The sequence below is a fragment of the Amphibalanus amphitrite genome, unplaced genomic scaffold, assembly GCF_019059575.1.
Source record: "Amphibalanus amphitrite isolate SeventyFive unplaced genomic scaffold, NRLGWU_Aamphi_draft 000789F_arrow, whole genome shotgun sequence".
Lineage (NCBI taxonomy): Eukaryota > Metazoa > Arthropoda > Thecostraca > Balanomorpha > Balanidae > Amphibalanus > Amphibalanus amphitrite.
Genome location: NW_024882283.1, coordinates 22,738 through 145,337, shown reverse-complemented (window position 1 = coordinate 145,337; position 122,600 = coordinate 22,738). Strand labels below are relative to the sequence as shown.

General features: G+C 48.5%; 10 protein-coding genes and 1 long non-coding RNA gene across 32 annotated transcripts in view; 5 read left to right on the top strand and 6 right to left on the bottom strand.

Moving 5' to 3' along the window:
* Window positions 1-1,828: 1,828 nt before the first annotated feature.
* On the top strand, window positions 1,829-14,231 carry LOC122366174 (probable 39S ribosomal protein L45, mitochondrial). 5 transcript variants are annotated; one of them, XM_043338110.1, is made up of 7 exons: window positions 1,829-2,009; window positions 11,333-11,425; window positions 11,588-11,707; window positions 12,145-12,354; window positions 12,737-12,923; window positions 13,251-13,414; window positions 13,783-14,231. In XM_043338110.1, exons 2-7 carry the CDS (start codon window positions 11,378-11,380, stop codon window positions 14,062-14,064), a joined length of 1,011 nt encoding a protein of 336 aa, XP_043194045.1. In that variant the 5' UTR covers window positions 1,829-2,009; window positions 11,333-11,377; the 3' UTR covers window positions 14,065-14,231. The 5 variants fall into 5 exon arrangements, with proteins under 5 accessions (XP_043194045.1, XP_043194046.1, XP_043194048.1 ...); XM_043338111.1 differs by having other exon boundaries at window positions 1,830-2,029; XM_043338113.1 differs by lacking the exon at window positions 1,829-2,009 and adding an exon at window positions 10,747-10,822.
* Window positions 14,232-14,458: 227 nt separating this feature from the next.
* Window positions 14,459-16,727, bottom strand: LOC122366175 (transforming growth factor beta regulator 1-like). Its single transcript, XM_043338115.1, has 4 exons — window positions 16,495-16,727; window positions 16,056-16,228; window positions 15,701-15,773; window positions 14,459-15,381 (listed from the first exon to the last, which is right to left on the bottom strand). The coding sequence occupies exons 1-4, from the start codon at window positions 16,582-16,584 to the stop codon at window positions 15,142-15,144; spliced, it is 576 nt and encodes a 191-aa protein (XP_043194050.1). The 5' UTR covers window positions 16,585-16,727; the 3' UTR covers window positions 14,459-15,141.
* A 133-nt stretch (window positions 16,728-16,860) lies between these two features.
* LOC122366173 (m7GpppN-mRNA hydrolase-like) lies at window positions 16,861-23,389 on the top strand. Of its 5 annotated transcripts, XM_043338105.1 has the most exons (5): window positions 16,895-16,933; window positions 17,541-17,687; window positions 20,128-20,250; window positions 20,616-21,326; window positions 21,723-23,389. In XM_043338105.1, the coding sequence occupies exons 3-5, from the start codon at window positions 20,134-20,136 to the stop codon at window positions 21,972-21,974; spliced, it is 1,080 nt and encodes a 359-aa protein (XP_043194040.1). In that variant the 5' UTR covers window positions 16,895-16,933; window positions 17,541-17,687; window positions 20,128-20,133; the 3' UTR covers window positions 21,975-23,389. The 5 variants fall into 5 exon arrangements, with proteins under 5 accessions (XP_043194039.1, XP_043194040.1, XP_043194041.1 ...); XM_043338104.1 differs by lacking the exon at window positions 17,541-17,687 and having other exon boundaries at window positions 16,861-16,937; XM_043338106.1 differs by lacking the exon at window positions 17,541-17,687.
* A 566-nt stretch (window positions 23,390-23,955) lies between these two features.
* On the bottom strand, window positions 23,956-28,154 carry LOC122366180 (beta-1,4-glucuronyltransferase 1-like). Its single transcript, XM_043338123.1, has 4 exons — window positions 26,427-28,154; window positions 26,117-26,305; window positions 25,594-25,719; window positions 23,956-25,375 (listed from the first exon to the last, which is right to left on the bottom strand). Exons 1-4 carry the CDS (start codon window positions 27,261-27,263, stop codon window positions 25,130-25,132), a joined length of 1,398 nt encoding a protein of 465 aa, XP_043194058.1. The 5' UTR covers window positions 27,264-28,154; the 3' UTR covers window positions 23,956-25,129.
* Window positions 28,155-28,765: 611 nt separating this feature from the next.
* Window positions 28,766-30,436, top strand: LOC122366168. Its single transcript, XM_043338081.1, has one exon. It carries the CDS (start codon window positions 28,766-28,768, stop codon window positions 30,434-30,436), a length of 1,671 nt encoding a protein of 556 aa, XP_043194016.1.
* A 2,299-nt stretch (window positions 30,437-32,735) lies between these two features.
* On the bottom strand, window positions 32,736-36,872 carry LOC122366179 (lymphokine-activated killer T-cell-originated protein kinase-like). 3 transcript variants are annotated; one of them, XM_043338121.1, is made up of 5 exons: window positions 36,828-36,872; window positions 35,968-36,135; window positions 35,135-35,448; window positions 34,560-34,831; window positions 32,736-34,183 (listed from the first exon to the last, which is right to left on the bottom strand). In XM_043338121.1, the coding sequence occupies exons 2-5, from the start codon at window positions 36,092-36,094 to the stop codon at window positions 33,880-33,882; spliced, it is 1,017 nt and encodes a 338-aa protein (XP_043194056.1). In that variant the 5' UTR covers window positions 36,095-36,135; window positions 36,828-36,872; the 3' UTR covers window positions 32,736-33,879. The 3 variants fall into 3 exon arrangements, with proteins under 3 accessions (XP_043194056.1, XP_043194055.1, XP_043194057.1); XM_043338120.1 differs by having other exon boundaries at window positions 36,832-36,868; XM_043338122.1 differs by having other exon boundaries at window positions 36,798-36,856.
* A 6,145-nt stretch (window positions 36,873-43,017) lies between these two features.
* LOC122366165 (protein Wnt-6-like) lies at window positions 43,018-62,848 on the bottom strand. The gene is made up of 5 exons (XM_043338079.1): window positions 62,099-62,848; window positions 49,863-50,083; window positions 49,075-49,176; window positions 46,620-46,789; window positions 43,018-43,988 (listed from the first exon to the last, which is right to left on the bottom strand). The coding sequence occupies exons 1-5, from the start codon at window positions 62,188-62,190 to the stop codon at window positions 43,542-43,544; spliced, it is 1,032 nt and encodes a 343-aa protein (XP_043194014.1). The 5' UTR covers window positions 62,191-62,848; the 3' UTR covers window positions 43,018-43,541.
* A 27,716-nt stretch (window positions 62,849-90,564) lies between these two features.
* On the top strand, window positions 90,565-91,520 carry LOC122366167. Its single transcript, XR_006253851.1, has 3 exons — window positions 90,565-90,645; window positions 90,951-91,072; window positions 91,323-91,520. It is a non-coding gene; the product is annotated as an uncharacterized LOC122366167 (long non-coding RNA).
* Window positions 91,521-92,491: 971 nt separating this feature from the next.
* Window positions 92,492-93,121, top strand: LOC122366182. Its single transcript, XM_043338126.1, has one exon. It carries the CDS (start codon window positions 92,492-92,494, stop codon window positions 93,119-93,121), a length of 630 nt encoding a protein of 209 aa, XP_043194061.1.
* Window positions 93,122-96,465: 3,344 nt separating this feature from the next.
* LOC122366185 (ras and EF-hand domain-containing protein homolog) lies at window positions 96,466-113,547 on the bottom strand. Of its 6 annotated transcripts, none has more exons than XM_043338141.1 (14): window positions 113,322-113,547; window positions 111,890-112,812; window positions 109,193-109,345; window positions 108,028-108,214; window positions 107,186-107,281; window positions 106,832-106,929; window positions 106,461-106,529; window positions 105,820-106,052; window positions 105,370-105,518; window positions 104,579-104,876; window positions 104,226-104,297; window positions 103,980-104,104; window positions 97,331-97,527; window positions 96,466-97,091 (listed from the first exon to the last, which is right to left on the bottom strand). In XM_043338141.1, the coding sequence occupies exons 2-14, from the start codon at window positions 112,336-112,338 to the stop codon at window positions 96,971-96,973; spliced, it is 2,247 nt and encodes a 748-aa protein (XP_043194076.1). In that variant the 5' UTR covers window positions 112,339-112,812; window positions 113,322-113,547; the 3' UTR covers window positions 96,466-96,970. The 6 variants fall into 6 exon arrangements, with proteins under 6 accessions (XP_043194076.1, XP_043194071.1, XP_043194074.1 ...); XM_043338136.1 differs by having other exon boundaries at window positions 109,193-109,348; window positions 113,304-113,532; XM_043338139.1 differs by having other exon boundaries at window positions 113,304-113,532.
* Window positions 113,548-121,041: 7,494 nt separating this feature from the next.
* Window positions 121,042-122,600, bottom strand: part of LOC122366183 (SCY1-like protein 2) — a 21,932-nt gene continuing 20,373 nt past the window's right edge. For 4 of the 7 annotated variants that reach the window (XM_043338128.1, XM_043338130.1, XM_043338132.1 and 1 more), the window contains exon 7: window positions 121,042-122,545. In XM_043338128.1, coding sequence (XP_043194063.1) covers window positions 122,514-122,545 — 32 coding nt within the window. In that variant the 3' untranslated portion in view covers window positions 121,042-122,513. The remainder of the gene's footprint in view (window positions 122,546-122,600) is intronic. The other 3 variants (XM_043338127.1, XM_043338129.1, XM_043338131.1) reach the window with 1 other exon arrangement.

Here is a 122,600-nt window from a genome sequence, read left to right as displayed (position 1 = left end):
CAAGGTCAACGAATAGTTCATTCGACGCGTCTCGACGAGAGGAACACGATGCTGGCAAAAGTAATGTCATGGCGCTTATGAGTCAAAAGTTATTGACGAAAAAACGTTTTTCGTAAAAACGGCTATTTTTGGAGTTTTTGCCCTCTGGAGGCTAAACCGTTGACCTGAGGTCAAATCTGAGAACATTACTCAGAAAGGTCTGTAAAAGGGCTATCGAATGCGCTTTTCCGCGGCGCTGTAGCTCTATCGGTTCCCGAGATAGCCGTTGGCAGTTTCCAAAATGTTGAAATAGTCAACATTTTACCTTTGGTGACCTCTGGTGACCTGACCTTTGACCTGACCCAAAAAATGACCGAAGTGTTTTCGTCCTTATTTTTGACGCTCTTTCGATTGCCGCTTACCGCGTGTCGCTACGTGGCCCAGGAGCCGAGTTAGACGGGGGGGGGGGGCGTGAAAACGCCCCCCCCCCAGCACTCGGCGGAAAGTTCAGGCCACCAGCACGGCGCGGGTTAAGGTCTAAGGTCAGTCGGGGACCTCTAAGTTCGGATCAAGCGCTGCATGTTAGGGTTAAAACTTAATAATAAAAAAAAATGGGAGCAAACAAGCATCCCGATTTTGGCAGCATCGTCATGCTTTGTCACGGCACTCATCCACTCCCTCGGCCGAAATATTAGTTCCTTTTTGTATGAGTTCTGGCATAATCCCGCACATTATGCTGCATGTTGTTTGCCATGAAAAAAAGCATGTTCAGCTACGTTCTACGCAGTACGCACTAACCTAACCACCATCATCCCATCATCCACCACTAGCCACCATCCCGTTCTGTGATCCGTTCCACCACACAGAATCAGCCGAGATACTAGTCAGTCGGGCTAGCGCTATCCTCCCCTCCCTTCCTGACTGCACAGCGCTAAAACCCAGAGCCGAGACTTCCCGAGCGCGACCTCTGACCTCACGCGGTCCGAAGGGTCGGCCGATGCCTAAGGGCGCGCCGCGCGCCGGCCACCCGGATAGCCTCTGCCGAGCCTCCCTTCCATACACCGTTTACTACGCGCTCGATTCATTCATGATTCTGTGTTTCCGCGTCCTCTCGCTAGGTGGCACCATGGATGTCATAGGCGATCCCAGGAAGATTGCGGCCAGAATACCCCAAACGGCAGAAAATGAGGTTTTTGGTGGATATCTCGGAAAGTATTTGGCATACAACGATGAAATTTCACAGTCTCGTGGTAAATGTGCATACACATAATCCGGGTTGATACTTATGCATTTAAACATTATATAGGACCAGATATGTCCGAAAAAGCAAAACCAACAAGACTTTTACTGGAGAGCCGTACACTGCGGCGATGGAGAACTGTCGGCCGGTCGCCGGCTTCACCCGCAGCCACAGCGACTCCAGTCGACAGGCCGCGCAGTCTGACGCAGGCTGGGGGATGACAGACGCCGTGTAGCTGTCCCTGACTAGAATGGCCACCCCACCGTAGCCCGCGCCACCCGGCCGGTCGGCTCGGTGCAGCGTGTAGCCGGGGAAGTTTACCAGCCGGGACGCAGTGGCGGGCCGCAGCCAGGTCTCGGTGATAACACAGATGTCGTAGTCAAGTCGGTTAAGATGTTCATGCTGAAGAGTCAAGATCTTGGGAAGCAGGGACTGGATGTTGATTAGTCCCGCTAGAAGATTCTGTCGGCGGCCGCCGGGACCGGATCGCCGCCACGCCCGGCCGCCTCTGCACCCCCGGCGCCGGGCGCTGGCACCGCGCCTGCCACGCCGGGTCACGTGATCGCCCGGGGCCCGTTCAGCGGCGGGGCCGCTACGGCCGGGTGGAGACCCAGTCGGGGAAAGAGTATGGGCGCAGGGCAGAGGCGCCGGCGCCGCCAGGAACGGCGACCGGGCGGCGCGTCGGCACGTCCGACGGTCGTCGTCGTCGGTGTGGAACGGCAGTGGTGGTGGTGCTCTTCGCGCACTAGCTGGAAGCGGCGCAGGTCGAGCAGCGGACACCAGCAGGAAGGTCAGCACCAGCAGGACCAGGTGACGGGCGGTGTCACGGTGCATCACGATGCCGTCGATGGACCAAGTTTAGAGACTTGGTTCAGCACGGGCATCACACACTCTCGCACAACATTCACTCGCACCCAGACGCACTCAGTCTCACACTCGGAAGAGGCACACGGCGGTGTGGGGCGGAGGGAGCGGAGCTCCCGGCGCTGCGGCCGACCGCGGGCGCTGCGCACAGGGAACTGTGGAACAGGGAACACAGGAAAATAATGAATAATACTCGTCTAACATAAATAATACTCGTCTTATACTCACCTTACGTCATATACTCGTCATCAGATAACTTTGTTTATATGTAACGTTTAGCAAAAGGATCTAGTTAACTTTGAATGGCCAGTAATTTCATTGCTTTCACATTTTGAATATCAAAAATTGTGTATGCAAAATTTTGATAGATACTTGGTCATTTCGCCACTCGTGAATTCCGACAATGCAACTCAGCCCACATGGGCTATCTTTAGCAAAAAGTCGTAAGAGATAGGTATGTAGTTCTAAAAGCGAAAGACTCCGATAAGGTGCTTCAGATAAACCAAAACTTGAAGGGCCAGATTCCATGCCTAAAAATCAGCTTTACCTTCAGAATCCACCGATTTTGATTTTGCTGCAGTATATTAGTGTCAAAGCTGCCGGATCTTTCTCTTAAAATTAAAACTTGTCACCTAATTATGCATAGCGTAGCGTGACCGAATATCCCACACTGCTATATAAGAGCTTAATCTACAGAAATGCAATCCTACCTATGCTGCACAAAAGACCCATTGGGAATCATGCATGCTGCACTGGCCTCTTTTGGAGATGGGCGGAGGTTTATGCCACGTAGAGCTCTGTGCCGCCATTATTTTACCCGTGAAAATTGATGGGTGGTCATGATATGGCTGTGCATTTCAGAGCGGGCTTTAACGTACTATCATGCGCGTTTAGCACCAATTGATTTATATAGGTATGAGCTAGAGAGAACTTCACAAAAAACGCGTGCTTATGATTTACTTTACAAGTAAATAAATCGCCTCCACACGACTCTGATTCTAAGTAAATTAATTTAATAGTTCAGCAAAGCAAGGGACTATAACAGAAGTTTCTTTTATTGTGCTACGCGGCAACTGAGCAGATTACCGGGGTTCTGCATCTGGCGTTCATTCTTTCTTTCTTTGACACAAAATTTAATGCGAGTATAGAACAGTCGACGTACGAGTGCCCACAATGAAAGCAGTGGGGACATTTTTGAACTGACTGCAGCGTCATTTGTCATAAAACGCTTCAACGAGAGTACAGTCCGATGTCGTGTCCGATGGTGCATTCTTGTATCTCTCACCGATCCCCGGCAGTCGCATCCTGCACGTCTCATGCCAGGCTTATGTCGGGCCACCCGAGGTCCTTACTCGGCCCAATCCCCCACTGCACACGCGACGCCAGCTCCGGCATCGCTCGTGCACTTGGTCCGGAATTCCCTGGGTCGGGAGAGAGACTGACTGACCTGCTCGGATGATCGTATTGCGGTCAGCCTGTCAGCTGCGGCAGCACCACAGCGTACTGGAGCGTGGGAGTCGTGTGAGTGACAGACCATTGACGATAGCTGAGGAGCTCCAGCGCAGTCTATATAGGTTTTTGTGTTTATTATAATTCATAAGCTTTTCGGTTATATTTGGATTGGATTTGGAATCCAACCATTTTGACTCATTAGTCTGGTTCTGTTTTTTTTTTTTGGTAAAAATAGCTCAGCACATCACCTCAGTTTCTGTTTACGAGTGATGGCGCTAACTTCTTCCAATGAAGACGTTTCTTTTAGTTTGATCTTGGATGAGATAGTATTATTTTACCCATGACCTGACTGTTCGAATATTGTCATTACGAGTTTTCATGTGTTCGCGTATGTTCGTATCTTCTCGTTTGCTTGACGGCACAGTAAATGGTATCGTGTCCCTCTCTTTTGGTCCTTTGTTGAGGCTGGTAAGTCCACGCAATGCCACACGCATGGTTCAAGTCGCCATCCGACAGTCCTCAGGGGCTCCGTGTCCTGCAGAGACGGGAGGCTCAGTCCCTCACACTAAGCGCTGCAGCTCGTCTGGACACGAAGCGTTACAACACCCGTGCCGTTCAAACGGTGTGATATACTACTTGTCCCGGTGTGCGACCCACACTCGAGATGAGCCTCAAGGCCAGGCCGGATCAGCCGGCCTGTCGCCCCGTCCCAGACTGGTTTCACGGGCCTCTGCGGACGGGGCGCCGGGATCACGCGAGCAGGAGGACCGGCCACCCCGCCTGAGGACTCTGGACGGGAGGTGCCGCCACGGGGGTCCGCGACGTGCACCGGTGCAGCTGGGTTTATGAGCTGCAGTTGCGAGCAGCAAATATGTGCCATGGTGACAAGAAAGTTGTGGCTGAACAAGCACGGTCTCTTGAAATCGAAAGCGCGATGTGAACATCATATACCCAAAATGGCCTGATGTGACCTTATAGTGAAGTCACCTATGACGACCTGCGAGGTCCACAATTCAAAAGATCAAGACCGACATTACTGTACTAAAGCTACGAATACGATTCAATTATGTGATTGAGATAGTCATCAGTGGCCTGACCTGACCTAAAAATGTCCTCGATATCATAAGATCTGGCTTGGATTACGTTCAGGTACGCCAATTTTAGTTCCTTATCGGTAACATGCTCCACAAAAAAAAAAAAACGCCAGAAGTGGCAATCAGGCACCAAAACTCCTCGTCCGGAAGGGCCAGCCCAGGCGAATCAATTCTGTTTCCATCTCGTGGTGATACTGTCTTGTGCTACATTGCAGTTTCCATACATTAGTGATACTGTCCTGTGCTACATTGCAGTCTCCATGCATTGGTGATACTGTTCTGTGCTACATTGCAGTCTCCATACACTGGTGATACTGCCCTGTGCTATATTGCAATCTCCATTGGCGATACTGTCCTGTGCTATATTGCAATCTCCATTGGCGATACTGTCTTGTGCTATATCGTGGACTCCACCAATTGGTGATATTGTCCTGCATTATATTGGAGTCCATACGCTATGGTATGATGGGTATGTTGTGTATTATTGTAGTTTTCATACATTGGTGCTGCTGTCCTGTGATATATTGCAGTCTCCGCACCACATATTGATGATGCTGTTCTGTGCCCATCTCATCTCATCTCATCTGTATTTCACATACATACAACATATATAGACATGACAAACGGCCTGGGATTGGCGCACAGCCCAAGTGTCTGGGCTATGTCTATTGTCTAGGCACCTCTCCCGGTCAGCCGAACCAAGCCACCGCCGACAACAGCGCCGCCCCGCACGACCCGACCCGACCGAAAAGCGCAGTTCCAGCGGCCTGTGCTATACTGCAGTCTCCACGCTTTGGTGATCCTTTTGTGTGTACTTTTGCAGTCTCCACCCGTGGCGCTGAACAGTTGTCTTGTACGAGTATTTTGCTGAGGCCTGAGGTCTTCAAGCTATGGTGTCTTTGATAAGTGAGCATGTTGAAGTTTTCGTGCTGGTGTTATAATGTACGTATGTATAATGGGCTGTTATAATTTTGGCAGTATCGCGTTCGTCTCGCTCAGGCGCGTCAAATGATAAACTTTTTGTTTGGGTGAGGTCAAATTGATGTGTTGACCTCGGGTCACGGTCAGGTCAGCGCCCCCAGGTCACGAAGCTGGTCGAAAGAGGTCATGTTGCATATCATTGTATTCGGCAGGTCTTCTTGAGTCCATTGGTGGCCTTCCCGACTCGGTAGCTCAATTTGATCGGGAATTATTGACGAAAAAGTAATATGACCCTAATGACGTCATACATGACGTCACACAAGGTCAACATTGCAAAAGTGACGCACCAAACCTTGCAAGGAGTGCCTGAAGTCACGAATCTGTGTGCTTAACCCTCGCCGGCCGAGGGGAGGGCGGGTGCCCCTCCCCCCCCCCCCGTAGGATTTTTCGCGATACCTCCGTACAGCTGGCGATGGAGAAGTCACACTTGGCAAAGGTGATCTTTGATTCAAGCTAGATCTTTTGACACCAAGCGCATTTTTGGGTCAGGTCAGGTCACTGGCCTATGACGTCATAAGTGAACCTCTGCACGGTCCTCAGATGTCGCAACTTTGCAACGCCCTCAGTGCCAGAGGAGGTTTCACATGGAGATGAAAATTACAGGACGTAGTATTCCATTAGAGGTCCTTCAACTTGTAGACCTCATATTTTTTTTCAAAGGTCACGTGAGGTCACGTCAGTTACGTGACCTCACCATTATAAGTCAATGGGAGAAAATGATAACTGATATTTTGGCACCGAGAACGATCTCAAACTGTTTCAACGACACAGAACCGTGATTTCATGCACTTCTTGCAAGTTTTGATGCATCACTTTTGCATTGGTGGGCTTGCGTGACGTCATCTATGACGTCACTGGGGTCATAAGAGTCTTTCGTTAATAACTCCTGATCAAATTGAGCTGGCGAGTCGGAAAAGCCACCAATGGACTCGAAAAGACCTGTCAAATCGAATGATATGCAACATGACCTCCTCCGAACAAGTTCATGACCTGGGGGGCTCTGACCTAACCGTGACCCGAGGTCAGCACCTCAAGTTGACTTCACCCAAACAACAAGTATACCATTCGACGCGCCTGAGCAAGGCAAACACGATGCTGTCAAGATCGCGACTCTACGGTCATTTTTTTGCGAAGTTATTTGCCATAAGCCGAACCCGTACATTGGGCCACTTGCCCTGACCTCAGAGGTCACCAGTTGATTTGAGACCTTAAAATTGGGTATCAATCGCTGCGTATCGTAACGGCGCACACGCTCGCTTTTTTCGCGACGATTTAGCTCCATCAGGGGCGATACGGCGAGGGGGGTCGTAGTACCAGCCCCCCCTCGGCCGACGCGTATTTAGAAAACCAATAGATCCGGCGAAGGTTAATAATGGGCTGGTTTTAATGTATAAATGTGCAAATATCACAGTCCGGTGTCTACCGCAGACAGGTTTCCTCGTGCGTGCTATTGCAGCATTCCGGTTCATTGGTGCTTCTGTCGTGTGTGTGTGGAAGCTGTTTTTATACTGAGTGATGCAGTCTCAGAGAGCAGTTCCGGTATGTCGTGGTGCTCAGCTCAATCGCACCCACCTGGTTTTTACATAGTGGTGTTTTCAACTCACTCCACCATGTGGACGTGCACAAGTCGCACCTGTGCAACGTGCACCTTGCGGGAGCGCGACGGTGAATTGCCTCAGGCAATGCTAGTGTCCCAATCTGGTCGGATAAGACGTCAGAGGTCTGCTTTATGTGGGTGAGGGTCAAATCCCCATCAAACGAATGGCATGACTATCGCCCGCCTTAGGCAAAGAGTGGTCGTCAGGAACAAAATCCTATAATTATTGGCATTGGTCCTCCTGCCGCGTGATGGGGTAAAGTTGGTGCATCATGACCCCACCCTGATTTTTACCATTCGGCGGGGCAACAGTTGACCAGAAATAATTCAAAGTGAAGGTCAGCTGAAATATTCAACGGTATTATTGATCTGGTTTTAACAGAAAGGGTGACCAAAATTGTCACTGAGGTCGCAATTTTGGCACGATGGTGCACATCAAAATGATACACTTTTTGTTTGGGAAAGATAAACATAGAAGGTGCTAACCTGATAACCTCATATCACGATCGGTCAAGGCCACACCGGACGTAAATTTGGCCAAAGGAGGCCACTTGCATTATCAGGTATTTGATTTGGAAGGCCTTGCTCAGTCAGAGCTCAAAACGTTTCTATGTATCGACTCAATTCAATCGGGAATCAGTGGCGAACAACTCCGATGACTGCAAGCGATGTTAGCATGACGTGACTTTTTATTATTATTGATAATCCTGTCTAATTTACTGTCTATTGATAGGGGAAGTTGGGGCAATGCCGGAGTTGGGGCAAAGCCGAAATTCGAGATATTTCGAAAACCGTAAGACATGGATGCCACCTGTCAGTGATGCTCTGAAGCTTAAGTGACTACAATTATCGCATGTTTGTTACGAGTCGTCATTCGGAATACTTCGGCTGTGAGGGCGCCAAGAGCGTTTTCAAGGTACGCGTTCCTTGTAGGGGAGAGTGGGGCACATTCGTGCAAAAAATGGATAAACCCATATATCTGTTCTTTGGTTAGTGCAATGGCAAAATTGTTGATTGTAGTATGGAAAGGAACTATTGCAGATAGTTTTCCTCTTTAAAAGTTATCCTATAAAATTATTGCTTCCATTAGAAAAAATGACTTTTATTAACTCTGAACATTTGCACGAAACTGCCCCACCTATGGGGCACATTCGTTCAAGAGATGGGGCACTTCCGTTCACCCGGCAAAATTCGAGAAATTACCGGGCATTACCAGAAATTTACCAAAGGAAATTGGCAGGGGGCCATTTCACTTGATTCCTTTCGACAAGAATGCATTGCACAACAAATGTAGAAAGAATGGGCTGGCCAACAAGAATGTGCCAACTGCCGGCCTCCGTGACCTCGCCAAGTTCGCGTGAATTGCTCGTCACGACGTCGCAAGCAGTCGAGACTGAGTCAGGCGAGCGTCATTAGAGAAACCTACTACAGATAAAGTCATAAATCGCAAAAACTAAGAAAAATATGCACGAATGTGCCCCCAGGCAGTGCGTACACGAACCTGCCCCACAACGTTATTAGTAATATATTTCAAAATTTCTTTTTGAAAAAATGACACTTTTTCAACAAACAAGTTTGCAGCAGTTCCGTGAATAGAGTGGGCTTCTTCACCCCCAATTTTGAAAAGCTGAACCACATTTCCGAGTCAGGATCACGAAAATGGATGATATGAGATAAGCTTGGAAAGCTCACGAATATTACAAATTTGCGTTTTTATCAAGCATGACAGCAGGTACAGTGTTGTCTTCTACGGTGAACGAAGGGCGGCAATGATAGACATATTTCCATAATTTACCTTGAGCTCGTGCAGTCACTCGTGTTCCCATAAACTGCTGAAAACGAATGTGCCCCATGCACGAATGTGCCCCACTCTCCCCTACTACATGCGCCTTTGAAGCTGCATTTCTTACTCATTATGCTACCGTTTGTCTGGCCAATTCGGTCAAGTAATCTTCAGCATGTCTTTGCATAAGTGTGCTGCCTATTTGAACTTTATACTGCACGTTGAAAAGTTATGGGCCTGCAAATGAAAGTATGGCTGGCTGGGGTAATGCCGAAAACGTGCAATTACGCACGTTAAAGCACGCTACGTGGACTTTACTGCTGTAGAATAGCAACGCGAATTTTTAGTCACACAAATTACACTTTCAACCGACACAACGGCCTGTTACCTATAAGGAATTATTTACCTGGCATTTTCTTACTATATCACACAATTATAACTTCCAGTGTGCACCAAGCGTCCTCAAGCTCTTAAAACGCGTGTCAGCTTTGATAAATTCTGGATAAAGTTTGAGATAAAGTGGCAAAACATCAATGTCGGCATTCCCCGTAGATCATTTCTCCCATTTTCGGCTTTCACCGCAGTCCGGGGCAACGCCGAAAAAATCACTTCCTTGATATTTTTAGTTTGTGCGCTTAACGGTATGCGAATTCATCAAATGCGCCTGGTATGTTTGACAGGCAAAAGACTGGCCTCTCGAATGACGCCAACAAGAATAGCTTATGTTGTCTACCTTGCGTGCTACGGGCGTCAGAAAAAAAAAGTATTCGGCGTTCCCCCAACTTCCCCTAATCCTCAACATGACGTGACTTGTCACGTGCCTAAGGTCGACAATGCCCAAAAGCTCCGCATCAAACCTTTCAAGGCGCCCTATATGAGCTAACGATTTCATATGCTAACTTGAGACAATCTTTGATAGTTTCTGGCGGCCATTTTCAGCACCGACAGTTTTACCCCGTGAGTTGGGCATTGACTTGTAGGTATAGGACGTAAGAAATGGTGGGGCCATGTGATCCTTCTGAAAAAAAAACGAAATAAGCAAGTTGTCAGGGCTTTGATGCTTAGGTAACTACTGAAGCCACCTCGTAATTTCATCTCCCCATGCGAAGGATTTCCCATATGGCGCCGGGCGTGTTGCGAAGCAGCAACATTTTAGGATGGTGCAGGCTGAGGTCTAGAATGGCAACATACCGACATGTCAGTGACCTGGTCTGAGCCGAAAATTATTCAACGGGTTCGATTTGAATGAAATGGCAGACACGTTTTAGCTCTTTTGGAGTTTTTATTAGCAATCGAGAGAAGAAGAAAAATATGTTAAAGGCAGGGCAGCGAAGGCGACGGATTTTCGGTGACTCCTACTCCGACTACGACTCCGGGCAGATTTCAACTGTCCATTCTGACCGACTCCGATAAATACTCCCACTCCGGGATACCTACTCCCTTGCCTACTCCCAAGATACTCCCACTCTGGCTCCATGTGCAGCCCTGCCTGGCGCCTGCATGTCTGCGGAGTCAGAAGATTCTCGGTGACTCCGACTCCGACTCCGATTCTGGCTTTCAAAATCGACTCCAACTCCGACTCTGATCAGAACTGGCGACTTCGAAGTTCTGACCACCTCAAACTTCACCTCCGACTCCGCACCTCTGGCCTAAGGTCATGGTGGCATTCCTTTGTGGCCGAACAGAGTTATTTACCCAAAACTGCTCATATGGCAGCAACAATTTTCCCTTCACTGTGGTAGCCCAAAAGTAAGACAATTCAGGCGCTCTTGATACATAGCTGACGCTCTCCGGAAAAATGGATAAACGTGCTGTGCACCATAAATAAACTGGTAAATAATCTTCACTTATTTATGTTATTATGATTTATAAGCATCGTGCGAAAGAAAAAATGAACCTAGAAAATATAGGGAGGACAAAATTGAAATACCAAATGGGAACAGTGAGAGTGAATTCGGATAGTGATAGCGCTTTCCCTGGGCGGTAATCACCACGCCATGTTGATGTGTGGATCGCCCATGATCGTAAATACAATACAATACAATACAATACCTCGTGGGCTGTGGCGATCATTTAATTTGGATTGCATACGGCAGTTCTCTATATAATGTGCATACGGTTTAGGGGTAAATGTCAAATTTGTGGTAATGTTTGTAGGGATATGTTTTACATTTGGAGTTTGTTATCGTGATGAATTCTTTTTCTTTTGTAAACACGAAGATGCAACAGCATTATCAGTTTTGCAATTATTGATACATTTTGATTTACTGAAGCAGTTAAGCATGTAACTGTTCTTTATTGTATTGGTATGGAAATGCTAACCTTGTGCTAACACCTTGCAGCAAAGAGTTCATTAACTTCATTTTAAACTCATATGATCATAAAAGATGACTACAGTTCTGAAGTCTGCAATAGTTATTGGGACAGTGGCAAAGGTAAGACTACTCTGATTTCTCCCTGAATTATTTACATGTGATGACATTCTTCTTACTCCAAGACAATTGTAATGTAACCACATCACTGCACCTAAGTTTTGAGTGATGTTACTTTCTCAGCTTCAGATGTGCAGCTTCTTTATCTGTTTGACTCTGTTCCAGGCATGTCGACTGACAGTTCCTCAACAAACAAGACAAATATTGGCTGCACAACTCCCTGCCTCTGAACAGATGAGGTTCAAACACTGGAACCCTAAATTCAGAGTACTCAGAGGGAAAAAGGTATGATGGGAACATTCTTCTAGGCTATCCATTTCAGTTTTAATTACTGTACTGAAATTTATTGGAGTACTTAAGATTTCATGAGACTTTAAAAAATATCACGGCAGATTATCGTTTGTTCTTTAATATGCGAGATTATTATGATGGATTCGTAGTATTTTTTTTATTCATTGGTTCACACTTAACAATTCACAAGTAGGGTGATATATTGCAGTAGGATCATATCCTTGATATCAAATGCATTTTTATTGTGCATACAAAGCCTTGAAATATTCACCAGCGGCAGCTATGAGCTAGGTAACCCTTCCAGTTGCCTTCATCATAGTCTCCACAGTAGCACCTTCCAGCCACTATGCGCTCCACTCAGCACCTTCCAACCACTATGCGCTCCACAGTAGCACCTTCCAACCACTATGCGCTCCACTCTCTCTCCACAGATCATAAAGGTGGAGCTGCCCAACTTCAACGAGGACGAGGAGGCCAAGCAGCTGAGCCCGGACGAGATCCGTAAGAAGCTGAAGGAGAAGGGCATGCTGCCGCCGCGGCCGTGGCAGGAGCGCACCATGAGCATCGGCTGCACGGGTGGCGTGTTCGAGGAGTACGTGCCGCCCGAGGGCGACGGCAAGGTCTCCATCGTCTCCACCACGGTAAGTGGAGGGAGAGAGAGAGGAAACGAAATCGATCGGTGGATAATTGCTTCTGGATAAGAAGCCCCTCGCAGTCGGCGCGCCCCTAACCCCCAACAAACAAACGAAAATAAAGTTTCAGGGATGCTTGAGATGGATATTGGCCTGTGGTTAGACGTAATGAGAGATGACAACGTGCATTACAGCGTAAGAGATCTACCATCTTTTTTCCCACTCAAACTATCTTATTCACGCTTTTCGGTGGGCATATTGTATGCCATGTCAGCCCAATGTTCGCTCATGCGTCTGAACCCGTTCCCATCCGACCGCAGGGCTTCCCTACAGTCTCCTGACGTCCGTGACCCAGGCTCTGACCGCTGACCGACCCTGTCGCCGCCGCCAGGGTGCCAAGCAGCGGCTGACGGCGCTGGAGAAGAAGGGCAAGTCGATGCTGTCCGTGCGCAAGATCCGCAGCTACGACGAAGAGTTTGACGTCGGCGAGTTCGCCGAACAGGCGGTGGAGATCTACAAGGCGGCGCACGAGGCGCTCACGGCGCGGGACAAGGCCACGCTGCACGCCAACGTGACCGGTGCGTGACCCGGAGGATGGGAAACGAATGGTGCTGGTCCCAGAGGGGCTCAGGAGGGAGTGTGTGGTGGTGACACGCTCGTTTATATTTAGTAGTCTGTGTGATTGCCTGGGAATTAGGGTTCGTAAGGCTCAGTGTTCACCGGACTGATGTATTTGACGGTGGTAAGAGATACTGTATGTGGCAGCACTGATCGTGGCGGAATTAACCTCGGTAAGGAAGGCTGTGTGCTGCATCAAATAGTAAATCTTCGGTAGACGCCCGAACCGCCCGCGCTCCACAGTCCACTAAGTCTGACACCCTAATGCACGGGATTATCCTCCACAGAGCTGGCCTACCCGAAAATGATGCAGAACGTGCGCCACAAGACGGTCCGATGGCAGCTACTCAAGTCGCTGGAGCCGCCGCGAGTGGTTCACGTGCGCCACACGGACATCCTGAACAAAGAGAACGTGTTCGCTCAGGTGACGGTGCGGCTGCACACACAACAGGTGAGGACGGGGAGATTTGGCGGGATAAGGTCGGGGCTGGATAGTCGTGAATAGTTCGATGGTGTCCTGTCAAGCGCTACGGCATCATGCCTGACCAGTCTCAATGTGGATTAGGCAGCTAGCGATGGTAGATATATCTCGCTGCTGTTTGACTGGAATATTGAGTGTGTCTGGAGATAGGTATGACCCGTCTGAGATTAGTCAGGATAATTCAATCGCTCGGACTGTTTATTGTCACTTGCAGACGTCGATCTCTCCTTTGTTTATCCAGTCCTTTAACCCCTCTCGTTTCTCATTAACTCCCAACTCCCGCGCCCGGCCTCCCCGACATCCTCATCTTCACGCCCCTTCCCCCGACTCCCCGGCAGTTGCTGGCCATCTACGACCGGTTCGGCCGTCTCATGTACGGCTCGGAGGTGGTGGCCAAGGACGTACTCGAGTACGTCGTCTTCGAGAAACACCTGGCGGACGAGTACGGACGCTGGCGCATCCACAGCAAGGTGGTACCGGACTGGATGCCAGCCAGGGACCCCGTCACGCGGACATGGCGCAAAGAGCCGGTCCCGCCGCCGGAGGAGGGGGCGACGGAGCCGGAGAAGGGCGACCAGGGAGCGGAGACCGGAGAGAAGGCGGCCGCAGCGGCCAGCTAGGGCAGAGGGATGCACTGAGAGGGTGGAAGTGGAATGGGTGGACGACGTGACAGTCCGACGGAGCGTATGAGTCAGCGAGAATGGAATGCTGATTGACGGATGTCTCATTATAGTGTTGTTTTGTGATGCTCATGTGTGCTGAAGAGGAATACAGTCAGAATTGTCAAATAGGTACTTATTATATGTGTCGATTCTCAAATCTTAAGTTCTGTTCTACAGATCACGGACACAACTACGAAGTGTAACGAGCCTGCTACATGCTATGCAAACGACGTGTCCACCATTCGTTCATTACAGTCCTCGAGATGCTTCTGCAAACTCCTCAGAGACAGATAACCCGACTGATCACAACGGCACGACTGTGCATTATCGCAAAGCCTTTGAGAAGACCGTAGATAACTGGGTGGATGCACGATCCATAACTGGTAGCGCACGATCCATGTTTATTGACCGGAGTCTACCGTAATGTCCGGGGAACATGACCGAGCAGTTGATCAGTTATCAATCTCGTTTCCAAAATTGACTATATATATCGATGAACATGAGTGACAGCGTTATGAGAGATGGTCAGGCAAATAACTACGTGAAACAATGACAACCGCGATATTTACGTCATGAACGTACACAACCGCGACTATGTGTCACAGTTCTGACTCTGAGAAACCACATAAGCCAGCGTGGGCTATACAAGTGCCGCGTCCACCGGACCCACGTGAGCCCCCTGAGGCAGCACCACCCACCGATTTAACGGAAGCCGAGCTGTGTCAGTGCCTGCCCATCAGGCCCCGTCAAAATACGTCCCTTACAAATCAACCCGCACGAAACGGTCAATGTGCGCACAAACGAATACAAATGAACGTACAAAGAGATCTAACGACGCTAACAGTTCGTTCGTTAACTTTGCGTTAACACTCCACTATCCCGATCCCATTCCTACGTCATCGACGGGCGACGTAACAGTCGCAGTCCTCTGTACAGCTTAAACCCTCCCACCACTTCACACTCTAACCCACTCCCCACACCGTTAGCCCCTTCCCCGCTTTCCCATCCCACCTTCCACCCCTCCCACTCCGCCGCTCACTCTGGAAAGTCGATGACGAGTCCCTCCTCCTCGACATTGCTGGCGGTGCCGGCCGACTCGCGGCCCTCCTCGGCATCCTCCGTGCTGAAGAGCTGGCGGGGCACGGTGAGCGGCGCCCGCTCGGGCACCAGGTCCCGCCGGCGGACGGCCGTGCGCGTCTCCAGGTGACGCTCCACCTCCTCGGGAGTCATGTGGCCCGAGTCGCTGAACGCGCGAGACACCTGCGCTCGAGACGCCTGCCCGATAACGGAGACGGGCGAAAGGTGGTTAGAGAAGACTATATGATCACTGAAGGTACGGGGGATATATAGAACGGTGGCCTCGGTGGGTGAGGATGTATGCCTCAGAGTTCGGTTCGGTGTGGTGGTTTGTTGTGTTGAAGACAGAGAAGTAGGGGGCCGCAGATGGATGCCGCAGACAGGAAAATTAAACCGTTGAAACTGGGGCAGCATTGCGGACTGCCTGCGAATGACTGCGTACCTATCGCGATCGTCGTACGCAGGCGATCTAATCAATCACTGAAATATTTTCCATAATGATTTATTAATTGCTTACCTGGCTTTTATTCTTGATGATCTGCTTTTTTCGTTTCACCGGGGAACGTTCTGCGCCAGTATCGATCTTTCTCCTGAAACCGGAAAGATCAAGGTCTCAAGGATAATTAAGAGCAAAACACCCACAAAAACGTCCAAGGTTTTCTTTTCTCTGGCGTAACCAGACCTACTTAGAGAAAAATCTACTTATTAGTTTATTACCATGTCACCAACAACTCCATTTGTCCTTTTATCAGCAGAGAGAGGACCCTCCCCACGCCGAGGAACCCAGCACCCACCGTCCCGCTCTCCAGTTCAGACCACTCTGAGCAGCCCCTCCCTCCCATGCTGCCCCTACCCGCCGTGTCATGCCGTACCGGGCGTGCTTGGTGTCCAGCTCGGTGTCCGAGTCCTCAGTGCTCTCCGAGTCAGACGAGTTGACTGCTGTCTCGTACAACAACAGCCGGTCCAGCAGGAAACTCTTGTCGCGGTTCAGCTTTAGCAGCTTCCGCTGGCAGCGCTGCAACTCGTCACGATAGGACTCGTTTTCCTGCGGAAAGTGCAAGATACATTCATTAGACTAGATAAAAGCAACAACAAGCGTAACTCATGTAAGGGTGATATGGAAGCATTATACTTTATGTGAGGTGACAATTTGGCTGATATCAATCATTATTCACCCATCCAACAAAAAAGGTATCTAAAAAATGTGAGTGAATTATGTTCATCATGGAATAACCTTCAGTGAACATGGATATGAGACTTAAGTGAACAAACTGCAAGGCAACATATTTTTAAAATCTAAGCTTAACTTACAAACACCAATGTTTTAAGCTTGCGTTTTAGTTTTGAATATTTCACACGGTAATGTTCTGATTCATCTTTGATATTTATTGACGAGTTCATTTTAACAAGAATCGAATAATCTAACTCATAGGTACCAAAATGCTAAAAGCTATTTCACTAAACTATCATCAACGTCCCCACAACAGTCTTCAAAAACCACAACAAACTCAAGGCCCTATCTGGGCCCTATAACAAACTCATGCAACTCACGAGTGTGTTCAGCAGACGTAACCAGCTGCTTACGGTCGCATACCATGGACGTCCTTGATTGACGGACATTGGTCAATGCAGAATAGAGAAATATGATTGGCCGCTAGACTTTTATATCATCTGATAATCAAACGCACTGTCGGACTCATGAACACGTTGTTTGTTGTTGTGCGAATGCGCCAAGTGGACGGTGTTGCATGTCGGTAAATATTATGGGCTTTTTAACTTGTTTAAAGTGTTTTAGCTGCATGCAAACATTTTTTTGATATCTATATCTCATTAAGTTTGGAAAAATGTGCATGTCTTTGGAGGAATGTAACAGAAAGGTGTATATTTGCGTGTTTTGCAAATCGTTGGTTCAGCCGCAGTATCCAGGATAGCCGCGACTAATTTATTGTTTTGCCTGTTTTTCTACCGCAACGATTGGGTTGTAGATAACGTTATGCAAAAAACGTTTTAAAATAATGTAAATAAGATTGTGATATGTTCATTCATTTATAAAAAATCTCAACTTGAATGATGATTAATGTATAACATCCCTTTTCAACCACTTTACATATATAAGTCCACATCCATCTAAGTAGTATTTTCTGATTTATTTCCTTTTTCAAATAGTTGGTTAGTGATTAAGATAAATAACCAAAGATGCAAACATATAAGAGCAAGCTAAAACTTGGCTAAGACCTTATTTAAGCAAATTTTAATCAAAGTGAGAATGTAGCAAGGCAAGAGTGTGTATCAGTTTTTCTTTTGTCTTGGTAAGGGCAAGCCGTTAGGTGCTTAGATTTCTGGCACTTCTTTGACAGATTATAAAAGAAAGATCCTAATGAAAGTACATGAACATTGCATTGGAGACTTAGGAAGAATATTCATATTGTACTTCATTTGAACTTGTGACTCCGAAAATTTTGGTAAAAACTCATATTGAAACAAGTAAAGGAGGCTTCAAATCGGTTAAGTCTTGGTGCCTACTGATCTTATATGAAATGCTGCTTGTCTTGACCTCATGTACCTGTTTTTGATGCCCATGCCCCAATCAAGCGTGTGTCTATCCGTAACCCGACCGCTCCTCCCGTCTCCGCCGCCACCCGTAACCTCATGTCTCAACGTCGCGCTGCGCTTCGCCATCTAGGCCGCAACTCGAGCGAATACAGAGACCTAAACCGCTCAGTCCGGGCGGCAGTGCGTCGAGACAGGCGAATAGAGATACGGAGGGAAATTGGGGAGCGGGGCCCCAACAAAGTTTGGCAGTGCATCAGGTCAGTGGTAGCCGCGAAGAAGGACGGCCCAGACGTCCAGCCCGATCTATCTGCCGATGATTTAAATTCATTTTTTGTATCTGTCGGTCCTCGTGTCGCTGACGAGATCCGAGCCCAAAACACTCCCACCGATTTGGATGTGCGTCTCACCCGTGTCGGCGCATGCAGTTTTCAACTTCGTGAGATAACACTGGGGGAGCTCGAGCGGATTATTTTCAGCATGCGTAACTCGAGTGCCTGCGGCTCCGATAACGTGTGTGTCCGCATGCTGAAATTCGGATTCCCCGCTATTGGTGGTGTCATCCTGCATATTATCAATACCTGCTTAATCCAATCTGACATCCCCGATTCATGGAAACATTCCATAGTTCACCCTCTGTTCAAGTCTGGTAACCCTTCAGACCCCGCAAACTTCCGACCCATTTCCCTAGTTCCTGTAATCATGAAAGTAGTTGAACGCATTGTCCATCAGCAGCTCTACGCCTACCTCTCCCATAATCACCTTCTGGCATCCTCCCAGCACGGCTTCCGCCCCCGGCACTCCACGGAAACCGCGTTGCTGTCTGTCACTGAACACATCCTGGCCGCCACTGATAGGGGGGATTTGTCAATGCTATGCCTTCTCGATCTCAGTAAATGTTTCGACGTGATTGACCACGATCTTCTGATGCAAAAACTGATGTTACACGGCATTGAAATTTCCTGGTTCGCCGCCTATCTACATGGACACACTCAGAGCGTGTCTTTGAAAGATGTATCCGGACGTAGAGTGCTGTCTAGGCCTCTTTCTAATGCCATGGGTGTCTTCCAGGGCTCTGCGTTAGGGCCGCTTCTTTTCACCATTTTCTCTAACAACTTATCGCTATACGCGGGCGACGCAAAAGTGTTTCAGTATACCGATGACACTCAAGTATTGGTTAGCGGTCCAGCTCGGGACCTCGAAGTTCTCATCTCGCGCATGGAGGACTCGCTCGCGTCTCTCAACGACTGGTTTTGCGCTAACGCCCTCAAAGTGAACGCAAGTAAAACACAGCTTATTGTATTTGGCACTCGTCAAAATCTTCGTAAATTACCAGACTTTAGAGTACCATTCCGCAACGCAGCGTTGCAACCGTGCGCACAAGTCGGGAACCTTGGCGTCACTTTTGACAGCACTATGTCATGGGACGCACACGTCTCTGAACTCTGCCGCCGGTGTACGGGACTGTTGATTGGTCTTTCACATGCGCGCCACTGTCTCCCAGATGGCATCATTCGAACGCTCGTGACGGCACTCGTTGTATCGCGTATCCAGTACTGCCTTTCAGTTTATGGTAATGGGTCCCAAAAAAATTTCGATCGACTCCAAAAAATTCTTAACTTCGCCGCTAGAGTTATTTTCGGCCGCCGTAAATTTGACCATGTCTCCGACCTGCGAACAAAACTCGGGTGGTTGTCCCCGCGCGGTATGTCCGATTTCCACACCCTTGTCATCGCACACAAGGTCATACAGCGCCGTGAACCTGAGCAACTAGCAGCCCTGTTCGTCGCTAATAGCGCTATCCGCGAGAGACCATCCAGACAAGATCACTTCTTCCATCTTCCCCGTCCACGGCTGGAAACGGGCAAGCGGCGGTTTGGCTATCGAGCTGCAGCTCTGCTGAACAGCCTGCCACCTCACCTGTCGCAGCTGCCTCCCGCCCGCTTCGCCCGCGCTGTTAAAGCCGCAATCGTGGACGATGAATCAGCACATCGTCGCTGACCAATAGGATAGGGGTGGGTAAAAGCGATGAGGCTGTCCTGAGAGTGTTTTGTCCTAGTTTTGACGTGAGTGAATGTGCAACTGTTTTGAATGATTAGATTAGCAACCGCGGATACGGATTCTGAGCAGTAATCGCCACGCACTTTGTATGTGGATCGCTCTTAAATGTAAATACAATACAATACAATACCAAACCAACTAGACACAGTCATTACTCAAATGGGTATCTAATGACCTTTTAAGGTAAATACTCAATGAATTAGTGGACCTTTTGACAATTGACCATGTCATGATTTGTCTTTCATTGTTTTACATTTGCAACAATTAACATCAACATGGGCTGAGTTCTGGCTTCATGATACTAATCTGTTGCCTGACCCATTTCTGTTTCAGGCCAAGATGTCAAACGGCAGGGAGCACACTGTTCCGACAGACATTCTGGATGACCTGTGCAGCAGGTTCATTATCAATGTGCCAGAGGAGGAGAAGTCCCAGACAAACAGGATCATGTTCCAGGTGCGTCAGGAATGGCACAGATATATTCAATGACGGGGTTCAGGATCATTGTTTCAGAATGTTCTGTCCCCAGATCCCCAAGTCTGGTCACCCTTGTAGTTGATGATCAGTAGATAACAAAAATGACAAATGTTTCCTGTCACTAATGGATAGATAGGTATGTAACTTTCTTGGTAAAAGTGCAAAAATATAAAGGTGAGCTCTTACAAAAGAAAACACGTTTTTTATTTGACAATAGTCATTCAACTCTGGTGGCAAAAGACTGCTTTCAAGTTACATCCCACATTTGTCCTTGTTGCAAATGGCAAAACAAATTAAGCACCAATATATTGCTCATTCGCGACTATGTCCCTGTTTGGCCTCAGGTGGAGCTGGCCCACTGGTTCTACATCGATTTCTACTGCACTGACGAGAGCAACGAGCTGCAGCCGTGCGGCATCAAGCAGTTCGCGCTGCACCTGTTCCACCACCTGCCGCTGCTCAGGCCGCACCTGGCCGACTTCGAGGCCGTGCTGGCGCGCTGGCGCGAGTACAAGCTGGCCGTGCCCACGTGCGGCGCCATCCTGCTGGACGAGACGTGCCAGCACGTGCTGCTCGTGCAGGGCTTCTACTCGCGCGCCTCGTGGGGCTTCCCCAAGGGCAAGTGTAACGAGTCCGAGCTTGGCGAGCTGCACCGGTGCGCCGTGCGGGAGGTGCAGGAGGAGATCGGCTACGACATCTCGGAGGCGCTCAGCCGCGAAGACTACCTGGAGCAGGTGGTGAACGAGCAGCGCGTGCGGCTCTACCTGATCCCGGGCGTGTCGCGAGCCACCAAGTTTCAGCCGCGCACCCGGAACGAGATCAAGTCGATCGAGTGGTTCGCGGTGGCGGACCTACCAACCGGTCAGAGGGACGCGCCGTCCAAGGCCAAGCTCGGGCTCAGTCCAAACAGCTTCTTTATGGTGATACCGTTTGTGCGGGCGCTGAAGCGGTGGATCCAGCAGCGGCCGGCGGCGGGGCCGACGGGTGGCCGCCGCCGGGGACGGGAGAGGCCGCCGGATGAGGCGCGCGGCAGGCAGCAGCAGGCGGGCTCCCAGGTGGGTGTGCACTGACGGGCGGGCTGACGAATGGGCATTACAATTGCCATAGCTCGGGATGTCGGGAGGAAAAGGATCGGTGATGGTGGTTGGTTTTACGCTCGCCGCAGCATGCTGGAAGTGGGAAGGAGAATCATGTCAACAGTCGAGCACACTCAGGGCTGCTGGTGTACTTTACCATTGTCATCGCATCGGTAGGACAGTACCTAGCAGTTACTTTTTAATGATATTACTGCTGCTGATCTTTTTATTTTTATTCGCTGTTGTGCTATCTGAAACTTTTATCGATACCCTGTAGTGTTTTATAAATACCTATCCTGAACAGAAATCGAACTATAGCTGCACCAGACCCCGGTCACTGATATCTGTTCCTCACACCGCTGTCCCCTGCCGCAGGTCCTTCAGGACGAGCCGACCGAGCTGGCGTCCCGCGGCGGCTCTCGAGGCCGCAGTGGCGGCGCCAAGGCGGCCGCCACGCCCCAGAGGCCCGCGCAGCCGGCCTCGCGGGGCTCGCGCAGTCGCACAAAGTCGCAGAGCAACTCCAGTCTGGCTGAGGACCGGTCAGCGATCGGCGACGAGTTCTCGGCGCCCAGCTGGGAGAACTTCAGTTTTGACAGAAAGAAAATTCTGGACGCGCTGGCAGGGTGACCTGCGAGGCGCTGTAAAAAGTGAGGGGAGGACGACGTGCTATGATGTGGGTGGAAGCTCCCCCAGCCAGTGTTAGTTGACGGACTCGGGGCCGATGTGTTATGCCTGAAGTGACCAAAGGTTTGTCATTGAAGGTCCGGCCAAGGCGTGAACTCGAACTGGCCAAGATGTGTGTTGCGCCCCATAAGTGCGAGCCGCGCCGAGCGCACACCGGTGGTGCGGCGAGATGGAGTTTGGAGGTGCTTCTGACCTACACCCGTACTAGGTCGTCCAGCAGGCTGTGAGCGGATGGTTTGGCATGGTTTGCCGTCCGTGCAGCAGCGACCCCGCCTTGGCGCACGCCGATATTGTGCGGCCCAGTGCTGTCTCAGCTAACACGATACAGCGCGACCATCGTCCATTGGATGTAGTCGGCAAGGCGTTCTTCCGAGGACGGACAAGGCGAGTCGGCTCTCCTCCGGGACCGGAAAGCTCCAGTGGTAGAGCTAAGCCGCTGACACAGTGGCTTATCTCACCGGTGTTATGGCTGCTGTCTGGTGCCTACAACGTGCCGCGTTCGGACTGTGCGAGCGAGTGGAAGCCTTCCATTCAGTGAGATTCAGATCGGTTCAGTGATCTCAAGTGTTGCGACGGCTAGTCTGCTCGGCGCCACGACCAGACGTTTTACACATGTGCCACAGCTGTTCCCCAAATGGAGGGACAGGAGCAAGGACTGATACAAAACGATCAATGATTGGTGTCATGTGTGGTAGCTTCCAAAGCCGTGTTAAGACGCGGGTATTGAAAACTTGGCCGGACAGGGAAAGTGTGCCCGTCTGCCAGCTGCAATATTACTCTTGCCTCGGTGGCCAGAACAATGACTCTCAAATTGGTTATGTGACCCGGTCAGAGTGTTTTTGTTAAAGCTGTCCAACTACTCTTCGTACTTCATGCCTGCCCCAGTACACTGATTCGTTTGAAGTTCAGTCGACTACACAGGCTGATTCAAACACCAAGTAGGTATTGCACCACGTTTGCTTCTGTGCCAATCTATTGTTTGTCATGCGTCGTCGCTGTTTAGCGTCACCTGACACGTGTTCTCGCCGTCATAGACGTAATATCGGATGAACATGTGAAAGAAACTGTTGAGACTTGCTCCCCTCTGCTCCTCGTTTGCCAAGACACCTGGCATAGCACAGTTTCACGTCGGCTTCTTACTCTACCGAGATAAATTTAACCCAGGCGCCAATGTGTATTGTGTATCAAATGTCTTCGTTTCTGATGTTATTCCAGCTGTCCGGCTGTCGTCGTTTCAGATCTTTCTTTCGCGGTATGTGAACAAGCCGCATTTTCGAAGTTATGTGTCTCGCGCGTCACACTCGTTTGGATCTACATGTTTTTCACGCATCATTACAATATATTACGCTGCTTCATAACACGTGTGACTGGTTGACGGTTTTGTCTCGGGTTGGTGAAACGATCGGCCAGGTCTATTGCCTATGCGGCACCTCCAAAGTTCTGTTCTGTGTATCTTGCTTGGTAACTACAGCCGCCCAGTGCAAGTGAAGAGTCTGGGGTGTCTATGATTATTAGCAGGGCTGCTCCAAACCTGATACGGTGCGACTCCTGTGCTCACTGTATCCACGCGATGCGGGGTCTCTGTTACCATGGCGACTGGCCGGTCATGCCAACAGTCGGGCAAGAGCGACATCTATCTGACATGACTACGACCGTCGACTGCGGCCGCGTCATTTACTACCTCGCCTGGCGTGTATGAGTGTATGTCTTAACGCCACCTACATTCCCACATGTCAGCACCGGCGACTGACCACTACTGCAGCTCCAGGCTTAATAATGGATGCAGCGACCGCGGCCGCCCCCGATGGCGACGAGAACTTCCCACGGGGGTCAATAGGTTGCCACGCCACCGCCGCGTGGTGGGTGCGTATAGGAAGGCACTCCTACTCCAGGAAGGCACCCGTCTCAGATGTGAGAGAAGGAGTTCCATGGTGCTGGGATATATTGTCTGCCAGAAAACCGGCGACCGTAGCAAAAGGTGACAATCCATAAACATCAAATCGAACAGACAAGCATTCGTTGTAAGGCTGTACATTGCACATGATTGCACATTTGGCTATATTTGCGAACACACGGTGGAGTATCACTCGACACAGCATTTTATAAATACTGTTCAACAACCAACGCCCTAAAGTGGGCCAATGAGAATGAAAATATCACACGATGAAATAGCCAGATAATCGATCACCACACTTGCATGATGCCCTGCGACGTGTACGAAGAACAAATGGTATAACTGCCAACCATGGATAGATTCTACATCTAATGGATTAATTCAGACGGGATTCAGCCAACCACGCCTGATATAATTGGTTAAAAAGATAATGTTTTGGAAAGCGCACGTAACGGCGGTGCATGCAAAAACAAAGAATGGTGTTGTGTCACGAGAGCTCGCATGATAGGCATATCCAAGGCGGCATATCTCATTCGAAAATATGCATCGAAACAACGACACCTAGAACACATCGTGTAACCTAACAGCTGGCATGCTACAGAGTAACCACGCACTGTTTTAACTAGTTTGTACGCTTTGGCGGCGAGTAACATCACTCCTGAAAGTATCTAATAATCACTCTAGAAAGTCGTAAATGCAAAAATCATCACACACTCATCGGACAGACATATGTTAAGTTCGGAATTTCGGGACCCGCTGAACATTAACATGATAATCGCATCGCTTCTTTTCATTGTTTCCCTGCATTTCTGTTAGAATGTGTAACAAGGAAAGAAAACAGTCGGAGTCGCTGACTGATTGTACGACAACCGAATTCATCTTGTTTTCAAAATGTATCAACAGCTTTGAAGACTTAAGTTCGCAATTATCTTAGGATGCGTTGAGCCAAGAATAACTTTTGATGTTTGGAAGCTGAGCGCTCAAGTTCAAGTCAGTTCCGGATTCCAATACACTAATTCATTCGACTTAAAATGAGATACTTTAATGATATCATCTGAAGGTCATCAATATCACTCTCTTATTCCCGAACTCAAGCCGCTAACAATTGATATAAAATCCGTTGGACTAAGGCACTAAAATACCATAATCAAGTACGACATGCATGACTAGAGTCGGTACTTCCTCCCCTTGCTGCCCACAGAGATCACGCCTTTTTCACTTTCCTCGTATTGACCACACACTTCTTGGTGTCGCCGCCATACTTGAGCTTCAGACCGTGGATAATGCTATCGTAGACTCGCTGGTTCTGAGAGACAAAGCGCGCGCGCCAGGCGTCTGACGTGTCGGTGAAACCCGGCCGACGGCGGATCCCGCCCGGCTGCGGCACGTGCGTGAGGAACACCTGGTCCAGGATGACCAGCCGGTAGCCGCGCAGACACAGCTCCGTCATCTGACCGGTCACAGGTCGGGGCATGGGTCAGAGCACGGCATGGGTCATGCCTGAATTCAAACACAGGAAGATTGATCGCGCGGGGAGACACGGGCCAGGCGATACGGTGTCATTGTAAGCCATTTTAACGATAAACCACAGGTAATACGAAGTAAAGCTAATGAACATGTCTCCAGCCTCCTTCCAAAACAGACCGACATCCGCGAGGGGACTCTGACCTGTGTCATTTTGTCCTGTTTGCCCTCCCAGCTGAGCCGTTCGTCATAGAGCGGCTCCGCCTGGGTACCGATGTAGATGGGCTCCCAGCGGTGGTAGGGCACCTCCCGTTTGACGATGCTGAGCGGCTGCCAACAGTGGAGCAGGCAGTCAGCAGAGCAGGAGGGACAGCGGCGAGACACACGTGGCGAAATACGGAATGGTCGCCCGGACCCATACAGACGATCGTCGGTATTTTGTGCAGCCGTCGGGAGGAAAACCGAATAGCGAATAAACCATTCAAGTTATGTTTCCTAATCGACTGGTCATGACGTAAATTGATCAGTGATAGATGCCTTACTATTTATATTTTATTATTGCCATTATTTTCACGCACAACTGATGGCAATGCCACATATTTAGTCGCAAACCAAGCTCACGACACATAACGCCTCCAAGCCGAATGGATCATGAGACCTCTCCAGAACTGTTACAGTCTGTTCCACTCTAGCATGCAGTCTATCCAGTCACTCCCATGACTCTAACCTGTAATCTTCCTGGTGTGAACGGCCGGCTGAAGTACTGGTTCACACCGGGGAACTTCTGGCAGTGCGGACAGACGTAGCGGTGGAACCAGACCGCCTCCTTGGCCTGCGCCATACGGATCAGGTCCGCCTTGCTGGTGGGGAGCCGGTTCTGCACCTCGAACACGGGCAGCACGTACACCCGGCGATACTGTGAATTAGGTAACATGGCAGAGTGGCAGTCACGGGAACATAGCAACACCAGCAGGAATATTTATAGCACACAGCTCAGAACTCGGAAGCCCAGTCAGTTCAGTGATAAGGACACTGACCTGCTTGTTGGTGGCGTTTGCTAGTGGTGACCGCACTCGGCCCCCAAGCAGCGTCTGGTCCCGGCTCTGCCTCGCCAGCATGTCCATGAACATGGTGACCGCACTCGGCGAGGGCACCAGCTCCGCGTCCGACACGAGCACGAAGCGGGTGCGCGCGGCGCGGCGGGCCGCGTTCCGCGCGACGTTCACCGGGTAGGGCAGGCCGAGCTGGCGGCGCCGGGACGGCTCGGCTTGGGGAGGCGGCCGCTCGCAGTCGGCCCCCTGCGCCGCCACGGCCGGCAGGCGGGCCAGCGCCGGCGGCCGGCGCCGCTCCAACACCAGGTGCACGCTGACGTGGCGCCGGAAGGCGGCGTCGCAGCGGCGCAGGTGCGCCAGCCGGCCGGCCAACGCGCCCGCCTCGCCCGGCAGCACGAAGACGGCCAGCGAGACGGGCGCCGACCAGGCGGCAGCCAGCAGCGGCGCGTGCTGCGCCGCGCCATCCGCCGTGGCGTGCGTACACAGCGTGACGCTCTGGTTGGCCGCCGGCTGCAGGGCCGCCAGCAGCCAGTCGTAGAGGACGCAGTACGGCCCGGCCTCGCCCAGCTGCGGGGAGGGCACCGGGGTCCAGCGGACGCCGTCGACAGAGGTGGCGTTCAGGTCAGAGCAGTGCAGCTCTGCCCCCTCCTTGGTAGATGGCTCGGTCAGAGCAGCAGGACGCACTGTGATAGGTGTCCTGATCACATGATGCTGAGGTACGCCCAGCTGCAGTGGAGACCACATCACTTGTACAAAGGAGACTAGCAGGAGGGCAGCGGTCAGCCGGATACAGCACAGCCGTCGGCCATGAACTCGGAGCATTGCTGCCACGGCACTTCAGAATAGCCTGCACAAGGGAGAAGGATAATTGTCAGAGGAAAATATGCAAGCTGTTTCCAGTTCAAAATTGTTGGTACCAGCAATGACACCAATGACAAAAGCCATAGAAAAAAAAAACAAATGAGCATGGTTGGCTGGTCATAGTGGCAAACTGGCAAGGCTTATAGTAGGTATAGCATGCCATATACCTACTGTAGGTTCAATAGTAAGAAATGTTCCTCAACTTCCATAAAACATGCATCAATTCTATTGATGAGTTCTCACATAATGCCAATATCTAGGTACTCAAATAAAATATATCAATATAAAATTAAGCAAATGCAGGCTGCAGCAGTCCAAACTGTGATGCAGCTCAGTCCTCAGGTCAAGGTAGGTATCACACAAGATCCTACGGAAAATGGAAGAGGCTGTTGAGATCCCGCCTGGTCAGGCTCTCGGGGATCACGGCCGCTGCGCCGTGGAGGACCGAGACAAGGCCGAGGCGTTCAACAGGACCTATGCCAACGTGAGCCGTCAAGTACGAGCCAAACGCCAGGATACCAAGACCAAGGCGGAACTGAGGACACTCAACGGAAGAGAGTGCCAGTGTGGAGGCGCCCGCTCCGGGGTTTGTTCTCCGTTTACACCCCAGGAACTGGAAGCGCAGCTCCCAAACATGAAGTGCCGGAAGGCTCCGGGCCCGGATGATATCTGCGCGGAACACCTGCGCCACCTGGGCCCTGTTGCCAAGTCCGCGCTCCTCCGCCTGATCAATCAGACCTGGGCCTCGGGTCTCACGCCGTCGGCCTGGCGGCGGGCGTCCATCGTCCCGATTCCCAAGGCAGGGAAGGACCCGAAACTGACCTCCAGCCACCGACCGATCGCCCTCACCAGCCACCTGGCCAAACTCGCCGAGCGACTGGTCGCTGCACGACTCACACACGTCACACATAGTCGAGCGTGACGACCTAATCCCATGCGAGCAGGTCGGCTTCCGCCGGGGCAGATCGGCCGAGGAAAACCTGGCTAGACTCGTGCAGCGCGTGCAAGATGGTTGGAACAGGCCGAAACCAAAGGGAAAGCCGGTCGACGGGAAGACCGCCGAAAAGTTCGCCCTGCTTGCGTTTGATTTCTCCAGAGCCTATGACGTCATAGACCACAGGATGCTCCGACTGAAACTGTTCCGGCTCGGAGTGCCCAAGTGCCTGACGAACTGGGTCTGGGCGTTTCTCCGAGACCGTAGAGCGGCTGTGGTGGTCAGCGGCACAAGAAGCAGAGAGCGCCCCTACCGAGCCGGCCTCCCCCAGGGCAGTGTGCTGGCCCCCACACTATACACGCTGTGGGCCGCGGACCTGATCACCGCCCTGAGGTCTGTTCCCGGTACCGAAATCTTCATGTACGCTGACGATACAGCGACCCTCAGCAGCGGAGCCACAATAGAGCAGGCGGGGAGACGAGCCCAGCAAGCAGCGGACGCCATCTCCGCGTGGGCTGACCGATGGAAGATGCGTGTCGCTGGGGAGAAGACCCAGGCGCTTGTTCTGTCCCAGTGGGCCCGCGACGCATCGAGGCTCTCCATCCGGGTCGCCGGAGCGGAGGTCACCGGTGGTGCCACACTGCGTCTCCTGGGCGTCTCTTTCGACCGGCTGCTACACTTTGGAGCCCACTGCAACGAACTACGTAAGAAGGTGCGCCCCCGTACGGCCCACCTTCGTCGCATGACCGGTAGGAGCTGGGGCCTGACCGAGCGGCAGCTGAGAACCGTCGCTAACGGCTACGTACGGGGTGCACTGGAGTATGCGGCGGGTGCGTGGCTGCCTGCTGCGTCGGAGAGCCACCTCACCCTGATTGACCGGGAGCTGAGAGCTGCCGCCAGGGTGGTGACGGGCTGCCTAGCGTCGACCCCGTCACACGCCCTGATGGCGGAGGCGGGCCTCCCCACTGCAGCACACATGTGCCGCGACATTAGAGCGGCGCGGCAGCTAGCTCTGGCGGCCTCGCTGCCTGCAGGGGACCCGCTCAGAACCCTGGCTGACTCGTCGCCACCAAGACGTCTTGCAGCGACCCTCGGCTGGCGAGACAGAGGCCGTGAGGTGTTCGCCCGCCTGTCGCCGGGGGGCGAGCCTCTCACCATCAAGGAGCGGCTCCATGTCTCCGCCCCGCCATGGCAGGACGGCGGAGAGGTGTCCTTCCACCTGGAGGTAGGCCCCGACGGCTCCAGGGACCGCCCGCCGGAGCTGAGAAGAAGGGCGGCGGAGGAGCGATTGGAGTCGTTCCCGGCGGACGCCACCTGGATCTGGTCGGATGGCTCAGCCGAGGAAGGAGTGCACCGCGGTGGAGGAGGAGCGCTGATCGTGGCCCCCGACGGTGCCACAAGAGAGGTCCGTGTCGCCGCTGGCCGCCTCTGCTCAAGTACGCGAGCAGAGCTGTTTGCGCTGAGGGCCGCGCTGGAAGATCTGACTTCGACACCAGACCGGGATACGACGCGCCCGATTATCATCTGTCTCGACTCAAAAGCGGCACTGGCTCTCCTCAAGAGCGGTCCAGCGGCCCAGCGGACGCCGGTAGCAGCCGACATCTGGAAGGCGCTACAAGGCATCAGTGCGACCGGCCAGCCCATCCAGCTGCAGTGGGTGCCGGCGCACTGTGGGCTGCCGCTGAACGAAAGAGCGGACGGCCTCGCCAAGGAGGCCAGTGCCCTGCCACAAGAGGACACACCCATAGATGTCACCACAGTGACCAGAGCGGCTGCCCGCTCAGCTTCTACGAGGTGGAGGGAGGCCTGGCCGGACGGGTGGCACAAGGAGATCTGGGGCTCCCGCCTGCCGGGCCCGGTGGAGGGCGAAGACCGCTGCTCTGCGATTGACGTCCACCAGCTCCGAGCCGGCCACTGGTCCTGCTCGGAGCAGTACCTTCACCGCATCGGCCGCCGACCGACGCCCGAATGCGAGCAGTGTGGCTCCGTGAGGTGCCCGGCCGCGCTGTGCCGTGTGTGCCGAGAGGAGGCCGACACCCCGCGGCACGTCCTGCTGCGTTGCCCGGCGCTGGCGGGACGCCGCCTGGCACGAGTGGGCACGATCCACCCTACGGTGACCGAGCTACAGGACGACGGCGTGGTGGCGGCCTTGGCCGCCGGCTTTCGAGCCCAACTGAGCCGTCTGGCTACGCCCCCCTAGTGGGGGGGGGGGGCGGAGGGAGCAGCAGCAACAACAACAACAACTGGTAGGTATCATAAGTAGCAATACAATATGCATAGCTAGGTCATAGGTGATCACTGATCAGTGATGAATATGCAATCCAAATATTGACACAACCATGACTCATGACTGTTCCACTCTTCAGAATCAGCAAGCATTCATGCCATGGGAAATATAATGCAAAATTAGCCAACATAATCCCAGAATCAAGCATCCAAATTCCAAACTGTCAAAATCACACAGTACAGTAACACAGTTAACTCAAACTTGAACTTCACACTTTTCACCTGCAAGTTGCAAGGGTTGCAAGGACTAGAGATTGATCAGTACCTTTGCCTTACAGTTTGGACAGTCTCTTCACACTTCGCACACAGCCCAAGGCTGTAGAACTAACCAATATACCCTGAGAACTAACGCCTTATACAACCCACCATGGCCTTGCAATCCATGATCCATGGTGCTAATAAATAATGCAATCAACATGCACGCCCACCAGTCACCACTCAAACTAGGCCAGTGTATATAAAGGCCTTGCACACAAGTGTATATAAATACTTGCAGTTGCGGGTGGTTGCGGGCCTCAAGGCTGTAGCGGGCCTTGTGTATGACGCCAAGCTGAAACAGCAGTGAAACATATGAGTGAAACAGTCCCACATGTCAACGTAGGGTAAGTGGCTCCTATCACGCACACGTCCTAAACACGCACACCAATGACTCTTTTTAATATAGCTGCCCAAGCAGAAGTGTAGAAAGCATAAATCGACCGAAAACGATTTCTGGCAACATTTGTGCCGCGGCGGGCAGTTGTTTCAGCGCTCTCGCATCAAAAGGTAAGTAATGATAGCATGTTTTGTAAAGGAAGTGCTGATTTTTAACGCTGAAAAAGTTCCTGATATAATAATGCGTGTATCGGTGTGCATTAATTTTTCACGGAACCATAAATATACCGGATAGATTATCAGGCATCAATTTGTGGCCAATAAGTCAGTGTTTTCTTTGATCATACGTGTATTACCTGGAATGCGTCGAGGAAGACAGGAAAGGGCTGAATGTGAAGCGTGCGTGTTTAGGGCAGCTGGTTCTCCAATGACGCTCAGGTGCCATGCTGCATAAATGCACATACATCAGATGGATTTTTTAACGTTTCTTTTTAGAGGGAACGGTTTAAATCGCATTACTGTGATACGTTAACATTTGACAGAGTTCTGGAAGATTGATGATCCCCTGCGTTTTGACAAAAAGCCAAGGGATTTAAAACCAGGCCCGGGGGCTCGGACGGTGACTCCAGGGCGGTGTTTCACGGCCGCTAGCAGCGCGCTGCCTGCACACGTGTCAAATTGGGTTTCCACGGAGACCAACAAACTCGTATATCCAACACAGCTGCAAACTGTGACATCAGCTCGCGAAATGCGCTGGCAGTGTGCTGCTATCGGCCGTGAAACACCGCCCTGGCCCGGGGCTCGACCACCGAGATCGGGCCCTGGGACTCGGCTGGAGAGCCCAGGGTCTCGGGTGGTGAGATCGGGCCTGGAGCCTCAGGTGTGAGACCGGGGCCGGGGTCTCGGACTGTCGGGCGGTATCACCGGGCCCGGGGTCTCAGGCAGTGGGGCTAGGCCCAGGGTCTCGAGCGGTAGGACCGGACCCAGGGTCTCGGCCGGAGAGACCGAGTCTGGGGCACTTTCAAATAAAGCGATTTGTCCATACTTATTTCGATGATTTTGATCCCCATCCTGTCATCTCTTCCTGTGCGCATTTGAAGCATGTGCATGTGCGTAATAACAGCACTGATGCTCTATAAGCGCACACCGGGAGTTGGTCGACGTTTGGCCTTATATATCATAAATGATAGAAAACCGCTGAAAAGCAAATGCCGGGCTAAACAAAGAAATGTTTAGGACAACTACTGGTACCAACCTTGTCAACATTACAGGCGTCAGTAGGCCACACGAGTAGTTTTCCTGTTAGGTGTGCGTGATAGGGGCCACTTACCCTAAGCGAACAACAGCGTCACCGACGGCAAAGATCAGAAGCATCAGTTTGTTGTAGGTGGCGCTACTGTATGGTATGGGACGAATGGGAAGAAGTGCACCCACGAGGGCTGTGCAGTGTGCACGGGTTCAAGTTCTCACCGTGGGTCAAGGCTGCGACCAAGTAAAAGGTGTGAGGAAGCATTCAGTCAGTTAGCATCTGTAGCGTATCGCCTAGCAATTACCAGACGTCCTGGCGTCAGACAAACACATTTTCACGTAATACAATGCCCTAGAAAATCCGAACAACCTTAAAAGTAGTATGCTCTGTATTTAATGACGAGACGAGTCGACAGCAGGCCATATAAATGGCTAATATCCTGGACGACTTCCACCAGCGCGCGTTTTGGGTCACCCAACAACCCAAGGCCATATAAGTCCAACAACCCACGGCGATTCACATTCGAAGGGGTCATAATGACGAATCGGGAAATGGAAACAGAATCTGTAGACTGTAATGAACCTCAGTGTACAATCGGAACTGTCACGAAGTAGCGTTTGCATTTGCCGTGATTGTTAGATGGTGTGAGCAGTTCACTTGTCACTCTTTGGAAGACGCAAGTTATTAACATTACACATAATACACGGAATTATTTACTCAGCGAATATGAAACAAACACCAGAGCAAAGCTAGCGGTGCGACCCTTCGTTAAATCATGTCACACATTTGTGAGCTGTCGATAGCGAAGAAGACACGGCGAAAGTAAGCGAAACGAATGGCTATATACAATGCTGATGGAATAACTTCTAGAGCGCCTCATGTCTCACCGCTCAGAATGCCCCACAGACGCTCAGGTGACACGCCAGCATCCTTTGTGTATCCTGATATCCCCTCATTTCCGTACCGGACTGGCGCCTCTGGACAGTTGGTCCTCTCCGCAGTTAGCGCAGGATGGCGTACTCAGTCACGGTGACTACCCCATCCGCTTGGCGCTCTGCTAGGATCACCAGTGAGCGGAGGCTACACACCGCTGCAGACCGACCAGAGACCGAGCGGCGCTGCCTCCCGTCCCGCGTACCAGCTCCGATAACTAACTACTTACTCCAGCGGACCCTACTGCTAACCCAACTACCGCCTTATAGACCCAGCCCTTATCGTAAATCGCATCCCTCCAATCGTTAGGACTTGATACTCTCCCCCCCCCCCCCGGCGGGCCCAATCATATCTGGTCCTAACGAATTCGCGCCCTCTGCTCCAAGATTGTCTTTGCCCCCTTCCCAGCGAACTTCAACCCTTCCTCCAAGCTTCAAGTCCTACTCCAATGATTCAATAATTATTCCCAATGGCGGCCCTCAATCCCACCCCACAAAGATCTTTACCTCAATCCTCCTTTGGTCCGTTTCTCCCCTCCCATCTCTCCTATCCCACTAAACCCTCCCTCGCTCGCTCGTTCCTCAGGCGGCCTTTCCGTCCGTCTCCGGGCGCGGGCAGAGCGGCCGGAACAGATGGCAGCACTGCTCGGCGGCCGGCCGGTCCCCCGCGCGCACTGCCGAGCACACGGTGTATATCTCCACGAACGGACGGTACTCGGCCATCAGCGCGGCGCCCAGCTGAGGCACCGGCGGCGGCACGCCCATCTGAGACTCGAAGTAGCCGTCCGAGCCGGTAGAGTCGTCCATCTCGCTGTCAGAGCTGAGCTCGCTGTTGTCCAGGTCGGGCAGGTCGGAGGCGTGCGGCATCTCCAGCGCGAACATCTCCCTGTCGGTCGGAGCGGAGCGGAGAGGGAGTCAGGGCGCTGCGGCCGAGGGAAGGTCTGTTTACACAGGGGGACCATGAGAGTAGTCCACATAAGGGTAATTTAGAGCAGCATTGTACTGAAATGGCAAAAATAACATATTTGCACCTTTGACGTTTAGCTTTTAGTTTGGAGGTATCCATCCACCGACAGTCACTGCTCATTTATGTACTGTTGTACAATATGTTACACTCCAATAACTAGGAGTATAGGCTAAATACGGCACACTCATCCATTCTCCACCTTACGGTAATTACCTCTCCGCATAACTCTCGGGCCTCGCATCTCATTCTCCACCCACTGCACCACCCCTCCTCCTCTCTCCCTCTCTCCACTCACCACAGCGTCAGCGCGTACGAGTAGATATCCGTCTTGTGTGTGACGTCTCCGTCAAACACCACCTCCGGTGCCGACCACGGTTCCGTGCCCACATACGTCTGGTCGCCAGTCACCGCCAGCTGATTGTTCAGCGGCAGCGACACGCCAAAGTCGCACAGCTTGGCCCGCTGGAACGCGCCGAACACCAGCACGTTGGCCGACTTGAGGTCGCCGTGCAGCAGGTGCTGGTCCGTGTGCAGGTAGTGCAGAGCAGATGCGATGTCGAGGCCCACCTGGAGGGATAGGGAATGAGTTAGACGGCGCGACTCTGATCGGCTAGTCGTAGGTACGAATTGTTGGTCACATACTGATAGCAGGGCAAAGCATAAGGTTTATAATCACACTTTTTCTGGGCATTGATAGGAGCATCTATAGTACGAGCTCGTCCAATTGTAAAACGTCCATTTCACTGTCAATCATCCTCTGGCCAAGTACCCACCCATGTCACTAATCTCGTCCCCCAGACGGTTTCCCCACGACACCCGTGACCCGGGCCCCCGGGCCGGTGTCTGTCACCGCGCGGCAGGCGCACTCACCGTGGCGATGGCGCTCAGCGGGAACGGTCCCGGGTCCGGCTCGGACTCGGCGCGCGTCTCGATCAGGTCCATTAGCGAGGCCGAGGCTGCCTCCATCAGCAGCGCCACGGAGCCGGGCGCCGAGCCGGCCGCCACGCCGCGGTAGCCGACCACACACGGGTGGCGCAGGCGGCGCAGCAGCTCGGCCTCGCGCGCCAGCCGCGCCGCCTGCTCGGGCGCCACGTGCACGCGCCGACTGAGCCGCTTCACGGCCCACGGCGAGCGCTGTGTGATGCGCCGCGGCGTACCGCGCTCCAGCAGCGACACATTGATCCCTGGAGTGTGTGGCAAAGGGTAGATCAGAACTAATATTATAAATCCATAAACAAAAAGATTCATGTTGGTGGCGATGAGTACGACCTGAGCAGTCATTGGGGTTTGACAAGAAGCTTTTTTTGTTATTAAGACGCATATTCATTCATATTTGGCTTCCTCGCCTAAATAAAATGGCAGAATGAGTTGAAAAAAGCAACAACTGTTCATTCTTTACCTGTCCAAGACCCTAATGTTCTTACCATAAAAAATTAAGATTTTGGAGAGAAAGTTTTGCTACATGTCCTATATAGATAAATATTGGAGAAATCACTTTCACTACAGACCTTTGTATTTCTAGAGTGCCTAGGTGTAGAAAGGCCTATGCTCTCAAACACGAGTGATACATGAATAATACGATGATATTCTAGGTCCCCTTATAATGAAAATAGAACTTAGGAGACATCAATATTGTTTGATAGCTTCTAAACATCACAACTTCTTCAGCCTTTTAACATTTTTGTGTGAAATTCCTCACATACCTGTACCATAACCTATAACCTTCATCATTGGTGACTCTGGAATCAGGATTTCATTCCATTGCTTTGAGGCTCTTCTTCTTGCGGGCTTTGATGGTGTCTTAAAAATGTCACTCTGATTGTCAGCCATAGTGAATACTGAATTATGAAATAGAGATGTTGACAGATGACCTGAAATCATAAACAATGATAAATACCTACACTATAATTCAAAATATTTAATACATTTAGTATAAATTCAGAGCAGAGACTTAGAGCAAATGAAGGGTGAGCAACTGTTCAAGTAATTGCAAATGGAACATCGTAATTTCTTAGTTAATTTCTTTCCAAGGACTGTCTACATCAACATGGAAGCAGGGAACACTAAAACTTGTGAGCAAAGCAAGCATACCTATCCACATTCCACTGGCACTGTCTAGTGTTATTCCCTTCAATATTTCACATCTTTCTGGACAAGTAATAAAAATAAACAAGCCTTCAATAAACTGATTTCAAAATTTCAAGGCATAGGTCAAAGTACACTCCGTGACTCGGTCAATGAAAAGATACCTTAATCTTTAACATCCTGATCTGGGTGTGGTATTTCTGAGGTGCAAATGCAGCACAAAAATTGTACTATGCTGCTTTTGTTTTAATGGTTGATATGCTGAATTCATTTTTCAATGGTGCAAGACAATCAAATAAAATCTTAGGTCAGAGTTTGACTTTGGCACCCCTCACCGTCTATACCAGAGCTTGAGCTCGGTGGTACGCGGGTGTAAGTTTGGTTAGGTTTAAAATACCTACTTCCAAGCCTTTAGCAACAAAACAGCAAATAATAAATGCGTAAATACCCGTAAACACTTCCATTCAATATGAATTACAAACAAATGCAAACTCCTGCACGCCAGGACTGTCGCAGCGCGCTGTGACTGCCGCATTATTTTCAATTTGCCCGCGCAAACTTTGGCGCTACCAAATCTAAGAACCTTCACAAAACACTCATCGCTAAAGTACTATATTGTTCACCTCCTTCACCTGTGGGGCTGGGGGAGTAGTAGGGTAACTGTGGGGAAAACGCACCCCTGGGTTAAACGCCTCCCCCTAAGAAAATCGTATTTCTTATCGACGGATAGGTGTTTTATCCTGTCTTTCAGAACAGTCAGCTGCTTGTTTACGTAGGTCTCTATTTCCGGTTCTGCGTCTTGAGGAGCAGCGTAGGTAGGTGCTGATGTTGGTTTTGGGTGTTGTTTTTGTTGTTTTTACAGAAGATTCCTAATATTTTGATGCCCTCCTTCTATCACAAAACTTGCTATTGTGCACATCACTCAAAACTGCGTTTTATTGTCATTCTGTTGAATTTATTCTGCTGCGGCGTTAGTGGCGCGTTTTTTGTCAATATTTTGTTGACCGGAAATGGAGTGGATGGGGAAAGACGCCTACTCGATGCATGGGGCAAGACGCCCCCAGTTTTCTGAAAGGGGGGCGTTTTGCCCGATGGTGAGAGTGCAGGGTAGCACCCTGTACGTCGGGCCGAAAAGGCCTCTCCCTGTCCTTTTTTGCCGATATACCCTAAACGACTGCAGATATCGTCACCAAACTTTCAGGACTCCTCCGGGCATCCATTTTACACATTATAACAAAATTTTATTCCAAAAGCTATGATAGGTTGACCACAAATGACGTCAGAATGACGTCAAGTTCTGTCATGTTCATCATGTTCTGTTGATGGATATGGTGGGGGGCGCTTTGCACATGGGTGTGGGCGTATTACCCAGGGTGTGGGGCAAAACGCCCTTTTGTAAGGGTATGCAAAAACCTTTTTGGGGGGTTAAATAACACACGCAGGTGTATTTTCTTGGTCTCAAAGCGTAGTAAAAAGAATGAGCTACATGATGGTGCCCAAAGGTTTGAGTAATCTGTATTGGGTTGAGTGTCAGAAGGTTTCGCGCTTAAGGGGGGCGTTTTTGACCTATTCACCCTAAAGGTTAATCTTGGGCTGGGGCTCCGGCTCTGGGAAAGGGGCCGGGGCTGTGGGCTGTAGCACCTGGCAGTTGGCACCCTTGCTCGTGCACGCGGAGTCGGAGTCGGAGTCAGAACCGGAGTCGGTGGCAGTCGGTAGTTTAGCCCGGATGTCGGAATCCGGGAGTTGGAGTTGCTAAAATCTTACCAAATCCGACTCCGGAGTCGCGTGGTTCAAAGTCACCCATGGCATGGCTGATGGCTGCTTGACGATATTTCGCTCGTTGACAGTGACGTACCTAAAGGGGGGCCACGGGGGCCATGGCCCCCTCCTGAGCGCCGAAGGCGCTCAGGGGGCCCCTCAGGCCCCGGTATATTTTTTTAAACACTGGATGAAACGTCTTTTACTAGGAAGAAAAAAAAATGATATCAAAGTTTCATTTATGTGCCCCTGGTTACCCGAGGGGCCCCTGATGACCCCATGGGCCCCTGCAGTCATCCGAGGGCCCCCAGTTTCCTGGGCCCCTGGTCGCCTAGGGGGCCCCTGGTAGCCGGGGCCTGGTCGCATGTGGCCCCTGATTGCCTGGGGTCCCTAGTCGCCTAGGGGGCCCTGGTAGCCGGGGGGCCTGGTCGCATGGGCCCCTGATCGCCTGGGGCCCCTAGTCGCCAAGGGGCCCCCTGGTAGCGGGGCCTGGTCGCATGGGGGCCCCTGGTTGCCTGGGACCCCTGAGGGCCCCTGGTCGCCTGGGCGGCCTGGGGCCCCCGGGTGACCTAAGGGCCCCTTCGGAAGCAGGTGGCCCCCTCCTGGGCGAAATCCTGGGTACCTACCTGCCTGCTCGTTGACCTTTCAAAATCAGAGTTTGTTGAAGCTAGGGACATACCTACCCCTGTTTTGGACGAGCATTTTATTGAACGAAGATGAAGACGGCTGTTGCGTCAAAAGCTGTTTTATTTCTGCATGCCAGGTATTTAATTAAAAAGTTTCCGTACCTACTTTTTTGCAATGCAGGATATTGGAATCCGCAAAGGGTCGCTTCAGTTAACCCGCGCCCCACTGGGGTCTGTGTATAACACACCCCACTGGGGGGGGGGGGGGTATTCATAGCCCCCCTCCTAACTCCGAAACTACTGGGCCGATCGTCAAAATTCAAACGGTATCTGATAGCCCCGGAAAAACTGTCGAACGAAACCTAATTTCATTGACCTCGAAGTCACCGATGACGTCACAGGTCAGGCCAAAGTAAAAATTATCGATATTTGGCTTCTTCACTTTTTGGGCTCTGGGCTCTGGCTGCCGTCTTACAAGTCATATCAGGCTGATTTTTGGTTTACACACTCGTGAACAGATGCTTCAGATACCCTGAGGGTACCAAACTTGTACTTCGATTTTCAGGTCAGGGTCGGGTCATCATAGGTCACGGAAATATTATGTCATAAGTCGGTCATGTGACACATGTTTTATGGTCCATTTAGGCCATAGATTTCGAATTCGATGTCGCCTGTGGCTGTGTCATTTGAGGCCATTTTCATCTAAATAAATCTGATGTCAGGTCACTTTCAGGTCAAAAAGGTCAAATTTCAAAGCTGAAATTTGTCAACGAAATCATGTCGGTCGGATGCAGTTAGAGCTTAGGAACATGATGGTGCTATTTATATTGGTGTACGATGTCAAATTTGTACAGAAAAATTGATTTGAAAAACTTAACCCTCGCGGGCCCGGGGGGGGGGGCGTTTTTCGCCCCCCTGGCGAATATTTGCGATAGCTCCCGAACGCTTAGGGATAGGAAGGCGAAACTTTCAGTACCTTTTCTCCCATCAATTTGACATCTTCTGAAGTAAAAAATTTGGACCTAGCCCCCTTGATGACGTCACAAGGTCCATTTTTCTAGACCCCTGCACGGCAAACTTCGGCGTCACAGACGCAAATTTCAAATAGCTGCTAAAAATAGAGTTTTAGAGATAAAGACAAATTACGAGCACGGTTGTGTAGCGTTTGACCTAGAGAAAAATAGAAAAATAGTTTTGGTGACCTGAGGTCAGAGGTCAGGTCAACGACCCCGAAATGTGGTTTTAGTTTTTCGCAAATAACTTCGACAAAAATGGTTCTAGAGCTACGACATTGGTACCATCGCATTCGCCTTGTCAAGCCGCGTCGAATGATATATATTTTGTTCGGAAAAGGTCAAATTTTATGTTGACCTCATGTGACCTCGAATGACCTCTGGTTGACCTTGACACATGAAAGGTCGTTTATGATGGATTTGTACCCGCTGATCACGAATCTGGCATCTATTTTCCTCTAAGCCTTCATTTAGAGCTTCCGGATTGCAAAATTGTCTTATTTATTATTACTAACTTGAATCAGTGAAATAGCCTCTAGCAGGGATACTCTTCTGTGACCTTGACCTTTGAGCAGCCTTGTATCGTAAGATGAACCACAAAAGGGAACTGATAAGCCTCAAAACATTTCAAAACATCTTGAAAGTTAGCACGCAAGATATGCGAAAAAGTGCCAAGTTTGAGGTCAATTTTGAGCGTGACCTTGACCTTGACCTTTCACTTTGAGAACATTTTCAGAATCCTCAGATTCTCTTCTTTCGTTTGACAGCCAATTTTGCGGGTTTGATGCAGCCTGCCGTCCTCTAGAAGGCTTACTTTGAGATCACTACACATGTGGCGGTTTTTGCCTTTGACCTTGACCTCTGACCTTGAAAATTGACCTGAGGTCAAAAATTTTAGGTGCATTAGAATCGTCTCGTAAGGACCTTTCGTTTGGTATCGCTTTTGTTTCCGTAGCTCCCTTATTTACGGAGTTAGACAGGGGGGGGGGGGCGAAAAACGCCCCCCCCGGGCTGCGGTGGTTGGGATTACCCCCCGGGCCCGGCCGGGTTAAAATTGAGAAATTTTTGCTATAATGCGTATAACTTAGCCATTTTTGAAGATAGGTATCTGGCTTAAACTTGCTAGAGTAAGTCATAAGCATGTGTTCTATCATAAATATTCCGTTTTTTCTAAGAGTCAAAAAGTTTTTGAAAAAAATATACCTAAAAATACAAATTTTGAATCTTAATATATATAATTTTCAAAACTTTCAAAATTTTAAAAATTCGAGATAGCACTTTGATAGCGCAGTGCATTCTGAGTCCTCTCATGCAAAGAAATTGGATCTAGCTCAAAAACGAGCTCTTGGGAGCGATTCCCGTGGTTCAATGTTTTATTGTTTTGCGTCGAAATCGGCCGAACATGACGTCAGTCTGACGTCATGTCCGGCCGACCTATGATAGATACGAAGTTCCAATTTTGACACAAGGCGTCAAATTGATGCAGCCGAAGGTACTGAGAGTTTGGCGGCGATACGTCAAGCGGTTTAGAAGTTATTGCAGAAAAACGGGAGGGGGCTATGAATAGCCCCCCCCCCCCCAGTAGTGCGCAGGTTAACCCGCGCCCCAGTGGCGGTCAAAGCCAACTTCGCCCTAGTGGGGGGGGGGGGGGGGCATATGTTACCACCCACCTCTAACTAAAAAACTAAGAGGGCTAGAAAGACGCGGTAAAAAGCAGTCGATAGCTCTTGATGCTTACGTTTGAAAGTATTTCAGTCATTTTTCACCTTAGAGCAATATTGGGGTCACCAGAGGTCATCAAAGGTCAAAATTTGCCAATTGTCATTATATTTTTCAGAAAACATGCCGCTATCTCAGGAACTATGGTAGCTAGAAAAGCGCATAGAAGAGCAATCAATAGCTTTTGAACTCTTCTTTTGAAAAGGTCATTATCAATATTGACCCAAGGTCAACCGTTTAGCCTCCAGAGGGCAAAAACTCCAAAAATAGCTGTTTTTACGAAAAGTGTTTTTCGACAATAACTTTCGACTACAAAAAGCCACGACATTTCTATTGCCAGAATCGTGTTCCCTCGCCGAGACGCGTCGAATGAACTATAATTTGACCTTGAAAGGTCAACTTGAAAATTTGACCTCAGGTCAAGGTCATGACCTGACCGGAAAAGGTCATGTTGCATATCAGTCGATGCGTCTCAACAAGACAAACACAATGAGACCATCCCCAGCGTTCTATCTCTTTCCAATCGCGAGTTATTGGCAAAAAACTGTTTGTAGCCTCAAATGACCTCGGATGACCTTTCTAAAGGCTATCAGCAAAAATGACACCTTGGTCATCACGAGTGGACTAAATCATTGTGATTCTGAAATATTTAGACTGTTCCTATGCGTACACACGGATCTAGAGGCATTTTCATTTTTCTCCATTGACTTGTAATAGAAAGGTCACGCCACTGACCTGACTGACCTTAGGTCACGGATATAAAAAAATCCGAGATATACAAATGGTAGGCGCCCATAACAGCATGCAATCCACCAAGTTTAAAACCTTTCTGACAAACACTGCAGGCTGGACATGATTGCAAACTGTTTTTTAGGCTTGGTCAGTTAACTTGACCTGGTGACCTGACCTGACATGACCTGGGGTCAAAAATTTCACACATTGTCCAAAGTTGATGTACCAAAAGCTACCCCAAGCGGCGCGGCGCTACGCGCCGTGGTTTTTTATTCAGACGCAAAAAAACGCGACAGTGTGGTAACGTATGCCCCCCCCCCCTCCCCACTGGGGCGAAGGTTAAGGTAAAAAGATCTCCGACATGAAATTTGATTTCATTATGTGGACTTGATGAGCAGTGTCCGATGTCGGAACTGGAGCCGGATTCGGAGTCGGAGTCGATTTTTGATGCCGGAGTCGGAGTCGGAGTCGATTTTTGATGCCGGAGTCGGAGTCGGAGTCACCTTAATGTCCATCGACTCTGCAGCCCTAGTCGTGCATATACTTAGTGCATATACTGGACCTTGGTTTGACCTGGACATTGAAGTGCAGTAGCGCCTGGCGGCTGGCGCCTCCAACGGCTCCAACACTTAGTGATCTTCGATCATCTATGTCAAAATTCAAAACTAGCAAATCGGCGTCGGGATAGTGGTCTCGTCGCAGCACATTGGAAGCGAGGACGTATATAGTGCAGCTAGGTCTGGTTCAATGTGGGACGTTCAGCCCTCTTTTACATCATGGAGAGTTCACTTATGCCTCCACACGGCAGTGAAGTTATAACTAAATTGCAGAGGATCATTTATTGCTGAACAGTTACTCAACATTCAACAGCAATGACATCTTTGGATGACATATATTTTCAATATTCGCTATCGTCGTGTCGCTCAAATTGCATTCGAATGCACATCGACACAGCTGGTAAAGCGGCACAGGAAGGTACACTGATTATTTTCTGAATGGTGCCTTTAGCATAAACAAGACTGGGGAGTGTCTCAGGCACCTAATGCTCTAGGCATCCGCAAATGAGACATAAAGGCATCTTATGCACTTGCCAGCCTTGAGTCGTAGGTATTTCAAGGTTAATTAAAATCACAAATGGACCTGCACTTAACATCACACTTCATTCAAAACAATATAAACACCTAGCATCTCTCGCCCTGACACTCATGGCTCACTTCATAAGCGCGTAAATAACCACAGCATCAAGAAGGCACATCACCCCTTTTCAATCAACAGCGATGCTAGCAACACCTATTTAGACACGAACACCGACGTTTCCCGCCCCTCTGGCGGCGAAGAGCGACACTACCGGCAGAAATGCTGAGTCTCCACATGCGGACATTTGTCGCAAGTGACCTCGCAGCACCAGTGGAAGCGACACCGGCAGTTGACGGTGGTGTTGAGCTGCACGGTGGTGAAGCCACGCTCGCAGCACATGGTCAGACACCCGTCCCCCTCCAGCTGACACCGGCGCCCCTGCGAGCCCAGACTGCCCAGTCGCCGGTTCGGCTCGCAGAACGACGGGCTCTTCTCGGCGTAGACGAGTGTGCGCCGGAGCCGGAGTCCCTCCTCGGCCGGCGCCAGACTCTTGCCGTCGTTTCCGGGCATCACGCGCACGGCCTTGTCGAAGCTGATCCGGAGCCGGTCGCCGACCTCCCGGAACTGCGGCATCCGGCGCCAGCACGTGCGTACCGTGCACGAGCCGGACAGGCCGTGACACTTGCAGGCCAGACGCATGTGCCGCCGGATCGCCTGAAGGCAGACGGAGAGCCAAGGTGAGATGAGGTGAAAACAGGTCAGAGAGGCACGGCTGACCGGTAAATCTGCTAAACCGATGCCAAAAAGTTTCCTCGACTTAGTATTATAATCCTGGAGCGTGCAGGTCCATGATTTATGCTATTCAAAATATCAAGAGCGTTGCCTGGCGTCTACTCATGCTCTTACATAGACTTCCTGATCTATTTCGGACTCGTAAAAATGTATTATGCTTATTGAAAGTTGTTCTCAAATGTGCCAAATTTGATTGGTCGGTAGACCGCTGAGCTGACGACTTGAAGAGCACAAACGGGAATGGATATTTATTTTATACGCGGTGCCAGATCTATACCCCGCAAGACATTTTTTAAAGGTAGGGTAGAGTGGGGCAAAGCGCCCAGGGCGGGTCAAACGCCCACCCCTCTTTTTTATGAAGTGTTCGACTTTTCGAAGAATTCTCGATAGCCATTTTCAAGAACGAGCAGGAATCTACTTTTGCCCCCTTTTTCGGTTCTACAAGTGGGTTGTTCTGGACGTAAGATAAAGATTAGTTTATTTCAGACAATTTTTAGATATTACATGTTTTCATACTACTAAAACTTTGTCTGATAGAGATTAAAGTAGGCAATGGAATTTAGCTACGCAGAACCTGCGGATTTAAGATATGTTTTGAGCATTTACTGTTTTGTAACACAATCGTCACACGTTTAATTTTGGTGGACTTCGTTTTGAATGTGCTGTTGGGGTAATACGCCCACTTTGGTGTGGGGCAGAACGCCCATCATGGGCGTTTTACCCCTAATGGGAGTTATACAGTACGGGTATTTGCGAACATTTTTGGCTGAAAGTGAGTGTCGGGATACGTTTCTAATGCTCAGGATTCTTATGAAATATGCAATATACTGGTTAGTATCGCCTGGAACAATTTATTCGCACGCACTAATCTCCGCTCTCCAAGGCGGTGAGAGCCCGTTGACTGAATGAGGAGTGGGGTGGTAACAACAGTGTTCAAGATGTGTTTAGTGGTGTAATCTATCGATTTAAAGTCAAACGAAATGAGAATGGATAAATACTGCATTCTTTTGTCAGAGTACCGAGCGTGTAATGAAACGTTCAGGACTGGGCGTTATGTCCCACTCATATGGGCGTTATGCCCCATGGGTGGGGCAAAACGCCCGATTTGTAGTCCTCTCAATTCGGATGGCATATCTCAAAAACCATGCATGCCACTTGTTTCTTATGTGTTATTCGAAGAAAGCCAATGTAATGAGCTACCAGATCAGCTACCTAGTTATCTTTCAAATTTGTAAGATAAAGAGATACTGGGGCTGGAAAGTTAGGGTGGGCGCTTTGCCCCACCCTACCCTATTGTGTTGTACGATACTAAGGGAACGGAAGGTCACTTTTAGGTAGACACAGCATTTCTGCCGTTGGTAGTAGGTATCGTGGAGGCTCATATAGATCAGCTTATACAAGCATAGGTAGGTAATGCGTACCGGTGGCCGTATACTTAAATATCTCTGATTCTGCGCTGAGGCAATTAGCCGTAAATTTAGATACGTTTTAGTCTCATCTGGCGCCAAGCTCTACAGGACTTATGGTCTGCAGTAAAAGTAGACCGGACTTGTCTGACACGAAGGGCTGAAGGACAAAGAAGTGTGGATAAAATTCCTTTCTATCCGGCTAATTTGCTTATTAGGCAGTTTTAGGAATCACGAAAGGATCCAGATTCAAGAGTACTTTTCAAAAAGACGTTTCGCTGCTTTTTGGCGGTGTGAAAACAATGTTATTAGTACATCACCTAGGTACTGGCAGAACCATTGCAAGATAATTCAAATTTAAATGTAGTTACCATTGCTTTGTTCTCAAGTTCTTCGATGATCGTTCGAACTTCAACCGTATCAATTAGGTAGGTGAGTAAATAGTGGGGGGGGGGAGGGGGTGACAGGCGTTTCAAACGCAACTGCTTTTAGGGTTAAACGTGGGAAGAAGATGAAGGAATCCCGAATTCACCATTCAAATTGCCATCATATCTTATAAGAGAAAACTCGGCATGACAACGGCAATATACCTAGTCGCCTGCCTTGCATGAATAATGGAAGGGAATGCGTGATGAAGTACGCTTTCTTTCGGTCATTATTTTGCTGTCGAATCCCCAAACACCATCGATATTCGATAGGGTTTCCTTTTCCAAGTGATGCCCTTCCATCACCGTCGCACCAATGGTTGAGATGATGGAGTGAGGAGTCTCGCCGGGCCGCGGCTATAAACAACAGGGCGACAGCGAGACAGGGGTGAAATGGCAGCGGGGTGCTGGGCAGCTTCATATGGCTAGCTGGGATATCCACACTGTGCCGTACTGGCAATGTGGCAGGGGCATTGGTCGGAGCAGGCAGGGCTATGAACAACAGTGCGTAATGCTGCGGCCCGATACCCGACGGTCAGCAGCCGGATATCAGGTCAGTGAGGCAAGGGGACGAGAAGACAGGCGGTTGGCCCGGAACGGTGGAACAGCGAAACAGTGGAACGGCTTAGCAGCGGGGTAGTGGAGACAGCGGGACAGGGCAGGTGACAGCGAACAGCGGGACAGCGGAACAGTATAACAGCGAAACAGCAGCGCACACTCACCAGTCGTCCGACCTCGTTATTGTGCAGCATGATGAGCGTTTTGACGTCAGCCTTGCGGCGGAACAGCGCCTCCAGGAACTGGCGCGACTTCTTGTAGCCGTACACGGCGTTATCGCCGCAGCCGCTCCACGACCATCGGTGGTCGGTCTTACGCACCGACACCGGCACCTCTGCAACACACGGCGCCCGTCGGGTCACACTCTCTGCCGGGTGATGGGCCGCGTGACGGGGAGAATCCGTCAAACGGCCGGCCGTTGATGGCGGGATCACTGCCAGGGGAGATATCGGCCGGATCATCACTCGGCGCATTCCTATGACCTCCCGAGAGAGGTGAGGACCGTGAGAATCGGCAAGAGGGGTATGAAAACGTGCCCGAGAGTTGATAGTTTGACATTCGCCATTACATATAGTTGGTCGTGTCAAGGCGAAAGTGCTACCAGAGCTTTTATGGTAAGAGGTTGTTACCTAACTAGTTATTGAGCGTAGCTATAGTTTAAATGGAACGAGCTTGCAGCTATCATCAACATCCAGTTTTCATGCATGCCGATCCTAAGTAGGTAAGATCCATCACTAAAGAATAGCCAGTAACACAAAGAGCACTGACTGATACAGAGACGGACGTCTCTCGAACAGGATGGCCCGTCCGTCGCCGGGTCCGTGACGAGGCGCCTGAGCTCCGACAGCCGCCCGTATATGCAAAGATCGGTCACACGTGCACGAGACAGTGATATGATTTAGGTATGCCGGTGGTAGCTGGCAAGTTCGTTATTTGGCTGCCGGACGGTATCTGTCGAGCCGCTGGGACCACTCCAGGCAGATAGTCTGGCAGATAGAAGTTTGAGATGACTTTGCCACTGGCGGAGACAGACGTGCTGCTAACTGACAGACGGACACGGGCCGGTCGGCGCCCCTGCTCACGGCTGACCGCTCGGTGGCACGGAGATCCGCCGACACACAGCCAGCGTCGTTGAGGGTCAGGTCACACCGCGTAACGGCTCACTGGACCCGAGAGAGGGACCGACCATTTTTAGCGACAGGCTGGCGGATGACGTTTATGTGCTTGCATGAGCTACCATACAAACTGCAAACTTCATGGATTGATAATTAGTGGTGTGATGTAAATTATCAGCCACTGCCAACTGTTTTTGATGTCAGGAGCTGTTTTATTTATTTGCTGTGAGTGTGCATCAAGGAGAGCCGTCGGTTTTACATGAACGGTACGCTGAATCTTTCTGAAAGTGTTTGTGTAAACAGGAAACGTTGTAGGATATTATAAGGACTTCGAGAAAAGACCGGATTGCAGACGTGCATGAAAAGATACATAACCCTCGCCGGCCGAGGGGGGGGGGGGGGCGGGTGCCGCCCCCCCCATAGGGTTTTTTCGCGATAGCTCCGAACACGCTGGCGATAGAGAGCTGAAACTTGGCATACCTGACCTTTGATCCAAGCCGCATCTTTTGACACCAACCGCATTTTTGGGTCAGGTCAGGTCACTGACCTATGACGTCATAAGTGAACCTCAGCACGGTCTTCAGATGTCGCGACTTCGCAACGCCCTCACTGCCAGAGGAGATGTCACAGGGAAATGAAACTTGCAGGATCTAGTATCCATTATGAGTCTCACAACTTGTATATCTCGGATTTTTCCTAAAGGTCATATGAGGTCAGGTCATTTTCGTGACCTCACCATTATAAGTCAATGGGGAAAAATGAAAACTGCTATTCTGGCGCCGGGAACGATCTCCAACTATCTCAAGCACACAGAATCGTGATTTGATGCACTCCTTGCAAGGTTAGATGCGTCACTTTTGCAATGTTGACCTTGCGTGACGTCATTTATGACGTCATCAAGGTCATATTAGTTTTTCGTCAATAACTCCCGATCAAATTGAGCTAGCGAGTCGAGAAAGCCACCAATGGACTCAGGAAGACCTGCCGAATCGAATGATATGCGACATGACCTCTTTCGACCAACTTCGTGACCTGGGGGTGCTGACCTGACCTTGACCTGAGGTCAACACCCCAAGTTGACCTGACCCGAACAAAAAGTATATCATTCGACGCGCCTGAGCGAGGCGAACACGATGCTGCCAAAATCGCGGCTCTGCGGCCGTTTTTTGCGAAGTTATTCACCAAAAACTGAACCGTACCCTGGGGCACTTGACCTGACCTCAGAGGTCACCGGTTGACCTAGGACCTTAAAATCGGGTACCAATCTCTGCGTTTCGTAACGGCGCACACGCTCGTTTTTTCCGCGACGCGCTAGCTCCACCAGGGGCGAAACGGCGAGGGGGGGGTCGTACCCGCCCCCCCCCCTCGGCCGGCGCGTATGTAGAAAACCAATAGGTCCGGCGAGGGTTAAAGCTTCAAAACATTTCGATACCTAATGCATAATGCGTTAATAGTCGTTAAAACTGCAATTATCAGATCTGCTGTGTCATTTGACGTCACTAACCACAGGTGCAGTCGATGATGTGACCCCGCGAACAGCCCGCGGTGATGGCGTGCATCAGTCCTGCTGACGTGATGGCGTTCACGAAACCGGTCTCCCGCAGATCTGCCGAGAAAAAGACGAAGATAATTAGGCCCCCATCGTAGGTATATCAGACATCGTCCACTACGAGCGCTTACGAGTAACGGGGTCATCTGGAACCTTGCAATCTAAATATTTATTTTTAATTGTATCAAATATATTGAACGAGATGATCTACCTGCTTTTATGCGTCGTACGTAGGTGATTCTTTGCACTAAGCAAGCGCGACTATGCCAACTTTTTCGTACCTCATCGTTCAACGATGCGTGCTTTAAACGCGATAACTTGGTGTTCATTTCATCATCCTAACGATACATATCATGTCAATCTCTCCGTTATACTTAAAGCTTGTTGAACAAGGAAATTGCCATTTTTAGAGGTCGTCGCAAGGCCGTTGAGCCATATATGATGACGTTTATAGGGCTTAGGAACTATCAAATTTTATGCATGGAATGCTCAGCGGATACTTTCTCACGTCACACACGAGCTGGGCACATTGTCATCCCACATGGATGAACGAAAGATAGGAAATCATACAAGCAAGAGACACGCCAAATACAGAGCCGACAAATTAATCCGCACCATCATGCTGCAAAGCGAATAATAACGCCTTTCGCAAGTGACTAAGTGCACCATTTGTCATCATTCGCTGGTCGTGTCACTCGGCTATCCAGTCCGCGGCGCTGTGAAACCGACCGCACGCCACTTACCCTTCATCAGTATCCGCTTCAGGCTGCGTCTGTCGGTGGTACAGTTCCAGCGCCGGTTCTGGAACTGGAACTGGCACTCCTTGGTGGCCAGGGCGACACCCTTGTGCACCTGCTCAATGACCTCTGGCTGCCGGCGGCAGATCCGCGAGCGGCGGCCTCGGGCGTGTCGCAGCCGGCGACACACGCGGTCGGGATCCATCAGCAGGGGTGAACCAATAGCCCTGCAGAGAGGCGACGGACCATGAGAAAAAAGCAAAAGATAATGGACAAACAGATGTCTGCGATCATCATCATTAGATCGTCTACGAAATAACGTGTTCATATTGTAGGCATTTGAAACGAAAACTATGTCATGTGCCCAATGTCGCACATGACTTCTAAATTTGATTAGAGTTGCGTCATTCAGTCAGATTTCTACGAGGGAATCTATCGATATCTATTGCATTCCAACATCATCTGATCCGACCAAAGTGGCTGAGCACTCGACGTTTAGTTTCCGGCTCCGTTTGACACGGAACACCTGACGTCACAGATCCTGACGTTCGTGACGTCACCAGACGTGACTGCCGTGTCGTCATCACTGTCTGAGACGGCTGTGACGGGCTAGACGTCTTAAACAACAACTGCACAGTCATGCGCTACACGAGAAACGTGTCTGAACCGCTAGTGCAGCTATTGATAAAGATATTGGAAAGATATCGGACAACTACCGTCCGTGTTTGATAGACGGATGGAAGGGCAAAAAGACAGACAGATTGCCAGACCGACAGATCAAAATATGAATAGATTGACATACATGTAAGCATGCATTCATGCACACATACATAGGTACACACACAGTCAGCCAGACACCCAGACAGACTGACAGACAAAAGGTAATGCTGGGGATGAGACTGGAAGGTGAAAAGAAATGATGACAGAGAAAGAGAGAGAGAGAGAGAGAGAGAGAGAGAGAGAGAGAGAGAGAGAGAGAGAGAGAGAGAGAGAGAGAGAGAGAGAGAGAGAGAGAGAGAGAGAGAGAGAGAGACGCAGAGAAAAACATTGTTGGAAGAAAGGATCAAAACGTAAATGGAAGACGGACGAAAAACTGCCTCCAAAACGAACAGGCACAAGCTAAAATACGAGCATAGGAAATACTGGAATTGCAAATATTGTCTTTCCAACTCCAGACAATTGTTGATAGGCCGGAAGGCGAAGCGCTTGGGAGAATCTCGCCTTGTTCGTGACACATGCGGTTGTAAGCTGCACTGCAGAAACGCTTTTTGGTAGTATGGGAAGTGGGTATTCCCGTGCTTTGCAGCATAGTGTCATATGCCCACGTCGCATGCATTCTCACACCCTTCTCAGAGCTGTTGTGATCAAGGCCCTAAAACATACTGGGTTGTGATACTGGGCTGCGGTTAAAAAAAAAACTTTTTAGCCCTTCGAAATAAAATGTCCCGCGGATCATCGTTAGGCCACAACACACTTAACCGTTGGGCTCACATGTCACATGCCCAACAATACAACATTCTTGTGGACTACATCAATACTTCCCCAGGATGTCTTTATCCGAAAATATAATTATAGTTGACGAGCGATTGGTTAAATATAGACGAACAAATCTGCCGACTAAATTCATCCTGCATCACCGCGTGATGACCAGACTATCGGCATACCAAGATGACATGATGAAACGAAAATAAATTCCAACGTTTGTGATATTTACGTAGAAGTGTTCCGTGCATTCAGAAAAGTGACAAGAACTGTTAGACGTGGTACAAGACAGGTAGACTAGATGCCAGGAAGGTTTGTAATTCTTGAGCGCGTTTATGATTATGTTCACTTGCCAAAACAAATGAGATTTGGAGGCTAAAATATGAGTATGCCTTTCAAAACACTCATCATTACGAGAAAATATCTAGGAAAATGATACCATGGTACTTATTTGCTGCATCGAGCTCAACTTGCGAGGATTGCTTCGCTTTAGATAATAACCAAACGCTGGAACCGGTGGATTAATTATTGAGGCAAGTTAGTTCAAATGCCTTATGGTACGATTTATCACCACCTACGCATAAGGGCTGATCTAGCAGTTTAGCTGAAGGGCGAAGGCACCCATGCCATGACGCGTGCTCTCGCAAAATACCCAATGACTGTGTTCTCGCAAAATACCCGATGTCTGAAGCGCTACTCTCATTCCACGCGCCGGTCATTGGTGATTGGACTGTTTTGTCTGGCCGGGCTAGGGTTTGGCAGCCGACTAACAGAGCTGAGACCATCGGATGTCGGCGCCTCAACCGGAGCTCTAACATCGTTTGGGTCAGCCGGAGCGGGCCAGAGCCCCCCCCCCCCCCCCCCCGGCAGCTCCTGGTGGTGCCCTGGCTGTCTTCAGCACACTCCGCGCCCCACATCACATCCCCGGACAGCATTCATCCCCATCCCCGCTCGTCGGCCGCTGCTGGACCATGTCGACAGGGCTCATCGAGGCGAAATTTCTCGAGTTGCCGGGTCATGTTAGTATTGGCCTGGCAGTGGTCAGCCGGTCTCATGGGCGGCGGCGCTGTGCCAGCCGCTGCCACGGCGCCGGTCGTACACCGACACGGCCACAGGCTGAGCGATCCCGCTCGTCCGGCTGCGTTCGCCACTTAAAAACCAAGGATCGCGAGTCACGAGACTGGGTATTTTTATACCACGCGGAGCCAGACCCTGTGTGGCTCGTGCCACTCATATAAAGCATTACCAGGGGCGGGTTTCCCAGTTAAGACCGGCGAAAATCCTAAACGGCTTTGCTGAACGTGACGGCAGCCTTGGGTGCCACGGCTCTGTGGTGTGTGTCGGGAGGGCTGCGCCGGTTTGGCACCCCGCGCCAGTCTCGAGCAGACGTTCTGCTCTCATGACTCAGCGTCGGGCGATGAACACGGACGGGGAGATGATGCCTCGAATCATCGCCGTGGCCCCTTTGTCTGCAGTACCTGATAACGGTGACACGAGGTCCCGTCGCTCATCACAGCACGACATCAGAATGTTGGCAAGATTTGCGAATGTAAGCCGCCACGATGCCCTGTCACACAAACTGTCATGAATGGACAATGACACAGACAGGTGTGCAAGCGCATCGTGCAGGCTCCTCACAATGGGATTGCACATTCAAGTGCTTTTGCAATATTTCCGTTTTGATCAGAGCCACCAGTTTCTCCGCGGGATATCATCATTTTGAGAGCATGATTTTCTGTGCCTTTCGTTACCACCGTGTCTTCTCCCCCTAAGAGTGTACCTAAGCGAAAGCTCCTATATGTCAACGCTGGGCTTCACCGGCGGCGTTGGCATTATGTGCTAGCCTCATTGATTTACCAATAGCACGTGGTGCTATCACAAAAACAACACCTGCTGGGACTCATACTTACACACTATACCTCCTACTTAACCTGATTTATTGCACCTACCGATGCGAACATGACTAAATGTCTTCAATGAGGATGCAAAAGCATTTGCAGTCCATGTATCGTTCAGCCCTTCTCCAAACACATTATTCGTTGCTCTAGTCACGAGCCTCACATTCGCTCTCTGTACCCTATATCAGATCACGACCAAAGTCACGATGATGATGCCAGGACGTTCAAATATTCAGTTTGATTGATTGAGTCGTGTAACTGACGATGATGTGCAATGGGCATGTCACAATGTGGCAGTTAGGAAAATAGCAGCATGTTGATGCATGTTGCAATAATGTAGGCAACTAGTGTTTCTAGGTATGTTGATGATAAGATTGCATAGCACACCTAATATTTCAATCATCGCTGCTTTGCCTGTTCAATACGCTACCTAATTGAATATACGTTTACTGATTTTAACTGCATATCGGTAAGCATATCAGTTTATTCGTCAGTATTTAATCAATACTGACGAATGTCCAGCAAAACATTACATTGAAACGGTGTTGATATCAATAAAGTTTCATTGAAGCAATCAGTTTTACTCCTCACAGCGATGTAGATGCTCGCCAGGTAGTGAATGGAGTCCAGTTGCTATCGTACGCGGTCCCCGCCGCAGTGCCATCTCATTGATAAACTCGGCTGCAGCTGGATCTGCAGCGACCCAGCGCGCTCGTGCTCGGATAAGCTGGAAGTCGTGAGCAGCTGAGCACTGCTCGTGAGTCCCTCAGCCAGCACTTTTGTCGCGAGCGCTGTCGGAGATCGGTAACACCAAGTTTGACAGGTGAAAGGGTAGGAGGAAGAGAAAAAGGGCAGACAGCAGCACTTGTTTATCCGCTCTCCGTGGGAGCGGCGTACGAGCACGCGGCGAACGGAGGAGTGGAGATGAACAGCGAAAGATGGCAAGGTCAGAGTGACGAAAACAGCGCCGAGGGCTCGGGGCACGAGCGGGCGCATTGTTGTCGTCACATTAGCCAGGTTACATCTGCTCGGCAGCAGCACGGCGCGGACAGCTGAGTGACGGCCGGCTGTCGGCTGCTGTCAGCTGTCGGCTGCCGGCACGGCGAGTGATGACAGACACCACTCGGCCCGAGTCGGCTGCAGCTCGTCGGCGGGGTGCATCGAAAGCGACGCGGCGGCCGTCGGTCCGCACCCCGCCGACTGACGGTCCGGGGAGCTGCTGGGCGAGACAGAGAGGCGGGCGGTTCCCGCGCCGCTCTGAGTAACTCAGCGGCTGTGTTTCACGGTCGCAGCCAATGCCGTCGTGCACGATGTTTGTATGAAGGGGACGGCCCCGTAATAGCCGAGCCATGTCCGGTACCAGCTGGAATCAGTTATACGGAAACGAACTAATCTTCTCGCGGGAACACTGGTCGTGCAAACACCTGACGCCAATCGTGTGGATGTTTGACGCCCGATGACACACTTTTTGTTGTCTGTTGTGTAGTTCGCAGTTATCTGCAGAAGCATCTCTCATGGTGCATTGATTTTCAGGACGGATCGAATTCGACCAGCTTAGTGTTTCCCCAAAGACGATCAGTTTTTTTTCTTCTCTTCTTGATGCAATTTTCGATGTGCGGGGTGACAGCGGCCGCCTGGCGCCCTTCTCCAGTTCCCGCAGCGGAGAATTTCCGCCAACCACAAACCGGAGTCGGCGCGCTGCTCCGCCCGCGGAGCAGCTGCCGGCGGTGTCAGACCACGCCGGCCGGTCAGTTCGACACGTGTTCTAACCGCCGAAAGGGCGGCCAACGCCAGCGACTCGCGCGCGCGAGCTGACGACTCTGAGTTCCACCTGTCGGCAGACGGTAAACACCTGGCTGGGACTGCGCTAAACTGTTAGCGGCGCGACCGAAACGTGTCTGAAAGCGGTCTTGCAGCGGCCGGGGCGCGTGGCCGACCCCCGGGCCGCGTCCGACGCCGCCGGCGGGGCGTCTCCAAACAGCTCCGGACGCGCCCGCCGGAGGCCGGCCGTCGACGCGTCGTCAGCGACGGGCCCCGGCGGCGTACACGGCGCGCTGGCAGCCGCCGCTGGTATCGGCGAGTGGCGCCAGCGGTCGGCGCCGGCTGGTGCAGTGGTGATGGCCCGACGGCTGCCGTCACCACCTCGGGACAGCCGCGGTCACGGCCCCGGCAGGTGGGGGGCTAGGGGAGAGATATATGACCCCAGGGCTGCTGGAGCAGCATGTTTCAGCAGTGATGGTTCTAGCCTCTAGGACGTTGTTTCAGATGACTTAATTCTCTGAGAAAACGGAAGTCGGCTCGAGTATGATTTTTCGAAAATGTAGATGATGTTTTCCAGGATGATCTCTAAAATGCTGGTGAATATCAGTCCAGGAACAAGTGCCATTGCAGAAAAGGAAATGGCTGGTTTATCAGATTATGCCTACTGACATGTGATCCGTCGTGACCTATACATGAATCTAACAATGACAGTCGTCACAATAATCATGTAGTCCAACGGTGTTGAGTCAGAGCCAGAAATGCGCCAAAAGTGTTTGCTCATGTAATTGTGGTTGAAAGCTACACGGCTTTCAGATTCCAATGAAGATGTGACCGACATTCTAGCCGTGAGTGACAGAGCACGCCCTTTACCAGGCGGAGAACATTTCACAGCTGTGACTCAGCGACACGTCTAGTGCTCTAAATCGGTTGAAGAAATTGATTTCGCGAACTCGGTGTATAACACGTTATTGTGAACAGGAATTGTTCAATGCAAGCAGTGGCGCGGGAACTTCTTCCAGACTGGGGGGGCTGAACCATCATAGAGATCAACCTAGGGTACCCCCAAATCTAGCTTTCTCATCGGTTTTAGGCCACTTATTTTTCAGACCTTGGCCAAAAAGGAAGAAAATATTTGCAAAAAAAGTGAGGTATTCCGTCTCAGCTGAGTGAAGAAACTACCGTTTTGGCAACCTGGAATAAAGGTTTTAAGCTGCCAAATGAGTTGCCAAGTCAGTAAAATAGGTAGATTTTTCACTCACATGCTTTCTTCCTTTGTGACTCACAACCCCTAATTTGGGGAGGACAAAGTGCCCCAACGGTTCCTGGCCTCATGAAAAGTTGTGAGGCACCGCCCCCACGGCCCCAGAGTTGTGAGGGCAAGCTTCCCCACTGCCCTCTCCCCCGGTTCCCGCGCCTATGTATGAATCTATGAAATTGTGTTGGTAGATTTCCGATTTCGATTCCTCCAGCTGGGGGGGCTCAAATACATTACGAGCCCCCCCCCCAGCCGAAAAGTTGGAGGGGCTCAGCCCCCCCTAGCCCCCCCCCCCCCGGTTCCCGCGCCACTGAATGCAAGCAGAGCTTAGGCGATAGTCACAGAAGACACCTAATCATAACGAGAATGCGTAATGCTTGGCAATTATGTAGCCTAATTATAATGCTGCGCTTAACCTTCCAGGCGGTGGGGGGGGGGGGCATTTTTTGCCCCCCCTTTAGTTTTTTCGATATATCTCGAGAACCGCTGCGCCGATCGTCACCAAACTTTCAGTACCCTCCCGGGAGCAGCTAGCGCACATGGTGACCAAAAATTTTTTTCCAAAGGCTATGATAGGTTGGCCGCTAATGACGTCAGAGTGACGTCATTTTTGCCATTTTCGACCCAAAAAAAGGTTTCGCGGGAAGAGCTGTCAGGCCTACAGCTTTAGAGATACAGAAAAATGTTTTTGACATAAAATGTGTGGAATCAAAAGGGCTATAAAACTGCTATTTCGGTTTTTCGACTTTTTGGATTTTGACCCCCAAAAATCAAAAAATAAATTTTTTGAATATAATAGCCAAAAAATCCAAAAAGTTTTTTGAATTTCGAAAAAACCGGAATATATGTGATAGTCCCTACCGCCTTCTATCTACATACCAAATTTGAGATCGATACCTCTTTTTTTGGCCAAGTTATAGCGAAAAAAAAACTGTTCAAAATTGATGACGTCAAATTTTCAAACTCAATTTTTAGCAATTCTAGACCTCGTAGCGCAAAACAAAGACCACCATTAGACTCCCCGTGATGAGCTGCATCGAATCGATACCCATTTTATGCAAAAATATCAACTTTGAAATTTGACCTTTTTTGACCTGACCTTGACCTGACCTCCACCAGAAAGTGACCTAAACCGTACCTGATGGTCTTATAACCAACACCATTGAGTTGGAAATGAAAAACTGGCCATAAAACATGCATCACATAACCTTAGTAAAGTTGGGCTCATGTGGTGACCCTTGGTGACCTTTGGTGACCTGACCTGTGACCTGACCTGGTATGACCAGTGACCTCTAATAGCAACATATGTACTAGAAAACTGACGCCCTATCGCTGATTTTCGACAAAATGCGTTTTACTCGGTGTTCTAGCGCTTTCCCTAGAAGCCCCGTGAACGGTGAAACATTTTATCTTTGACCTGACCTGTGACGTCATCGGTGACCCCGAGGTCAATGAAATTTGGTTTCCGTCGACAAATTTGACAGGGCTATCGAACGCCGTTTGAATTTTCCGGATCCGTCCAGTAGTTTCGGAGATACGGGGGGGGGGCAAAAAAATGCCCCCCCCCCCCCCCACCGCGCGGAAGGTGGCTGGTAGGCCCACCGCCTGCCGGGTTAACATAAAACACAGGTGTCAGGTCTGGTTATATGGTTCGAGCACAAGGGTGAATGGTCCATCTCTGACCAGTCCGACCTAGTAAAATGCGTCATAACTCATTCTCTGCCTACCCATACTCCATATTCATATGCTCTCAAATATTCATGATTGCCATTTCTATCAAAACAATTTGCATACGAATGTCATGGCATCAGTTTACATGCGGATATATGAATGACTTAACACAATTAGGCGCCAATACAGAAATTATCTTCGTTCGTTAACAAGTAACTATACCACGCATGCACAAAATAAAGCCGTTCATTTATGAATGATTTGATGCATCATATATTGCTGCTATTAATTTGTTTTTGGAAGCGGGCTCATTTACGAAACATGAATATCGTTTCTTTTTAATAATCCTGCTATTATAGACCATCGTGGCCATTGTCTAGCGTTTAGACAATAAAAAACGAGCCTCAAGTATGTAGGTAGCCCAATATTTTGCTGTTGAACAAGTTACCTGCTCGAAAGTAGTGTTTCTGATCAGTGGTCGCACTCGCAGTACACGACAGAGTGGCTGATGATCACGCACCACAGACCCAACTTACACGGCCCGAGCCACCGTTCTAACCGAGACAGGCGCCAGGAGCCGAAATATGCGCAGTTTTGCATGTTTCTGCTGCTGTCAGCGTTCCCACATAGCTCGTTAGGACGCGCTTCTGAAAAATTATTTGGTGGAGATAGCTTCATAATCTGCCCGTTTCTCAGCAATCTATCATGTACTGCTGGTGTTAAGCGACACCTTTTCAAAATTATGTTGGCTATGGTGCTAGTCAGCCTTCAGTACCTACCTACCTTTTTCGCGCGTGTCAACAACGTTGGTGCGTGTTTCTTACGTTTGTGCATTTGTGGTTTCAGTCGTTTAGAGTACAAGTCGTAAAAGACGGTTATGTGTGGTGAACAGGCAGTCAATTTTGCAGATCATTTGTTTCTTTTGTCGTGCTTTTGATGATAGTTTCATTTTATCCTCAGTTGAGGGAAGTGTATTCGGTATCTTTGAAATGTCGTTTACTTGACTGCGCCTGTCCCAGGTCATTGGCGTTTTGCATGCTGTAATGATAATCAATGAACACAAACTTATATCTCATTTAAACCACATATACACGGTGCGACTACGCTTTATCTGAAAAAAGCTGTAGGTACTTAAGTGGCACTTGCTGTGTCTCCTATTTTCCAAACATTCGTCCTTCAGCAGCAGTTTCGCAAACGGCTCGACCACAAATATCCGTCCCTATTCCAGCTGCAGCGGAGAGCAATCTATAAAACCGATCCGGGCATTGGCAGAAATGCCGCGAATTTTGCCAAAGATCAGCTACTTTTATCGTGTCAAGCCGGTGGCAGCATTGAGAAAATTCCAACAGCCTGGGTCGGCCAATCTGCTCGTGGAAAGAACACAGTGGATTGCGGTTGGGAATATCACACACGGATTCCGGGCGCGGTTCAAACTTGTGGGCACTTATTGATTGACAGGGGGTGCCCATCAAGATCTGCACTCCATCTGGCAGTTCTACACATGAAGCTCTGCAGAGTGCAGATGCATCCCACAGGACCGCAGGAAGCTGGGAATCCCCGGCGGAGAGGTAAGAACAATGCTCCGCAATAGTTCCAAACGATTAAAATGGATACTTTTGTTTGCCTTATTACAATGAATAATTGTCTAACTATATGCTACATTGCATTCATAACAAGAATATAACGTTAAAACAATTCAATAAATACATGTAAATATGCATTTTGCTACTACGATGAGAGCCATTAGAACATTTTTTTTTCTTCTTTTACATTCCTGGATTTTCAGTTAAATGGGTCTTCTTTGGGAGGGTGTATACCACTCAGCCAAACCATTTTCATGCAGGCAGTTTGAACACCCAACTCACTCTGCACGCTACGCGATAAGTATCTGTCTTGGCGATGGGGCTGATTTCGTCGCTTGTTGCCATCCGCTCATTTTTTTTAATGGGTGGATGCTGTTTTCACCACCCACCCTTGACGTTATTTTTCTGATAACCGATTGCAGCTTATCTTGATTTGTACCATGATTAGCTGCACCTGCAGTCGGACCATGAGACCGATCTTCATCGAAAAAGCAACCCGGTAAACGTTGTTTCCGACTCCGATAGAAACAAACGGTTACCTAAGGGCTTGATGGTGTCTCTTCATCATTTTGGAGGCAAACAAAACTTCTGGTGTGAAATGATCTTGCAGACTAACGTGATAAAAAGATGATCATATGAGCTGAAATGAAATAGTTTTACGAATATTGATGCTTCCTTCCTTCCTGAAAAGTTCAGTTTTAGCGCACCAATCGAAAGACGATCACATTCTTCGGCCAAAAGTTTTTTTTTCTTCGGCCAAAAGTTATTGCACTTCACTAAGCGGCGCCGATTCTTCCTACAAAGTAGCCGTCATTTCGGACTAACGTGGCACCTCGGGAGATTGATACGCCAAAGTGGATCAACGAGCACGCGAAGGATTCAACCAAGGCCTTCACAGAATACTATAATGCATTGTGATCAGACGATTCAGTCTGGTCACGCACAGAAATAGCAGTATTGTGGTGTACGTCTCGTCTCCAATGGTATGCTATCGATAACTGTATGGAAGCCGCATGCTTTAGAAAACGGCATTGCGTGCCAATGATTCAACAAAAATATGTTGAATATTTGAATTCTGCACACAAATGTGGGCACTTTTGTAGGGTGTCCGGCAACATCAAAGAATTAGTTTTATTGCACAGCCGATGTTACGATCAGCAGAGCGTGCGGTAATTAACCGAAGACCTTACGACACTAAAGCGAATGAGTTTTGTATGCATCGGAGGTTTGTCATCCACGATAGTGTGTTCGGCGTATCCAAGTGAATTTTTAATTGGCCTTTAATTGACATTTTATTTGATTGTGTGTAATTGTTATCAATGTACAAAACTGTTACACATATAAAGCGAAACATTATATGTGGCAAGATTTCCGTTATCTGCGCCATTTCACACACTCGTTTACTTTGTAATTATGTCGTGCGTACTGCGCAGACATTTTATAACAGCTCAAAATGTCGAATGTCGCAAACGACATGAAATTTAATTTGTAGTGATTGCTGCTGAAAAAGCCCAGTTAACAGGAGAGTGAAAAATAAACACTCTGCCCATGTATGATTGCACTCGTGTGTTGATTGCTAAATGTGTATCCCTCTGCAGACTTTCTCAAGATTTTGATGTATTTCGTGCGGTCGCAAAACATTTGTGGCGGAAGTGAACACACGGTCTTGAGTCATCCCTCAATATACTAATTTTGAAATTAGACCCCACACAATTTGCAGACTTCCTAATAAGTTATAAGATTTACAACCGATGCGGGTGGTTGTATTTGAGCTGTCGTACCATATGTCGGTCGTTATGCTTAGTTTGGCAGATTAGTAATCGTTTCGACTTTGCCTTGGTTTTGATGAAGTAGAGTCGATGATAAAGATCACGGCGATATACATGGATTTAACTGAGCACGTCGGATCTTCGCCTAAAGAGGATGCTTCGTTTCTGATGAACCAGTTTGCCCTTGGCTTTTGTTCCATGGCAACTGTGTCACCAAACGAGGAAAAGATGTAAAACTTATTGGCCAAGAATGAAACATTTTAGAACAGTGAACGTGTAAACAAATCACCGTGTCTTGTTTTGCTGTAGTATATTCGAAACACCCAACGATAAAGTAATGCGTTGACAATGATTTGAAAATGTTAGGGAGTTAAATGATGCCAAAATTTATCGTGAGAAGTCAATAATTGTATCATCGTAAGCTTTGCCGCAACGTAAGCTGATCCGCCTTGTTTATTCTTCACATTTCGGCATTTGTGTCGAAACGTTCTTTTTTGTATTCAAAGTCATGCTATGAAAAGAACTGTGGTAGTCAACTGAACACTAGGTCATATACAGGAATGCCGAGCTTAATCACATATCAGAATATTAGGTAAGTGCGGCTATCGCGAAAAAAAAATCATCACAAGTAACAATTACTGACATTCCTGCAACAAAAAAAGCGTCTTGTTCAACCTACATCCGTCCATCTCACGTGCGATCGTCACGCAAAATCACGCGATACTGTCTGGCGGCGACTCACAGCACGCATCATCCATTTCGATAATAGATGGTGCGTCGCGTCCGTCGCGTCCGTCGCGGCCGACGATATGCGAGTACTCACCACCAGATGGCGTCAGCGGGAACCATCAGCGTCAGGCAGACGACGATGATGAACAGTCGCATCAGCTGCTCGAGCACCAGCCGACCCCTCATGCTGTCACCGCTGTCATCGCCCCGACGACCGGCGCAGGCGGCGACGCAGGCGGGCGGGACAGGCGGGATAGACAGGCGGGATGGACAGGCGGGATGGACAGGCGGGCGGGACAGGCGGGATACGGACAGGCGGGCGGGTGACACAAGTGAGTGGCGGAGGCGGTGGCTGATATGGAATAGTGTGGGATAGCGGGCGATGTGCGGTTTGTTTTGGTGGAGTCAAGTCCTCAGAATGGGATGAATTGTCGCCTTCTGCTAAGGCGAACTGTCACGGCTACACAGATACGGTGCTGTGCCCCAGCCTGATACCGGGTAGGCTCCTTCTGGAGATGTTTGGGGTGTCAAAACACCTCTTACAGCACCACTTCACTTTGACGTGTTTCTCTTTTACGCTGGCACCGCCTGTGTAAACACAAACAGCCACCGTTTGGGATAAGCAGCCGTTTCACTACTGACACCACAATCGATCTGTTCGGGTGTCTAGTCTAGTCACCGATCACCAGCGATGTCCGCACGCGTCGCTGTTCTGTCCGCGGCAGGACCTGCCGTCGCTGTGGCTGACCGCGACCGTCGACCGCCGTGCTCTGCGCCGCGTGCGGCCAGGTGCTCCGTCGGTGCTCCACTGTGGCCGCCCGGCGCGCCCGGCGGCCGCTGCTCCGGGGCGGCTGGTCTCGGGCCGCAGACCCGCCGGGCCGGCCGTGTGCCAGGTGATGGCCCATCCAGGGCGACCGCGGCACCCGGCCGTGGGAGCGTAGGCGACCGGCCCGACCGATCGGTTCGGGGTACTGACGCTTTTTATCGCGCTCAATGAGGAAGGGACACTGCCGAGCCGAGAGGGCGACTCGTGAGGCCGTGGACTGGGACCCAGTGCTCGTGAGCCACCGGTCATGATTCCGCTGTAATGAATCCGAACGGTAGGAGCCCAGACGTCCCAGGTTCGTGTTCATCAATCACGATGGGATGACGAAAAATCATGTACATTGCTAATGCTCTAGCACTTCAGATGCACATATAAAAGTGAGCTGTACCTCTCACGCTAACAGACAAGGTTTCACATGTCAACTCATCCAGCTAGCTGCTGAGATAGAGGAGGTATGTCCCTGCGGAAATGTCCCAATCAGCGCTGCAAAACAGACTTTCTTTTGGACCATGCATTGAAGTCAAGGTAAGACTAGCTACTGAGGTAAGTCAGCGCACGGACGTCCTGAATTCACTGGTGCTTTTATTTTCTCTCTATCTTTACTAGGTAAAAAGTTATAAGCGAAAAACATTTGAAATGTTTTAGCAAAATGTTTGCACTCATACCCCCCAAAATGCCCCTAGATATTGACTTAGAGTCACCAAACTTTCACAGAGGCGAGATCCCCTATGGACCCACCTACCCTGTAAATTTGGCGTTTCTAAGTGCCATTGGAGCCAATCGCCAGGGGGGTCGTACCAACCCCCCCTCGCCGTCCGTGTTATGGAAAAAGCCCTCGCCTGGGGAGGGATAATTCAGAACAAAAACTATTGTACCTACATTTTTGTGCAGCAAATCTTTTGAAAATTGACTAAGCAAAGCAGCTGATTAGGGCTTTACCGCGAATTATGACACGGAGCCCCTGACCTTGTACCGGTTTTTGTGACCTGGTGACCTGACCTGAAAAGACTGGGACTTCAAATTTTCAGGATAGGTGCGAAAAGGTTGCCCCAGAGGTTATGCTAAATTTGGCGGCGCTTCGCGCCGCCGTTTTTACGCTATTTGCGAAAAACCTTAGGGGGGTTGCATCAACCCCCTCGCCGGGCGAGGGTTAACCCTCGCATGTGTGCGGCGTTTGCCAGCTTCTAATGTGTAGGGGGGGGGTCGGTTGGACCCCCCCCTTGCCGTTTGGCCCCTGATCGAGCTAGAGCTTCGCGGAAAAAACGAGCGTGTTGCCCGTGACGAGAGGAAGCCGATGATACCCAATTTTAAGGTCCTAGGTCATTGGTTGACCTTCCAGGTCAGGTCAATGACCCAAAGTCGGGAAAATCGGGACCTGTTAGAAAGTCGTAAAGTGTGGCTGCTAAGGGGTTTTTCGGGGTGCTGATCACGAATATCGTGTTAGTTTTGATCACAGATGATGTCTTGAAGCATTTAGACCAGGTCGGGTCAGGTCAGGTCAGGTCAACCAGTAGGCGTCGTGACGGGTATTCGTAGTACGTGTCAACCGCCTCTGACAGCTTCGTAACATGTTACGAAGTCACCAAAACTACTTCGTAAATGTTCAAATGGTTGCTAAATTCGAATTCAGCTCCAAAAACTAGCCTAGAAACATGTAAAACTCGAAAAAGTGACCCGAGGTCACCCGAGGTCACCAAAGGTCAATGACCTGACCTGACCTTCAGGTGACCTTGACACACACGGGAGTAACATCAAATCACATGTTTGAACGTTTGAAACCACGAGAAGCTTGCAAACACGCGGCTAGTGCGAGCCGACATACGCGAAATCGCGATTCCGGCCAAACATGGTCTCGGAAAAGAGGTCACAGGTCAAAGGTCATTTGGGTCAGGGTCATGAAATTTTCAGGGTAGGTGTCAAATTGATCAATGCGAGGGTACTGAAAGTTTCGTCGCGATCGGCCGCTTTTTACGCGAGTTATTCGCGAAAAACCATGGGGGGGGGGTCCATCCGACCCCCCCCCCCCTACACATGCGAGGGTTAAGTTGAAGTTTGCAGTAAAATAGAAATATATTTTTGTTGTAACAATGAAAAGCATCTGTAATATAAATATAAAGCAATATAAAGAAATATAAAGCATCTGAACATATTGTAGCTTTGGCATCGAAATATCGAAGTTCAAATATTTACTTCAGCAGCATAGTTGGGTTTATTCGGAAAATACGTAAATGTTCGGTACGGTGTTAGGCATATAAGCTGCTTGCACAAGCACAGTATTTTGCTTTACCGTCGAATAATGTAACAAGGTACTGCAGTTATTGCTGTTCCTAAGCAGCATGCGTGCAATTTGTCCTGAGAAGATTCGTTTCCGGAACGAAAGCGAGTTTAGCGAGATAAGCAGATGCTAGACCGATAACAGAGAACAGCCTAGCTGCACTCAAATCTGCAGTCGTTTAACTGTGGCACGCGTGGCGTCTGCCGCGAAGAACAGAGCGTTTCCAAGACCACCGTCAGCTAAATCCACCCGCAGCTTGGTGTTTCTAGCAACGCATGTGCATTTGCAGTAACTTAAACGGAAAAATAAATGGGTTATGCCAGCTCTGTTACACGTGGAAGCGTAACCAGCGTAACAAGCATTCGTTTAGCATTTTCTCCGTTCTCGGGAATGCTTAACACGTTTCTGAGTTTGTGAGGATGTAGCCAAGTGACTTATAAATATTACTTGCCCAGTAGCAGATTGCGTACGTGTATATCAAATTGAATACCTTTGAACATATTCTAGAAGCAACTATTATGTAGTAAATCAGTGGTTGCCATGTTGCGAGTACCAGCGGAGAAACTGAGCTTTTTGACTATACCGTTACACCTACATATGCCTTGTAGAATTGAGCAGAGATCTAATAACAAAAAACTTTCAAAAGCGGACGCATTTCCCTCCCTCTCCCTCTCCTTCCCTCTTCCTCTCCTTCCCTCTCCCTCTCTCCCTCCCTACTTCTCTCTCTCTCCCTCTCTCTTTCTTTCTATCTCTCTTTTTCTTTCTCTCTATCTCTCTCTGCGGCAAGACTCTTTTGTCGTTTTCAAATAAAGTTTCGAAGAGCTTGGCGGCAAATCCAGCAGATAAGTGTTTGATTGCTCTTGACAGACTAGCAAATAAGCAGTATCTGACTAGTTTTCTGGTTTTAGTGTTCAAGCAGCTCATTGTGAATTGCCCTCTAACAGCCTCTGCTGCTCTAACTATCCCAATTTTGAGCATCAAGTAGGTAACTCTTCGTGGTCTTATGGCGCCTTGAAAGGATCGTCCAGCACCGTGTCTTCTCAATTTTCATTCCTTCACGCTTAAGATTCGCAGGCAGACTAAATGTTGCCCGTTATTTTAGCTGATGCAAAAAAAAAAAATCACATTCACTCTACATAAGTGAGATAGCGCGCCCATTTTAAGTCAATGTCGGACCGAAGGCTGCAGCCAAATTACCCTTGCCGTGAAGGTATGGCGCTCACGTGCGCTTGTTTTCGACAGCTTTGGGCCAACAATTCCCGAAAAATTGGATAATTTCTGTACAGGGAGTGGCTCAGAAAGTTCAAACATTCCTGATGAGATTACGGCCGGGCGGTTTCAGCACTGCGGCCGGCGGCTCAACAGCCCCCCCCCTCCCCCGCCGTCCGTGCGGGGAAGTGCGGTGGCTAAGCACGCCGACAAGTAGCCCTCTCTGACCATCGTCCGTGTGCATTACTGCGCTCAAACGGCGGCCGGCGCCGCGGCCGGCTCGGCCGAGCTTTGGCTGCCTTTGAGCCGACCGTTCCAGCGCGGCTAAGCCGGCCAATCGTCTCGGCGGCCGCCTGCCCGTGGCGCCAGGCGCGGCGAGCGGCCGGCCCGCTTCCGCGAAATTCACGCTAAAAGGAATCCGCGAAATTTACGTTAGCTGATAAGGTTTGACCAAGTGCGCGTTATCCGTGGCGCGGTGCTGAGCTCGCGCTCACGTGCCGTCCGTCAGTTCGCATCACCTCTGGGCGGTCAGTGGGCAGCACGCCTGTCGCCGGCGCTACAATCGCCATGCATGCCACTTAGCGAGACTGGCGCGCCGCCGAGGTGCCGACCGCGGACTGTCCGATCGGCGCAGATCAGAGTCAAACAGCATCGCGTGTCCAGCGGCCAGCCAGGGGGACCCTTTGAGCACGGAGAGCGGTCGGAGGTCTTCTGGCGCCACCGCCACCACAGCAGCCCCACTGCAGCGGAATCAGCCCCTCCGCGGCGCCGCGCCGCCATAGTCTGCTCTGATTACCGCCGGCTCACTCCGAGGCCAGAGCCGGCTGTATCCAGGGAGATCCGAGAAATAATGCGGCGCTTATATAGGAGACTCGGGAAAATATAGCTGGATTTTGTCTATATGTATTTACAATTATGCCTGATGGCATCTGGAGCGCGCTGAGTCGATCATTAGTTGCTGATCAGCTTTGGGTATCGGACTGAATAGTCATAATAAAACAATTTTTGTCCGATAGCCACGGAATAGTCAAGACCCATTGTGACGATTCCGCAATGTTTTAGAGTAAGTCACAATGCATCGCTATAGGAGCGAATGGCCATTCAACTGAAAAAGCGAAATAACAGCCCCTTACTTCATTGGCATTATATCTATTTGGGCGCTATGTGGAGCGTATAACATTGTGCAGCAATAGACGTTCACATATATTGAAACTAGGGGTAGAGACTTCCACTAGCGTCCAACTGGCGTCTAACTGAGCAGACGCCCAAGCTGACGTCTAATTTGGCGTCCAGCTAGACGCGTCTAAGACTTAAATACGTCTAACTAGACGCCAAATGGAAGCCTCCACTATATCACAAATTGAATGTTTATTCAATTGAGTGAAAATTGCCATCATATATGGGTAGATGGTAGATGACAAGCTTCCACAAAAGGTGCAACAACTGGAATCATGAAAATTACCAGAAGCACTCGTTCGGATGAATGCCAGCTTGTACATACATTTACATGGGTGCAAAAACATTCCTGGCCAAGCTTTGTGGCCTTTCTGTATATGCAGCATTGTAGGGGCAGGGGCTATGGTGGCAGTTGATCCTGTTATCGGCTCTCCGTTATTTCTAAGTCAACACTATGTTTCTCTGGACTAGTCTGCCCGCTGCGGTCCGTTATCGACTGTGAACTGACGTCAATGTGCACCTCTATCGGACAAGATCGCCCGTATAATTAGGTGTACGTAATGTAATACTGCACTTATTCGTCACCGGTCTTAGCGCCTCACCAAGTCGAGCTTATAGACTCATCCGTGTGCGCAGCGCGGCATCGTCAAACAATTTCGTGACCATGGCCTGAAGCCAAACAAATCCACTGCACACGGAACCGAAGAGAGCGAGTGCCATCTTTATCCTGGTGATACGTGATACAGCAAAACTTTAGGCGATACATGTGTCATGCTATTGATGAAGTTGTAAGCGCTCAGATGTGCTAAAAGTTGATGATGCATAAGCCTCATTCAACTTGTCCTCTCAACGAATCTTTATTGTTGATAATAGGCGCCAGGTAGATTTTGGGCATACAATTCACATCTTACAACAGCTGCTTGTAGTAGCTACTTGAATAACCCCGTCGCTTCCACGTTCCTTTACCATGCTGATGTCTCATGTCTATCACTCGAACCAAATATAATCGATATTTCGGTTTCTCGTAAAAAAATAGTCTTCCGGGACAGAAATTAGATACTCCAAAATCTTCTCGAAACAAGCTCAGCTGAATTCTTTGTGTACCGCTGCTCAGTCTCTTGAACTCTGAATGATGCTGGTTGTAGTGTTCCGTGCTATGCACTCGGCGTAGCAGCCGCGGTGTGGTGCGCCCCGCCAGACCCCACCCCACGTGACCACGTTTGCGTGACGTCATCCGCCCTGAGGCGGTGCGCCCGGTCACCGGGCGCGGCCGGCTGCGCCCGCGGCCAGTGAGCTGTGGGCGTGCCTGAGCGTCGAGTAGTGGGCGTGTGAGGGCCTGAGTCGAGCTGCAATATACAAGTTCAGCAAACATTACACTGGTGTAGGCATTTTTTCCTGACCGTCCGCGGAACCGACTTACAGTTTGACCTGATCAGCGTTGGATCGGTAGACCTGATCAGATGCACACTGCACAGTTATCTTGTAGATCTCGGTCGCGATCAATGACGTGCTCCGCTGGTTATGCTGTCGTCCCCTGGCCACCTGGTCGGATGGCTCATGTGGCGCATGCGGTGTGGATCAGGGTTGCAGGACGTCGCTGATGATGGGAAACACCTTTCAGACGAATTGGATTGCTCAGAGTCTAGCTGAATGGTGACAGGTGCGAGCTAGATCCCATCTTTTAAACCTGATATGATGTACAGTCTGTCTTAAAAGTACCGCGCAAAGTGAGGGTGGATCCATCAAGCCTGACCAAGGAAGGGCCTGCTATAATTTGAAAGTCACCGAACCAATTGACCTGAGGAATGAACGAGGATGTCAATTACTTCGGTGACTCAAATTTAGCAGCCCTTCCTCGGTCAGGCTTGATGGATCCACCCTCACTTTGCGCGGTACTTTTAAGACAGACTGTACATATGTAGACCGACTTTTCATAATTAAAATATTGGGTTTAGAGACTTATCACTTCATGTCCTCCCCATCGAGAATTGACCAGGCGTACCTATAAGTTTTGCAATTAGCCGAGCTAGTATCCATGTCATTTAGGCAGTTTTTACACTTTTGTCAATATATTTAATATCATACATGATCATACCAATCGTGCATCGAGCATCGGGCAATTGAGCACTACGATGACTGCCTGACATTATTTACAACATTATTGCGCTGAAAGCTCATAAGCCCTCTATTTTCTGCAACCTCTGTGCATCATTCTCCAGTATCACAGCCGACACAGCCGACACTTCTAAAGCCTTCGACAGTGTCGAGCACGGCCGCCTCCTGGAGAAGCTGGGCTGGTACGGCATTGAGGAGCGCTGGTTTCGTGCGTGGCTCAGTGGCAGGAGGGGCATTCCACGATAGAACGTACCACTTTTTTCCAATTTGACACCCTCATCTCTCGGAATTTGACGAGAATTGGTCTCAGGGGTAATCAGGGGCTCTGAATCCACCTGTAGCAATTCCAGGCTTATCAGATAAGTATTTTTTGAGTTATGGTGTATAACATTTTTAGGATCTTGCTTTGCAGCGCTAAGTTTGGCGGGCTGTAGCTCTAAGACGAATTATTCAAATGCCAAATGTTATATAATATTGAACTTGCAATTAAACAGAGATTAATATGTATTTTTGAAATTTCGAAAAATACGCTATTTTTGATATATGACATATCGAGTTTTCTTTCATTTGTATTTTTTGAACTTTGGGACCAAAATTTTTTGAATTTTTATTTCTTTAAAAAAATATTTGGCTCATTGGTAAGAAGTGTGCAAAAAATTAGGAAGGTGTTCTTTTTATAAATGTATTTATTTTACGTCACGATAACGGTTTCGAATAGTGTTTTTGGGAGGGGAGCTTACAAATGGCGTGGTAAAGCTGCCTAGTGACATGACGGGTTACTGAAATTTCAATTGGAGTCTGAGTCATCTGAAAAAAGTGAAAAGAGGGTTTATCCAACCCTCTTTCCTATAAGCGCGAGGGTGAAAAAGGCTGTTTGGTTCTGACATTGTTTTGGACGCCAATGACCATAGCTATCCGAGATGAAAGTTACAGGACGCATACATGGTGTCCTCCAGAGGTCTCACAACTTGTATATCTGGGAAGTTTTTAATGTAACATGAGGTCAGGTCGGTCACGTGACATCACTGTTATAAGTCAATGGGGAAATATAAAAACTGTTATTTTGGCGCCGAGAATGATCTAAAACTATCTCACGTACATGGTATCGTGATTTCATACACTCCTTGCAAAGTCCAATGCTTCACTTTTGCATTGTTAACCTTTCGTGACGTCATTTATGACGTCACTAGGGTCGTACGAGTTTTTCGTCAATAACTCCCGATCAAATGGAGCTAGAGAGTCGGGAAAGCCACCAATGGACTCGGGAAGACCTTCCGAATCGAATGATATGCCATATGATACTCTTTGCTCAGCTTCGTGACCTGAGGGGCTCTGACCTGACCTTGACCCGAGGTCAACTACTGAATTTGACCTCACCCTAGCAAAAAGTATACCATTCGATGCACCTGAGCTAGGCGAACACAATGATGCCAAAATCGTGGCTCTGCGGCCATTTTTTTGCGAAGTTATTTACTAAAAACCGAACCCGTAACTTCAGTCACTTGACCTGACCTCAGACGCTACCGGTTAACCTGAGACCTTAAAATCGGGTACCAATCGCTTCGACTTGTAACGGCACACACGCTCGTTTTTTTCCGCGAGGCTCTAGCTCCATTAGAAGCGAAACGGGGTGCTGGGGTCGTATCAACCCCTCCGAAACCCATTTTGTTTGCGGGAAAATGAGGAATTTATAGAAAGAACACCTTTCTAATTTTTTGCATGTCGATTTGCAATGACATGAAGTTTATTTTGAAAAAATAAAAATGCGAAAAATTTTGGTCCCAAAAGTCATCAGAGGCAAATGAAAAAAGATGAAGGTTTTTGCTCAACAATGAAAATTTTTCTTTGGAATTTTTAGATAGTAATATTAATTTTTGATTCATCGCAAGCTTAATGTTGTTTACTTTTTGTTGGTTGCTTAACCCGTTCTTGAGTTATAGGCCATCAAACTCACCGTTACAAACGGAGGTTAAAAAAATGTAATGCAATATAACTCAAAAAGTTTTAATCTGAGAAGTCTGATATTTTGCCAGGCGTCTTTGGGGCCTATGATTACCCCTAGGACCGATTTTCATTAAAATCTGAGAGATGAGGGTGACGGGGCTGGTACGATCTATCGTGGAATGCCCCAGGACCCAGTCTGTTCGGGGTGGCCCCAGTGTTGAGAGCGTGTCACACGGAGTGGTCCAGGGTTCGATCCTGGGCCCGGTCCTATTTTTGGTATTTACCAACGACTTGCCACAACATGTAAAGTCTGTCTTAAAAGTACCGCGCAAAGTGACAGTGGATCCATCAAGCCTGACTGAGGTAAGGCCTGCTATAATTTGAAAGTCACCGAACCAATTGACCTAGGGAATGGACGAGGATGTGAATTGCTTCGGTGACTCAAATTTAGTAGGCCCCTCCTCGGTCAAGCATGATGGATCCACCGTCACTTTGCGCGGTACTTTTAAGACAGACTGTACAGTCTGTCTTAAAAGTACCGCGCAAAGTGACGGTGGATCCATCAAGCCTGACCGAGAAAGGGCCTGTTTTAATTTAAAAGTCACCGACCATTTAACCTAGAGAATGGACAAGAATGTCAATTGCTTCGGTGACCCAAATTTAGCAAGCCCTTGCTCAGTCAGGCTCGATGGATCCACCGTCACTTTGCGCGGTACTTTTAAGACAGACTGTACCTGCTGAGAAAATCGTTATGTATGCGGACGACGCCCAGTTCCTCCACTCTGACTTACCGAACAACCTCTCTGACATGAAAATACGTTTGGAAACCAGCATGTCTGCTGCTCTAAAATGGTTTACCCAGAACAGATTAAAAATCAACCCCTCCAAAACTGAGATGATCCTGGTAAAATCGCAACGATTGAAAACCAAAACTGGCTTCCATATCCATTTTGGAAACTCTCAAATTTTCCCGGTACAGTCGGTGAGGGTGCTGGGCGTCGCCGTGGACGACGCCATGACATGGGACAAACACATATCATACATTTTGCGCCGGTGCTATAGTGTACTGATCGGTCTGTCAAGGATTCGACACCGCGTGCCGCGCGAGACCCGTAAGCTCCTGATTGAAGCGCTAGTCTTCCCGCTAATAACGTACTGCATGTCTGTATGGGGCGGTTGCACAGTCACACAGCTCAGGGGACTGCAGAAATGCATAAACTTCTGTGTCAGAATCGTAACGAACCTCAGGCGTTGCGACCGTGTGACAGCGTCCCGCAAGGAACTGGGATGGCCTGCTGTACAGGAGCTACTGCGTGAGCATGATCTGCATGTTATATTTAAACTGATGCATGACTCGCATGCCCCTGATTCGATCCGCAGCCGCATCGTCCACCGTACTGCGGTGTCGAGCCGCAGCACTAGGGCAACCAGTGACGGTCAGCTTCATGTCCCGCGCGTGCGAACTGAGCTTGCCCGGCGCTCATTCATCTGTCGCGCAACTCGTTCATGGAATGAGTTGCCTGCGCCTGTTCGAAGCTGCACCGGTCTGGCGGCGTTCCGTAAAAAGGTTAACCCTAGAACGCCTAGGGGGGGGGGTATCAACCCCCCCCCCCTGAGGTTTTTTCAAAGTGCACGCTAAACGGCTTGTCGTAGCGGGCTGAAATTTTCAATACCCTCTGGGGCAACCTTTGCGCATCTTTTGCCGAAAAAAAATTGATCGGGTCATGTCAGGTCACGGAGTTATGACGTCATAAGAGGTACAGCCTCCGGCCGACAGTTACCAAACGTGTGCGCCGAATCCCTAGGTTTTCTGCCGGTGATACCCACATTGTTTGATGAATCATGATGAAACTTCCCATGCATGTTGGGGCAAGCATTGGCTATCGTGTGGTGCAAGAAAATTGACCGGGCCAGGTCAGGTCACGGAGCTATGACGTCACAAGAGGAACAGCGTCCGGTACTATTTTTGAAAAGCGCCCGAACCACTATTTTGCTAATTCTTGTCACCTCAATGGGAATATGCAGCAATATTAGCTTCTATAGGGAGCAAATGGACCTCCCAAATCCAAAAATACAATCAGATTTCAAAAATTTAAATTTTGATTTTTCGAATTTCTGCCGCCGACTGTGACCTTGCCGACTTCCGGCGCTCCCAACGCGCCATTTTTAGAGCTAGGGAAACGAGATACATACCAAACGATAGAGAATTGATCAAGGAACACGATAGTGAAGGTTTCAAGTCGATATCTCCCACCGTTTTGCCGCAATCGCCGCGGAAAGTTGAAAAAGTTTGATTTTTTCGGAAAATTTGACCTTTGACCGGTCATAAGTAGGTCAAATGTTGACCTAGGACCAAAAAATATACCACCAATCGCGAGATCTCGTTGAGAGCAATCCGTTGGTTTTTTCCGCTAAGCTCTACGACCTTCCGTTTCGAAACGCCAGGGGGGGTCGTAACAACCCCCCCCCTGGTCGTTCGTGTTATGAGAAATGGCCTGGTCGTGCGAGGGTTAACCCGGCACCGCCTGGGCTATTTCCGTACCCACGACAGCCTGGGGGGGGGGGTCGGATCCGACCCCCCCCTGTTATCTCGAGAACCAATGGTCGTATCGAGCCCCGCGAGGCGGCGTTCGAAAGGTCTCTACGAGACCTTCCCAAAGCACTCTTAAGATTTTAAGATTGAGGTCAACTTTCGGGTCAAGGTCAGGTCAAAGGTCAAATTCAGGGGTTTTGCATGAATCGGCTTACGGACAGCGGAATCGATAGCTGCTGCTCGAAACTCACCAAAAATGACCTCAAAGGCCTAGTGAAGGTGCCATGTGCGTATAGGGGTCATACTAGGTACAGGTCAAGGTCAGGTCAGGTCACGAAAGGTCACGGTTTTCACTTTCTGCTACATGGGCGTGCGACACATGTTTTATGGCTTATTTTTCACGCCGAATCCGATGGTAATGGTTATATGTGACCCCAAGTCACTGTGCTGGTGATAAATGTGCATTGAAAGCATAAAAAATCGTTTATACTATACATAACTAAACGAGGGCTAAGAAAAAAAGGTCAATTTTTCAACTTTTTATTTTTGACATAAAAATGCACTTTTCTAGACGAGCTTTGTCCCAGGAATCTAGTGGTGCCATTTGTTTTCACATGCGATGTTCAGAAGTGCCTCTAATTCACGAAAACGCCTATGACGTCACCATGCCCTATGCATGTTGGAGCTATTTTTTACAATTTGGGGGTCAAAAATCAAGATAGAAAGTTGAAATTTGGGGCATCTAATGTTCTAATAGAGCTCTACAACATATATTCCGGTTTTTTGGAAATTCCAAAAATTTTGGATTTTATTAGCTGTTTTCCAAAAAATATAGTTTTTTTAATTTTTAGGGGTGAAAAACGCATTTTATGGAAAATCCGAGATAGCCATTTTAAAGAACTCGTTGAGCTGCGTCTTTTGATGTCCTTAATTTGCAAATTGCTTCAAACCCTGATTTTTGGCGATTTTTTGAACGTTTACCACTTTTTGACTAAAAACGCCATGTAGTTACGTCACTAAAATCGATATATCTCAAAAATTTTTGGAAATTTTTTCTTAAAAATTGCACAGGAGACGTCAAATTGATGGGGGAGAAGGTATGCGAAGTTTCAAGTAGATAGCGAAAGTGGTTCATGAGTTATTCAAGAAAAACGGAGGGGGGGGGGTCGGATCCGACCCCCCCCCCAGGCGGTCGCGGGTTAACCCGCGCACCGACGGGGGGGGGCGGATATCCGCCCCCCCCTGAGGTTTTTCGCGAATAGCGGGAAAACCGCGGCGCGTAGCGCCGCGAAATTTGGTATGACTATTCCCTTATCAATTTTACACATGGTGTGCAAGTTTGAACCTCCTACCTTTCAAGGTCAGGTCACCAGGTCACTTTGAATGACCCAACCTCAAGTCACTTTTTTGCAACTTTGTCACCGTGCCAGAGCTACAGTAGATGTCGGAGGCCTTTGAAAGTCGCAGGATGTTATTAGGTCATTAGTAGCTACAATTTGTATATCTCGGAATTTTGATATCGGTGACCTAAGGTCAGGTCAATTTCGCGACCTCCCCATTATAAGTCAATGGGGGAAAAATCAACTCCCTGTTTTTACCACTAAAACGGGTCGGAATGGCCCCATATACCATACATGACTTCATATACGATCAACCTTCAGTACCTTGAGGTCTGTTTTGCTGTTGGGCAGCTGTGAGGTCATGTGACGTCATCAAAGGTCACCAAAGGTTTTTGGCCAATAACTCCGTACAGGAACAAGATACAGACGCCTGGATGGTCTCATTGTGTTCAGCTCGTCAAGACGCATCGAATGATATACATGATGACCTCGAGGTCACGTGACCTGAGGTCAACCTTTGACCTTGACCTTTCGAGGTCAACATATATATCATTCGATGCGGATTGACGAGAGGATCACGATGATGCCCTTAGTTTGTTCCTATCTTGACTAATTCGAAAGTTATTTGAGAAAAACTCTCTCCATATTTAGCGCCGCCATTTTGACTTTTTCGACTCCTGTGACGTCATCTTTGACCTGACCTGAAAATGACCTTTGTAAAAATTGTAGATCTTGACCGTGCGTATCCGATGCCGTTTACCGCTTGTCGCTATCTTGCTTCGTTCTCGAGATCTCAGGGGGGGGGCGGTTATCCGCCCCCCCCCCCCGTCGGTACTAAGTTGGCGCAGACCCCCGTCGGTGCGCGGGTTAAGAAACGGCATGTTTAATCCGGCTGCGCTAGGTCAATGTGGTCAGTTAGTTTATCATGTGTGGTGTGTTTTAACCTCTATAGAATCTGTCCTGTATGTACAGGTATGAGTTTTGAACTACTGAATGTATGACGTGGTTTACTGAAAACCCAATTTCTTGGATGTAACCGAAATATATGAGTATGAGTATGAGTATGAGTATCCCTATAAGAGCCTGCTGGTCCACTATCAGTTCATCTAGCGGCTAAAACAGCGCCCCAATCCTCATTACGCCGCTCTCGACCCGCGGCCCGTCCGACATCTGGTTGGTTTTGATCGATGGGCTCTCACGGGGCGACACCGACTGCAATGGCCCGCTAACGCCGTGATCGATACCTGACAGATGCGTCCAGAAGCCGACACCGTCGTCTGATGCGCTTCTCCGGTCAGCGCCGGTTACTGGCGCCGCTATCTGATGGCGAGCAGCCTTTGCGAAACAAGTTAATCACTCGCTGATGCCGTCCGGTCGCAGCTGGCGAGCCGCCACGCTGCACGACTCACTGGGGACTCGACTTGACTCGAGTCGACATAACACTCGACTCGTCACGGACTTGACTCAATGCTCGATTGAGAACTCCGCTTGAGAAACGGCGTGCAAAACAAAGTGAGATTAGGGCTCGACTTCTACCGGGTTCGTTTCGAGTCGGTCGGAGTCGATTCCAGTAGATCGTACGCTTACCGCGTAGCTATTCTCGCCTCGGCTCCGCAGCCGCGCCGATGGGATTAGGTGCGCTGTCGCGCGACTCGGTCCGTCGTCAGCCGCTATCTCCAAATGGCCGCTGACGGGGGCAGTGAAGCCGCACACAGAGCGCCGATACCGTCGGAGCGCAGCCGAGCGACGCATCTGCGACGCCTGTTCGGCGCCCTCGCAGCAGCGGGAGCTGTCCAGACACGCGAGACTGGCAGACGAGATGATGGTTTCGAGATGTCACCTTTGATTTACAGAGGACTCACTCCGGCATCGTTTGGGGAGGAACGCGTGAGAGTTTTCCATTAGTGATGAACAGGACACTTGTTTAGAAAAATACGCTGATTCTCATGATGCAATATCCTACTTCTCATGCATTTGTGCATTATCACGCATTCAGTGCAGCACCTTTTTCATCATAATAGCGAGCATTTGTAGCCTTCAGAATTTGCACATTTGTTTGTGGTCGTGCGGGAGCTACGTGTAGCTGCTGGCTCGTCGTTGGTTTGCTATGAACTTCCCCGAAATCTGTCGGCGATTATTAATGATAGCGGGCGTGAGTCGATGACAGGCATCTGGCAGGCTGTGGGCCCATCTCTCGTTTCATAATGTGTGCATCAGTCTCACACTGTTAGTGTTTCAGCAGCTCCGCTCCTGTTGTCATCCATCTACGGCCACGGCGACCTCGCTGATCTGCCTGCGGTGGGTTCCTGAAAGTCCAGAAGGACGTTCGATGAGAGGGGATCCGCACCGGATTTCGGCACCGAACTTATTCCAGGCCGCACACGTGCTGTCAGCGCCCGGAAGCTAAGCCATTCTCCTCCAACCACAGATGATGCTGACCTGGTAAAAATGACCCGGGCCGGTGACGTTTGGCGTGCTGGCCCAACTTAGTTGCTGGGACATTCCAAACCACCCCCGACTTTTGTCACCGCGACCTCCAGATGGTTCAGACCTGGCCGGACCTATCACCGCGCTCCCCAACAGTGAGAGGCTGTCCCAACTTTTACCGCACGTGCATTCCTGATGGCCGGCTGGATGGGCAGTTCTTTTCTGCTGCAAACATGGACACTGGGCGAGATAATCGCGTTATTGACAGGCGCCCGGTTCTATTTGGTTTTGTTTGACACGTCTGTCGGGACCGATAGCCGGCCGTCAGCGCCAAGGCTGTGGGACGGACACCCGCCTCCTGTTCGACTGGTCCCAGTGTATTTTTACCAACGACGCCTCTTACAATGGTGCCCTGTAACGCGAGACAGGCATAGCTCACGCGCAGACCCACAGTTTAGGGGGTGAGCTCACGGCTCATCGGTTGTTGTGTCTAACTTTCGGCTGACTGGATGCATTGTGGCGAGGGTTATTTGTGGATTCGGGGATAAAACGTAGCCGGATGCTGTGATCTTCTTTATCGTTGGCTTCTGCGGAACGATGAGTGAATGCTCCTACTGAAGATGACGTATACACTTACGTACGCGTCGCGGGAAATATCCCAGCTAGATTATAACGTAGCCAAGTTTGTGTTGTGACGTAAAAGCATAAACTCAGTTATAACCATAACTGTATACGAACTTAAAAATTCCTAATGAACGTCAATGCATTGAACCGCACTATCATCGAGTTTTGTACAACATGACCGCAGCTAGTTTTTGTACACTCTTTCAAGTTCCATTTTCTCGTAATTTTCCATTCTTTTCTTGGTGTGACGTGAGACGAAACCCAACATTGACGTCAGCAATATCCCCTCTATCAGCCAGGTGTCTGATATATCGCACAAATCCTGATGTTACCCGCGTCCGTGAGATAGGCAGCCTTTCTTCACGTGGCTCCTCAAGTGCGACATCTCCGCCACCGTCACATGGAACTCCACATACGCATGCAGGCCACGTGGCTGCGCCCACACCTGCAGTCGGTGACGCTAAAACACATCGTCTGTAGCACGTCCTGTGTCATCAGCGGCGTCGCAGCGATCGCCGGCGATATTTCTGTCCGATACGGGCGGCTCGTGGTGGTCGATCGGCGGCCGACGGCCTGCCTGATGGAGTCGTGAACGGCCGCGGCGCGGGACGAGGGCGACTCGTCGCCGGGGCGACGAGTGACACCGCAGTCGGAGCCTGCTGTCATGTCCGACAGCGGTCGGTGACAGGTGGCTGACCGGGGACAGCGTCCACGAGATGACACTGAGTGCCTGTCCGCTCCGCGGCCAAAGTGCTCAATCTGAACAGCGCCTAAAAATGCTCGAGGTTTGATTTGGCGTTTTAGGCTGTTTTATTTCAGTGGCTACCTGTCAACGGGCCAGAGTTGTGAGGTTGCGATAGTTACGGACATTTTTGTAACTCTTCAAACAAATCATCGTCATGTAAAATGACACATGTCTCGATGTCTGGCACTTTTCAACGCATCGCAGTAACCCACGGGCCACATATTTGTGATAATGTAACAGTAACAGTAAAGGGAACAGTAGGCTGGATCTCAGTCACAACAAGTACGAAACTGCTGATAGGATCTTTGATTTTATAGATTCCGCGCACAATGCTTGCGGCTGACCAATCATCCTTATTATCTGAATCACGTTCATTAATCAATTTCATTTTCTTATTTTATATGCTATGCCTACGTATGTAACCCCACGCCCCGTAGGGGGGGGGGGCGAAACGGCCCCTCCCTGTCCTTTTCCGTCGATATCTCCTAAACGGCTAAAGATATCGCCACCAAACTTTCAGGACCTTTCCGGGCATCAATTTTACACATTGTGACCGAAAATTTTCCAGAGGCTATGATAGGTTGGCCACAAATGACGTCAGAATGACGTCATGTTTTGCCATTTTCGACCGAAAAAAGACCTTCGCGAGAAGAGCATTCAGGCCTACAGCTTTGAAGATACAGAAAAATGATCGAGACATAAAAGGTGTAGAATTAATGGGGCTACAAAACTGCTATCTCAGATTTTTGAAATTTTAGAGTTTTGACCCCCAAAAATGAAAAATGCGATTTTTTCGGATATATTAGCCAAAAAATCCAAAACGTTTTTGAGTTTCAAAAAAACGGTATATATGTGATAGTACCTACCGTCTTCTATCTACATATCAAATTTCAGATCGATATCTCGCTTTTTGGCTAAGTTATAGCGAAAAAACTGTTAAAAAATGATGACGTCAAATTTTCAAACTCAATTTTTGGCAATTCTAGACCACGTAGGACAAAACAAATACCACCATTGGACTCCCCGTGACGAGCTGCGTCGAATGGATACCCATTTTATGCCAAAATATCAACTTTGAAATTTGACCTAATTTGACCTGACCTTGACCTGACCTTCACCAAAACGTGACCTAAGCTGACCCCAAGGGCTGCCTGACCCACATAATCGCATTTTTCATGTAAAATGGACCATAAAACATGTATCGCACGACACTTTCATATTGTGACCCCCAGGTGACCCCCAGTGACCTGACCTCTGTGATCTGACCTGGTATCAGTGACCTCAGATAGCGAAGTATGTGTTTAACGAACAATGTACCATCGATGGTTTTCAATAACTTACCAATTTACTCGATTTCACAACACATTTCTTGAAATGCCTGTGAACGGTGAAAATCTGACCTTTGACCTGACCTGTGACGTCATCGGTTTGATCTAGGTCAATGAAATTTGGTCACAAGGTAGTTCCTCGGTGGGGCTATCGAACGCCGTTTGAATTTTGAAAATCGGCCGGTAAATTTCCGAGATCTTAGGGGGGCCGAAACGCCCCCCCCCCCTACGGGTAGTAGGGTCCGCCGGTAGCCCTACGGGGCGCGGGTTAAATATTACCACGAAAATCATCAATCAAAAATATGTGCATGGATATTAGGTATCTTGCAAACCATGTATTGATAATTTGTACGATTCCTGTAAGAAGGACACGTGTTTTATCCGCGCCATTTTATAGAAGAGACTTGTCGAAAGGCGTCGAAAAAAAACTAAAATTTGACCTCATTTCAAGGTCAAGACCTGACTAGAGAGTCATGCTGCATATCAGCCGATCCGTATATTTGAGCAGATTAGGCATTTTTGCAACTTAGGAACAGATTGATAATAGCCGTTGTCACGTTGCCATCTGGTACACATTTGGTGCACATCTGGTACAGATTAGGTGCAGATTTGGTCAAATCAGGTTCAGTGTGTCTCTTAGCAGCTATCAGGTAGGGTTGCACTAATTGCTTTTATGCCTGCTTTGTCATATTATCAGAGAGCATCATCGGTAAAAACACTGAAATAAATTCATAAAATGAAGATATTTGCTGTAAAAGAAATAAGGTGCAGATTTGGTCAAATCAGGTGCGTTCGCCGGATAGCCCGTCGTGAAAACGGCTAATAAAACTTGCGCCCCTCTTCACTTCTTAGAGGATCGCAATTCGCAACATATAAATGCATTTCCACAGTAGATCCAAAGACATAGAAAGATAATCCATAACTTTATAGAAAGATAATTTATCACTAATCGTAAGTATACCTACCTAAGTTAATACTTGGTGCCGTTACAGCACTGAATGCGTAAAAATTTGAAGCCTTTGAAGTTCCTGGGACACGCACTCAAAAACACATAGATGTACCGATGGAAGTTGAAGTTCAGCTCATTACGATTTTTGCCTTTGGTCATAAGATCCCGAATATATTTTTGCTTCGAGGAAATGCCTTACCTACTGATGAAATTTTCTTTGATATTCCGAAATGTTTTACAGATCGAAACACGATTGCAATGCTGCATGTGTGTCATCTTTCCAGCAAGCAGAGGTTACCAGTGTCGATAAGAGGCTTACACTTTTCAGGTAATAAAGTTGCGCTCACATCTAACGCAACACGACAGTTTGAGACCACATTCCATTCCAGTACATTCCGCTGTGCTGACTGGGCGGGAATCGGGCGGCTATGCGGATGACTGCTGCTAAAGAGACAAGTTCCTGCTCCGTCGACATCGCCCCAAACGTCATTGTCAGTGCAGGCAAGGTCGCCGGGCTAGAGCCCAACGCACTGGGGTGGCGCCTGCGGCCGATATGGTAGCCTTTGATGCAGTGCTGCCACCTGAGCTGGGGCTGCCACCCGCTGCCGCCCCCTGCAGACTAGCAGCTACCTCGTAGCTCATTTATATACATGCAGGTAAGCAGGTAAGCGAACAACTGCAGGTGTTCACCAGCGCATATAGGCATCCAACACCTACACAATACATCACTACACTACATTGCTGTGTGATGTACTCGTAGTCGTATCATGTCATTGGATGCATCGTAAAATAGCAAATTCTAATGACCTCTTATATTGCATATTTTCGAAAGCGCAGCAGGTATATGCTGTCATTTGCGTGTAGGCAAGCGGCATTAAATACCGGCCTTTAAATACCTGTCCTACCTACCTACATTTATATCGTCTCGAACAATTGCGGCCGGAGACTTTTGAAGTGCAATCGCTAACGAATTATGTTTGCTTCATAAGAAGCTTCGCGGTTTTATTCGCTGACTTAGATAATGCAACAAATTACCATACTACTCCAAAACAATGCCTTCAAGGCCTCAGTTTAATCAGGGATAACATAAAACTGACCTCGGCAAATGATAGACAGTTGGGATTCTCACACTAAACGGCAACTGCTAGAATTGGTATCATGCGGTATGGCCTTGAGGGGCATCCGATAACATCGCGCTTAATTATTGGTGAGTGGCAGTTTAGGGTTGGAATACCTTGATTCTTGAGCAAAAGCCCATCGGATGGTGTACATTTGTTCGAAACATTTCAAGATTGACCATGAAATAAAGTGACCTAAGGTGACATTAGATGACATTTACCCACTGAGTCACATAAGATATAATTATTTATTTGAGCTATTCATCCAGTATTCCATATTCATTTATTTGAGTTATTTGAGCTTCTCATCTCGAATCTTACATTTATTCTGCTTAAAGGTAGACTGCCACCTTTTTTTTTCACAAAACGGTTTTCACTAGAGCTGAGCCACCTATGTCCCAGACTGAAGTCGGTTTTCCGAAATTCGAACCCGTTTGCGAGAAATCGGAGACGAAAGTTCAGTTTGATGCCATTTTTTTAGTCCAAGAAAACCGACATCTCTACTGTTTATCGATAACTTTGAAACATGAATTTTCTTATCTTTTGGTAAATATATGTCAAAACTTTGATTGTTTCGAGATCAGAGAAGAATTTTGGAGTGTCAAAATAAAAGTTAAACTTATATATTCAGTAGTTTATTTTTTTCCAAAAAAGTGTGGGAAATGGGGTTTAACATGGGCCAGACCCATTCCAAATGAGCCATGATTTTTTAAATGTTTTACGAACTTAAATGCAAAATAAATTAAACATGGCCAATTTCTTATGAAATCATATATTAGTAAATCATAAAATACCTTACTTTTTCAAATAAAATGTAATAATCTTATGACCTTGAAGTCTAGTGATGTGTAAACATTGCCGCTAGACATTAACCGATTGATAATTGTATGATAATCGACAATTTTTTCGCGATTCACGTGATGATACTTTGTCAGGTGAATTCTAAAATCTTGTTTTGTCCAGGGAATAAATCATAGGCCGATCTGAGAAAACTTTTTGAAGGTGGCAGTCTTCCTTTAAACAATTATCATGTGGCTCAGAAAATAATAATGTCGAGATAAACTCTTGCCTGACCAGGTCCTTTTATCAAAACGAGACAAATATTTAAACTATCCCGCAATTAATTCCGGGAAAAGTTATCCTGATGAAATCTCATCCAGATCACAAAAAGACGACAATAAACACAATAAACAATTGACATGACCGGACATAGGATCCATAATTTGGTGGATATGTCCCTGAGGAGAAAATCCTTTGATGTTTTCCATGCTCATAGAAATTAGAATAAACTCAAATGAAATCTGATGGCCAATAGTTGCAAACCAAAATGATAATTAAAATCTAAATCTTTTTGTTATCTTTTTGGTTTGAACTATTGGCCATCAGATTTTATAAATATGTCTAACAATTTCGAACAAACTCAAATGAAAATGGACCCTATCCATCTACGCACTCTATCTGGTGTTCGGTTTTGCTCTGTCATCCTACCTACATCTAATGTTTTAACTGCTGTGAGCACTACTGCGATGAGGTATGCACCAGCATACAACATGAACTGTAAAAATCTTTAGCCGATAAGGGATGGTAATTAAAATCTAAATCTTTTTGTTATCTTTTTGGTTTGCAACTATTGGCCATCAGATTTTATAAATATGTCTAACAATTTCGAACAAACTCAAATGAAAATGGACCCTGGGGCATTCCACGATAGATCGTACCACTTTTTTCCAATTTGACACCCTCATCTCTCGGAATTTGACGAGAATTGGTCTCAGGGGTAATCAGGGGCTCTGAATCCACCTGCAACAATTTCAGGCTTATCAGATAAGTATTATTTGAGTTATGGTGTATAACATTTTTTGGATCTTGCTTTGGAGCGCTAAGTTTGGCGGGCTGTAACTCTAAGACGGATTATTCAAATGCCAAATGTTATATAACATTGAACTTGCAATGAAACAGAGATTAATATGTATTTTTGAAATTTCGAAAAATACGCTATTTTTGATATATGACATATCGAGTTTTCTTTCATTTGTATTTTTTGGACTTTGGGACCAAATTTTTTTGAATTTTTATTTCTTTAAAAAAATATTTGGCTCATTGTTAAGAAGTATGCGAAAAATTAGGAAGGTGTTCTTTCTATAAATGTATTTATTTTACGTCACGATAACGGTTTCGAATAGTGATTTCGGGAGGGGAGCTTACAAATGGCGTGGTAAAGCTGCCTAGTGACATCACGGGTTACTGAAATTTCAATTCAAGTCTGAGTCATCTGAAAAAAGTGAAAAGAGGGTTCATTCAACCCTCTTTCTAATAAGCGCGAGGGTGAAAAAGGCTGTTTGGTTCTGACATTGTTTTGGACGCCAATGACCATAGCTGTCCGAGATGAAAGTTACAGGACGCATACATGCTGTCCTCCAGAGGTCCCACAACTTGTATATCTTGGAATTTTTCAAGGTTACATGAGGTCAGGTCGGTCACGTGACATCACTGTTATAAATCAATGGGGAAATATAAAAACTGTTATTTTGGCGCCGAGAATGATCTAAAACTATCCCACGTACATGGTATCGTGATTTCATGCACTCCTTGCAAAGTCCAATGCTTTACTTTTGCATTGTTAACCTTGCGTGACTTCATTTATTAAGTCACTAGGGTCGTACGAGTTTTTCGTCAATAACTCCCGATCAAATAGAGCTAGAGAGTCGGGAAAGCCACCAATGGACTCGGGAAGACCTTCCGAATCGAATGATATGCCATATGATACCCTTTGCCCAGCTTCGTGACCTGAGGGGCTCTGACCTGACCTTGACCCGAGGTCAACTACTTAAGTTGACCTCACCCTAGCAAAAAGTATACCATTCGATGCACCTGAGCTAGGCGAACACAATGATGCCAAAATCGCGGCTCTGCGGCCATTTTTTGCGAAGTTATTTACTAAAAACCGAACCCGTAACTTAAGTCACGTGACCTGACCTCAGACGCTACCGGTTAACCTGAGACCTTAAAATCGGGTACCAATCGCTGCGACTTGTAACGGCACACACGCCCGTTTTTTCCGCGAGGCTCTAGCTCTATAAGAAGCGAAACGGCGTGCTGGGGTCGTATCAACCCCTCCGAAACCCATTTTGTTTGCGGGAAAATGAGGAACTTATAGAAAGAACACCTTTCTAATTTTTTGCATGTCGATTTGCAATGACATGAAGATTATTTTGAAAAAATAAAAATGTGAAAAATTTTGGTCCCAAAAGTCATTAGAGGCAAATGAAAAAAGATTAAGGTTTTTGCTCAACAATGAAATTTTTTCTTTGGAATTTTTAAATAGTAATATTAATTTTTGATTCATCGCAAGCTTAGTGTTGTTTACTTTTTGTTGGTTGCTTAACCCGTTCTTGAGTTATAGGCCATCAAACTCACCGTTACTTACCGAAGTTAAAAAAAAAATGTAATGCAATATAACTCAAAAAGTTTTGATCTGAGGAGTCTGATATTTTGCCAGGCGTCTTTGGGGCCTATGATTACCCCTAGGACCGATTTTCATTAAAATCTGAGAGATGAGGGTGACGGGCCTGGTACGATCTATCGTGGAATGCCATCTACGCACTCTATCTGGTGTTCGGTTTTGCTCTGTCATCCTACCTACATCTAATGTTTTATTTGCTGTGAGCACTACTGCGATGAGGTATGCACCAGCATACAACATGAACTGTAAAAATCTTTAGCCGTGCTTAAATGACACAACCAATTATGTATGTTTCCTAAATTCATGGGATCTGCATTCTAAGCGTTTCTGTCACCACCGTTAGATTGCAGTCAGCGGCTTAAATCGCTTGTCGGCCTTACAGGGAAATGGGCTGGGCGTCTCCAGCACACAGCGCACGTAATCCACTCGTCCAAGCATTGCTAGATCAGGCTACTCAGTAAAAATGGCCCGCTCTACAACTGCTCAGACAGGTCCATATATGTCAGACATTTAGCGAGCTCCGAACTCTTCCTGGATCGGCTGGGTGCGACTCGACACAGAAACAGCCTGCGTCAACGGGTCACACATATCTCGGCGTCTTTCTAGAACGAGCCGATGGGCTCAGTGCCTTAGCCGTGTCACTGTGTGTTTGTGTGACGTCATGAGATCGTTCTGTATATCTGTGACATCACAGGATCGCTCAGTTTCTGTGCCATCACTCTAAGATGCGCGGTCGTATTGCATGACCCGGGGCTTGGGCGTCTTAGGCGACCAAGGCTACATTCTTCGTGAATGTTAGAATGTGCGATTAGAGTCGATAAGGGCTGGCTCACGCAACTGCAGCCGACTGGGGCCGGGCGATACGGGAGATGAGAACTTCTTTCAGGCGGTCATGAATCTCATATTTTTAACTGACTGAAAGTTTGCCAATAAATTGATGACGAGGATCAGGCATTGTATCGTGGTGGCGTTGCTCGCTGTTGCTGTTTTTTGGGGGCGAGAGGGGTGGTTTACAGCGTTTCTAGCCGGGCGCAGACTTGCAGCTAGCTCGATGTGAGGGTTCTGCGACACCTGAGCGAGCGTCATTTCAGCGAACGACATTTGAGCGAAGCCTTTTCAGCGATTATCAATTTAAGCGATTGACTTTTTCAGCGATTGTCAGGTCGGCGAATTCAATCACAGCGATTATCAACTTAAGCGAGGACCAGAATCAGCGAAACCAGATTGAGCGAATATATGGAGGTCAATGGGGGACCAATTGAGCGAACACAGTTACAGCGAAACCGAACGCGACGGAAGTCAATCATTTGCTACTTTTCGGGAATTCTTGCCCTTGGAATACCCGCTTGGTATGTGTCATGCTTCAAGCTGCGCGCGGCAAATTAAGAATTTGCTTTTAAGCTTGGAAACCACAAAAATATCTGGCCTCATTCTGCAACCTTGATCTGGAAATGTGGAACATGAGATATAGGACGATGGAAGGAATACCAAGGACCGATAATAAACTTGAGGGATGGCACAGGGGGATCCAGTCTATGTTTCAGGGACCTCACCCAAATATCTGGAAATTCGTACGTTGCTTGGGGCAAGAACAAACTTTACAACATGGTGGACTGATCCAAATTCAAGCGGGGGAATTTCGCGAAAAACAGCACAAGCAATATGAATCTCTGAACAAACGCTTGGTCATCAGTATTGGCAAACAGCAGGGGGGGGGGGGGGTGAAATCGAACCGCTGGAATTTTTGAGAAATGCGGCATTAAATTTGGAGCTTAATGTCTGAACTTTGAACGTGACATCCGCCATCCAGTTCCGGATAACCATGAAAAGTTACGGAAACATTCGTTGTACGTACGCTCGCAAAAGAAAAAAAGAAAAAGAAAAATACACCGTTACGGGACGATGAAGTGTTTCGCTGAAATGACAGTCGCTCAAACTGTAGTCGACGAAAAAGATGTCGCTGAAACATAGCTTTCGCTTAAATTGATAATCGCTATATTTGATAATCGCTCAATTTGATATTCGCTAAGTCGCCAGTCGCTGAAAATGGTTCGCTCAAATGACGTTCGCTCAAATGACACTCGCTAAAGTCGCTCGCACCGCGATGTGAGCTGTTTGCTATTGACCGAGTCAGCCTATCGGCACTCAAACTACCTGTCAAACACTGCTTTACAACACAGAGATCGGTGTGAGAAACATATAACCCATGTCCGGGCTCCATTCATGACTGCGAGCCAGCGCTTGCAGGAGCTGCAACGTCTCGGCGAGCGAGCGCCTCCACATCACATGCCAGCGCTATCTTGAATTAATATCGGGTTCACACCGTCCGAGTTAAATGGTGGTGTTGCGGGTTGTAACGGGCGCCATTGATCTGTGTCGTCTGCCGCTGACAGGCGGGACTGTCTCCGATTGGCTGGTGTGGGGTGTCAGACGGTGCCAGTCCCGACTCCATTGGCCGAGAGGCGCTGTCCGGACGACACCTAACTAGCTCCGGCGGAACGGTGTCCAGTATTTCAGCTCGGATGGCAGCGCAGATTTGCAGTCTGACACGCCGTGGTGTACGGACAGCTCGATCGGGCGATTTATAATAAAGTGCCATAAAGGGGATGTCAATAGGAGATGACACTGCCATCAACATGTCGACAGAGCATCGCCACTTGTCGACAGACGGAAACGGATGCGGATTTGTATCTGATGCTGGTGACAAACTGAACCTCTCGGGCGTGGGAGGCGCCTGTCAGGTTCTTGAGGAGATGTGGCATTGATTGGGAGGGCTGCAGCGGTAGCAATATGACATTGTATCTAGGGTCAGACTCGGCTCCTTGGCTCCTTGGCGCCTTGGCCACGTCGCGACTAGCGACAAGTGGTTGGATAACTCGTCAAAATATCGAACATGTTTCGACATTTTTAGGTCCAGTTACGTCGAATCCTCAGATATCATAGAAAGCTTAGCTTCCGTTTGTAATTAGCCCTTCTAAAGTCGGCCAACGCACCCCTTTTCGTGTGAATATGATACCTCGGTTGGACAGGTATAATTTGGTTTTCGCGCAGGTTGTTCGACGGTGCTGGTTCAATACCAGCGACCTGCGGTTGGTGGGAACGCCTGTGGGGTCTGGGAAGGTGGGATCGGGGAGGGGAGGGGTGGGACAGAATGGTCAACACCAGACTCAGTTGGCCGGCGCTCGTGGCAATGGTGGGTGCCTCGTTTGTGCGCTCGCAAAAGGCTCGGCAGTTGTCGCCCATCTAGGGCTTTGGTCACAGCAGCACTTTGGTTTGAGATTCTATAATTGTAATGTTCGTGGAATTATTGACCTTTTGAACATTTGCATGGCCATTTTCAATGGCGAGCCAGAATAAAATATAATTTACCTATTCATCTTGAAGACTGGTAAGTTGGGAAATACCTCATAGGACGCTTTTTGTAATATTTCACTTTCCTGGAGATTTTACGGATGAAATTCAAGGTGTTCATATTTAGGATCTTCAGGTTAGGTATATTAACATTATATCAATATTTAACATTAAGTATATTCCATATATTCGTATAAAAAAACTACCAGTGTCGTCTCGGGCTGTCCAGACAGCGACCCGACCGCGGCGCCAGGGGTCATGCTGAGGTCACCTCGTCTTCTGGCCGGCGTCGCTCTGGTTTCTCTTCTTCTGCTGACCCTCAACGTTGTCTGGCTCACTGTTGACCGCGATGTCACAGGTAATGAATGTCCAGGACAGCTGACCTTTTCTGCACGTGTGCATGTGTAACGTACGTACTAATAACACAGACGGATGGACAGAAACAAACAGATGCCAGGGACCTGTAATCTTAGTGTGTCTGTGTGCAGAGCAAGGCGTTGCAAAACACTATCTGTTTTACAGTTATATTACTTTGATTAATTTCATTTTTATTTCATGGTGCAAAACCTGGATTGCCGAATTCACTTAGTCTGGTTAAGATAATGCTTGCACCACCCTATTCCTTCCATCAAATAGCATTGCCAGAACATGTTCTCAGTGTACCTTTGCTTAATCGTGCGGAATTAATTCATTTTTGACAGAAAATTTATCCGTACTCATTTCTGTTCTAATTAGCGTAATACGAGTACTACACAAAAGTTGATTTTTTAGTAATCAATAATCATATGCCTATTATCCTACATCTTTAGTGGACAAATTTACACTTACGTCGAGCAAAATAATTTTTTTTTTGGCAGTTTATGACCTAACAGTTGCGTCTGACAGGAAATCAACTTCTTCCTTAGCACTACCACAATCGGCAACCCTAACTGACCCGCCGTGTCGGGTGCAACTGACTGTGCAGTGTCCAGTCGGACCCCAAACTGGAGTACCGTGTGGACGAGGCTGCGCTCTGTAGCTGAGGTCAGATCCAGCAGGGAAGGTGCCGAGCCGTGTCGACCACCGGACCGGACACCGATTGTTGAAACGACGGCGACAGCAGCCGCAGTAAAGACGGCGGTGACGAAAGGGACGGCCCTACTGCGTGTGCCGGAAAATACACTACTGGTGGGCCTGCCCCGCGCTGCCACCGGCTTCCTCACCATTGGAATTGCCTCGGTTAGAGGGCTGGCGGGGAAGCTAGGGGGCATAAAGGGTGGTTGAGCATCAAAACAATAGTCACACAGAGAACTGGGTGTGTACTGATATAGGTCATCGTTTGAACCAATTGTTGCTTGCGGAAGCAAGTGTAACTGGGGGGCGTTGGTCTTACGTAGAAGAAGCATATTTGATGAATAATTACGAAATGACGTTTATCATTCGTTCACATTTTCCAACTAATTCACCTGAAACATTTGCATTGACAGCCTTTGAGGTGTTTTTTTCTAATCTAATATGGTCTCTTTGCACTATTCCTGTGGCAGGTGTTTCGCAAGGAGCACTACCTGAGCCGAACTCTCCGCTCGCTGATTGACAGCTCGACAGCGGTTGAGAGAGCCAACGTCACAGTGGTGGTCCTGCTGGCCGACACCAATGACACACTCAGGTGGGAAAATAACAATTGAACTGGTAAATGACGGAAAAGAAACATGGGATCAAAATAAAGCAGTACTTAGGTTAGGGGCTAAGGCCGCGAGGATACCTAATTCAGTTGATAAAGAATCATATGAACTGTGAGCCTACAGTTCAGCAATCATTTCAGCGAAAAGTTGAAGTTCAAACATCACGGCCCCTCGCAGAGCCATGCAGAATCGTGTTTCTTTTTATACCATGCCTATTGACTATTCGCTGCTCAGGTCCTTCCGGCTGAACCATCTGTCCAGCCAGTTTCACGGCGAGGTCGCTGATGGGTTCATCCAGTTCATCCAGCCTCCACCTGATCTGTATCCCGACCTCAACTTCACGAGTGGTCGACGGCGCACCTTCAACGACAAGCCGGAGCGGGTGGCGTGGAGAACCAAACAGGCACGGGGCAGCTGCACTCTCGGCTGCGGGTCGTGGGGTGGAACGGAACCTTCCTAGCCACTTTAATGCTGCACGTGCTTAAACACCGTTTTCTTATAGGACTCAGGAGTTTTCTTTCAGTAAATATTAATGTTATTGGTACCTTCAGTCATTTCGCTTTTCTGTCTACTGCGACCTTCTAGTAGTCTCTCTCGAAGCAATAAATTGCGTTATTACTTGTTGGCCTACTTCGTGCGCTGAAACAAAATATCACCAATTTGTTGCTGTTTCCAGGTGATCGACTTTTCATTTCTATTCTCGTATTGTTGCAAGCTATCAGAGTACTACATGATTCTTGAAGACGACATCCTTTCTACAAGCCGATATATCACCGCCATCCGGGAATTTATTCAAATGCACAAGTACCGTATCAGTGAAATAACAATTCTACCTATATTTGCATTTAAATAAACACATTTTTAATCTTTTACCTGCCTCCTATAAGCACTTTAAGCACTTACTCAACATCCAAGGTTTCCTGTTTTGAATGCAATTCAGTGACGATAAAAATGATACACATGTTAATGGAAGCATTGACGCTTTATATTTTGTGATCAATCAAGCTCGATCCGGTACCGCTCAGTTGAAGTCTATGGTTTCACCAATTTCTCACGACAGGCACCATGACTGGGTGGGTCTCAAGTTCACTCAGTATATGATAATCGGCGACCTGGTTCGGTCGTCCAGTCTTCCACGACTTGTCCAGCTGATGACCATGTTTAGAGAGGTGAGGAGATCAGATTTTACTGTCCACTGAGGTCAGAGCAGTAGCGGGCCAGGGATGACCGTGAAAGGCATTCGGAGCCAAGAGGTGATGTCATTATTGCCTGTCGAGAAAAGACCGGCACAAGCGTTCTTACATTTTTCCCACTTATATTTTTTTTACCGAATCTGAACAAAAGATTTTGTAGCGTGGTGCGAATGTGCATTGTGCAATGAGAAATGCCGTTTTTACTCAACGATGTGTCTCTCCATTTCTCAGGAGCAGCCAGTCGATTTTATCATGTCCCACTTTATCTCGATGATGGTGAACGCACCGGGCCTTCCCACACGCCGGGTGCCCTCGCTGTTCAACCACATCGGACGCCGCTCGACGCTGGCCAACAAGACCCAAAAGGTGGTCGACTACCACACCAACCAGGTGACCAGGCGGTTCGAGCACGACAACCCGCCGGCGGAGGTGGTGACCAACATGCGGGTGGTGACCGGCCACCTGGCTCCGTACGCCTACAGCGTCGCTCCGGGTCTGTTCATCGGGCAGCCCAAGCGCGGCTCGGTGGGGACCCTAGACGTGGCGCTGACCCGTCGCCGGCGGCTGCGGCGGGTTGCCGTGGTGACCGGTCAGAAGCAGCAGTACCGGCTGAAGCGCGGCCGACTGCTGGCGGCCACTGACCTGGTGCGGGTCACCGGCACCTCGGCAGAGTGTACCGACTGGAGCCTGCTCGCAGAGTTCGACCCGAGTGGAGTGGTGGATGTGAAGGCGGTGGATACACTGGTGCCCGGCGGAGTGCAGTGTGTCAGAGTGGAGGTGGACAGGACATACGGCGGTATAGTGGCCATCACGGAGATAGCGCTGTTCGAGGAGAGCTGAGAAAGGAGAGCTGAAAGAGGAGGGCGAAAATACTGAAGGATGGACTTGATGTGGGGAAATGTGCTGTTACTACTGGTTGAAAGAGATTTTGGATTTTTGCAATGGCGGATGCAAATATTTAAGAAAATGAAGAGAAGTTTACCGCTTTTATGATATATGCTTTTAGACAAAATTTATTTATCACAATTAATTAGTGACGGTATGCAAGGAACTCTGTTTAGCATTGAGATAGCTCGACTCAAGTCCACTGGACTCAATAGGAGACACATGCATCTACTTTCACGGGGCCATGCCCGTGCGACACAGCTCATGGTGTATCTCTCGTCCAGGGTCCAGGTGGATGGGAAATGGGTAAGCCACTTTCCCACTCGCTATTGACCGACCCACACTGACTCCAATCACATGTCATTAGTTGCCATTGACACCAACACTAGCACATACACAGCTGGCCACCAATATGTATGTCCCTGAAGGCATCCATGGAATGCATCAACCCGTATTGAATGGGGACCAATGACCAGGCTCTATGCCAATTATGCATCTATGAACTGTAAGGTATTGGTATAAAATGGGTTAAAGTGAATACTATTCTCAGTTAGCCATGCAATCACATTCTACAGTTAACCGCAGTTCAACACTAAATAGATGCTCATCTTCCAACTTGTATCATGCAGCTAGCTTTCGAACGGTTGGCCTTATTGAGAGGGAACACTGCAAAGAAGAGCTCAAAACAAGGTTAAACTATGCACTATTTATGCCTTTATGCCTTTACACGAATTTTTTGTCAAGGCTACAGGTCAACCCGAGGTCACGGGCAAAGCCATACTGGCGGGACACATCGGTAACACCTTGAACCAGTTTCCAGGGGGGTCACCGTCTGCGAGGGGTGCAGGCTGCACGTGCTGGGGTCGGAAAACCGTTTTGACGTGAGGTCCTCTGGCTCAAAGAAATTTTAAGCTATCAACCTCAAAATCGGTTCAATGGTAGTCCCAGGCAAGGCCTCCAAAATAATGCACATTTCATTGGGCTATGGATCCTCCAATTCTGGCCCAAGGCAACGCACGAGCGCTGCCGGCATCTAGTTTAATTTTGATGCATCACATATCAACTAGATGCCGGCAGCGCTCGTGCGTTGCCTTGGGCCAGAATTGGAGGATACATAGCCCAATGACTTCATTAAAAAGAAAGCGTTTTGCTTTTTTCTTATGATAATGATTACCGTCTAAATATATTGCGAAATAATGAGGTCGAATGAGGTCGACTTTTGTGTCGCTAGATCGACGTTTCCCGGGATCAGAGGATCTCTCGTCAAAACCGTTATCCGCCCCCGCACGCGCAGCTTGCACCCCTCGGATATTATCTCGCCGGAATGTCGTGATCAAATGTATTCTTCTTATGACCTGCAAGTTTTGAACCAGTTAGAGCTGCCGTTTACCCTGCAGGCGTGGCAACGTACGAAGGGGTGCAATCGGCTTGCACGTGCATAGCTCATGCACCACAGAGTTTAGCTCAACCAAATGTGCATTATTTTGGAGGCCTTGCCTGGGACTACCATTGAACCGATTTTGAGGTTGATAGCTTAAAATTTCTTTGAGCCAGAGGACCTGACGTCAAAACGGTTTTCCGACCCCAGCACGTGCAGCCTGCACCCCTCGCAGACGGTGACCCACCTGGAAACTGGTTCAAGGTGTTACCGATGTGTCCCGCCAGTATGGCTTTGCCCGTGACCTCGGGTTGACCTGTAGCCTTGACAAAAAAAAATTCGTGTCACCGAAACTTTGAAGCGGAATAGCATGTGCCACGAAGCACCGAGCGAACCGAGGCCAGCACCAAAAGTTTACCTCGCCGGAGACGAATCAAACGGTCCCACTTTCGTCCCGATCGGTCCACCCATTTTGACTCCAGGTCCAAAAAAGCTTGGACAAACTCACATACTCACTGACAAACAGGTTCAGCCGAACTTTTTTTCAGCGACCCACCAATGGGAATTTCCGGATGCAAAAGCATGCTATCGCATGCTTTTGATCCTCCAATTCTGGAATATACGATGAGGCTTGGTCACAAAACTTTAGCAAAAGTAATCCAGAATTGGAGGATCAAAAGCATGCGATAGCATGCTTTTGCATCCGGAAATTCCCATTGGTGGGTCGCTGAAAAGAAGTTCGGCTGAACCTGTTTGTCAGTGAGTGAGTATGTGAGTTTGTCCAAGCTTTTTTTGGACCTGGAGTCAAAATGGGTGGACCGATCGGGACGAAAGTGGGACCGTTTGATTCGTCTCCGGCGAGGTAGACTTTTGGTGCTGGCCTCGGTTCGCTTGGTGCTTCGTGGCACATGCTATTCCGCTTCAAAGTTTCGGTGACACGAAATTTTTTGTCAAGGCTACAGGTCAACCCGAGGTCACGGACAAAGCCATACTGGCGGGACACATCGGTAACACCTTGAACCAGTTTCCAGGGGGGTCACCGTCTGCGAGGGGTGCAGGCTGCACGTGCTGGGGTCGGAAAACCGTTTTGACGTCAGGTCCTCTGGCTCAAAGAAATTTTAAGCTATCAACCTCAAAATCGGTTCAATGGTAGTCCCAGGCAAGGCCTCCAAAATAATGCACATTTGGTTGAGCTAAACTCTGTGGTGCATGAGCTATGCACGTGCAAGCCGATTGCACCCCTTCGTACGTTGCCACGCCTGCAGGGTAAACGGCAGCTCTAACTGGTTCAAAACTTGCAGGTCATAAGAAGAATACATTTGATCACGACATTCCGGCGAGATAATATCCGAGGGGTGCAAGCTGCGCGTGCGGGGGGCGGATAACGGTTTTGACGAGGGATCCTCTGATCCCGGGAAACGTCGATCTAGCGACACAAAAGTCGGTTTTTAATGAAGTCATTGGGCTATGGATCCTCCAATTCTGGCCCAAGGCAACGCACGAGCGCTGCCGGCATCTAGTATAACTAATGTCTGCCTCGACGAAGGAAAGTCGATTGATTTGCTATATGTATACCTGCTGTAACGCTGGTGGTTACATTTAGCCGTAAGACGTAGAATTAATTGTGACGGTGGATACAGAAAAAGGACAGTTCGGCCGTAGTCGGATCTGATGGGGTCGCCAAAATTTAACATTAATCTATCTGCCCGGCCCCTCGAGGCAACATTGAAATAAGTGGTGCAATGTGCAGCCTTAAGCTTAGTGACGAAATCCGAACAGAAAAGGTGGTGGAAATCGTGGTGGTGCAGTAGAAAATATGGTGTCGGTGTTGTTGGTGGTGGCGGTGCTGAATATACCTGCACCACCATCCCAATCTCGACATTGTTAGCATCGAGCAGCAATTTAATAGTGGCGATAATGGTTTCACTTCATCGAGTTTATTCGATCAAACATCAGCCGTATATGCAGCATCAATACAAATGAATGTCACGCAATTATCGCCCAAACGTTAACGATATTACACACTCAGACGTGAAACAGCGGCTGCAAGTGCCAGAGCTTAGTCCTGCTCATAAACGACAAAACAAGCAGGCACACAACATCTCATCCGCTTTCTGACACCGGTCAGACACTTCGCATTCATTGTAAACCGACAGCCGTGCGGTTGTATATATTTTTAGCACATGCCTACAAGTTCACAACCCTATACAATGCACATATAAGCGCCATTCAGGCTTTCAAGTCTACACACGCCCACGACAATTTTCTACGTTTTCCTTAACATGTCAATCTATTTCGTAGACGGAAATGTTCATATCACTTCCAGTTCAAAAATACTTATTCACTCGTAGGGTCGCACCTTTCGACTGGCAAACCGATCCAAAGTCATATTTCTTGTACGTCGCGTATGTTTTCGAGTTCGTCGACTACTTCTTGCAAGAGCTGGAGCTGTTGCTACTGCCGGAGCAGGCTCCGCCTTTCTTGGCGTCATCGGAGACTTTCAGCGCCGAAGTTTGCACCTCGACATCTTCATTGGTCAGCATTCTCCTGCGGGCGATTACGAGACGATCGCCGTTAGTACAGCAAAAAGCTTTGGTTGGTTTAATTCTGTCCGTAAGCCGTAGTTAACCAGTGGAGGCAAAAAAGTAAGCCATATCTAAGTAAAATCATGAGGAAAGCGCCATTACACACGTTTGGATAATCATCCAACATATGTGAGAAGAAAGAACAATATCAGATGCTCTCAGTTCATCTGAAATCGGAAGCCCTCAGGTCATATCACCCACCTGCCCAGCTCCACGATGGCTTCGACCATGCCCTGGCCGGTGCGGGCGCTGGTTTCCTGGAAATGGGCGCCGAAGTCTCGGGCCAGGGTCTCTCCCTGCTCTCGGGTGATGCAAGTCTGGCCCTGCTTCATCAGCGCCTCTCGCATGTCCACCTTGTTGCCGCAGAGCATGATGGGGACCCTCGTGTCGGTCACCTCCTGTGGACGGATGAAAGATGAGAACACTGTACTGGCCACTCAGCTGTCAGCACTCAGCAGTCAGTACAAACGTGTGATGGGCACCACAACAGATGCCAATCAGTGTTCAATATGCTCAGCGCGGTTCATTAGCACAGTTGTTCGCAATTTCTGAAGCATAAAGCACGTCACACATAAGGTCACACTATTTCACCGGGATCACATGCCATATATAATTATATGAAAAATATAAATGCTATATTTGCTTCGGCCCATCTAATTCATGACGATATATCATCTAGGACCTATGGTGAGATCATGCATTGAGCTATAAAAATGTATTTGCTTGATAGATGTATAGACGCGAATGAAAACGAATCACTATTTGCTCGGATTATCGGGAAGGTGCTGCTTTACAGATCGTACTACATGCTCACGTGTTTTTACGTATCTAGTCGAAGAGTTCCGGGAAGATTATGCTTGGCTTCGATCATCTATGTATATTTACGGTATATGGCTCATGCATAGAGGGATTCAATCATGCATCAAACGATAAACATGTAAATGAACTCGGCCGGCCAGGTCCTTTCCCACAACGCGAACGGCCAGGGTACTGAGGTGGGCTTGTGGGGGATGCGTAGTACGACATAGGACATCGCCTGGCCATTGGCTCCTATGGCACTTAGAAAACATTAATTTACAGGGTCGGTGGGCCCATATGAAAATATCACCACTAACTATGCAGCTTTGGTGACTCTAAATCTATATTTAGGGACGGAGTGGGGGATATAAACAAACGATTTCGGCAAAAGTTGTCCAAAAGGGTTACTAACCTTTTTTATTTTCCATCAAATATTGTATGTAAATGGGCTTCATTAGCTGGAGGGTGCCCAAATCGCAGCGCCCTGCGCAGCATTTCCCTACAATTATATTGCGAAATGTCCTCCTCTTAGACCCGGCCCCTCCATGGTACCTCCTGAATCAATAATGTAATCAGTTCAGTGATGGAACTACATAGCTGACTAGATGAATCAAATCGGAAATGAGCATTGACATGGTTATCAGAATGCCATGACAATGATCACCGGTCACCGGTCGCAGTCGGTGATTGCTTTTGGTATTTACGCCATCACGTGCAGAGTGGTACACAGGTAATTCCCCATTTCCTGTGAGGCATTGAAAAAAAAAACATTGCACTGGCTAGGACGTAATCCCCGCCTAGGAAATCAATGCCCATACCAAAAGCCCTGAATGCTCTAAGTAATTGCAATGGGACCTGAGCTACAACTCAAAAGCGTGCCAGAGTAATATCCGGCGAATGAGAAAAGGTCACAACCGAACCGTATAAGCCGTATGAATGACCGGAACTGCCTGAAAGAAAGCTGCATTTACGGGTAAAAGGATTGAGCATTAGAAACTGGTGAAGCTTTTTATTGAGTGTTGCTGGTTAGAGAGTGAATGCATTTGCTAAAATGCTGATAAAACACATGTCCTCTTATGTTCATTAGGGAGTGACCAACGCTCTCTCTCTCTCTCTCTCTCTCTCTCTCTCTCTCTCTCTCTCTCTCTCTCTCTCTCTCTCTCTCTCTCTCTCTCTCTCTCTCTCTCTCTCTCTCTCTCTCTCTCTCTCTCTCTCTCTCTCTCTCTCTCCCTCTCTCTCTCTCCCTCTCTCTCTTTCTCTCTCTCTTTCTCTCTCTCTCTCTCTCTCTCTCTCTCTCTCTCTCTCTCTCTCTCTCTCTCTCTCTCTCTCTCTCTCTCTCTCTCTCTCTCTAAGAAGTCCAAGCACGATTTCTGACACTGATAAGAAAACTCCTACCGGTCGCAACCAGATCTTACCCGTCGCAAATATAGTTCTTTCAGTTACTAGGTTCGCCTCGACTGGCAACAGCAGCACCTGGCTTATCTTTGGCCGATTATATGACCACACATAATGTGCGATGGACCTACATATATGTCGGTTATATAACAGCTCCCAAGAAAGATATCAGACCAAATGTGTGATTCGGCAAATATTATAAACGTTCTAGCAGTTTGGTTACCCGCTTTGTGCCAATGTACTGGCTGAGTCTTATGCCGGTGCGTGTTTACGCATAAGAGTTTCAAACTTTCGAGACTAATCGAAATTGATTCACTGAACAAGCACATCACTGGTGCGTGGCGTGCTTGCCTTCAAAGTCCCGCAAACTGGTTGCGTCTTTCACTCAAAGGCAAATGTTTGCAAAACACATGCAGCCGTATACTCGATGCTGCTGTTCGAATACACGATGGATAACTCACCTATGGATCTCATCACGTGGTTCGGTTCTGGGGAATTTTCGGGTACTCGTACATGTGTTCGTGTTTTGCTAGGTATTGGGATTTACCTTTCACAAAAGTAATTCCGAAGAGTGGCACGGATTCGGCCCACCGTTAGGCGGCACGGGCGGACATCGATAGCAGCGCCTCTATCGGTCACTAGGGAAAGCTGGGCTGTAGGCGACGATATACCGGCTGAGTTATCACACGTTGAATAGGTTAATAGCCATCCGTCTTGTGAAAAAGTTGAACTTTTGCCTTTAATACTTCTACTGACAATTTTAGAAGTGTCTTCTCATGTATTACAAAACCGTTTAGATTATTGTATTCACTTCAAGGCTTCCCTATTGTTCTTGATGATGCGGGAACTATTTCTAATTAGTGTTTCTAGCTTAGTTAAAGAACATACTGTGCAAACGATGAAAAAAGCATAAATGGAAGATTTGAAATGCAATTTTCTCTAACAATTAATGGTAAATTCTCTACATATCAAGGAAAAGGTGCATGCTATTTGATAATTTAAAGTTCTTGGGACCAGTTGTTTTCTTCTTTTCTTACGTCGCCCCAATGGCCGCGAATACACTTGTGATAACGCCTATCGCCTTGAACTTCTGAGTTCGGCATTGTGAATGGCGATGTGCTTGAGTACTGAAGAGCATGCTGCCAGACAATAATTCACCAGATACTAAGCTTACGTTTTGCTGGCCCCAACTGCCTACGATTATTCCCTATCCCTCAGGAGCCCTGCGGATGAATATCGAAGTCGATCTGTCTCAGCCTGCCTACTGATTAGTGACTCTGTCCTGCACCTTTGTCCCTGATCCATGTGTCTGTCCCTTGTACGTGCCTCTCTGCACTGTAAAAAATATTGACTAGCCCCTCGTCAAATGATTCTCAACGCTAAATGTCGGGGGTACAGACTAGTTTTGCATCCTACTTTTGGCACACGCTGCGAGCCCCTGGCTTGTTTTGTGTTCGTCAGATGACAGTTACCAGGTGTCAGTTAGTTTTTACCACGTCCCAAAAATAGCTGGAGCGTTTCTGCCTTGTTTTGGAAGCAGGTCCTCGTTAATGCTGTGTATGATAACAAAGTATCTAGTAACAATGATAACGAAAAACAATGTCAAAACGAGGGCGGCTTGTTTAGTGACGATGTTCAAAAGAAGCATCGTCTTGTTCCTACTTAACGAATGAAGCTCAAACTAGGTCAAAACTAGGGGCCCAACTAGGCCCTAATCAACCCATAGTCAGATGACCAGCAGATCCTACGCCGCCCAATCCAGTCATCGAATTTGCCAGCGAATTCGTTTGAAGACCATCATATTATTAAATATCGGTGGTCTTCAAACGAAATCCCTTACCAGTTTGATTACGAATTCATCCGGCCCATTCCAAAAACGCTCAAGATAAAATGAAGATGTATTTCTGAAATAATGTGCTTTCTTGCAGTGCACCTTTCGTATATCAAGCGAACCTTTCACTTCCAGCGCCCGTTTACAGTTATCAATCGAATCAGAAGCATGCACATACCTATCGATAGATCTGAACCTAAGAACACAGAAGACATTTTGTAGAGTACCTGTCTGAGCCTATGCAGTGGAGCCCGTGAGCCGCCCAAACCGCAGCTGCCTCATGAACTTGATGATAGGTCTGAACCTCAGATTGGCCAGAGCTTGGCCGTCAATAACCAGCTTATTCATATCCACAGTTGTAGTGACTTAAGGTTTGAAATTTGCCAAACCTAAGTTTTGATTACCAAGAGAAGTTTTGTACTTCTTGCACTTGCCTTTTCTTCATAACTGGCGGAAATCGTCGTAGTGAAACTTCAGTGTTCCGTTAGCTGTCGGTTCTTGAGAGAGTTGGCCAGGCCGGACACCGGGGGCGGCTCCACAACATTCGAAAAATTAAACCTAAGTCCTATTGCACTGCATGGAGAGCAATTCATTTAAAATCGCTCTTGTCCCCCCCCCCCCTCGACAACTTTGCAAACGTCTCTGCGCGATTTGGTTGAGAATAATGGCTTATGGCAAGTTATTGAATCAGAACGTCGATCACTGCAGGTCATATATCGGCAAGCAATTCTTCATAACTAGACACTGCACAAATGGAAACGATACAGGTTTGCCCAGTGATAAACACTCGCACTTCACAGACGCGCACACCCCCGACCGAACGCGGCACGGCACAGCGCAACTGGCGCCGGGAAGCCGGGAACGCATTAAAGGAAATAGTTCACTTTCACGAAATTATATTTTTTGCAATGGATTTATGATTTTTTATGTTCAAAATGATCAGCAAAGAAAATAAAACCTTTTTATAACAAAATATTATTTTCTATATTTTTGATATAGGAAGAACTTTTCAGTTTCTGTAAGGCACACGCGATCCAGTATGAAAAGAGCATGGGTCCCGAAAATTATTCAGAAGCTAGAGAAATTATCGCGGCCACCGGCATTTGGGCGATCTGCTCATGCTTTTGTTACTGGAGCGCCTCTGAAGAATTTTCTGAATAATTTTCTTTTGTTACTGGAGCGTTTCTGAAGAATTTTCGGGACCCATGCTCGTTTCATACTGGATGCAAATATATGCAAGGCACACAACCTCAACGCAAGGCACGTTTTTCGGGACGAGAAATAGAATATCTTTGCCTAGGGTGATCGTTGGGCTGTAAAAGCTCCTGATTTATGCTCGTCTCAGCCCAAGCTACGGAACTGCTATTCCAGTTAAAAACCCATGTTAAAATGTGAACTATTTCCTTTAAGTGAAGGATTCACAGGTGCGCAACTTTATTGCGAACAATAAAAACCTACCGCAAACGATTAAAAAAAGTTTTAGGGCAATCGGAAATACAAATGTATTGACTTATAGAAATAAAATTGTCATTCACCTTCCAAATCACCCAACAATTTATTTGCCGTAAAAAGTGTCTGGAAATGGAAAGTTGCAAACATGATTCAGCAAGTAGGGAAACGCAGCAGCTACCTGGCGAATAATCTCAGGCTGGTTTAGTGACGAGTGCATTGCTACGGCTTGTTCCTCACCCTTCACAGATTACTATGACAAAACTACCCCTAGTATTTTGATCATCCTGAGGCTGGCTTTCACCTAATAATTTGATGAGGGTCTTCCTCGTTTCGGATTGAGGCGAAAACAAACGTCAAACAACCTTGATAGTTAATTCAGCACTTCAAAACAAAGGTACACCTAGGGTATCATTACAATACCGTATCATAATGATCTGGATAGTTCTCAGCCTGTAAGCCAACTAAGCGGTAACTAGTCAAGTGGTAGGTACCGGAAGCATTGACAACCTGCTGACTGTTTCGAGACCCTTGTTTTGACACATAGCTCGTCAATATTTTTTACAGTGTGTATGTCACAACTCACAGCCCCCGAGCACTGTCTGTCCTTCCCTTCCTGAGCCTCCTGATCACTCTGTCTGTCCCCCACCATTGTCCCCTAAGCAGTGTGCCTCCTAATAAATGAATCTTTCCTGATCAGTGTGTCTGTCTGTCTGTCTGTCTGTCTGTCTGTCTGTCTTCAGTGTCTCGGCCCCCTGATCAGTGTCTGTGACTGTGTGCCCCTATCCGTCCCCCCGTGCATGTGCCCGTCCCCTGTCCGTGCCGTCGGACGTCGACATTCGCGTCTGATCATTGCATCTGACCCCGTCTGATCATTGCCTCTGACCCCGTATAGTGTGACGCACACGGCGCCCGGAGCCGTGTGCCGGTCTGACCCGCTGGGTGCGTATAGGCACGGCACAGGTGGCCGGAGCGCAGCTGCACCCCGGCGCCGTCGACCGGCCGAGCCGCGCCAGACGGCGGAGCAGAGACACACTGTCACAGACAACAATAGGACGGAGAGAAGCCAGGCGGGTACTGGGGGAATGGGGACAAAGAAATAGGTGAAAACGGAGTGACAAGTGACAGGTAGTGGTGGTTCGTAGTGTGATTAAAGATTTAATGTAAATAGCGAAAGAGAATCGCTACTTGGTGTCTCATACACCCAAAGAAATCAAATGAGCCAAGCGTTAGCGGGAAAATAAGGACCATTACACAGCTTTCAGTATACTGAAACATTATAGTGTTCGATCGATCCCACAACTAGCTCACGTACTCGTACGGTTACGGTCTACCAATAATGACGCCATTGAACCGGACCGCAGCCGAGTAACTTACGTCAATGCTCTGCACCCATTGGCGCACGCTGAGGAAGGACCTCTCGCTGGTGACGTCATACAATAGCATGACGCCATCGGCCCTCCGGAAGTACGACTTAGTGATGGAGCGGAACCGCTCCTGACCTGAAGCAATGAAAATAACTACTCAGTTCGAGTCATATTACGAATTGGAACGATGTTTTTTGATTCTTGTAAATGAGTTAAAGACTAGGCTAAAGAGCATATTTAGAAAGATCAGACTTACCAGCTGTGTCCCAAAGTTGTACTGCAACGTTCTTTTCGTCTACGCAGAGCGTTTTCACCTGAAAATCCACTCCTGAAAATAGATAGAATAACAAAACATCAAACACAACTAAACGGCAAACCACCTTCCAGCACATTGTCAAAGGATATCACTGTATTTCATCAATATTACTATAAACTGATGCGATTTGGATGCAATCAGCTATGGTTATCGTATCTTGGCAGGTTACCGTATCCTTTCACTATATCAATACCGATAAGCATACCTCAATCACTTATTCTTAGTAAATCAATTCCCTACTTGCAAAGCTAATTCCGCAGTGAAGAATATCCTCCCTCCGCCTCCCCACTCACCCAGCGTGGAGCTGATGTCGGTGACGAAGACGCCCTTGCAGATGCGGGTGATGAAGGTTGACTTTCCGACGGCAGCGTCGCCGGCAAACACTACCTTATAGGTGCGGTCCGGGGGCCCGGTGGGCTCATACAGAGCCGCCGACATGGGCGCGGTACCGGTACCGCCTGGTGTACCGGTACTGGCGGGGAGCTGCCGCCTCAGTACCCGCGGAGACGCCCCCCGCTGAGACAGCCGCGGGGAGGGGCGCGGGGAGGGACGCGGAGACGGGCACTTCTCCAGGTACTGGTCCTCGGTACTCTGGGGAGAGGGGAGGAGGCGTGTGATTCTGAAACTTGTGATACTGCGTAGCCTTTTTAAATTTCTATGAAACGCGTATTAATATTCATAGAATTTGAATATGAATAACAGGATTCGAATATGCGTCGAACTTTTCAGTGCTCAAGCGTTTGTAAGATCACATGCATGAACAAAGGCAAATCAGGTCACAGGTGTCGCTCTTTCAGCAGTGCTTATGTCTAACTTCCGCGAATAATTGCATGATTAACTCACCCTACATTAGCATCTATCAAATCACCCTCCGACTTCCATGGAAAACACAATAGTCTGGCTCCAAGAATAGCTACATCTGGACACCGAAAATCGATAAACAGCCGCACACTGGCCGGTTCTATGTAAGTACCGTCCATGCGTCGATCGGCGGTCTCTCTCTCTCTCTCTCTCTCTCTCTCTCTCTCTCTCTCTCTCTCTCTCTCTCTCTCTCTCTCTCTCTCTCTCTCTCTCTCTCTCTCACCAGGAAACACTCGTCGATGCCGTTGTCCTGCTGCGCCTCGAGGTCGTCCAGCTCCTCTCGGACGGAGCGGCCCGGACACGACTCGGTCTCGTCCCGCACGGACCGGTCCAGGCCACTGTCCATGTCGTCCGGGTCCTTCAGGCTCCCGTCTGACAAGCGCGAGAGGAAATGGAGAGTAGAGGAATGGGTATCGTGCTAGCTGGATGAACGACAACCTATGAACTCAGTCGCATTTTTATTAGAAGGCTAATATTGACATTGAAATGAGGTCATGACAAGTTTGAAGAGCGAAATCGGGAAGCAAGGAAAGCTGTCTCATACTCTTCATTTTTCTCATGTTTTTTTTCTTTAGGCACAGTGCCATTCGTTCACACAGAAAGACCCCCAACTGTGCAATATCATCCATCTCAGTCCTCAGATAGTACACTCTTTCATCGCTGGCCCTCTCACCTAGATCATGCATCAGCCGCGGGATGCCGTACTGCACGTCCTCGAGCAGCGGGCGGCGGCCAGAGCCCTGTGAACGCACGCTCTCCCCATCCCAGAGGCTGTCCAGCTCGTCGCCGAGTGTGGAGCTCATCTGACTGGCAGGCCTCTGCTGGTGCCGTCGCCGCAGCCGGCCGCTGTCCTGCAGCGTCTGCCGTAGGCTGTCGTTGGTGTCCTGGATGCGCCGGTTCGCCTCCCTGATCGACATGAGAGGGGAGGGTGAGTCTGAAAGGGGACTGAGAGGAACGGCGAGGGATTTCTATTTCGGAGGTAAAGCGAGATTGTTCGCGATAAATGTTCGAGCCCTCTAAGGTCTCAGCTGTCAGATAAGCTATCCCGAATGTTTCTCATCGCAGCCTGTTAGTTTCCCTTTTTATTGGGCTACACAATTGGTGGTATGATCTTCGGCTCCAAGAATACTAAATGGCCACAAACGTCCTCTTTCACATTAAGCTCGGTGATATATTTGTTCATTATTTCCAAGCCAAATAACATTATTTAATTGATGAACGTGCGACAATTATTAGACTCTAATGAGAATGTCGCTCACTCCCTATCAATTGGATCCCAGAGCACAATTTTTCAAATTAAACGTATCCACTCACTGTAGCACCTGAAGTTGTCGCTGTATCTGATCTTGCCTTGCAATATATTCCTCCATCTGTTGACGCTCGCTGAAACATGACAACAACTGCGAATCTTGCAATCGAACGAATGTTGTCACGTAAACTATGTGCGAGTAAACTTGCAATCTTAATTATTCGGGCCTAATTACGAAAACAAATCAATACCTACACCAACTAAACGTTTGATTTTAGAGGATATCAATATTGCTCTTATAATGCGCAGTTTTATTTATGATTATGAAGAAAAAACTCCTTACGTAAAACAGCATGCTATGCATTTTCTAAAACAAAGAGATGTTCGAGCAATAAACTGTACCAAGGCGGCTTTACCCATAATATCAAGTACTTACTTGTGCAGTTCACGACACTTCTCTTCATACTGCGCCCTAATCTGAGCCATATCAGCACGCATCAGTGCTATGCTGGTCTCTGTTTCGGTCAGGTTCATCTGCCGCCGACAGAGTGGTGGGCATTGTCATCCGATACATAAATGAAGTGGCGGAAATCGTCAAGCACCTTATAGCAAAAATAAACCACGCATGTCGGTGAATCGCCTGGGATCATACATGCACATTGACATGAAAATTATTGTGTTTTTGTAGAACTCTACTCTTACCAACTCCATTCGCCACTTGTGTTATATGCTCACTTATCAATGTGCATTGTGCAGCATGCATGCGTCATTACTCATTACTTTTTCTCACCTTTAGCCCTCGGTTTTCGCTGGACGCCTCTTCCAGTTTCCTGAGAGTTTCGTCGCTTCCGGGCTTGTTGGTGTCTTTTTGAAGCCAACTGTCCACCTATGGGTTGCAGAACCACAGGTGAGCTAGGCATGCGGCTTCAAGCTTCGTTCTACCAATATCAAATGGTGTACATTAATGTAAGCGGTCCAGAGTATTTCCCATTAATATAAAATCTTACGCTCAAATGTCACTTTTGTCAATACCTTTTTTTAGCATACGGCCTTCCCAAACATTTTCGATCCATATTTCAAAATGTATCATTGTGTTTTATGTTCAGCCCTTTACACCCCCGTCCCTTTTATGTAGTTCGCGCTGTCTCGGCTCTATCACACGGCTCGGCGAGCGGGTCGCACGTTATTGACAGCGGCTGACACTTGTGTTTGGGGCCACAGCCGGTGAGTGCTGGTGGCCAGCCGAGATGACCTTGACTGTTGGAACTCGACACACCGAGCCACGGGGAGAGACAAGTGCGGTAGGAGGCCGCCATGGGCCGGTGCGCTACTTACCTACGCCGTGATGGAGTCCTGACCTTGAGTGACACTCCGCTAAATATTTGTACAGTTGTATGCCGCTCTGTTAAAGCCACTGAATGAATAAGCCGTTCTTCATAGTTCATCCTTGATATAAGTCGCAATAAATCTTATGAAAAGCTTTGCATCTACTTTCTTTGAACGGCGAACAACTCGATGAAATTAAAATGCATAAATAATACCAAACATTTTCATTCAGTAAAAGCGTTATCACAAACATCCATTACGCTGTTCAGTGGTGGCATCCCCCCTTCCCTCCACCAGCAATCTCACCTTCTGGAACATTCTGAGGTGTGTCTGCAGCTCGGCGATCTCCTCCTTCATCTTCCGCTCCACCTCTTTGATCTCCTGCTCCTTCTGCTGCTCGGCCTCCCGGCGCGCCTGCAGGTCCACGCGTGCCACCTGCGCCTCCAGCTCGTCCTCCATCGACCGCAGACGGGTCTCGTGGGCCTCCTTCTCACTGAGGACATGATATAGGTTTGTTAGAAGCCAGGACATCAAATTAGACCTCAGCCGGGTCTCCTGGGCCTCCTTCTCACTGGGGATAGAGCGGACGTCAAATTAAACTTCAGCCGAGACTTATATGCAGGTCTCTTTCTCACTATGGACAAAACAGAACGGTCATCAAAGTCGACCTCAGGAGAGACTTGTGTGCCTTTGCTCTGCCAAAGGAGTGGAGGCGGTCTTTTAAAGGAAACAGTTGGTTGTAAGCATGGGGAAGACAGACTGATGTCCGCCTGATTACGTGTGCGGTGTCGGCTGGGTTGCCAAGGCGGAGTCGATCTGTAGTTCATGCAAGGTCGGTAAATTTGTGGGGGCGATGAATCGCCTGCAGCAGGTGCACCATGTCAGTCGCTGGTGGCAGGACAGCCTCGTGACGTCATCAGGGCGGAGACTTGACGTCAGGTATTGGTGACGTCATTCAGATGTAGGAATGAATAACAGATATTGGCTAACCTAGATTCAGGATTCCTGCGATAAATGCTGTCATACCGATAGCTCAGTGACATCTTTTCATGCTATCAGGAGCTTTTACCAACTCAGATTTATTGCGAAGCTAGCCATGACACTGAGCTGATCACTACGCGGTCATGTGGGCAAGGTCGCTGTTTTCAATGCCGGACTCGCTTTCAGTCAGCTGCACGTGCCCAAGGTCACAGCCCAGTTTCACTCGCTGGGTTCCGCGTTGAGGGTAGCGCCTGCATCGCCCACCCCTTATCTGTTTCTGACAATCGGCTACACGCTGTGTAGTGTTCACGTATACCACTGATTTCTAATTATCTAGCTCACCGTACACTGCATTGACGATGTGATCGTGGAATCACATAATCACGTAGCGGGTCAGCGACTGGCATGCATCTCGACAAGCTATTGATCACCGTATAAGCAGCGTGATCACCGACGAGGGCATACTATAACAGCTCTGATCCGTCCTTACCGTATGTAGAGCTTCTCCATGTGTTTGTTTTCATCTTGAAGCTGCCTGACCTCGCCAAGCAGCGAGCTGAGGACGCTCTCGACCTGCACCCTGATCTGCGGATCCGTGTCGGAAATGGAGAGCTCCTGGTACAGCTGATGGATCTTCTCTTGGCTGCTGAACAGGGCACCAGGCGTCACATCAGGACCACAGGCCATGGTAACGGGAGTTACGTCATGGATTTCACACTTGGGTAGCACCGGAAACAGTTTGTTTTAAACCGGAACGCAAGACTGATGGTGATGGTGGTGACCTTTTGAGATAGGCATTAGGTACATAATCATTTGACTCAATACCTCTGCTTTAGCTCACTCAGTGTGTATTTTATCTCCTCCATACCTATTCTTGTCGCCTATGCTGCAGATTACACAATACACATACCTGCCGTGTGTGTCATTTTTGTGTCAAATGAACCTGACATCGTTTATTGGAAAAGTTTTCATCCACGTACTCGGTAAACCAACTGTCAGCGCAGTAGGCAAATAGGTAAACTTGCACTCTTATTTGTTCCGCCATTGGCGCCCTTATTGTGGTTTCCTGTAAGCCTCAGCTGCAGGAGTCCATCGAACTATGATTATGCAATGTAATGATATGGTTCGTAAAAATAACTGAGAAACGCACAGTGACCGCGCTGAGTGAAATATTGGTTTGTAGGTACTTATGCCAGCACGTTTGCTTGGTTCTTTTGTAATGTAAGAACATAAAGAGATCATATAAAATTATATGGTGCGTAATTAGACATCGATGCTAAAACTATTGCAAAAATACAATCATATTTGCAGACAGGGTTCGCGTCATCTCCGTATAAGCATCATAGTTGGGCACAACAGCGTGGAAATACATGCTCCTACATATAGACCCGAGACTTACGATTTTTATGGAACGTGTTAAAACAAAACGGTGTCTGATCATAATCTGTCAAAGAAGAAAAGTTTTAGAATATTTCTGGTATCATTAGGTATCTTACATTAGTTCTAGGCTTTCGGTGGGTGAAATAGGGCTCTTTCTTAGGGCATAATGGTACCGTAAAGTGGGGCTATTTGAAACGGATTTTACAGTTTTTTGCCTCTCCCTTTAAGACGGCTCATATTTCTTATAGCATGTAAATTGCAAAAATGTAGTTCTCTGTGAGCTCTTTCATATAGGTGTATTTTGGTTCAGCTAGTAACAATGACTGAGGTTATTTTTTATGTTAAAGCCTGTCTCAAATAGCCCCATAGGGTGGGGCTATTTGAGACAGTTTTAGTTGCAAGGAAATTAAAGAAAATCGGTCACGCTAGAGATAATTTTTTAAACGCCATGCAATTGGAAATTGAATTTTGATCATTTTGGCATAAATTGTTTTTTCAAAGACTGTTATATGACTTTTATATTCAATCTTTTCCTTTTTCGTAGGACACTTCATTTCGGTAGGGTATAAAATTGCATCACTATATGCTAAGGCTATCATAATATGGTGTGACCCATAGCTTTCAAACTGACGGGATGATCATCAAGGACCATTTGAAAGTCATCGACAGTAAAATTTTGAAAGTAAGTTTTTGTATATAGCCCCGGTGACGTGAAAACAGGTATACCGAAAGTCGGTGGGGCTATTTGAGACAGTCTCGCTACCTTATGAAGCACACTGTAATGAATCAAACAAGGCAAAAGGTTTCCCAAAACATTTGAGTGAATGGTCTGCATGATTGTTTGTTCCATTGTACATCTCCATGTGAAGAAATGACAGAAAAATGTTAAACGGTTTTGATTTTATGCCGATTTTCCTCGATCGCTGCATGCCGTATCGATTGGCCGGTTACCCTACCACATCAAGTACTTGGATAGGCTCACCTAACAGTACGTTCATGTGTTAAGTAACATTCGATGGTGTTTTTTGGTCAACCAAGGTAGACATATGTTGATTGTCGAATGAGTCAGTGACTGATGAAGCACATTTTAAGCACATATTCATCAGAATAATTAGTTTGGTCACCAGCTAAAGGGTTATTATGTTACACTACGAACATGTAAATATTGCTTGCTGCTTAAATTACCTACCATGAACCCACTGCACGTTTATGACCACGACCGATTCACCGGTGTTGCTCATGTCGAACGGTCGATGCACTTCAGGTAGATGGCGGCAAGTCTTCTCGGGTGCATCGCATCACCGTTATCATCAGCTATTTGGCATATCCGTTGAGCTTTGACCAGGTGGGCATCATCGGGATTCTGAGACAATGGGTTACGCAATCGGCAGTACCGTTAACAATATATAATATTTTCATGAAAAATGTGCTTAACCTATAAGCAAAAAGGTAGTAGCGATAGATACAGTGGCGAAGCTGTTAAAACTTCATCTTTTTTAAGTTGCAGGTAGGGGTCCTTTTCGAGCAACTTAAATTGTGCGTTTTTCTGTATGTCGTATTTTATTGCAAATTTCTTTCAGAACTTTTCGAAATTTTCAAAAAGGTTATTCAGAGCATTCATTGTTCAATTCCACATCAGCCTAAGCAAAAATGACGAAAAAACATCAAACGGTTTTCATTTTACAGCGATTTTACTATACCATTGCCTTGCTGTCTCAAATAGCCCCACTGTCTCAAATAGCCCCACTTTACGGTATTAATTATCCAATGCACATTATGCGTGGTACCCGCCACCAGTAGCACCCACCTGTTGCCAATGAAGTGAAGCACGTTCTCCTCTCCAAGAGTCTTCGAGAACTGTTTGAACGCGTGGTGCATGCTGTCCCGCCGGCGCAGGCCCCTCTTCTTGGGCTTCTTGCCGTGCTCGCGCTTCTCTGTCCTCCTGTCTGCGCCGCTGCGGGTCTCGGCGGCCGGCTTCTGCTCCTCCTGGTCCACTGATGCAGACCGGCAGCTGACCTGGGCGAAGTCGCTGTTGACGCAGTCTCGGAAACCGCGACAGAAGTCGGCGAAGCTGATGCGCTCGTCGCCGTCGCGGTCCAGGTCGGCGAAGATGAGGTCCGAGTCGTCGCCGGAGATGTCGAACCCGCGGCAGAGGTCCCGCAGCTGCTGGCGACCGATGTAGCCGGTCCCGTCCGTGTCGCACGCCAGAAACAACTGCTCCAGCTGATTCTGCGGGGACTGCGCGTCCGCGGCCATGTCGAGAATTTGGTGTCCGCTCACTGGCCAAGACACATGCTCGACTCCACTCAGTTCTTCCTGAAACTCTTTCACTGAGCGTCGCCTGAATGTATTGCGTATTGTCCCCTATGTCGTAAAGAGGAGTGATATGTTGAGATGTTACGACTTTTGTCCACCCTGATTAAAGTGACCGTTGGTTCTTTGTTGCTCTTCGCTTCAAAGCTGATTTACTAAGTTCTCACAGTTGATCTCACACATGCAGTCAAGGAAAAACGTTTCTTCTAGCTCTGACTAGACGTAATTGCTTGTCTTCACGGAAATACAGCACCAGAAGCACCTCGTCTTCAGAAGTGGCAATCAGAGCGGCGCTGAGACAGAAGCGGACGTAATTCGAGGATCAGATATGTTCGCGTGCGTCATCAATAGAGACAAGCGAACACGTATCCATGTCTGACGGTATCTGGTGCAAAGACAGACCGAGTCTTCGGGTCCCTGAAAGCACACATATATCCACGTCAAGGCAAGTGTGACTGACTCAGTATGTCTGCTGATTCTGCAGCTGTGAAGCGGAACAATCCTCCGCGCCCTTCCAGGTAGGGACATCGAATTTCAACGGTAGGCGACATACATATACCATACATGCAGCCGTGCATTTAGCTAAGGAATCTTGTTACTGATTGAAGTCTTAAGTCACTTCAAACTCACTTTCATAGCTAAACCCATTAAAAATATGTGCAACTCCAACTATCCGATCCTTCGGGATTCAGATGACTCAACTCACATTCCAATTTTCTCACATGCGCCCTCCCGTTCCTGCTCTTCCGTGCACACCCGATTCACCTCTACTCTGGCCGCGTCTCAGCCCACAGCTCCCCCGACTCTCCCAACTCACCTCTGGCGGCTCTCTGCTTTCCTGACTCCTCTCAGCTCTCTCGACTCGCCTCTCTACTCTCCCGACTCACCTCTCTACTCTCCCGACTCACCCAGCTCTCCCGTCTCACCTCTGCTCCCGCCGCGTCTCCGGGCACCACTCAGTCCGACCTCGCCCGTCGGCTGACCGCCGCCTCTCTCGCACTGTGTTTGTGTGTTTGTCTGCGCGTCGGGCCGCGTCACCCACCTCAGAGTCGGTACCGACACACCGTGCACGTGCTATGACGCGACTCTGCGCGAACGAGCGAGCGAGCGAGCGAGCGATCGTGCGCCATCGACCGGCGGCCGAGATGGAGTGACAGGCGGTCCGGGCCGTGATGGGGGCCGCCGGCACCAAACACCTGTGTAATGTGTAATGTGCTCTGAGTCAGCCCCGGGGTCGACCTCGACAGCGCCGGAGGCGGGGTGTGGTACGGAGGGCTGTGAGGGACTGGGGTACAGTATAAGGGGCTGGGGTACTGTGGTAAGGGACTGTGGTACATTGGCAAGGTTTGGGGTACAGTGGTGTAGGTGCCAGGGCCCGGGGTACAGGGATAAGGGCATGTCAACAATGGTAGGGGCTGCAAGCCGCATGGTACAGTGGCAGGGGCCGGGGTACAGTGGTGGGGGCTGGTACGGGGTGAGATACGGTGGTATGATCGAGGTACAGTCAAAGGAACTACAAGTAGGGGGCAGGTACACAGGTAGGGGGCAGGGAATGGGGGACAGTGGCAAGGATCGTGGTAATAAACAAAGGTCAGAGGACAGGGGCTAGGGTACAGTGGTAGAGGACTGCGCTAGGGTATGGGAGTTATTCAGCACTCAGCAGCGATTGAGGGGCGCTGTAATGCTCGCCAAGTTTTTGGTCACGGAGAGTCACTCAGTCGGAGAAATGGCTGGATTATGCTGCCACCTACATTGCAGTGTTCACTACTTTTCGTGCGTTGGATGATGTAGAGGTCGCCGTCGTCGTTTAGAGAAGCTGAGCTGAGCTGAGCTGAGCTGGATCTCAGCTCTAGCAGCCCGCTAACACATTGACAACATATGTTGTGTTCGAGACAAGACATGCGCAATGTGCATGATTTTGAGACAATTGATCTGATAAATGAAGCTCTTCCATTTTGCCCCGAGATCTGCCGGGATCATAGCAACGGTCGAGCGTTCACCCTTGCATCAAAAAGAAAAGTGAACTTCACTAGAGTGGCCTCAAGCCGTCTCTTTGAAGCTATGGCTTCAAGAAGCAAGCAAAGCTCCTTTCTCCTGATAGGCCACTGGGGTCCAAAGATGTGATGTAAGATGTTAAAGGAAATCTTCTCTTTTCGCTGGAGTATTTGGAGCTAATCGACTGAAGTGGGCACCTACTTCTCGAAAGTAGCCGAGCTAATCCACACAGAATAGGAACAGTTGACATCAAAGAACTCAACACCAAACGGACGGCCGTGACTCGCTTCTCGACTACTGATCTGCAGAATTGTTCTGGAGCTCAGGTTTGTTTTCAATAGCAAAACAAAACTTTACTAAATAGTGTCTCTATTTATTGAACACTAGCCTACGGTTACAAGTCCGGAATTAGCGTATGCATTTGTTGTGATTCAGTGGCAATTACGAATCCCATTGTAAGCCGCTGTTCTTCGAAGGTATAATAGCTTACACATCTGAGATTAATGGATTATAATGGGTTATCATAATGGATTGAAGTTTGGCGGATGAATGAAAGAAGCCAACTTTTGACTATGTCGAGTAATTGCAATACTTTTGCCTTTCTGGGATGTATTTTTATTTTTTATTTTTTACAGGTTGTTATTGTTCATCGAATGTCTGTTATTGAAATCAATTTTATTTGATGTAAAATTAGGAAATTTTCGTTTAGGAAAAAATCTAACTTTACAACTTTTACAAGCAAAAGCTTCTTGTAAACAGGATATACGTTATCTGTGCTGTGCCGCGCGATGCCGGACTGAGTAAATTTTTGTCGCAACTCTCCGTGCTTATATCGTCGTTTAGTCACACAACAGAAACTTTAAAGCAGCACTTCCTTTGCCTTGCGGTTTGGGTAGGTACTGAGCAGCAATTTATCAGCAGTATACCCACATAGTGATGCCATTTGCAAGCACCAGTGCACCAGAATAGCCGGCTCGTGCCAAGCACCAGCCATCACCATTCACCACCATACATACGCGCAGCGCGGCCACTCGTCGTCACCTCCAGCTGCGTGGCCGCAGTGGTGGCCGGGTGGCGGCGACAGCCCCTTCCCGGGGTGCTGCAGGCGCCGCGGACGGTCGAGGAGCGGCCCACATTTCCGGCGCAGCGGCAGGATCAAAGGCAGCCGCCGTCCTATTGACGGCCGCCGCTCTCGAAGCGCTCATTCCGGCTCCGTCGCGCCGGAATGCCGCTGGAATTCGATTGCCGACTCCAAAATTGTCCGGCTCTGATGGCGGCGATGGTGGCGGAGCTTCAGCCGTCTCTGATGATTTCCCTTTGTGTGCCACCATCGGTGTGAGCGGATGTTTGTGCGCCGAGCTAGTGAATTCAACTTTTTATGAAGAAATTTAGATATTGCGTTTTGTGTGTAGTTATAGTTCTACATTCATGCAGTTTTTCGTTATGGATATCCGCAGTCTAGCCGCGTGATGCCAGATTTGAGTCCCTACATTCTGACACAGCCCGTTCTTATTTTCGTAGTAACTCAATATCCGAATAGATGTGGTCTTTCGAAGAATTTGCTCTTCCATTATTAACCCTCGCCCCGTTGGGGGGGCATTTTGCCCCCCCCCTGTGGTTTTTCCTGAATAGCAAGAAAACGGCGGCGCGCAGCGCCGCCAAATTTTTAGTACCTTCCCGGGCATCAATTTGACACCTTCACACCAAATTTCAAGTCTTAGGTCACCTTAAGTCAGGAGTTATTGAGGTCAAACTGAGGTCATGTTCGAGCAAAAATGAGCAAAAAACATGCAATCTTGAAACGCTCACCAAATCTACAGTTATCAAGCAATTTCAAAGTTCTTTATATGGCCTAGTAGACAAAAAGCGGCGCTACAAAACTGCTATCTCGGAAGTTCAACATTTTGGGTTTTTGACCCAAAAAATCAAAAATTGTTTTTTTTTGAAAAAAAAATCCGAATTTCGAGAAAACCGGAATATATATGATAGTCGCTGCGCTCTTCTATATACATACCAAATTTCAGATCGATATCTCGTTTTTGGCCAAGTTATAGCGAAAAAGCTGTTCAAAAATGATGACGTCAAATTTTTTAACTCAATTTTTAGCGATTCTAGACCACGTACGGCAAAACAAAGACCACCATTGAACTCCCCGTGACGAGCTGCATCGATTCGATACCCATTTTATGCAAAAATATTAACTTTGAAATTTGACCTAATTTGACCTGACCTTGACCTGACCTTGACCTGACCTTGACCAAAACGTGACGTAAGCTGGCCCCAAAGGCTGCCTGACCCACATAATCGCATTGGTCATGTAATATGGACCATAAAACATGTATCACACGACACTTTCATATTGTGACCCCCCCCCCCGTGACCTGACCTCTGTGACCTGACCTAGTATCAGTGACCTCAAATAGCAAAATATGTGTTTGAAGAACATTTCCCCATCGATGATTTTCAATTAAATGCATTTTACTCGATTTTACAACGCATTTCTTGAAATGCCTGTAAACGGTGAAAATTGGACCTTTGACCTGACCTGTGACGTCATCGGTTTGGCCTAGGTCAATAAAATTGGGTCACAAGGTAGTTCCCTGATAGGGCTATCCAACACCGTTTGCCGCTTGTCGCTAGGTTGCGTGGTTCTCGAGATCTTAGGGGGGGGGGGGCAAAATGCCCCCCCCCCCCAACAGGGCGCGTTGCTCGGCAGAGCCCAACGGGGCGCGGGTTAAGTTTATACGACCAATGACGCTTATTCAGAACGCAGCTGTGTATAAATCGCTTCTCTCAATATCCAGCGCTGATTGTCTGACTGGGGACGGCGGCGCCTGTATAGCGTAGGGGAAGTTGGGGCAATGCCGGAGTTGGGGCAAAGCCAAATTCGAGATATTTCGAAAACCGTAAGACATGGATGCCACCTGTCAGTGATGCTCTGAAGCTTAAGTGACTACAATTATCGCATGTTTGTTACGAGTCGTCATTCGGAATACTTCGGCTGTGAGGGCGCCAAGAGCGTTTTCAAGGTACGCGTTCCTTGTACTACATGCGCCTTTGAAGCTGCATTTCTTACTCATTATCCTACCGTTTGTCTGGCCAATTCGGTCAAGTAATCTTCAGCATGTCTTTGCATAAGTGTGCTGCCTATTTGAAATTTATACGGCACGTTGAAAAGTTATGGGCCTGCAAATGAAAGTATGGCTGGCTGGGGTAATGCCGAAAACGTGCAATTACGCACGTTAAAGCACGCTACGTGGACTTTACTGCTGTAGAATAGCAACGCGAATTTTTAGTCACACAAATTACACTTTCAACCGACACAACGGCCTGTTACCCCGCGCCCTGGTGGGGTCTGTTTATAACGCGACCTGGTGGGGGGGGGGCTATTTTTTGCCCCCCCCCTCGTATCTCCGAAACTACTGGACGGATCCGCAAAATTCAAACGGCGTTCGAAAGGCCTGTCAAATTTGTCGAAGGAAACCAAATTTCATTGACCTCGGGGTCACCGATGACGTCACAGGTCAGGTCAAAGATGAAATGTTTCACCGTTCACGGGTCTTCTAAGGAATGCGCTATAACACCGAGGAAAACGCATTTTGTCGAGAATCAGCGATAGGGCGTCAGTTGCCTAGTAGATATGTTGCTATTAGAGGTCACTGACAGTACCAGGTCACGTCACAGGTCAGGTCACCAAGGGTCACAGGTCAGGTCACATGAGCCCAACTTTACTAAGGTTGTGTGATGCATGTTTTATGGCCAATTTTTCATTTCCAACTCAATGGTGTTGGTTATAAGACTATCAGGTACGGCTTAGGTCACTTTCTGGTGAAGTTTAGGTCAAGGTCAGGTCAAGGTCAGGCCAAAAAAGGTCAAATTTTAAAGTTGATAGTTTTGCATAAAATGGGTATTGATTCGATGCAGCTCGTCACGGGGAGTCTAATGGTGGTCTTTGTTTTGAGCTACGGGGTCTAGAATTGCTAAAAATTGAGTTTGAAAATTTGACGTCATCAATTTTGAACAGTTTTTTCACTATAACTTCGCCAAAAAAAGAGGTATCAATCTCAAATTTGGTATGTGGATGGAATGCGGTAAGGACTATCACATATATTCCGGTTTTTGCGAAATTCAAAAAACTTTTTGGATTTTTCGATCATTATATCCAAAAAAATTGTTTTTTGATTTTTGGGGGTCAAAATCCAAAAATTTCGAAAATCCGAGATAGCAGTTTTGTAGCCCTGTCAATTCTACAGCTTTTATGTCCTTATCATTTTTCTGTATTTGCAAAGCTATAGGCCTGACAGCTCTTCCCGCGAAACCCTTTTTTGGGTCGAAAACGGCAGAACATGACGTCACTCTGACGTCATTTCCGGCCAACCTATCATAGCCCTTGGAAAAATTTTTGGTCACCATATGTAAAATTGATGTCCGGGAGGGTACTGAAAGTTTGGTTACGATCGGCGCAGCGGTTCTGGAGATATATCGAAAAGTCTGGAGGGGGGGGGGGCAAAAAATAGCCCCCCCCCACCAGGGCGCGGGTTACCTATAAGGAATTATTTACCTGGCATTTTCTTATTATATCACACAATTATAACTTCCAGTGTGCACCAAGCGCCCTCAAGCTCTTAAAACGCGTGTCAGCTTTGATAAATTCTGGATAAAGTTTGAGATAAAGTGGCAAAACATCAATGTCGGCATTCCCCGTAGATCATTTCTCCCATTTTCGGCTTTCCCCGCAGTCCGGGGCAACGCCGAAAAAATCTCTTCTTTGATATTTTTAGTTTGTGCGCTTAACGGTATGCGAATTCATCAAATGCGCCTGGTATGTTTGAAAGGCAAAAGACTGGCCTCTCGAATGACGCCAACAAGAATAGCTTATGTTGTCTACCTTGCGTGCTACGGGCGTCAGAAAAAAAGTATTCGGCGTTCCCCCAACTTCCCCTAGGTTACAATATTTATTGATTTGCTTCAGTTATGGTTTTACACCATAACCGCCACCACTCAATATGTATGAACGTCTGATTCTAGTCCTTCATGCAGTAGGTTATTCACTTCCATAAATGCTACGGCACCGAAGAGGTGAAAGTCAATAGGGCCTTTCCGTAAGTGTATTTCTTCGTATAGCATCACCACCAAATACGGCATTGAGCACCAGCGCAACTGCCCATACGGCATCATAGTGGTCTATAAGTCGTCGTCTGACGTCTACTCATTCAGCTAAAAATATCTAGTGTAATTTTGTATTTAATTACTAAGTAATTATTTATTACCCCATCATACCATGCTAGCATCCTCGATGCATTCATATCAAAGAACTACTACCTGAAAGCGTTGTTACATATCGTTTCTCGGCAACTGATAGTAGGTACACGGACATCTCCTCTCAGGTGCAGCCGACTGCAGAGTAGAACGGTGTGGTATTGAGGTCCCAGGTCGGCCCGCTTCCGCGTTCGCTCTTCCCTCATAACGGGATGATCTGCTGCCTGGCAGCAGTCGTATTACATGTCAACTGCCCTCGTCAAGCAAAGTGGGTCGCACCATGTGAGCGCGAATTTACAATTATGTAATGCCGACCATTTACATGCAGAGAGGTGCATGTAATGTAGGTAGGTGCATGCCAAATGCATTGACTTGCTCTTATCTGTATGCACAATGTCGCTTTCGTCTTCCGTACATTGCCCCCACTCTGCTCTAATTCGAAAGATAGATAAATTTAGGAGTGAGCTTTTACCTGTCAAAGTGAATTATTATTGCTGAAGAATTAAACGCCAAAGGGTTGAAGGCACCATTCGTGGAAAAAGAAAGTAAATAATAGATTTTGATGGTTTCCTTTATGTGTCATAGAGTTTATGCGAATGTGTACCCACTCGTCCAGTCTCACCAAGCTCCCGGGGCAGAAAATGACGTCACTGGCCTGCAGTTGCTCACCCACGCCTGCTGGTCAATGTTGCCACGTAGACCACCGGCCGCCGTGCCGAGTTGACCGGTCGGTAATTAATTTGTTTGTTCGCAAGCTAGCACGCCAGCCTGCGCTGAGGATAGGAGGGTGCTTCGTTTCGAGTCCCGCGGCGCTCCAGTGTGACTTATTGCGGGTGATTGGGAGCAACCGACTGTGTTTACGCCAACCACAAACAGCGTCTTTACCCGGCCGGAACTGTGGGGTAAACTCGACCACGAGAGACTAAGGGGCATTTCTACCTCCTTCCCCACCACCTCACACCTAAGCCTGTATACAAAAAGGTGGGTCGTCGAAAGATCTAGCAAAGCTATTAAAATGAAAACTAAGGGTCAATAAGCAAAGAAAAACAAAAAAGTAAGAGGTAAAAACCGGATCAATGCACATGCGTTTACTCCGGTCGTTTTTGGTGTCAGGGTGCGAAAGAAAGTTTTCTACTTTTGCTACGGCCTAATGGCGAGCAGCGCTGCGGTCTGCGGTTACTGGATTGTAGGCTGTCCCGCATCACACGACTGTACGACGGCACAGTCTACCATAGTGCAGGTTCGCCGCACAGCGAGACTGTCATATTTCGTAATTTGATAATGGATTCTTCACTCGTCTATTTGCTCCCTTGTCGTGATGATGTTTCAGAGCACATGCTAGCAAAATGGGCAATGTAAGGAATGCACCTAGACCGCATATTCGAACAAAACTTTTACACTATTCATGCTTTATATATTTGAATCATTTATTTACATGATAAATGTAGGACAGAAAATTGTCCTCGCTCTTACACATGGTCTATGTACAGCGGGACACACCAGTCGATGGTACGTGAAGACACCACTCTAAGCAGACGGTTTACATGATCACATCCAAAGCCATCCTCGGCGCGTAACACCAACAACGGACAGAGTAACATTTCTCGCGCATTTCCCACCCGAGGGGGTGACCATCCGACGGCCATATTTAGCCGGGTCATCAGCTCGTCACAGACCGACAGTGGACAGCTCACGCGGAGTGTGGGCTCCATTCCGGGGCACAGTTAGCAGAGAGAGCTATCACAAACTCTGGCGGTGCCAGATTTCCGAGAGCAGTATAGAGCAGCGCCGATAGACAATCATCGGTAACATTAGTGGACAGATGAGACACAACACCGTGCGTTGACCGCAGTCTCCTCGATTGGCCAGCGGCAGAGTGGGATTTTCCGACGCAGATCGCGACAGTTTGCACAAAAATCACAGGCAGGGTTCCCCATCTGCTAGTATCTAATCATTTCAAGGGTCAGTTTCGTATCGTTTTACTCTGAGCACAAACGTTCTATTCCACACATATACGGACACCAATGCATCAGTTCGAGACACTGATTTCATTTTCAGCACAGAAACGCTATCGTCAAATCACACAAACGAGAGCGGCTGTTCCCATACGCACACTCCCACGCCAAACACAAACACCCACACATGCTCGCTAGCACTCTAACTGGGACATTGAACGTGGTTTCGATAGACACCATTCGATTCTGGTACAGGGTCTCGGCCGATTCGTCACACCATCGTTTTCCACCAAGCGCTTGATCCGATGACGCATGCGATAGTTAGTTCAGCCACATCGCAGACTGGATTCGGTTTGATTCGTCCTATCCTGGCTGATCACAGTCGTACTGCTCACAGTAAGGGGCCAGGATATATTATATCGGCTCAATCGGCTGCCTCAATGCCGTATCTGCTCGGCTGCGGAAGGGTTGCCTATGTCTATCGCAGGGTCGCGCGTTACATTATCACATATATGATTTATAATCGTGGATGAATGGGATGGCCTCAGTTGGATACCATTTAAGTACGATAAGAAGGTCGGCATATAAGCAACTCTTGTTGGCGCCATCATCCTGATAAGAGTTGTCTCGGTCAACCATCATGCGCTCCATCACTTTCACAGCTACATCCCGTCACGTTCCTCACGACGGTTATCGATATTGATGGTTCTCACCGCTGCAGGGGTTCAGCTGTCACCCCGAGAGGTCGCCTGACCTCGGTCACCGATATACATCTGCTCGCTGTCACCGCCGACCACCCAACCCCAGCTATTGTCGCCGAGTTCTCGTGGTGCTGTAGCCGTTGGTTTGGATTCGTCTTCATCATCCTGACGGCCAGCGAAGGCCGGAGGCGGAAAATGGACGCGGACATCAGTCCATCACTTGCCGTTGAATAGTTGGTACTGAAACAGGTGCAGAAGATGGTCAATATCGCAACCCTACCTTTGAAGGCACCGA

What these genes read in the sequence shown, in the direction of transcription:
- LOC122366174 (XM_043338110.1), top strand. Translation starts at nt 11,378, where the DNA reads ATGACTACAGTTCTGAAGTCTGCAATAGTTATTGGGACAGTGGCAAAG. An exon ending in TTATTGGGACAGTGGCAAAG is followed by an intron (nt 11,426 to 11,587) that starts GTAAGACTACTC and finishes ACTCTGTTCCAG; the next exon opens with GCATGTCGACTGACAGTTCC. An exon ending in GAGTACTCAGAGGGAAAAAG is followed by an intron (nt 11,708 to 12,144) that starts GTATGATGGGAA and finishes CTCTCTCCACAG; the next exon opens with ATCATAAAGGTGGAGCTGCC.
- LOC122366175 (XM_043338115.1), bottom strand. Translation starts at nt 16,584, where the DNA reads ATGAACTCGTCAATAAATATCAAAGATGAATCAGAACATTACCGTGTG. An exon ending in AGCTTAAAACATTGGTGTTT is followed by an intron (nt 16,229 to 16,494) that starts GTAAGTTAAGCT and finishes CACTTTCCGCAG; the next exon opens with GAAAACGAGTCCTATCGTGA. An exon ending in TCATCAAGAATAAAAGCCAG is followed by an intron (nt 15,382 to 15,700) that starts GTAAGCAATTAA and finishes GTTATCGGGCAG; the next exon opens with GCGTCTCGAGCGCAGGTGTC.
- LOC122366173 (XM_043338104.1), top strand. An exon ending in CAAACAGGATCATGTTCCAG is followed by an intron (nt 20,251 to 20,615) that starts GTGCGTCAGGAA and finishes GTTTGGCCTCAG; the next exon opens with GTGGAGCTGGCCCACTGGTT. An exon ending in AGCAGCAGGCGGGCTCCCAG is followed by an intron (nt 21,327 to 21,722) that starts GTGGGTGTGCAC and finishes CCCCTGCCGCAG; the next exon opens with GTCCTTCAGGACGAGCCGAC.
- LOC122366180 (XM_043338123.1), bottom strand. Translation starts at nt 27,263, where the DNA reads ATGCTCCGAGTTCATGGCCGACGGCTGTGCTGTATCCGGCTGACCGCT. An exon ending in TCACACCAGGAAGATTACAG is followed by an intron (nt 25,720 to 26,116) that starts GTTAGAGTCATG and finishes CACTGTTGGCAG; the next exon opens with CCGCTCAGCATCGTCAAACG. An exon ending in AACAGGACAAAATGACACAG is followed by an intron (nt 25,376 to 25,593) that starts GTCAGAGTCCCC and finishes GTGACCGGTCAG; the next exon opens with ATGACGGAGCTGTGTCTGCG.
- LOC122366168 (XM_043338081.1), top strand. Translation starts at nt 28,766, where the DNA reads ATGCGTGTCGCTGGGGAGAAGACCCAGGCGCTTGTTCTGTCCCAGTGG.
- LOC122366179 (XM_043338122.1), bottom strand. An exon ending in GGTTATAGGTTATGGTACAG is followed by an intron (nt 35,449 to 35,967) that starts GTATGTGAGGAA and finishes CACACACTCCAG; the next exon opens with GGATCAATGTGTCGCTGCTG. An exon ending in TCGTACGCGCTGACGCTGTG is followed by an intron (nt 34,184 to 34,559) that starts GTGAGTGGAGAG and finishes TCCGACCGACAG; the next exon opens with GGAGATGTTCGCGCTGGAGA.
- LOC122366165 (XM_043338079.1), bottom strand. Translation starts at nt 62,190, where the DNA reads ATGAGGGGTCGGCTGGTGCTCGAGCAGCTGATGCGACTGTTCATCATC. An exon ending in CATCATCGACTGCACCTGTG is followed by an intron (nt 46,790 to 49,074) that starts GTTAGTGACGTC and finishes CGTGTGTTGCAG; the next exon opens with AGGTGCCGGTGTCGGTGCGT. An exon ending in ATAACGAGGTCGGACGACTG is followed by an intron (nt 43,989 to 46,619) that starts GTGAGTGTGCGC and finishes GTCTGCCTTCAG; the next exon opens with GCGATCCGGCGGCACATGCG.
- LOC122366182 (XM_043338126.1), top strand. Translation starts at nt 92,492, where the DNA reads ATGTGTCTCTCCATTTCTCAGGAGCAGCCAGTCGATTTTATCATGTCC.
- LOC122366185 (XM_043338136.1), bottom strand. Translation starts at nt 112,338, where the DNA reads ATGGCCGCGGACGCGCAGTCCCCGCAGAATCAGCTGGAGCAGTTGTTT. An exon ending in ATGGAGAAGCTCTACATACG is followed by an intron (nt 108,215 to 109,192) that starts GTAAGGACGGAT and finishes TCATGTCCTCAG; the next exon opens with TGAGAAGGAGGCCCACGAGA. An exon ending in AATGGGTGCAGAGCATTGAC is followed by an intron (nt 97,528 to 103,979) that starts GTAAGTTACTCG and finishes ATCCGTCCACAG; the next exon opens with GAGGTGACCGACACGAGGGT.